This window comes from Scomber japonicus, chromosome 21, assembly GCF_027409825.1.
Source record: "Scomber japonicus isolate fScoJap1 chromosome 21, fScoJap1.pri, whole genome shotgun sequence".
Classification (NCBI taxonomy): Eukaryota; Metazoa; Chordata; class Actinopteri; order Scombriformes; family Scombridae; genus Scomber; species Scomber japonicus.
The window spans coordinates 22,549,312-22,693,490 of NC_070598.1; the positions used below are offsets into that span (position 1 = coordinate 22,549,312).

The 144,179-nt window shown below is 39.3% G+C and overlaps 12 protein-coding genes and 1 pseudogene across 14 annotated transcripts; all 13 read left to right on the forward strand.

The window, feature by feature from the left end:
- The first annotated feature begins 11,763 nt into the window (after positions 1–11,763).
- LOC128382365 (C-C chemokine receptor type 3-like) lies at positions 11,764–24,450 on the forward strand. The gene is made up of 2 exons (XM_053342361.1): positions 11,764–11,936; positions 23,580–24,450. The coding sequence occupies exons 1-2, from the start codon at positions 11,764–11,766 to the stop codon at positions 24,448–24,450; spliced, it is 1,044 nt and encodes a 347-aa protein (XP_053198336.1).
- A 2,579-nt stretch (positions 24,451–27,029) lies between these two features.
- Positions 27,030–35,490, forward strand: LOC128382366 (C-C chemokine receptor type 3-like; the record flags this gene model as incomplete). Its single annotated transcript, XM_053342362.1, has 2 exons — positions 27,030–27,175; positions 34,515–35,490. Coding segments are annotated over 2 exons (1,020 nt in total), but the record flags the coding sequence as incomplete, so codon positions are not given.
- A 4,315-nt stretch (positions 35,491–39,805) lies between these two features.
- LOC128382225 (C-C chemokine receptor type 1-like) lies at positions 39,806–43,162 on the forward strand. The gene is made up of 2 exons (XM_053342210.1): positions 39,806–39,978; positions 41,858–43,162. The coding sequence occupies exons 1-2, from the start codon at positions 39,806–39,808 to the stop codon at positions 42,726–42,728; spliced, it is 1,044 nt and encodes a 347-aa protein (XP_053198185.1). The 3' UTR covers positions 42,729–43,162.
- Positions 43,163–45,224: 2,062 nt separating this feature from the next.
- LOC128382218 (C-C chemokine receptor type 3-like) lies at positions 45,225–48,130 on the forward strand. The gene is made up of 2 exons (XM_053342206.1): positions 45,225–45,400; positions 47,172–48,130. The coding sequence occupies exons 1-2, from the start codon at positions 45,225–45,227 to the stop codon at positions 48,043–48,045; spliced, it is 1,050 nt and encodes a 349-aa protein (XP_053198181.1). The 3' UTR covers positions 48,046–48,130.
- Positions 48,131–49,903: 1,773 nt separating this feature from the next.
- On the forward strand, positions 49,904–55,864 carry LOC128382221 (C-C chemokine receptor type 1-like). 3 transcript variants are annotated; one of them, XM_053342208.1, is made up of 3 exons: positions 49,923–49,958; positions 50,207–50,409; positions 52,829–53,721. In XM_053342208.1, exons 2-3 carry the CDS (start codon positions 50,234–50,236, stop codon positions 53,700–53,702), a joined length of 1,050 nt encoding a protein of 349 aa, XP_053198183.1. In that variant the 5' UTR covers positions 49,923–49,958; positions 50,207–50,233; the 3' UTR covers positions 53,703–53,721. The 3 variants fall into 3 exon arrangements, 1 of the variants encoding a protein (XP_053198183.1); XR_008323708.1 differs by lacking the exons at positions 50,207–50,409; positions 52,829–53,721 and adding an exon at positions 55,823–55,864 and having other exon boundaries at positions 49,904–49,958; XR_008323707.1 differs by lacking the exons at positions 49,923–49,958; positions 50,207–50,409; positions 52,829–53,721 and adding exons at positions 55,505–55,574; positions 55,823–55,864.
- Positions 55,865–55,876: 12 nt separating this feature from the next.
- On the forward strand, positions 55,877–59,462 carry LOC128382368 (C-C chemokine receptor type 1-like; the record flags this gene model as incomplete). The annotated part of the gene is made up of 2 exons (XM_053342363.1): positions 55,877–56,022; positions 58,504–59,462. Coding segments are annotated over 2 exons (1,020 nt in total), but the record flags the coding sequence as incomplete, so codon positions are not given.
- Positions 59,463–61,883: 2,421 nt separating this feature from the next.
- On the forward strand, positions 61,884–65,970 carry LOC128382222 (C-C chemokine receptor type 1-like). The gene is made up of 3 exons (XM_053342209.1): positions 61,884–61,919; positions 62,168–62,367; positions 64,805–65,970. Exons 2-3 carry the CDS (start codon positions 62,195–62,197, stop codon positions 65,676–65,678), a joined length of 1,047 nt encoding a protein of 348 aa, XP_053198184.1. The 5' UTR covers positions 61,884–61,919; positions 62,168–62,194; the 3' UTR covers positions 65,679–65,970.
- Positions 65,971–67,379: 1,409 nt separating this feature from the next.
- On the forward strand, positions 67,380–69,905 carry LOC128382369 (C-C chemokine receptor type 3-like). Its single transcript, XM_053342364.1, has 4 exons — positions 67,380–67,409; positions 68,230–68,438; positions 68,742–69,620; positions 69,868–69,905. Exons 1-3 carry the CDS (start codon positions 67,380–67,382, stop codon positions 69,592–69,594), a joined length of 1,092 nt encoding a protein of 363 aa, XP_053198339.1. The 3' UTR covers positions 69,595–69,620; positions 69,868–69,905.
- A 9,117-nt stretch (positions 69,906–79,022) lies between these two features.
- On the forward strand, positions 79,023–82,727 carry LOC128382370 (C-C chemokine receptor type 3-like). Its single transcript, XM_053342365.1, has 3 exons — positions 79,023–79,054; positions 80,562–80,693; positions 81,854–82,727. The coding sequence occupies exons 1-3, from the start codon at positions 79,023–79,025 to the stop codon at positions 82,725–82,727; spliced, it is 1,038 nt and encodes a 345-aa protein (XP_053198340.1).
- Positions 82,728–85,291: 2,564 nt separating this feature from the next.
- Positions 85,292–88,534, forward strand: LOC128382371 (C-C chemokine receptor type 3-like). The gene is made up of 3 exons (XM_053342366.1): positions 85,292–85,309; positions 85,919–86,118; positions 87,305–88,534. The coding sequence occupies exons 1-3, from the start codon at positions 85,292–85,294 to the stop codon at positions 88,179–88,181; spliced, it is 1,095 nt and encodes a 364-aa protein (XP_053198341.1). The 3' UTR covers positions 88,182–88,534.
- Positions 88,535–92,036: 3,502 nt separating this feature from the next.
- On the forward strand, positions 92,037–97,915 carry LOC128382372 (C-C chemokine receptor type 1-like). Its single transcript, XM_053342367.1, has 4 exons — positions 92,037–92,073; positions 92,144–92,259; positions 96,194–96,393; positions 97,000–97,915. The coding sequence occupies exons 1-4, from the start codon at positions 92,037–92,039 to the stop codon at positions 97,853–97,855; spliced, it is 1,209 nt and encodes a 402-aa protein (XP_053198342.1). The 3' UTR covers positions 97,856–97,915.
- Positions 97,916–108,340: 10,425 nt separating this feature from the next.
- LOC128382224 (C-C chemokine receptor type 3-like) lies at positions 108,341–112,143 on the forward strand (annotated as a pseudogene).
- A 2,502-nt stretch (positions 112,144–114,645) lies between these two features.
- LOC128382220 (C-C chemokine receptor type 1-like) lies at positions 114,646–117,154 on the forward strand. The gene is made up of 2 exons (XM_053342207.1): positions 114,646–114,824; positions 116,012–117,154. The coding sequence occupies exons 1-2, from the start codon at positions 114,646–114,648 to the stop codon at positions 116,886–116,888; spliced, it is 1,056 nt and encodes a 351-aa protein (XP_053198182.1). The 3' UTR covers positions 116,889–117,154.
- Positions 117,155–144,179: the final 27,025 nt, after the last annotated feature.

Here is a 144,179-nt window from a genome sequence, read left to right on the forward strand (position 1 = left end):
CCACTGATATCTTGAAAAACCTTTCTGGAAAAGTATTCAATGTACGATCTGTCATTTCTGAGTACTGAGACCTGTAGTGCAGATTTGTTGCCTTTAACATTTGCAGTTTTTTCTCTGTATTAAATTTACTTCAGTATGCAGGGGTTAGAAAAGTATCCTCTGTGTTTGTAATATATTCTAACCTATTCATATATATATAAATATTCTAATTTATTCATAACCTTTTCAAAGATTATATTATCTGTAATATCCATAAATGCTGGAAAAATGCAATGTTTACAATGGTGTTTTTGTACATACGTGTGATTACATTGCATCATTATTTTTGATGGAAAACTATTTTATATGAAAATAAATCTTAATTATGGAACTTTGATTTTTCACTGTTCTTCATTGCAATTTTTAATTATGTCATCATTACTCTGTCAGTAAAGATTTTTGGTTAAAACATAATAGAATCATTTCATAGACTATATAAAATAATGGACGTAGACGGTTTTATGCCACTCATAGATTTTTGGACTTGTGTTTTGAAGCCTTGCGTTTACATTTTGACTGTCTCCATCTTTGATTTTTGGAGCCAGAAGTGACCTTATTTAGACAAGAGGGTGGAGGTGACCCTAATGCTAGCTGGTAGCTTGGTTAGCATGGTGCATGCTCACCATCTAACCTAATCATCTAATAGACTTACTTAGGATAACCAATGACTGACCAATGAGTATAGTTCCAGAATATAGTATAGTCCCCCAACTGTTTACAAAAGGGGGAAAGGGGGTTTCTTATATTACCAGAATATCCATATTTCCACAATTCCCCCTTTTCACTGCAGCATCCTGAGCACTAATGTTCTGTCCTCACTAAGTGTTGTCCCCACGAACGTATACTCAGCTATACAGACAGCTAAACACTCTCCTAACCAAACTCCAAGGAACAGGCGATGTGTTGATTTTGGCAGTTTAATCAGGATAAAGTGTGAAACTGTAGACAAAACAGATATACACAAATGAAAATGTTGCATCAATATACAATATAACATAAGAAAGCCAAATATTCACTAAAACATCAACATAATATCTCCGTAGTCAATGATTCTGCAAATAAATGTCTGATGAAAAACACACTGATTGAGATACATACAGAAATTAAGCAGGAGTTTGTTCTCAGAACCAAAAATATCATAAAAAATATGTGGTTAATAAATAAAGTCTATCATTGTTACTTTTTCAAACTAATAATGATGCACACATGTTACTTTATATGAACAAACAGTATAACTTACAGATGATGCCATGTATAAACTATGAAGGCGAGGATGGCAACAGATGAGCGCAGGTGACTCCCCCTGGCAATATCTTGAGAGAAAGTGAGCTCTAAAGGATATGACTTCAGAGGAAGTGACTCAACTTCCTGTTTCTAGGGCTAACACAATACACAATACACAAAACAACCACTAGGGCGTGATAACTGCAATACAGAGCAGATCTGGTTCCATCACAATTAATCTGGCCTTTTTTCTATATATGGAGGAGAGCGCTACTCAATCTTGATTGAGCCATCACTGTATATAGGTATGTTTTAATTTGTCTCAAAGCTGAGAAACTCCTTTCAGCTGAGGCGGAGGAGTTGTAAGGTCCAAGAGGATTTTAATCAAAGTTTTCACTTCACTGAAAATAGTGTCTTTTAGTACACTAATAACAGTTACTATTAGCTAGTAGAATCTACATCAGATGAGTAATGTTTTAAAAATATACCCAGTAGTTGTCTCCTGTTACTGCTTTTATTACATGTTTCTCCAAACAGACATTTCCATCGGACCCTTCAATGTGAAATCATAAATCAATGGTTTCAATCATTGCTGAGATCACAGGATCCCAGTGTTTCTTTCAGCCACAGTTATGTTTTGCCTCTGGAGGAGACTGCTAACTTTCTCTGACTTTGAGAATATTTTCTCAGAAATTACTAAGCTACAGTACATGTAGTTTCAAAAACTTTAAGGCAGTCTTAATGCCCTCTGTCATTTCTAGATGTTTCATTAAGTGCTTACGGAAGACTGCAGTAATTCTCAAACACACTTTTAATTGATGAGCACCACATATTCCAAGGAAGGTACTTTGTGGTCAATTTTGTGGTGACGTAAGTAAAAAAGGCCAGTCTTTTTGGTGAGTCACGTACAAAGTTAGAGCTTGGACAAAGTCTATGGTATTTCTGACCATATCGTCCAACCTTGTGACAAAATCTTCACTTGGACGTCTTAGTAGCATGAAGTGACACCATTATAACACTGTCCTGTTACAAAATGGTACATGAAATCTCAGCAGGATGCCTCTTCTAATGTTTGTAAGGGTAGCTGCGTTGGTTATACAGAATTTATTAAAAATGTATTACATTATAAAAATGTTTGACCACACAATACGACATCTTGGGTTCTTCCTACTTGTTGTAGCCACGATTGTACTATTGGCTAGAGGTGCAGGACAAAAATGAACCCACAGTGAGTAAAAATGTGAGGAGAGTAAAAAATTGTCAAAACTGCTTGGGGACACACTGTATTTGTTTGATGAACGCGAACAAGCAGCTGTGTTTTTTCCTGAATTGCAGCTTGGAAAGAAAGGTGCATTTGTGTGCATCCACCAGCACGCTTGCATCTTGAATAGAAATAAAACTCAGGCTGCATCAAGCAACATCTGTGCTCCAGAGAATAGGCTTATTTGATATGAAGTGCAGAAAAATAAACAAGACAATGATCTATTCTCAGTCGAGGTTAACTTAAGTTAGTTACAACTTTGGACTAAAAGATGGCAGCAATGAGTATTGGTTAAATATTGATTTTAAAATGTTAATTAGTTAATAGTTTGGCAATATGGACACACATCTCTCACAGTAAATAACAACAGAATATCAATCAATCAATCTTTATTTGTATAGCGCAAAATCACAACAAAGTCATCTCAAGGGGCTTTACACATAGAGCAGGTTATAAACCGAACTCTTCAGGTTTTAATTTTAAAGAGACCCAACATTCCCACATGAGCAAGCACTTGGCAACAGTGGCAAGAAAAACTCCCTTTTAACAGGAAGAAACCTCAGGCAGAACCAGACTCAGAGTGGGCGGCCATCTGCCTTGACCGGTTGGGGTAGAGAGGAGAGAGAGGAAGGATAGAGGAGGAAGCACAATGAAAATCAACAATGAAGCTAGATGGTCCGGGACTGGAATCTGTCATCCGGACGTCTACAGGCCCAGATTACCTGTAAGACCAGAAAGCACAGACAACTCCAGGGAAGAAGTTTAGGTTATTGAATGCAATTAATAGTGCATGAATGTTAATGGATATAGATGGATGGATAGAGAGAGAGAGGGAGGAACTCAGTGCATCATGGGAGTCCCCCGACAGGCTCTGCCTCCCATTCTACTTTTAGAGATACTAGGAACCACAAGTAGACCTGTGTTGGAATTATTGTACATAAAGTTATCTCATATTTACTCCTTTCTATAATCATTAACCTTTATTGGCACAGTATACAAGCTTGCTGTTTTAAAGTTGTTTTTCAGGAATTCTCCGAAGTGTATGTGACCGACTTGTGACCCTACTGAGCCTTCGATGCAAAACAGGAACCGAATCCAGAGAGGAGGTGGCTGAAACCAGATAAGCTAGTTTCTGCCACTGTCTAAAAAGAGGGAGAGACTACGCACGCTGAGGAGCTGATGTGCTAAATGCAAATGTTAAGTTTGACTACGTTACTGCTGTGTGACCCCCACCCTTTAGAGCAGCAACGACTATGTAAACTAGGGATTTGAAGAGAATAAAAAGGGAGGGTTCGGCAAGGTTTGCTCAGAGCGGGTTGGAGATTGTAACTGAGCAGATCTCTGTCCGTTCTCCTTGCAAGTAAAAAACTCTAACGCTGTGTCTTGTCCTCCTTTGTCTGATATTTTAAATGTTTTAGGTTGCCTGAACCTGACAACCTGCATGCTGGGAGCGCAGTGTTCTGGTAGGTACATAAGGTACTATAAGTTCTTTAAGATATGATGGAGCCTGACCATTATGAGCTTTGAAGGTGAGGAGAAGGATTTTAAATTCTATTCTAAATTTTACGGGAAGCCAATGCAGTGAAGCCAAGATGGGAGTAATATGATTTCTCTTTCTGGTTTTTGTCAGAACATGAGCAGCTGCATTCTGGACCAGCTGGAGAGTCTTTAGAGACTTGTTAGGACAGCCCGATAATAATGAATAACAGTAGTCCAGCCCAGAGTAAGAAATGCACTGACTAGTTTTCCAGCATCATTTTGAGACAGGATATGTCTAATTTTTGTAATATTACGCAGATGAGAGAAGGCAGTCCTTGAAATTTGTTTATATGGCAATTAAAGGACAAATCCTGATCAAATATAACTCCTAGGTTCCTTACAGTGGTGCTGGAGGCCAGTGTAATGTCATCCAGAGTAGTTATGTCATTTGATAGTGTTTTCCAAGGTGTTTAGGGCCAAGCCCAATAACTTCAGTTTTTTCCATAGACTATACTGCATTCAATAACCTAAACTTCTTCCCCGGAGTTGTCTGTGCTTTCTCGTCTCACAGGTAATTCTGGGGTGTAGACAACCGGATGACGGATTCCAGTCCCGGACCTTCTAGCTTCATTGTTGATTTTCATTGTGCTTCTCTCCTCTATCCTTCCTCTCTCTCCTCTTCCTCTCTCTCCTTCCTCTATCCTTCCTTTCTCTCCTCTCAACCCAACCGGTCGAGGCAGATGTCCGCCCACTTCTGAGTCTGGTTCTGCCTGAGGTTCCTTCCTGTTAAAAGGGAGTTTTTTCTCGCCACTGTTGCTCATGTGGGAATGTTGGGTCTCTTTAAAGTTAAAACCTGAAGAGTTTGGTTTAGAACCTGCTCTATGTGTAAAGTGCCTTGAGATAACTTTGTTGTGATTTGGCGCTATACAAATAAAGATTGATTGATTGATTGATATAAATGATATCCTCAACATTTCTGAACACAACAAGCTAAAGGCACTTAACACACAAATTAGATGCTGGACATTTTTCAAGAAGTTATTCTTTTGGTCAACATCATGTTTGAGACTGTTAATTTGTAGCCTAGAAGAATATTTGGTGACATATTAACAGTAAATGCTTTTCCACTACCCCCACTGATACTTGTCTAGCCCAAACCCACACACATCAACTCTCCAAAGCATCCTCCATGAAGTGGTATGAATAAGTTAAGAATACTTTCTCTTGGCTGAATGTAGACTTCAAATTTTGATGGGGCATTACACTGGATAATCTACAGACCTCACTGTCAGCAGTTTTTACTGGAACTAAATCAATTGTCCTATTAAGTTCCACTGCATCAAGGCCTGATTATCAGCTACTTTGTAGATTATATTTTTGATTGATCAATATGTCCTGAAAGCTCAACCTAAATCTTTCCTTTTTTGTCCGACCAACTGTCGGAAATGTCGAGTAATGCAGCAAATCCTCAGATTTTAAAAGCAAGGAAGCGACCAGCTACAGTAACAAACACATGCTTTTGCTAAAAACTACCATGTCCAGCTGAGTTACACTGTTTTACTTGGACATGACACAAAAATGTATTTGTCAGCTGTTTCTTATGATTTAATTCTCAGAAGGATGCAGATAGGGTGGGAAAGTCAGGAAAGTACTGAGAGACAGACTAACACAGGCATGTCCAAACTATTACATAAAGGGCCATGTGCCTGCAGGTTTTTGTTCCAACTATTCCACAGCACACGATCAACTCTCTGAAGACTAGCTTGTTGAGTCAAGCCTGCTTGGTTGGAATAAAACAGCAGCCACAGTTTGGACACTTCTGCACTAACACAAACGCCAAGTTTCCATCCAAATGTGGTGCAAATTGAAACCAAATTTCAAGAAAAGTTCAAAAGTAAATGTTATGTTGATCAATGCATGTTTCCATCCACCAATTTATGTGAGTATTAGGAATAGGTTTGTCAAGATTAACAGTTGGTGTTCCCAATTCTACAGCCATGTGACATTAAGCTATTGCAAAAGAAGAAGACACACCAGGCAAACTTTAAATGACCCAAAAATCACTTGGAAAATATTTTATGTGATATGACATGTATGTTTGTTATATGTATTAATTCGAATGGAAGCTTGAGAAAAATTTGAAGTCACATGCCTCTGTTTCTATTGGACTCAATACACCAAATTACATTTCAACTTTATTTTATTTATGAACAAAGAAAACAAGTAGCACAAGGCCAAACTTCTCTTCTGAGGTTAGGCAAGGCTCATAGTCTAGGTTCATCGACTTTTTCAGCAGGAAGTGTGAAATGTTTCAGGTTAAAAGTATAGCAGCATTTCACAGTCCTTCCTCTTTCTTTGATGTGGTACATTAGTAGTTTTATGAGGTCAATCTATACGTTACAAAGAAAAACAGTTGGGGTAACAGGTGCTAGTAATGAGGGTGTTGCTACTGATGGTGGAATGTACACCATAATAATACTGCATGTATTTCATTTAATTCAGCAGACTTTATTAGAGCCCAGCCTCTATCTATCTACCATATGGGTCGATTGCACTTCATAGCGACCCATAAGAGTTTTTTATAATATTCTACTGTCCAACAGTTACAAAATCGCTATTAAAATATAATGTTTTATGATTGGACACCGCTGTGGTTAAGGTCTTGTGGGTTAGGGAAAGTTATTGGTTTGGATTAAAACAATCACTTGAAACTGTTATGTCTCGTCAAATTTGTTAATTATGGTGATGTCAGATCATGTCTAGTTTAGTTCATGTGTGGATCCTGTATGTTTCTGTTTAGTCAAGTCACTCATGTCATGTCCTGTCATGCACTTCCTGTTTTATTTTGTATTCACCTTTTCCCCTCATTTCAGATCCTGACTTCCCCCCTTTGTGTGCTTTCCCTCCATTTTGATTGTTAACCCCACCCCTAATTGGTTCCACCTGTGTTCCCCTACCTCATGTTTAAATAGTCCTTGTCTCCCTTGACTTGCTGTCAGTTCGTTTTTGTCTGTCTCCAGTTCCAGTCATGCAGCATTAGAAAGTCAAGTTTTGAGTTTTGTTCTTTGAGTGTTATTCTCTCCTCCTAGTGAGTGTTTTGTGTTGTTTTTTCATCCTCTTTGGGAGTGTTTGTTGTTCTTATTAAACTTCTTTGAGAAGCCCATTTGAGTCCTCTCTGTCTGGGTCAAGGTCATTCAGGCACGTGCACACATAGGGCCCTAGGGGTGCTTGAGCCCCTGCCCTTTTTGCCTCGTATTAAAAAGTGTCCTCTGTGTGTGTGTGTGTGTGTGTGTGTGTGTGTGTTTTTAAACAACATTAATAAATTCCTGTTTGGGGTATAAAATAAACGGCGGGACAAAAACTCAACGGTATTCTACCATATCCATTTTCTTGTAATTTTCTTGTAATACGGGGTTGTTGCGTGAGACTGCCGCTTCTCTGTCCGTTGCGGCTCCATGAGTCATCAATTAATTAAAGAAATGTCACGTAGCTACATCTACAGTATGGAAAGTCCCACATGCAACTGGATAGCAACAAGTGTGAGCCGATGAGGTAGTGGCACATAGCATCACCCCAAACTGTAAGGTATAAAGGGAATTAATATTGCATATGTCAGGGCTTCTTCTGCAGATCTCTCGAGTGAAGTAGACCAAGTCTGCAGCTGCGTATAATTCTTTGTTTTGTCAAATAAACACATTGTCTTTTGAACTCTCAATTACCGTCCACCTTGCTTTCTTCAAATCAGAACACGACACGTGACAGTGGAGCAACGTGAACCTGTGAGTTATGGTCTAACTAGTCGACTTATTCAACGTGCTTAAATATGAGTAATATTTCAGAAAAACGCTCTATTTTAGTCAATGTGTCAGCACAGAGCAGATGTGCGGGACAGGAAATCGTGTACAAAATACAAAATAAAACACGTATCATATTTCCCTCACTACTGGTCTGAAGTACAGGTCCGAGGTTTAGATATAAAGTTTATTGTGACTTTGATAATGTGAATGAACTCATGTTGACAATAATTTGTTGACACAGAAGAAAGAGGAAATACATATCACTTTCACCTACACAGGACACACAGCTAAGTAGTTAGCTTTCTATTAGCACTTTATTTTTTAATTTTACATTAATTTCCATATTGTGTAAAGGACCGGAAAAACTGGGCACATGCTGCCCTTTTCTGAGTTTGAGCCCCTGCCCCTCTATAATTATGTGCACGTCCCTGAGGTCATTACAGAAACATGATTTAAGGAACTTCCTTAATGTTACACAACCTTTCTTGTCATGGAAACAGTAAACACCATGACAGTCCTAGTTACAATGTATGATTTGATCGAATTTGTCAAAACAGGGCCAAGCCAGGCCACAATGATAAAGCAGGACAGTGAGAAATATCACAAACATTGACCAAGAAATACCAAACCCATTCTACACAAACAAGGCATACATATACATTATAGTACCCACCCCCCTCATTCCAAATTCAGTCGTAGCAGGAACCTGACCTAAAACAAGTAGATACAAGAACTTTTTTTATTCCTCAAGCCTTCAGCTTATATAACATGAAGGTTTAATCAACAGGTCTCTTAGCTGGTCACTTGCACTCTTGCACATTTATATCACATTTGATTTCACTGATGTTAGATGGGCTGTTTTTATTTGATTTATGACTTTACCAAACGTAACTGGACAGCTGAACAGAAGACAACACGCCTGGAGGGAGTTTACCTCACAGCAAAATAACTTGAAGGCTAAGGACAGGCGATCCACGGTTTCCTAGCAACAATAAAAAAAGAGGAAGATGTAGCAAGTGGCTCTTAAAAAAAAAAAGTTGGCTTTTACAGATAATGCAGTGCGGTGTACCTTGTCTTTCTGATTATTGTCTTAGTGAGTATTTTATTGTTTTAACTGTGGATTCTATGGTGCCTTAATGTTTGGAGCACGTAAACAAATGAATTTCCCTGGATGGGATAGTAAAGTTGATGTGAATCTAAATATATATAACAAACAAAAAACTGTCGCTTATGCAATTTTCCACAGAAGAACAGCAGTAATTGTGCAACCTTGCCATCAGCAAAACTACTTTTTTTTCACAGTACCAGTCTTGCATAACATATTAATGTTGTTCATCATATCAACAACACTTTTCAATTCTACTTAAGCAAAACCATTTTAATTTTGACCTATAAATACAGCAGGAAGAAGGGCACACTTTCACTTCAATGAATTCAGAGATTGTTTCATAAACGTAAAAAATCTAAATGTTAAGACTTGTCGATGACATTCCAGCTCTTTCTACATGGAGGTCAGATAAGCCTTACTGAGTCATGTTTACCACAATGATAGTGATGAACTCCCCGGGACACAGATCAGACAAGAATAAAGATCCAGTAGATGGAAATAAAAAAAACAAACAATCCTCTTGACTTCATAGAAACCAAATCTTTCACTGTCAGGTTTGGTGCTGACTTCTTGGAGTCAACAATATTTCTTGATTTTTATTAACATTTGACTCAAAAAGGACTGTAGCATGGTAAAAGTATCCAGTTTAGACCTGCCTTCCCTCCTCTGTTTCATTCATTGTTTATATAACTTGGACCTTACAGATAAGCCTATTACATACAGTACAGGTAATGCAATATTTTATGAATGAAAAATTAAATTGTCAAAACTTTACAAACTAACTTTTGTTTTTGTTTAGAAAAGCAAGTGAAAACAGTTAATAGTTACGATATGGGTGTCACACTCAAATTGAGAATGCAAAATGAGACCTAAATATTAATAGATCCCTTCTAGACATGTTTTAAGACACACATATACTCTGCTCTCTTTGTTTAAATTCATCAAACTATATCTGGCCCTTTACTCCCATTAAAAATCCTTGCTTTATAAATAGTGCTGCTTGAAAGTTTACAATTGTCTCTATTTCTGTATAAATATGACCTGAAATGTGATTCAATGTTTACACAAGTACTGAAACTAACATGTTACACACTGGACCAAACTAGTTGTTATGTGACAAATTATGCACCAAGTTACAGCTTTCAAAACTTTTCCCTGTCAACAGAATAATGTTGAAACATTCTCTGGCTACACAATGTAGCACAAACATTTAAGTGAAGGAACGGAACAATAAGCAAAAACACATTTTTAGGGGGGACTTTAAGGTGACTACAGCTGAGTCATCAGAAAATGTAATTTGATCATACTAAATGTCTAATTTTTTACTGAAACTTCTTTGGCAACTGTCTGTTTATATGAGGAGAAGAAGGGAGGGCACACCCTTTGCATGAGTCACTGCGTGTGAGAAGTTAATAGATAAAAAATAAAAGAAGCTTGACATTACAAAATCTTCTGACAGGGAAAATCAGTTAAGAGGGAAAAGCTGCAACACACACGTATCATGTAACTCTGGGCGTAACGTGTGTTAATCTGGATGTTTTTCATGAATGATCATACTTTAAATTTGAATTTTTCATTTTTCACAGTATGTCCTTTTAATAATTTTAATGCAAATCATTATTTAATACTGCACTCTCATATTTTGTGCTCTATTTTAGTCAAGCTTTTTGTTTTCTCTCTATCTCTATTTTTCTGTATTTTGTTTTATTTTTATAATTGGGTTATTTTTTTAATTTTAATATTTTAATGTTTCCAATTTTACTGTTCAATTGTACTTGTTTTCTATTATATATATATACATTATAATTGGGTTTAATTCATTTCAATCATATGTTTTTCATGCTTCCAATTCTTAGTGTTAAATCATTTGATATGTTGCTTTTATGTAAAGCAAGTTGAGTTGCCCCTTGTATATAAAATGCCTTGCCTTGCCATAGATTTCATGCTGAACACACCAGGAAGTACAGTAAATATTTATCATAATACAAATATAATATATTACAAAGAAAACATTAGTACTGAGAGACAAAAAACAAAAACAAACAAAAAACCACAAGGAATTTTTTATGCTATATGTACAGAAGGCTCTGGTAGAAGAAAGTATTCTTTCAATACTCTGCTGTGCTCTAAAGGGCTCAACCTTGTTTTTGTCAGCCAGTCCCTTCTCCTCAAAGACATACACATACACACGTTCTCCTACGTCACTTTTGGGGACAATTCATAGACACAAGACTCAACCTTACCAAAATTATAACCACTACTTGTCTAATGCTAACCCTAAACTTAACCCCCTAACTGTAACCTTAAGCACTGACCCAAAAATCTGCATTTTGACTTTTGGGGACATGGCTTTTGTCCCATTTGGACACACTATTCCCAATTAACTGAACTTTAATCTGAAATTAGTCCCCGAAAGTAGCCTATGACAGCCACCCCCCCCTCGCCAAAAACACACATTTCTGGTGCTTCCTTCCCCTATCTGGGTGACTTATTATGGAATGACTTGAGTTGAGTTGAGACACACAGCTCTTTGGTCCTCAGAGTCAGACAACAAGGAGAAGCTTCTCTGCTGGCCAGGCGGTAAGTCAGCTCAGCTTAGCCTGATCCTCATTCCCAAAAACATCTGATTTACCTCTGAGGCTCCTTGGAGGTTCTCAGTTAAAGGGATTGTTTTCTAACTCTTCTTATTTGCATGCATGCAGAGATTGATAGTTCTCATATTCTACTATACAGCTGCTAATTTTACAGTGTTACTTTGATACTGACTGCATCACTGCATCATACTGTGAATGTTGTATATATGACTGTTACATTTGTGTTTCTCACAGATTTCCCTGCTTACATTTGAGGAGAAGATGGAAACTACAACATTGGATTATTACAATGGCAATGACAGCTATGAGGAGCTGGTAGAACCATGTGATAGTGACGGTGCAAACTATCTGGGAGCTCAAATTTCCTTCATCTACTACTTCATGTTTCTCTTCAGTCTGGTTGGCAACGGGCTGGTCCTGGTCATCATCCATCGGTGAGTGGACAAACAAAACTCAGCAGAAATGAAAGAATATGAAACTAATTGTTAGTTTAACAGTTTAAAGAAATTAGAGGAAGTGAATGTATCATTTGAAAACATGTAAAGTACACACAACCCTTACTACAATTACCTGTGAATTACTGTATTAAAATGTGTAATAGGAGAAAATGAAAGTTGTAATCATTACAATTCAGCAACAAGTGTGATTTAATACTACAGTCCCAGAATTCTGGGGGCAGCAAACACTAGTGAACTATTTAGTTAAATATACAACAGAAAAACAGTTTCTACAGCTCTGATACAGTGTTAGGAGAGTGAACAGTGAGGCTGATACCACTGAGATCAGATTAAAAACGGTAGTGCTGGATTACAATCCCTTGTGTAAAGTGAACCCTGCCAATAACATTTAATACTAAAAAAAATTATACATTTAAGAAGTCCAGAATTAACAGTTGAAGGCTCAAATACATTTTAGACATATGTTTTTACAATTGAGTATTTATAATGCAAGTGAAGAACCATTTTAGCCACACTCATTGGTGTAAATGAGAGTTACTTCCTGCTTTGCTTGAGTGCAGACGCTTCGCTTTTGCTCTCCGCTTTACTTTTCTTTTTTCCATTGAAATCCTGTCCTCTTGCTACAAAATTTATGGAAAGCAGGTCCTGGATACTTCTATATCACTGGGAACTTAATTTATGAAAGTATCTCAAGGCTACCACTATTATTTAAACTCTTTTACTTCGTGAGTGTGGCCTATCAGCAGCACAAGCCTGCACTATAGTGACTGGGATTGATGAGCTCAGCTAAGCTAAGCTAATTAGCAGCAAGATGCCTCCTTTTTCCACGGATGATTACCACAAACTTCTCCAGAAGATAGTGGTACTGGAGACGAAAATTCAGCAACTTGAAGTCAACGTGGAGGTAAATGGACAATATGGGAATGAAACCACTCTACCGATGACTCAAATCAGTGGACAGGAGCAGGCTAACAGACAGGTTATCTCCACAAGGTTAGCTCTACTCAATATCAGATTGCTCGCCAACAAATCACTGCTAGTTAATGACGTCATTATGACCTATGATCTAGATTTTTTTACTTCTTAGTGAAACATGGCTGACTGAATGTAGCTGTTGTGCTATTCTCAATGAGGCAGCACCAACAAATTTTAGTTTTATGAACATGTGTCGAACTGGTAAGAAAGGCGGGGGAGTTGCTGCCATCTTTAAATCTGTATTTCAGTGCAAGGAAATTACATTAGGTGATTTTAGCTCTTTTGAACATCTCTGTTTTTTATTAAAAGGTGATCCAAAAGTTCTTTTTTTAATCATTTATAGACCTCCAAGATATTCAGGAATATTCATTGATGAGTTTGCTGAACTGCTGTCAGTTATCTGCACTGACTACAACTTTTTTTATCATAACAGGGGATTTTAACATTCATGTAGACAATAACATGGACAGTAACGCCAAAGAACTCTCTGCTCTACTTGACACTTTTGGCCTCTTGCAACATGTGAAAGGGCCCACACACACTCGAGGCCACACTCTGGATCTGGTTATCTCTAAAGGTGTTGATATTTCTTCTGTTGATGTTAAGGACTTGGCTCTTTCTGATCATTTCTGTGTATTCTTTGACTTACAAATCATTCCAAATGTTCAGTTAACCTCTGTGTCTGTTAGGAGAAGGTACATAAATGAGAATACCAGTGCAAAGTTTATGGAGGCTATAGCTATGTCACCAACTGTGGGTGCAGAGTCAGTTGATGAACTCCTGGATAAATTTAACTGGAAAATCTCAAATGTCATGGATGCTGTTGCACCTATTAAAACTAAGACAACCTTGAGCAGAAAGAAAACACCATGGAGGAACACTATGATGATAAAGGCTTTAAAAACAGAATGCAGGAAAGCAGAGAGCGTAAGTGGAGAAAAACTAAACTTCAAATTCACCTTGACCTCTACAAACAAAGTCTTTGTAATTTTAAATATGAGTTACTCAAAGCTAGACAGCAACACTTTTCTGAAATAATTAATAAGAACATCAACAACACTCATACTCTGTTTGCTACGGTTGATAAGCTTACAAACTCCCCTAAACAGATAGCTGCAGAACTCCTTTCCACAGAAAAATGCAATGAATTTGCTTGCTTTTTCAGTGAAAAAATCCAGTCCATAAGGTTAAATATCAACACAAATCAACAAAACAATAAAATGACACAATCCCTCAGACCTCCCAGGAATAACTCAACTGCAATGTCAGAATTTAAAACAGTTGACCAAAAAACCATAGAGGAAACAGTGCAGCATCTAAAACCATCAACATGCTGTCTTGACACAATGCCATCAGATTTCTTTAAAACTATTGTGAACTCTGTCCAAACAGATTTGCGACAAGTAATAAATAGCTCACTTAAATCAGGTGTGTTTCCTAAACTCCTAAAAGTAGCTGCCATTAAGCCACTCTTAAAAAAGAGAACGCTGGATGCTTCCATGTTAACCAACTACAGACCTATCTCAAATCTTCCTTTTATAGCCAAGATAGTTGAGAAAGTGTTTTTTAATCAACTCAGTAATTTCTTGAACTCCAGTGGACTTTTTGACAAATTTCAATCAGGCTTCCGACCTAACCACAGTACAGAAACAGCTCTTATTAGAGTGTTAAATGACATAAGGTTGAACACTGACTCAGGCAAGGTGTCAGTTCTGGTCCTGTTGGATCTCAGTGCTGCGTTTGACACTGTGGATCACAGTATACTGTTGAACAGGTTGGAAACTTGGGCAGGACTCAGTGGAACAGTCCTAGACTGGTTCAGGTCCTACTTGGAAGAGCAGAGTTATTTTGTGACCATTGGAAGTTATGAATCCGATCGAGTGGCTATGACATGTGGAGTTCCTCAGGGGTCAGTTCTTGGACCCCTTCTGTTCAGTCTATATATGCTGCCCTTGGGTCAAATTCTGCAGAACTCTAATGTAGACTATCACAGTTATGCAGATGACACACAGATATACCTATCACTGTCCCCAGATGACTACAGTCCAATACAGTCATTGTGTCACTGTTTAGAGCAAGTATCTAATTGGATGAACCAAAATTTCCTTCAATTAAATCAGGACAAAACTGAGGTCATTATTTTTGGCAATAAAGAGAAGAAGATTGCTGTCAGTAAACATCTCGAGTCACTCTCTCTAAAAACTACGGACCAAGTACAAAACCTTGGCGTGCTGATAGACTCAGATTTGACTTTCAACAGTCACATCAAATCAATCACCAAAACAGCCTTCTATCAGCTTAAGAACATATCCAGAGTAAAGGGTTTTATGTCTCAAACAGACCAGGAGAAGTTGATTCATGCTTTCAGCTCAAGTAGACTCGACTACTGTAACGGTCTCCTGACTGGACTCCCACAAAAAAGCATTAAACAGCTGCAGCTCATTCAGAACGCTGCAGCTCAAGTTTTACCCAGAACAAAGAGATCAGAGCACATTACTCCAGTTCTAAAGTCTTTACACTGGCTCCCAGTCAGCTATAGAATAGATTTTAAAGTTCTGCTACTGGTCTACAAATCACTGAATGGTTTAGGTCCAGAATATAAACCCAGTAGAGCTCTGAGATCTACTGACTCAGGTCAGATAGTTGAGCCCAGAGTTCAAACTAAACATGGTGAAGCAGCTTTTAGCTGTTATGCTGCACACAACTGGAACAAACTACCAGCAGAACTGAAATCAGCCCGAACTGTGAACACTTTTAAATCCAGGTTAAAAACACTTCTCTTCGAGGAGTCACGTGGGACTGCTGGAGGAGATGGTCGCCTAGAACTTTCCTCCCGAAAAAAATCTCCTATTTTCATGTACACTCGATAATTTAAGCCTATATTTTAAGTTGCAACAAAGTGTAAAGTGTAGTATCACAAGTGTGTGCGAGTACGAGTGTCTATTTCGCGTCTTTTCCCTCCCCTCATGGCAAATACGTCGAAAAGTAGAACGGCTAAGCAAGGAATAAACTATGCTAGTATGGCTAGTGGCGCTACATCCAAGACAGGATCCAATTCAACCAGCTCAACCAGTGCTCCTAGTCTTGCAACAGATGCTATGGCCGGACTTCAGGCTACTTTGGAGAAAACAATGCAGGAGATGGCTCAGGTTAGTGGTATACTTAAAGAGCTACAAGAGGATGTTTCCCAAGTCAAGAGAGTACAAGCTAAAACTAGCATGGACATTACAGCAATATATGAAAGAATGGATGAGGCTGACAGCCGAATTATGGACTTGGAAACTGAAAATGCCAGGCTGGCGACTGAATTACAGAAAAGAGCAAAGCATTGTGAGGAGTTGGAGAGAGTCATGCAAAATGCAGAAAATAAGGACCGACAACTGAATTTGCGGCTGGTTGGATTAAAGGAAAATGAGGGTGAACATCTGAGGGAGCTAGCTCGTCAGCTCATTGATGACGTTCTGGGGGTGAAGCTAGCTGAAAATGAGCTACAACGGGTGTATCGACCAGGGCCATTTCAAACGGATGAGGAGTCCCCTCCGCGACCAGTCGTTATGAGATTTCATTCTCTACTGGAGAGGGATCGAGTGATGGCCGCCGCTAAGGGGAAATATAAGAGCAAGACTACGCTGAAATGGGAAGAGGCCAAGATCTCAATCTTTCCAGACGCGACAAAAGCCGTGGCTGAGAAGAGGAGAAAATTCACTGACGTTCGGAAGAAACTTCACGCGATGGACATTCGATTTACACTCGCCTACCCAGCGAAACTTTTCTTTACTTGGAAGGGGAAGAAAATGACTTTTGTAGACCACAAGAAAGCACTACAATTCCTTAACAAGGAGACAGAAGGCCTGGAGTGACTGTGGGTAGGCTTGTTTTCTTAATACAAACGTGCAGTTTGTGGATGACAGGTCTTTCAATAGTCTAGGACTTACAGTGCTATTGTCTTGAAAATTAACCTTGTTTTTTTTCCCCCTGTTGTGTTTTTAATTTTTGTCTCACACAAGTCACTTGCAAAATAAGTTTTCATAGATTTGCTGCTATTGTCACTTGTAATTACTTAGCCATATAGCTAACAGGAATATGACCAAAAGTTTTTGATTTGTTTGTTTGAGGTGACTGATTTTGCTTTACACGTGTGGACCATTTCTGTTGATAGGGCTTAAATATTTGGGTTGGGAGAGTTGAAAGGTAACCATTGGATAAGCACCTCATGGACCAGATCAAGGGAGGGCTTTCCCCCATGGGGTTGGATGGTCAGATTGCATGGGGGACTGTGGGTGAAGATGGGGTGGTAGTGTTATTTACCCTAGGTTCAAGGGTACGTCCAGGTTGGAGTGTGTTGTTGTATGACTTTTACAGTCTATGGGCTTTTTTGTTTGTTTGTTTGTTTGTTTATTTTTTCCCCTCCCTTATCCCTACTGATGGGTGGTGGCAGTATGACATGAGGGCGCGTGATGTCCATGACTACACAGGGTAACAGTAACAGTCATATTAGAGTGATTTCTTGGAATATAAATGGGACACAGAATCCTACCAAGTTGAAAAAATGTTTGCTGTATCTTAAATCAAGGCAGGCAGACGTGGCACTTTTACAGGAAACTCATATGAGAAACTCAGAGGCATTGAAACTTCAAAAGGGCTGGGTGGGCCATGTCTTTCATAGCTCATTTGATACTAAGAAACGAGGTGTCGCAATACTTGTGCACAAGAAATTGAAATTTGTTTTGCTTAAAGAGCACAAGGATGACGAAGGGAGGGTTATCTGTATTGAATCTGTAATCAATGGAAAGAAAATTAATATATGTAATATCTATGCCCCTAATGAGGATGACCCTGATTTCTTTCACAAAACTAATACACTTCTTGGGGCACTGGAAGATGGATGTACAATACTGGGAGGGGACTTTAATCAGACGCCAGACCCTATATTGGATAGATCCAAGTATTCCCAGACACCATCTAAGGGTCGAGTAGCATTGTGTCAACTCCAAGAGGACCTTGGCATGGTCGACGTTTGGAGACTGATGAATCCTACTAAGAGGGAATATACCTTTTACTCACATAACCATAAATCACACAGTAGAATCGACTATTTTGTAATTTCTAAGGACCTGGTTGAATCAGTAATTGATAGTACAATAATAGCACTAACTGATCATGCCACAGTAGAGCTGACTGTATCTATTTGCATGGAAAAAATCAAAAGTAATAGATGGAGACTCAATGTATCTCTCTTACAAGACACAGTATTTAAACAGTCACTCTCAGAAGATCTTACAAACTTCTTTCAGATTAATATTGGTTCTGTCTCAAAACTGGGCACAGTATGGGAGGCCTCAAAGGCGTTTATTAGAGGCAAAATCATTGCTGAAGCATCAAAAAGGAAGAAACAAGATAGGGCGACAATCAGCCAGCTGGAGGATGAGATAAAACAAAAAGAGGGAGAACTGTCAGAAAGCTATAGTGAAGATTTGTTGAAACAGGTGTGTGAGCTGAAGTATAGCTTAAATTGCATATACAGCAAGAAGGCGGAATATGCAATGTTCAGGCTTAAGGCCAGCTTCTACGAAAGCGGTGAGAAGTCTGGTAAACTGTTGGCTAGACAACTAAAAAAACGGGAGACTGCAAGTGCAATCCCTGGTATTAAAGGAAGTACTGGAAATATAGTTACCTCAGCTAAGGGAATTAATCAGGTGTTTGTGGATTTTTACAAGAATCTCTACACATCAGACACGGTTTTTGACACTGAAAAATTGGAAAAATGGTTTTCCAGTATCCAGTTCCCTAGGCTGTTGCCAGAACAAGTGCAGCGGTTGGAAGCTCCAATTAGAGAGGATGAAGTTAGAAAAGCCATTCAGTCAATGCAGTCAGGTAAAGCTCCAGGATTAGATGGTTTTTCTGTTGAGTATTATAAACTGTTTATTGATATCATAGCGCCTGTCTTAACAAAGGTGTACTCAGAGTCTTCATCAGCCGGTCAGCTGCCTAACACACTTAATGAATCAGTAATTTCTGTCATTCTCAAGAAAGGAAAGGATTCTCTAGATCCGGCTTGCTACCGACCCATTAGTCTGGCTAATGTAGACTATAAAATTCTCATTAAAGTTCTGGCTACACGGCTTGAACAGATTATCCCATGTATTATAGACCCAGATCAGGTGGGCTTTGTAAAAGGAAGGTCTTCCTCTGATAATCTGAGACGTCTACTCCACCTCATGTGGCAAAACAGAGAGGCCGGTGAACCTGTTGCTGCCTTCTCCTTAGATGCAGAGAAGGCCTTTGACAGGGTGGAGTGGCGTTTTTTGATTCATGTCTTGGAGACATTTGGGTTTGGACCTGGCTTCATCAAATGGATTCAGTTGATATATGCAGAACCAAAGGCATCAGTGTTGACCAATGGGGTAGTTTCATCTTTTTTCAATATATCAAGAGGCGCTAAGCAAGGAGACCCTCTCTCCCCACTATTATTTATTTTATTTCTCGAGCCACTTGCAATGGCAATCAGATCAGACACAAGCATACGAGGGGTGAGAGCAGGAGGTAGGGAGCATAAACTGTTCCTTTATGCAGATGACATCCTTTGGCTTTCTGTAGATCCTGTCTCCTCAGCTCCCAGGCTCTTGAAGATTATGGAAACCTTCTCTGAAATATCAGGTTACAAGATTAATTGGCATAAGTCTGAAGTCATGCCAGTGTCTAAAACCTGTCTACCGACAATAAATAATGCACTTCAATTTAGGTGGATAGATTCAGGTATGCAGTATCTTGGGATTCGCCTTACTCCAATTGTCACTGACATGGTCCAGGCAAATTTTTTCCCATTGCTTCAGCTTATAAAGGCTAACCTGGATAAGTGGTCACTGATCAATCTTAGTTTATGGGGTAAAGTAAACACTGTTAAGATGATAGTTGCTCCACAGGTGAATTACATATCCATGATGGTGCCACTGACTGTCCCAGATTCTTTTTTTAAGCAGTACAACAAAATAATTAGAGACTTCCTGTGGAAAGGCAAGAAGTCACGTATTAAGCTGGAAAAATTATATACAACTAGGAACAAGGGAGGGTTGGCTTTGCCTAATGTGGAGCTATACAGGACAGCTTTTGAGGTAAATAAAATTGCTAAGCACTGGTGTGGTGAAAGTTCAGCTGTGAGTTGGTTGGATATAGAGCGGGAACTGGTGTCTCCATTTGGGACTATTGAGGCTTTGTCACAAGCTGTTAAGAAGATGTGGCATCCAAACCCAATCTTGCAGTATTCTAGGGAGACCTGGGCAAAAGTGCATAAGCAACTGCATATATCCCAATATAAGCAAACGTATTCATCCATATGGAATAACCCATCAATCAAAGTAGGAAGGCAGCCTTTTGTATGGACAACCTGGCTGAATAAAAGCATCAACAGGATTAGTGACTTGTATGTTGATGGTCTGTTTTTGTCATTTGAAGAACTTAAACAAAACTTCTGTTTGATGGATAAAGCAGACTTCTGGAAATACTTACAGCTCAGGAGCTGTGTGACTAGTCTTAAAGTCTCATTTGATAATGACACTAATAAGCTGCTCTGCTATTTGAAATTGCCTGAGTTGGTCCGTAATGCCTCTAGTTTTTATAGAATCATGGCAGATAGTTTGTATGGCCATTCTAATCATTTGAGGATAATATGGGAGAGGGACTTGAACTCAAACATTGAGGAAGAGGCATGGGAAAAGTTAGTTTCCAATGCAGGGTGGCCAGTGAGGGATGCGATTAGCAAATTCACACATTATAAGGTTATTCACAGGTATTACTATACTCCAGTCAAGCTGCATAAAATGGGATTAATGAAGGACAGTCTGTGTTGGAAGTGTATGAGCGACACAGGCTCCTACCTCCATCTTTTGTGGGATTGTCCCCTGGTCTTTCCTTTTTGGAAACAGATCATTAAAACTATTGCTGATTGGTTAGCCACACCATTGCCAGAATCCCCCCAGCTGTGTCTTCTTGGAGATAGGTCCCTTTTGCCACCAGGGGTTTCTAAAGCAGAATCCGCTCTGACACTAGCTGGGTTTATCACTGCAGTACGAATCATTCTTAGACACTGGAAAAGCCAAGTAAAGCCTAGTTTTGCTGACTGGCTGAAGCTAATGACAGACACAGCCTCATTTGAAGAGCTTATTGCAAGGCTGAACGATGGTAAGGGTAAATTCTATCAGGTCTGGTCTCATTTCCTGCATTTTATTCAATTTGAACTGACTAGTGCCCCATAATTAATGTTATTATCAAGCTTAGCTTAATCTAAGCCAACACCCCCCTGCCCCCCCCCCCACCCTATTTTACCTATTATGTATGTGTATGTGTTTCATGTGTTTTTTTTGTTTTTTGTTTTTTAATTATTATTATTATTATTAGTATTATTATTGTAATGCCCAGATTGCTATAGTGTGTTAAGTGTTGTTACATGTTGTAAAATGTGATGAGTATGCTATATGGTGTGTTTCTCACATGGAAAAACAATAAAAAACTTTGATTACAAAAAAAAAACACTTCTCTTCTCCTGTGCTTACAATTGAGCTCTTTTAAAGCACTTTACATTTTAATCTTTCATTTGCACTCTCTGTCCTTTTAATGATTTTAAAGCTAATTTATTATTTTATGCTGCAATGATTTTATTTATGTCTTTCTATTTTTCTGTACTTTGTTTTTATTATGGGGGGTGGGTGTGCTTTATGTAAAGCACATTGAATTGCCATTGTGTATGAAATGCGCTATATAAATAAAACTACCTTGCCTTGCCTTGCCTAATTAGGTAGGAAGCATATCTGAATACCCCAAAGTACAGTGTTCTATAATATACCAGCAACACAAAATACAGCCTCCAAAATGACCATGAAGTACAATCAATACCTCTTAAAAAATAACCTTCATGGAGGTATAATGTAGGGCAGTTGTATTATTACATACTGCAATGTATAATAAATTGGCAACTGAGAGTAAAATGCATGTTGATCGATGATTTTACCAGTGTAAGATATTTGGGAAACAGAACAGACAGGTTGATGCAGACTGAGAGTTTATCAAACAATGAAGTCATGCTAGGAGCTTCTTATTCTTGCACCCACCAAGAGAGGAATACTGTAGCTCTTCAGTAGGTAAAGTTCATCTCTCCAAGCCCTCTAAGAATTCCTCTACTCTGTCACTGTCTACACCACTGAAATCTTTCTACCTTTGTGAGCAAGGAAGTGTAAAAATATTTCTCATGTTGGTGGAAACACAAATGAGATGAACTCGGCAAAGTCTCCTTCGGCCTTGGGCTGTAGGAGTGTTTATAATACAGTGTATTACTGACGGTTGTAGAGATGCTATGCCTGGGTGCTATGCTGATAAGGGTGAGAGCTCAAGGAAAGTAAAGAACCCTCTTCTATTTCTTTTTCTATTGGCCCATTCAGAGCTCAGAAATGACAAATGAAATCTCTAAACCAGCCTCACTTTCTTTGTTCACAAAGCTTAGTTGGACTCAGTGATGGTTCAGTCAGATACAACCACAGGCACAACTGCAATGAAACAAAATTAATATCATTATTGGTCATTGATGCATTAACCTCTGTAAATGATAGAAAAAAAAGCTTATAACAAAAAAAACAATTTTGATAATGGTAAGCATATTGATAAAGCACAACAATGTGATGATAATATATCGAACCAGATATGAGTGTGTTTGGCATAGGCTTACCATGTATGTGTAACTAAGATATTTGAGAGATTCTCTATTTAAGACAAACACCCGATTTGTTATGTTAATCTTATCATGGTAGCAGTTAGCAACTCCCCTAAAAATTGGATTCATATTATACTTTTGGCAGTAACATTTCCTTTGTCTGGACAAATTCTCTCTGGTTGAGGTTAATTAATAACCAAGAACCATGCTTTCAAATTACATTGCTTACATGCTAGTGTTAAGTATAATGTTTATTGTGGTGACTAAATTCCCTCAACAGACTAGACTATATATGGGTGGCACTCTCAGGCAGAATAATTGCATACATTTTTAACTTTGATGCCAACTTTGTTAGCTCACATTACTTATCACCATAAACATCAACAATGCTGAGCCAGTAGTGCACATCCTATTCTGAAATGTAGAGCAGTTATCAATCCATTATCAGTGACAGCCAGTGATACATGGTTCATAACGAATCTCTCAATCTCCATGCAAACCAGTTCTGAAAGTCGGAAATGGACATAGACTGTTTAAATAAATGCGTGACTGCATTTAATTTTCCTTGAAATGTTCTTCTCAAAGGTGCCAGGTTGAACAGTGGCATCAAGTTACAATGTCAGGACTCCAGTATAATATTAATAATAATTTTATTCATATAGGATTTTTCAAGCCAGGACTTCACAACACAAATATAAAATAAAAAAGCAACATTGTGATACAAACAATTACAAACAAAATACAGTAGTATTACCTATCATTCAACAGATTTTAAGCTGTTTAGCTAGTTATCAGGCTTGTCTAAAATGGATGCTAAAGATGCCTAGATATATTTCTATTCCACCAATCATTCTGCCAAATATATTGTTAAGTTGCAAAATATTACTGTAAAAAATGCTTGTGTCTTTTTTTAACATTTAACAATGTAAATGGTCATTTGTTAGGTTTGAAAGGTTGACCACTGTGACCAACATTTTGCTGCTGAACCTAGTGATGTCCTCCTTGATCTTCATGAGCAGCCTTCCATTCCTGGGAGTGTACAATCAGCGCTCTAACTGGATCTTTGGCAACGTAATGTGCAAGATTGTAGGCAGTGTCTACTTCCTGGGCTTCAACAGTTCTGTCCTGTTTCTGGCTCTCCTGACCTTTGACCGACACCTTGCAGTCGTTTACTCCTTGGGTGCACCACGAATGAGAAGTCAACGCTACGCATTTCTCTGCTGTGGTGTGGTGTGGCTGGTCAGCAGTCTGGCGTGCATCCCATCCATGATTCTACACAGAAGTTTTGATTACGCCGTTGATGACGCAACACTCTGTCAGGAATTTCCTGGTAACCTCGCAGATACTACTGTAACCCATCTGAGAAATTCTGCATTTTACATCCAGCTTTTTCTTTTCTTGCTCTTTCCTCTGATTGTTATTGTGTACTGCTATGTTAGGATTGCTATCACTGTCATATCATCCAAATTAGTTACCAAGTTCAAGACAGTCAGGTTGATATTTGTCATTGTCCTGTTTTTTTTTATTTCCTGGATCCCATACAATGTAGTACTACTGACTGACCATGGACACCAGACCTGTGAGGAAAGGAAGAGGAGAGGTTATGCAGATCAAGTCACTCGTAATCTTGCCTACATTTACTTCTGCATCAGTCCAATCTTCTATACATTTGTTGGGAAAAAGTTCCAAAACTACTTCAGACAGATGATGGTAAAACGCTTCCCAGGGTTAAAGAAGTATATTTCTGTCGATCAGGTCAGCAGTAATATGTCCACAAAAACTACACAAAATGAATTGAGCAGTGACAAACTCTGAAGAATATAATGCTGTCTGTAGCAGAAGTGAAGCCAAAATACAAACCATTACAACATCCATATGTCAGTAACCTATGCCCAAAACAAAGGTATTAGCTTTACATCATGAACACATCATCATGTGGTTTAGCTCAAACACAGAAAGAGATAGATCACTGGTGCTTCGTTTAAAAACTGGTTGGAAGACTTACTGTCCTCTAGTGGCCAGAAGTTGATAAATAAAGCTCTACATTTAAAGCTGAGAAACTCCATTTGTAAGAAATAATGTGAAATAATGTTCCATGGTGTCCTGGTTGTGGTTAAAGTTAAATAATTTAATAATCAGTCATTATCTTGTTTAACATATTCACACCTATGTCTGTTAGATAGGTCAGACCACACTTACACTATTCCCACAAATTTTGGACCCAATGTTACAGTTAACTGCATCAAAAGTTGGGCTTTTGCACAGAATTAAGGGGAAAGGGATCCATAGTTACTTAATCCTTGTATATTACAGCAAATTGTAAAATGATATGTTTGTGTGTGTGTTTAAAGGAATTCTGGATATTTTACAAAAAGTGACTTGCTATGTATTTTTGCCATACTGCCTAAACTCTCATTATAAAATGAGTAGTGTGAAGGATTTAGTGGCCTCTAGTGCATGTAAGAGAATCTATGGTGGCCACAGAACTTACAAAAAATGTGAAAGGCCCTCTGTAGAGTCAGTGTTTCCCAATTTCTCCTTGAGATAAAATAAAGATCTGAACTATAAAGTAGAGCCAGTGTTTGGTTTGTCCATTCTGGACTACTGTACAAACATGGTATTCTGTGTAGAAGGGGACCCACTCTGTATGTACACATTAAGGGCTCATTCTAAAGTAACAAAACCAAAAATCTTAGGATTTTACACTAATTAAGACATATGTGTAAATATTATATTCCATTCTTGCTAAATCTGTTCCACTAGACATAACTAAATTCTACATGAAAAATGAAGTGTTAAGTGTAAAGCTTTTGTTATGATAAGAGCAGGATTAACTGTGCATAATTAACTCTTTACTGAACACCAGTATTGGCCGTGTCCATATAAAGTGAGCTTTTCCAAAACAGTGAGTCATGAATCAGCATTTTCCATGCCTGTATCTATATCTGCTTTGATTTTGTCATTGGTTTAATCTTGTTGTTGTTTATGTTCTTGTTATTAGTTCTGTTTATAATGAATCATGTCAGCTAATATTGTACAGTGATGTTTTATTCTCTGGAAAGTTGGTCACATTTCATGTAATGCATATTTTCATGGGTAATCTAGTCAAGTGCTTAGGGAACTGGGCACATTTTTAAAACAACACAAACAGAAACACACACACACACACACACACACACACACACACACACACACACACACACACACACACACACACACACACACACACACACACACACACCCACACACACAGATAGTACAGACTATCTCCATATTTGTCATAGATAACTAAGAGCTTTGTATTTAGGTAAATGTAACAATGAGGCTGGTAACTGACAACTTTTTTTATGTCAAGTCTATTTTCTTTTATTTACTGTAAATGCAATGATTGTGTGTTGTAGTTATTGTGTAGAAATTGTACAACACTCACTCACTGTGGCTTGCTCTATGACTCCTGTGTAGATCTGGTGTAAAATAAACACTTCATGTAAAAAAAACTCAGCTTCCTCATTCATTTCATCTTCATGTTGATCACTGATACACAGAAGGTTCTGGTAGAAGAAAGTATTCTTTCAGTTCTCTGCTGTGCTCTAAAGGGCTCAACCTTGTCTTTGTCAGCCAGTCCCTTCTCCTCCCAGACATACACATACACGCGTTCTCCTAATTCACTTTTGGGGAAAATTCATAGACACAATTTTCCTGAAGACTCAACCTTACCAAAATTATAACCACTACTTGTCTAATGCTAACCCTAAACTTAACCCCCTAACTGTGACCTTAAGCACTGACCCAGACATCTGCATTTTGACATCAGGGGACATGGCTTTTGTCCCATTTGGACACACTATTCCCAATTAACTGAACTTTAATCTGAAATTTGTCCCCAAAACTATCCTACGACAGCCCCCCCCCCCCCCCTCGCCTGCCTGCTCCTCCCCAAAACACACACATACACAGAAACACACATTTCTGGTACTTCCTTCCCTTATCTGGCTGTCTCATTATAGAGTGACTTGAGAGGAGCTGGGAGTCAGACAGCTCTCTGGTCCTCAGAGTCAGACAACAAGGAGAAGCTTCTCTGCTGGCCAGGCGGTAAGTCAGCTCAGCTTAGCCTGATCCTCATTCCCACAAACATCTGATTTACCTCTGAGGCTCCTTGGAGGTTCTCAGTTAAAGGGATTGTTTTCTAGCTCTTCTTATTTGCATGCATGCAGAGATTGATAGTTCTCATATTCTACTATACAGCTGCTAATTTTACAGTGTTGCTTTGATATTGACTGCATCACTGCATCATGTTGTGAATGTTGTATATATGACTGTTACATTTGTGTTTCTCACAGATTTCCCTGCTTACATTTGAGGAGAAGATGGAAAATACAACATTGGATAATTACAATGGCAATGACAGCTATGGGGTGCCAGTAGAACCATGTGATAGTGAAGCTGTAAACTATCTGGGAGCTCAAATTTCCTTCATCTACTACTTCATGTTTCTCTTCAGTCTGGTTGGCAACGGGCTGGTCCTGGTCATCATCCATCGGTGAGTGGACAAACAAAACTCAGCAGATATGAAAGAATATGAAACTAATTGTTAGTTTAACAGTTTAAAGAAATTAGAGGAAGAAAATGTATCATTTGAAAACTTGTAAAGTACACACAACCCTTACTACAATTACCTGTGAATTACTGTATTAAAATGTGTAATAAGAATAAATTAAAGTTGTAATCATTACAATTCAGCAACAAATGTGATTTAATACTACAGTCCCATAATTCTGGGGGCAGCAAACACTAGTGAAATATTTAGTTAAATATACAACAGAAAAACAGCTGCTACATCTCTGATACAGTGTTAGGAGAGTGAACAGTGAGGCTGATACCACTGAGATTAGATAAAAAACGGTAGTGCTGGATTACAATCCCTTGTATAAAGTGAACCCTACCAATAACATTTAATACTAAAAAAATATTATACATTTAAGAAGTCCAGAATTAATAGTTAAAGGCTCAAATACATTTTAGATATATGTTTTTACAATTGAGTATTTATAATGCAAGTGAAGCACCATTTTAGCCACACTCATTGATGTAAATTAGGTAGGAAGCATATCTGAATACCCCAAAGTACAGTGTTCTATAATATACCAGCAACACAAAATACAGCCTCCAAAATGACCATGAAGTGGAATCAATACCTCTTAAAAAATAACCTTCATGGAGGTATAATGTAAGGCAGGCACAACTGAAATGAAACAAAATTTATATCATTATTGGTCCTTGACGCATTAACCTCTGTAAATGATAGAAAAAAAAGTTTATAAACAAAATAACAATTTTGATAATGGTAAGCATATAGTTAAACCACAACAATGTGATGATGATATATCGAGCCAGATATGAGTGTGTTTGGCATAGGCTTACCATGTATGTGTAACTAAGATATTTGAGAGATTCTCTATTTAAGACAAACACCACATTTGTTATGTTAATCTTATCATGGTAGCAGTTAGAAACTCCCCTTAAAAATTGGATTCATAATATACTTTTGGCAGAAACATTTCCTTTGTCTGGACAAATTATCTCTGGTTGAGGTTAATTAATAACCAAGAACCATGCTTTCAAATTATATTGCTTACATGCTAGTGTTAAGTATAATGTTTATTGTGGTGACCACCTCAATTTAGCATGCTAACATGTGCTAGCTAACTAACTCAAATTGAAATAGTAACATGATGGCACTAAATTCCCTCAACAGACTACTCTATATATGGGTGGCACTCTCAGGTAGAATAATTGCATACATTTTTAACTTTGATGCCAACTTTGTCAGCTCACATTACTTATCACCATAAACACCGACAATGCTGAGCCAGTAGTGCACAACCTATTCTGAAATGTAGAGCAGTTATCAATCCATTATCAGTGACAGCCAGTGATACATGGTTCATTGTCACAGTCTGCTCTGCTCCTCCCCTGCTCTGCTGCTCAGCCACACCCCTCATCAGTCTAACAGCCTTCACCTGCTGCTCTCACCTGCTCACCATCTCCAATCAAGCCAGTATATGAGCAGCCTCACTCCACTCACTCTTTGCCAGATTGTCTTTGCTTCCATGCCTGACTCTCCAGCACTTACTCCCGGATTGCTTACCTGTTATCGACCCGACTTGCCACCGACCACCGCCTCTCGTCTCAGTCCCGGTAAACCCACCAGCCTTCTGTCCCTGACCTCGAGTATTGCTTGTCTGTTTTCTGCTCCTCGTCTGCCTGTGGCTGGTTGGCACTTGGCCGGTTTCTGCTCATCAAGAAACCCACCTGATCAGCTTCACTTCTCCAGCGGGACTTCCATTAGCAGTGAGTTTCCCCCCTTACCTGCCATGCTCACCTGGACCTGGTTCTCTGCTGCCATCCTCTGACCTGCTGTGCTTATTCTGCTGAATAAAGACTGTTTCATGCAAGTTCCTGGTTCTATTGTGCTGCTATTGGGTTCACTCCATACCCGTTACAGTACAATCTGGCCAGTTATGGACCCAGCGCACAATCCCTCACCACTTAGTCGCCTCGAGACGATTGAGGGCGTCCTGCAGCAGCATGAGGCCATGATGACTGCGTCTGCTGCTGATGCCAGACAAGCTGCAGAGACTCATGGACAAGCGCTAACAGCATTAGCTGGACAAATGCAACAGCTAGCAGCCTGCCTCTCCCAGCTCGCTCCATCTGCTGAGTCCGTCCCTGCTTCCGGAGCATCGGCTTCTGCTCCTGCACCTGTACCAGCCTCTTCACCGCCCAGAGATGCTCCCGAGCCCCGGGTGGGAACCCCGGAGCGTTACGACGGTGATCGAGAGACTTGTGGCCCCTTCCTCACCAACTGCTCTCTTCTGTTCGCCCTGCAGCCCCGCACCTTTGCCACAGAACCGGCAAAGGTAGCTTTTGTCATCAACCATCTGACAGGCAGAGCTCGACTGTGGGGAACAGCTGAGTGGGAGAGACGGTCTTCAGCCTGTGCTTCGTTTGACCTGTTTGCTGCCGAGCTTCGCAAGGTTTTTGGGTTCGAGAATTGTGGTTCGGAGTCAACAAGGGGACTGATAGGCCTGGAGCAAGGTGAGCGAACGGTGGCAGATTATTCTATTGACTTCCGCACCAGAGCCAGCCAAAGCAGTTGGAACAGTTCTGCCCTCTGTGAGGCCTTCCTCCACGGTTTGGCTGACTATATTAAAGATGAACTGGTCTCGCATGACACCCCCATCACCTTGGACGGGGTGATTGATTTGGCCATCCGCATTGACCTACGTATCCAGGCCCGTCGACGAGAGAAGCGTCAAGGGGGGGCCCCCAACGCTCTCTTCCACCTCGCTCCCGTGGGGGTACTACAGCAGCCAACTCCACCCCACTGCATCATCAGGCTGAGGATCCTGAACCAGTTGTAAATGCAGTTGGGTCGCACCTCCCTCTCCCCGGAGGAGAGGGAGCGCCGCCGCAAGTCTAATCTCTGCCTCTATTGTGGGGCAGCGGGACACTACATCTCCAGCTGTCCAGTAAAAGCCAGAGCTCACCAGTAGTTGGGGAGACCCCTGGTGAGCTCAACTGCCCTTTCACCTCCCCAAAGCCAGAGACCTCTGTTCCAAGGCCGTCTTCTGCTCCCGGATGGGCCCCACACCTTGGCTATTTTCATTGACTCTGGGGCCGATGTCTGCATCATTGATGAGGAGGTGGTCCTTCAGCTGGGGCTCAAGCGGGTTCCTCTGCCTCGTCCAGTTCCTGCTAGAGCCTTAGATGGACACATCTTGGGCACTGTCACACATCAGACCTCTCCTGTTCACCTGCTGCTTTCTGGTAATCATCATGAGACAGTCCAGTTCCACATCCTCAGCTCTTCCTGCCAGCCTGTCATCCTGGGGTATCCATGGCTCCGTCTTCACAACCCTCACATCGACTGGGGCACTGGGGCCATCCTGGAGTGGAGCTCCTCCTGTCATCAAAGATGCCTGCAGCATGCCTCTGCTCCACTTCACTCCCCGGGTCCCTGCTCCAGCTCTTCACCTGACCTCTCCGGGGTGCCACCTGAGTACCATGATTTCCGCCAGGTCTTCAGTAAAGCCAGAGCTACGTCACTGCCCCCACACCGCCCCTATGACTGTGCCATAGACCTCCTGTCTGGTACCTCACCTCCCAAGGGGCGCCTGTACTCTCTCTCTGAGCCCGAGAGAAGAGTCATGGTGACTTATATCAATGACTCCCTGGCCGCTGGCATCATTCGTCCTCCTTCGTCTCCTGCTGGGGCGGGGTTTTTCTTCGTCGAGAAGAAGGACAAGACTTTGAGACCCTGCATCGACTACAGAGGACTGAATGATATCACCATAAAGAACCGTTACCCACTGCCTTCGAACTGCTCCAGGGGGCCACCATTTTCTCCAAACTTGACCTGCGAAACGCCTACCACCTCGTCCGCATCAGAGAAGGAGATGAATGGAAGACGGCATTCAACACCCCAACTGGACACTACGAGTATCTCGTAATGCCATTCGGCCTGACCAATGCCCCTGCCGTTTTCCAGGCAATGATAAACGATGTGCTCAGAGACATGCTCAATCGATATGTCTTTGTTTACCTCGATGATATCCTCATCTTCTCCCAGTCCAAGGAGCAACACATCCATCATGTCCAGTCCGTCCTTCAGCGCCTCCTGGAGAATTCTGTTCGTGAAAGCAGAGAAATGTGAATTCCACGTCTCATCTGTGTCTTTCCTGGGGAACATTGTGGCACAAGGCAACATTCAGATGGATCCAGCCAAGGTCTCTGCTGTCACTTCCTGGCCTGTTCCTGAAAACCGCAAACAGCTTCAGCGTTTCCTGGGGTTTGCAAACTTTTACCGTCGCTTTATCCGCAACTACAGCTCCGTGGCAGCCCCTCTCACCGCCCTGACCTCCTCCAAAGTACCCTTCCAGTGGTCACCCCCAGCTGCAGCAGCCTTCCAGACCCTCAAGGATTGGTTCACCTCATCACCCATCCTCCTTATGCCTAACTCTGAACGGCAGTTTGTGGTCGAGGTGGACGCCTCAGATGTTGGAGTGGGGGCTGTCGTCAGGCCCGCTGGTCCCCGTTTTTCACCCGTTTCAACTTCACCTTCTCCTACCGTCCAGGGTCCCGCAACGTTAAGCCCGATGCCCTTTCCCGCCAGTTCCAGAGGACAGAGGATTCTGCTGATACACCCGAGTCCATCCTCCCCACGTCTTGCCTTGTTGCCTCATTGACCTGGGATATTGAGGAGAGGGTGAGGGCAGCCACAGAAGGACAGCCGGGTCCCAGCTCCTGCCCACCTAACTGCCTTTTTGTTCCCCCAGCCTTGAGGTCAGATGTGCTACTATGGGCCCACTCCTCCAAGCTTTCCTGCCACCCTGGTGTTCTACGGACACGGCATGCTATTCTCCAACGTTTCTGGTGGCCCACCTTGCAGGAAGACATCCGGGAATTTGTCAAGGCCTGTCCTACCTGCAATCAACACAAGTCCTCCCGCCAGCCTCCTGCTGGGCTGCTTCAACCTCTTCCTGTTCCTCATCGCCCATGGTCCCACATATCTTTGGACTTTGTTACTGGTCTCCCCACCTCTGATGGCCACACTGTCATCCTGACCATCGTGGACCGCTTCAGCAAGATGGTCCACTTTGTGCCTCCGCCCAAGCTCCCCACGGATAAAGAGACTGCCCAGTTGGTCCTACTCCATGCATTCCGCCTGCACGGGCTTCCTGTTGATGTGGTGTCGGACCGTGGCCCCCAGTTTTCATCTGTGTTTTGGAGGGAGTTCTGCAGTCTGCTGGGTGCCACCGCCAGTCTGTCCTCTGGATTCCACCCCCAGAGCAATGGACAGACTGAGCGTATGAACCAAGAACTGGAAACAGCCCTACGATGCATGGCCTCCCAGAATCCCTCATCCTGGTCATCACAACTACTGTGGGTAGAATATGCTCACAACTCCCTTCTCTGCTCTGCCACCGGCCTCTCCCCATTTCAGTGTGCATATGGCTATCAACCACCACTGTTCCCAGCCCATGAGAAGGAGATTTCCTGCCCATCTGCCCAAGCCTTCATCCGCCGCTGCCGCAGAACATGGCTCCAAGCTCGCTCCGCCCTCATTCGTTCCGTGGGTCGCTATACTGCCACTGCCAATCGCCGCCGTACACCTGCACCTACCTACCAAGCAGGACAGAAAGTGTGGCTCTCAACCCGAGACTTACCTCTTCGAGTGGAGTCCAGAAAGATGGCACCGAAGTTCATCGGGCCTTTCACGGTCCAGAAGGTCATCAATCCAGTGGCAGTCCGGTTGAAGCTCCCACGTTCCATGAGAGTTCACCCTACCTTCCACGTATCCAGGGTCAAGCCAGTCCTCACCGGTCCCTCCAGCACCAGCACCTCCCCCTCCACGTATCATCGATGGTGGTCCGGTGTATACAGTGAGGCGCCTGATTCGCTCTCGTCGGCGTGGTAGAGGTCTTCAGTACCTTGTGGACTGGGAGGGTTATGGTCCGGAGGAAAGGTCCTGGGTTCCTGCTCGCCATATCCTTGACTCCACCCTTGTGACCAAATTTCATCGGCAACACCCCGACCAGCCAGCCATTGTGTCTCCTCGTCTAGGGACCCGCACCTTACCCCCGCCTGTTCAGGATGTTGGGGACCGTTCTGTCGGGCACAGTGGAACCCTCCTCCAGACCCCCTCCACCCGCCCAGCAGAGGAGATGGCCGTGTCTGGCTCCCAGGAGTTTTAGGCCCGCCTCCGTTCCCCCTCCTCCCACCCTGTTTGATGACTTTTAGGATGTCAGGAGCCATCCCTTGGGGGGGGGGGGGGGGGGGGGGTTCTGTCACAGTCTGCTCTGCTCCTCCCCTGCTCTGCTGCTCAGCCACACCCCTCATCAGTCTAACAGCCTTCACCTGCTGCTCTCACCTGCTCACCATCTCCAATCAAGCCAGTATATGAGCAGCCTCACTCCACTCACTCTTTGCCAGATTGTCTTTGCTTCCATGCCTGACTCTCCAGCACTTACTCCCAGATTGCTTACCTGTTATCGACCCGACTTGCCACCGACCACCGCCTCTCGTCTCAGTCCCGGTAAACCCACCAGCCTTCTGTCCCTGACCTCGAGTATTGCTTGTCTGTTTTCTGCTCCTCGTCTGCCTGTGGCTGGTTGGCACTTGGCCGGTTTCTGCTCATCAAGAAACCCACCTGATCAGCTTCACTTCTCCAGCGGGACTTCCATTAGCAGTGAGTTTCCCCCCTTACCTGCCATGCTCACCTGGACCTGGTTCTCTGCTGCCATCCTCTGACCTGCTGTGCTTATTCTGCTGAATAAAGACTGTTTCATGCAAGTTCCTGTTTCTATTGTGCTGCTATTGGGTTCACTCCATACCCGTTACAGTTCATAATGAATCTCTCAATCTCCATGCAAACCAGTTCTGAAAGTTGGAAATGGACATAGACTGTTTAAATAAATGCGTGACTGCATTTAATTTTCCTTGAAATGTTCTTCTCAAAGGTGCCAGGTTAAACAGTGGCATCAAGTTACAATGTCAGGACTCCAGTATAATATTAATAATAATTTTATTCATATAGGACTTTTCAAGCCAGGACTTCACAACACAAATATAAAATAAAAAAGCAACATTGTGATACAAAAAATTACAAACAAAATACAGTAGAATTACATATCATTCAACAAATTTTAAGCGGTTTAGCTAGTTATCAGGCTTGTCTAAAATCGATGCTAAAGATGCCTAGATATATTTCTATTCCACCAATCATTCTGCCAAATATATTGTTAAGTTGCAAAATATTACTGTAAAAAATGCTTGTCTTTTTTTAACATTTAACAATGTAAATGGTCATTTGTTAGGTTTGAGAGGCTGACCACTGTGACCAACATTTTGCTGCTGAACCTAGTGATGTCCTCCTTGATCTTCATGAGCAGCCTTCCATTCCTGGGAGTGTACAATCAGCTCTATAACTGGATCTTTGGCAACGTTATGTGCAAGATTGTAGGCAGTGTCTACTACCTGGGCTTATACAGTTCTGTCCTGTTTCTGGCTCTCCTGACCTTTGACCGACACCTTGCAGTCGTTTACTCCTTGGGTGCACCACGAATGAGAAGTCAACGCTACGCATTTCTCTGCTGTGGTGTGGTGTGGCTGGTCAGCAGTCTGGCGTGCATCCCATCCATGATTCTATACAGAAGTTTTTACTACGGCCTTGACAACGTAACACTCTGTCAGGAATTTCCTGGTAATCTCGCAGATAATACTATAACCCATCTGAGAAATTCTGCATTTTACATTCAGCTTTTTCTTTTCTTGCTCTTTCCTCTGATTGTTATTGTGTACTGCTATGTTAGGATTGCTATCACTGTCATATCATCCAAATTAGTTACCAAGTTCAAGACAGTCAGGTTGATATTTGTCATTGTCCTGTTATTTTATATTTCCTGGATCCCATACAATGTTGTACTACTGACTGACAATGAACACCAGACCTGTGAGGAAAGGAAGAGGAGAGGTTATGCAGATCAAGTCACTCGTAATCTTGCCTATATTTACTTCTGCATCAGTCCCATCTTCTATACATTTGTTGGGAAAAAGTTCCAAAACTACTTCAGACAGATGATGGTAAAACGCTTCCCAGGGTTAAAGAAGTATATTTCTGTTGATCAGGTCAGCAGAAGTAATATGTCCACAAAAAGTACACAAAATGAATTGAGCAGTGACAAACTCTGAAGAATATAATGCTGTCTGTAGCAGAAGTGAAGCCAAAATATAAACCATTACAACATCCATATGTCAGTTACCTATGCCCAAAACAAAGGTGTTAGCTTTACATCATGAACACATCATGTGGTTTAGCTCAAACACAGGAAGAGATAGATCACTGGTGCTTCGTTTAAAAACTGGTTGGAAGACTTACTGTCCTCTAGTGGCCAGAAGTTGATAAATAAAGCTCTACATTTAAAACTCCATTTGAAATAAATAATGTGAAATAATGTTCCAAGGTGTCCTGGTTGTGGTTAAAGTTAAATAATTTAATAATCAGTCATTATCTTGTTTAACATATTCACACCTATGTCTGTTAGATAGGTCAGACCACACTTACACTATTCCCACAAATTTTGTACCCAATGTTACAGTTAACTGCATCAAAAGTTGGGCTTTTGCACAGAATTAAGGGGAAAGGGATCCATAGTTACTTAATCCTTTTATATTACAGCAAATTGTAAAATGATATGTTTGTGTGTGTGTTTAAAGGAATTCTGGATGTTTTACAAAAAGTGACTTGCTATGTATTTTTGCCATACTGCCTAAACTCTCATTATAAAATGAGTAGTGTGAAGGATTTAGTGGCCTCTAGTGCATGTAAGAGAATCTATGGTGGCCACAGAACTTACAAAAAATGTGAAAGGCCCTCTGTAGAGTCAGTGTTTCCCAATTTCTCCTTGAGGTAAAATAAAGATCTGAACTATAAAGTAGAGCCAGTGTTTGGTTTGTCCATTCTGGACTACTGTACAAACATGGTATTCTGTGTAGAAGGGGACCCACTCTGTATGTACACATTAAGGGCTCATTCTAAAGTAACAAAACCAAAAATCTTAGGATTATACACTAATTAAGACATATGTATAAATATTATATTCCATTCTTGCTAAATCTGTTCCACTAGACATAACTAAATTCTACATGAAAAATGAAGTGTAAAGTGTAATGCTTTTGTTATGATAAGAGCAGGATTAACTGTGCATAATTAACTCTTTACTGAACACCAGTAATTGGCCGTGTCCATATAAAATGAGCTTTTCCAAGACAGTGAGTCATGAATCAGTATTTTCCATGCCTGTATATATATCTGCTCTGATTTTGTCATTGGTTCAATCTTGTTGTTGTTTATGTTCTTGTTATTAGTTCTGTTTATAATGAATCATGTCAGCTAATATTGTACAGTGATGTTTTATTCTATGGCATGTTGGTCACATTTCATGTAATGCATATTTTTATGGGTAATCTAGGCAAGTGCTCAGGGAACTGGGCACATTTTAAAACAACAAAAACACAAACACAAACGCACACACACACACACACACACACACACACACACACGGATAGTACAGACTATCTCCATATTTGTCACAGATAACTAACTGCTTTGTATTTAGGTAAATGTAACAATGAGGCTGGTAACTGAACTTTTTTTATGTAAGTCTATTTTCTTTCATTTACTGTAACTGCAATGATTGTGTGTTGTAGTTATTGTGTAGAAATTGTACAACACTCAGACCCGGCCCTAACCAATGTGGCGCCCTAGGCAAGATTTTAGGTGGCACCCCCCTTGCATCGAAGTAAATTCCACTGCTGGTGTACATACTCACAAGAAACTGAATAGCTTTATCTTGGACATTCTTTTATTTAAAGAAAGCAATTGCCCAAACAAAATACTTAGAACAAATTAGAAAGAAATACAAAAAAATATGAAATTAATATTTGAAATATAATATAAATAGCTTACATAAAGTATAAGATTTAAATACCCACAAAATAAAAAGTGTAAACAAGTGACATGCTGCTGCATCACTTCTGGGTTGTGCTGCTGAGGTGGAGGCAACAGGAGGAGCGCTTGATGCTGGAGGTGGCCCAAGATTTGCAGGGGTGGGACTGAGAAACCTCAACAGTGCATCTGAAGAGAGAAGTGGAGTATGTGACACCAGTCTAATAATGAATATGATTTCAAGAATAAAATGAAATGAAATAATATAAATGAAAAATCTAAGAGATGCATGATGTTCACTATACTGTACAATATACAATGTACTTTTTCTGATATGCACATTATATAAGATTCAATTTTATTGTCATTACAACAAAATACTGATTAGCAGAATGCAAAGAAGTAGTAAACTGCAGTATAATATAGAATGTGGGAATGATAAGTTATGCTATAACATGAATGATGTGCACTTTAACACTGATGTAAAGTTTAACACTATAAACACACTTTAGACAATATGAACTGTAACACAACATACAGCTAGGCTTACAACTATAATAAAAGGGTGGAAAAGGAATAGCATTTTGATTGACTATTACAAGCTAAGAAAACCTTAGCTAACCAGATGTTAATAAAAATGCTGATAAGATCTAATACTTACATATTTCCCTGAGGAAACCCAGCGAGCACAAACCCTAATTTCAACGTTTGATTTCCGGTTAAAAACAGGTTGATATGAGGTCTGAACGTCTTTTCAGCCGTCTAAAAACAGTTACAACATCAACGTGTCACAAAACACACATTTGTTTGTTGTCGGTTGATAATTAGCTCAGTTGTAGCTTTCTACAGAGATTGTATTGATTGACGTTTTTTCTATAAATGAGAGGAGGTGAAATGACGTCTAAACAAAACGTAATTTCAAAGCATTTAATGTTGAATAAAATATAAATATGAAACTATATATAGACTATGTCTGCACACTAAATAAGCTGGGACTTTTCTATACAGCAATTCCCGGTGAAATATGTTTTCTATTTTTCTATGTGAACGTTGAATAAATGTCTCCATATAGCCGGTAAAAAAAAACTTTCACTTTTCAACCAATTTTCAACGTCTTTTCACCGGTTACCATAGATACACGTCTTTTAGACCAAAATGTGCTTGCTGGAAAGTAAGGTGGGAGTAGTTACATTACTATTTTCCATAACAACTTAGGCTCTTCCATAAGATTAACTGGCGTTAAAACTAACAGTTTAACAACAAACCATGTTATGCTAATGGTTAACAACGTTATCGTCGTTCTGCAACAGACAAATAATGTCATGACATCATCTTGATTGTAACATTACCTCTGTCTTTGTCTCGTTTTTCCTCCTCTTCTTTTCTTTTTTTCCTCCCCTGGGCACCAGACAGTTTGGGACATTTTGACATGTTGTTGTCGAGCTTGCCTTGGGGTCACGTTAAAAAACGACCATCCTCCCCCAGGTAGCAGGGGGGCGTCTTAGGAAAGTAACGTGTCATCATTATTATTATTAGTATTCCTATTTAACAGGCTTGGCTATGCAGTTAAATTAATGTGGACTTATTATCTTCATATTAAGACATGACACCAAGTAGTTTTAAGAATAGTGGAAGTTACATTTTTTTTCTTCCCCCATTTGTGGCGCCCCCTGGATGGACAGCGCCCTTAGCATTTGCCTATACTGCCTATGCCACGGGCCGGCCCTGACAACACTCACTCACTGTGGCTTGCTCTATGCCTCCTGTGTAGATCTGGTGTAAAATAAACACTTCATGTAAAAAAACTCAGCTTCCTCATTCATTTCATCTTCATGTCGATCACTGATACACAGAAGGTTCTGGTAGAAGAAAGTATTCTTTCAGTACTCTGCTGTGCTCTAAAGGGTTCAACCTTGTCTTTGTCAGCCAGTCACTTCTCCTCAAAGACAAACACATACACATGTTGTCCTATGTCTTTTTTGGGGACAATTCATAGACACAATTTTCCTGAAGACTCAACCTTAACAAAATTATAACCACTATTTGTCTAATGCTAACCCTAAACTTAACCCCCTAACTGTAACATTAAGCACTGACCCAAAAATCTGCAATTTGACATTTGGGGACATGGCTTTTGTCCCATTTGGACACACTATTCCCAATTAACTGAACTTTAATCTGAAATTTGTACCCGAAACTATCCTATGACAGTCTCCTCCATGCCTGCCTGCTCCTCCCCACAACACACACATACACAGAAACACACATTCCTGGTACTTCCTTCCCCTATCTGGCTGACTTATTATGGAGTGAGTTGAGTTGAGTCACACAGCTCTCTGGTCCTCAGAGTCAGACAACAAGGAGAAGCTTCTCTGCTGGCCAGGCGGTAAGTCAGCTCAGCTTAGCCTGATCCTCATTCCCACAAACATCTGATTTACCTCTGAGGCTCCTTGGAGGTTCTCAGTTAAAGGGATTGTTTTCTAGCTCGTCTTATTTGCATGCATGCAGACATTGATAGTTCTCATATTCTACTATACAGCAGCTAATTTTACAGTGTTGCTTTGATACTGACTGCATCACTGCATCATGTTGTGAATGCTGTATATATGACTGTTACATTTGTGTTTCTCACAGATTTCCCTGCTTACATTTGAGGAGAAGATGGAAAGTACAACATTGGATGATTACGATGGCAATGACAGCTATGAGGAGACGTTAGTACCATGTGATAGTGACGGTGCAAACTATCTGGGAGCTCAAATTTCCTTCATCTACTACTTCATGTTTCTCTTCAGTCTGGTTGGCAACGGGCTGGTCCTGGTCATCATCCATCGGTGAGTGGACAAACAAAACTCAGCAGAAATGAAAGAATATGAAACTAATTGTTAGTTTAACAGTTTAAAGAAATGAGAGGAAGTAAATGTATCATTTGAAAACTTGTAAAGTACACACAACCCTTACTATAATTACCTGTGAATTACTGTATTAAAATGTGTAATAGGAGTAAATTAAAGTTGTAATCATTACAATTCAGCAACAAGTGTGATTTAATACTACAGTCCCATAATTCTGGGGGCAGCAAACACTAGTGAAATATTTAGTTAAATATACAACAGAAAAACAGCTGCTACAGCTCTGATACAGTGTTAGGAGAGTGAACAGTGAGGCTGATACCACTGAGATCAGATTAAAAACGGTAGTGCTGGATTACAATCCCTTGTGTAAAGTGAACCCTGCCAACAACATTTAATACTAAAAAAATATTATACGTTTAATAAGTCCAGAATTAACAGTTAAAGGCTCAAATACATTTTAGATATATGTTTTTACAATTGAGTATTCATAATGCAAGTGAAGCACCATTTTAGCCACACTCATTGGTGTAAATTAGGTAGGAAGCATATCTGAATACCCCAAAGTACAGTGTTCTATAATATACCAGCAACACAAAATACAGCCTCCAAAATGACCATGAAGTGGAATCAATACCTCTTAAAAAATAACCTTCATGGAGGTATAATGTAGGGCAGGCACAACTGCAATGAAACAAAATTAATATCATTATAGGTCCTTGATGCATTAACCTCTGTAAATGATAGAAAAAAAGCTTATAACCAAAAACACTATTTTGATAATAGTAAGCATATAGATAAACCACAACAATGTGATGATAATATATCGAGCCAGATATGAGTGTGTTTGGCATAGGCTTACCATGTATGTGTAACTAAGATATTTGAGAGATTCTCTATTTAAGACAAACACCACATTTGTTATGCTAATCTTATCATGGTAGCAGTTAGCAACTCCCCTAAAAATTGGATTCATATTATACTTTTGGCAGAAACATTTCCTTTGTCTGGACAAATTCTCTCTGGTTGAGGTTAATTAATAACCAAGAACCATGCTTTCAAATTATATTGCTTACATGCTAGTGTTAAGTATAATGTTTATTGTGGTGACCACCTCAATTTAGCATGCTAACATGTGCTAGCTAACTAACTCAAATTGAAATAGTAACATGATGGCACTAAATTCCCTCAACAGACTACTCTATATATGGGTGGCACTCTCAGGCAGAATAATTGCATACATTTTTAACTTTGATGCCAACTTTGTCAGCTCACATTACTTATCACCATAAACACTCACAATGGTGAGCCAGTAGTGCACAACCTATTCTGAAATGTAGAGCAGTTATCACAATCCATTATCAGTGACAGCCAGTGATACATGGTTCATAACGAATCTCTCAATCTCCATGCAAACCAGTTCTGAAAGTTGGAAATGGACATAGACTGTTTAAATGAATACGTGACTGCATTTAATGTTCCTTGAAATGTTCTTCTCAAAGGTGCCAGGTTGAACAGTGGCATCAAGTTACAATTTCAGGACTCCAGTATAATATTAATAATAATTTTATTCATATAGGACTTTTCAAGCCAGGACTTCACAACACAAATATAAAATAAAAAAGCAACATTGTGATACAAAAAATTACAAACAAAATACAGTAGAATTACATATCATTCAACAAATTTTAAGCGGTTTAGTTAGTTATCAGGCTTGTCTAAAATGGATGCTAAAGATGCCTAGATATATTTCTATTCCACCAATCATTCTGCCAAATATATTGTTAAGGTGCAAAATATTACTGTAAAAAATGCTTGTGTCTTTTTTTAACATTTAACAATGTAAATGGTCATTTGTTAGGTTTGAGAGGCTGACCACTGTGACCAACATTTTGCTGCTGAACCTAGTGATGTCCTCCTTGATCTTCATGAGCAGCCTTCCATTCCTGGGAGTGTACAATCAGTGCTCTAACTGGATCTTTGGCAACGTTATGTGCAAGATTGTAGGCAGTGTCTACTACCTGGGCTTATACAGTTCTGTCCTGTTTCTGGCTCTCCTGACCTTTGACCTACACCTTGCAGTCGTTTACTCCTTGGGTGCACCACGAATGAGAAGTCAACGCTACGCATTTCTCTGCTGTGCTGTGGTGTGGCTGGTCAGCAGTCTGGCTTGCATCCCATCCATGATTCTACACAGAACTTTTCATTACGGCCCTCACAAAGCAACACTCTGTCAGGAATTTTCTGGTAACCTTGCACATAATACTGTAACCCATCTGAGAAATTCTGCATTTTACATTCAGCTTTTTGTTTTCTTGCTCTTTCCTCTGATTGTTATTGTGTACTGCTATGTTAGGATTGCTATCACTATCATATCATCCAAATTAGTTACCAAGTTCAAGACAGTCAGGTTGATATTAGTCATTGTCCTGTTATTTTTTATTTCCTGGATCCCATACAATGTTGTACTACTGACTGACAATGGACACCAGAGCTGTGAGGAAAGGAAGAGGAGAGGTTATGCAGATCAAGTCACTCGTAATCTTGCCTACATTTACTTCTGCATCAGTCCCATCTTCTATACATTTGTTGGGAAAAAGTTCCAAAACTACTTCAGACAGATGATGGTAAAACGTTTCCCAGGGTTAAAGAAGTATATTTCTGTCGATCAGGTCAGCAGTAATATGTCCACAAAAACTACACAAAATGAATTGAGCAGTGACAAACTCTGAAGAATATAATGCTGTCTGTAGCAGAAGTGAAGCCAAAATAAAAACCATTACAACATCCATATGTCAGTTACCTATGCCCAAAACAAAGGTGTTAGCTTTACATCATGAACACATCATCATGTGGTTTAGCTCAAACACAGAAAGAGATAGATCACTGGTGCTTCGTTTAAAAACTGGTTGGAAGACTTACTGTCCTCTAGTGGCCAGAAGTTGATAAATAAAGCTCTACATTTAAAGCTGAGAAACTCCATTTGAAAGAAATAATGTGAAATAATGTTCCATGGTGTCCTGGTTGTGGTTAAAGTTAAATAATTTAATAATCAGTCATTATCTTGTTTAACATATTCACACCTATGTCTGTTAGATAGGTCAGACCACACTTACACTATTCCCACAAATGTTGTACCCAATGTTACAGTTAACTGCATCAAAAGTTGGGCTTTTGCACAGAATTAAGGGGAAAGGGATCCATAGTTACTTAATCCTTTTATATTACAGCAAATTGTAAAATGATATGTTTGTGTGTGTGTTTAAAGGAATTCTGGATATTTTACAAAAAGTGGCTTGCTATGTATTTTTGCCATACTGCCTAAACTCTCATTATAAAATGAGTAGTGTGAAGGATTTAGTGGCCTCTAGTGCATGTAAGAGAATCTATGGTGGCCACAGAAGTTACAAAAAATGTGAAAGGCTCTCTGTAGAGTCAGTGTTTCCCAATTTCTCCTTGAGGTAAAATAAAGATCTGAACTATAAAGTAGAGCCAGTGTTTGGTTTGTCCATTCTGGACTACTGTACAAACATGGTGTTCTGTGTAGAAGAGGACCCACTCTGTATGTACACATTAAAGGCTCATTCTAAAGTAACAAAACCAAAAATCTTAGGATTATACACTAATTAAGACATATGTGTAAATATTATATTCCATTCTTGCTAAATCTGTTCCACTAGCCATAACTAAATTCTACATGAAAAATGTAGTATAAAGTGTAATGCTTTTGTTATGATAAGAGCAGGATTAACTGTGCATAATTAACTCTTTACTGAACACCAGTATTGGCCGGGTCCATATAAAGTGAGCTTTTCCAAAACAGTGAGTCATGCATCAGCATTTTCCATGCCTGTATCTATATCTGCTCTGATTTTGTCATTGGTTTGATCTTGTTGTTGTTTATGTTCTTGTTATTTGTTCTGTTTATAATGAATCATGTCAGCTAATATTGTACAGTGATGTTTTATTCTCTGGCATGTTGGTCACATTTCATGTAATGCATATTTTTATGGGTAATCTAGGCAAGTGCTCAGAGAACTGGGCACATTTTTAAAACAAAAAAAACACAAACACACACACACACACACACACATACACACACACACACACACACACACACACACACACACACACAGATAGTAGAGACTATCTCCATATTTGTCACAGATAACTAACTGCTTTGTATTTAGGTAAATGTAACAATGAGGCTGGTAACTGATAACTTTTTTTTATGCAAGTCTATTTTCCTTTATTTACTGTAACTGCAATGATTGTGTGTTGTAGTTATTGTGTAGAAATTGTACAACACTCACTTACTGTGGCTTGCTCTATGCCTCCTGTGTAGATCTGGTGTAAAATAAACACTTCATGTAAAAAAAACTCTACTTCCTCATTCATTTCATCTTCATGTTGATCACTGATACACAGAAGGTTCTGGTAGAAGAAAGTATTCTTTCAGTACTCTGCTGTGCTCTAAAGGGCTCAACCTTGTCTTTGTCAGCCAGTCACTTCGACAAACACATACACATGTTGTCCTACGTCACTTTTGGGGACAATTCATAGACACAATTTTCCTGAAGACTCAACCTTACCAAAATTATAACCACTACTTGTCTAATGCTAACCCTACACTTAACCCCCTAACTGTGACCTTAAGCACTGACCCAAAAATCTGCAATTTGACATTTGGGGACATGGCTTTTGTCCCATTTGGACACACTATTCCCAATGAACTTAACTTTAATCTGAAATTTGTACCCGAAACTATCCTATGACAGTCTCCTCCTTGCCTGCATGCTCCTCCCCAAAACACACACATACACAGAAACACACATTCCTGGTACTTCCTTCCCCAATCTGGGTGACTTATTATGGAGTGAGTTGAGTTGAGTCACACAGCTCTCTGGTCCTCAGAGTCAGACAACAAGGAGAAGCTTCTCTGCTGGCCAGGTGGTAAGTCAGCTCAGCTTAGCCTGATCCTCATTCTCACAAACATCTGATTTACCTCTGAGGCTCCTTGGAGGTTCTCAGCTAAAGGGATTGTTTTCTAGCTCTTCTTATTTGCATGCATGCAGAGATTGATCGTTCTCATATTCTACTATACAGCAGCTAATTTTACAGTGTTGCTTTGATACTGACTGCATCACTGCATCATACTGTGAATGCTGTATGTATGACTGTTACATTTGTGTTTCTCACAGATTTCCCTGCTTACATTTGAGGAGAAGATGGAAACTACAACATTGGATTATTACTATAATGACAATGGCAGCGACAAGGTGCCAGTAGAACCATGTGATAGTGACGGTGCAAACTATCTGGGAGCTCAAATTTCCTTCATCTACTACTTCATGTTTCTCTTCAGTCTGGTTGGCAACGGGCTGGTCCTGGTCATCATCCATCGGTGAGTGGACAAACAAAACTCAGCAGAAATGAAAGAATATAAAACTAATTGTTGGTTTAACAGTTTAAAGAAATTAGAGGAAGTAAATGTATCATTTGAAAACTTGTAAAGTACACACAACCCTTACTATAATTACCTGTGAATTACTGTATGAAAATGTGTAATAGGAATAAATTAAAGTTGTAATCATTACAATTCAGCAACAAGTGTGATTTAATACTACAGTCCCAGAATTCTGGGGGCAGCAAACACTAGTGAAAAATTTAGTTAAATATACAACAGAAAAACAGCTGCTACATCTCTGATACAGTGTTAGGAGAGTGAACAGTGAGGCTGATACCACTGACATAAGATTAAAAATGGTAGTGCTGCATTACAATCCCTTGTGTAAAGTGAACCCTGCCAATAACATTTAATACTAAAAAAATACTATACGTTTAAGAAGTCCAGAATTAAAAGTTAAAGGCTCAAATACATTTTAGATATATGTTTTTACAATTGAGTATTCATAATGCAAGTGAAGCACCATTTTAGCCACACTCATTGGTGTAAATTAGGTAGGAAGCATATCTGAATACCCCAAAGTACAGTGTTCTATAATATACCAGCAACACAAAATACAGCCTCCAAAATGACCATGAAGTGGAATCAATACCTCTTAAAAAATAACCTTCATGGAGGTATAATGTAAGGCAGGCACAACTGAAATGAAACAAAATTAATATCATTATCGGTCCTTGATGCATTAACCTCTGTAAATGATAGAAAAAAAGTTTATAACCAAATAACAATTTTGATAATGGTAAGCATATAGTTAAACCACAACAATGTGATGATAATATATCGAGCCAGATATGAGTGTGTTTGGCATAGGTTTACCATGTATGTGTAACTAAGATATTTGAGAGATTCTTTATTTAAGACAAACACCACATTTGTTATGTTAATCTTATCATGGTAGCAGTTAGCAACTCCCCTAAAAATTGGACTCATATTATACTTTTGGCAGAAACATTTCCTTTGTCTGGACAAATTCTCTCTGGTTGAGGTTAATTAATAACCAAGAACAATAAATATAATGAACAATATAATGTTTATTGTGGTGACCACCTCAATTTAGCATGCTAACATTTGCTACCTAACTAACTCAAATTGAAATAGTAACGTGATGGCACTAAATTCCCTCAACAGACTACTCTATATATGGGTGGCACTCTCAGGTAGAATAATTGCATACATTTTTAACTTTGATGCCAACTTTGTCAGCTCACATTACTTATCACCATAAACATCGACAATGCTGAGCCAGTAGTGCACATCCTATTCTGAAATGTAGAGCAGTTATCAATCCATTATCAGTGACAGCCAGTGATACATGGTTCATAACGAATCTCTCAATCTCCATGCAAACCAGTTCTGAAAGTTGGAAATGGACATAGACTGTTTAAATAAATGTGTGACTGCATTTAATTTTCCTTGAAATGTTCTTCTCAAAGGTGCCAGGTTAAACAGTGGCATCAAGGTACAGTTTCAGGACTCTAGTATAATATTAATAATAATAACAAAATACAGTAGTATTACCTATCATTCAACAGATTTTAAGCTGTTTAGCTAGTTATCAGGCTTGTCTAAAATGGATGCTAAAGATGCCTAGATATATTTCTATTCCACCAATCATTCTGCCAAATATATTGTTAAGTTGCAAAATATTACTGTAAAAAATGCTTGTGTCTTTTTTTAACATTTAACAATGTAAATGGTCATTTGTTAGGTTTGAGAGGCTGACCACTGTGACCAACATTTTGCTGCTGAACCTAGTGATGTCCTCCTTGATCTTCATGAGCAGCCTTCCATTCCTGGGAGTGTACAATCAGCTCTATAACTGGATCTTTGGCAACGTTATGTGCAAGATTGTAGGCAGTGTCTACTACCTGGGCTTATACAGTTCTGTCCTGTTTCTGGCTCTCCTGACCTTTGACCGACACCTTGCAGTCGTTTACTCCTTGGAAGCACCACGAATGAGAAGTCAACGCTACGCATTTCTCTGCTGTGCTGTGGTGTGGCTGGTCAGCAGTCTGGCGTGCATCCCATCCATGATTCTATACAGAAGTTTTCATTACGCCGTTGATGACGCAATACTCTGTCAGGAATTTCCTGGTAACCTCAAAAATACTACTGTAACCCATCTGAGAAATTCTGCATTTTACATTCAGCTTTTTGTTTTCTTGCTCTTTCCTCTGATTGTTATTGTGTGCTGCTATGTTAGGATTGCTATCACTGTCATATCATCCAAATTAGTTACCAAGTTCAAGACAGTCAGGTTGATATTTGTCATTGTCCTGTTATTTTATATTTCCTGGATCCCATACAATGTTGTACTACTGACTGACCATGGACACCAGACCTGTGAGGAAAGGAAGAGGAGAGGTTATGCAGATCAAGTCACTCGTAATCTTGCCTACATTTATTTCTGCATCAGTCCCATCTTCTATACATTTGTTGGGAAAAAGTTCCAAAACTACTTCAGACAGATGATGGTAAAACGCTTCCCAGGGTTAAAGAAGTATATTTCTGTTGATCAGGTCAGCAGAAGTAATATGTCCACAAAAACTACACAAAATGAATTGAGCAGTGTCAAACTCTGAAGAATATAATGCTGTCTGTAGCAGAAGTGAAGCCAAAATAAAAACCATTACAACATCCATATGTCAGTTACCTATGCCCAAAACAAAGGTGTTAGCTTTACATCATGAACACATCATCATGTGGTTTAGCTCAAACACAGAAAGAGATAGATCACTGGTGCTTCGTTTAAAAACTGGTTAGAAGACTTACTGTCCTCTAGTGGCCAGAAGTTGATAAATAAAGCTCTACATTTAAAGCTGAGAAACTCCATTTGAAAGAAATAATGTGAAATAATGTTCCATGGTGTCCTGGTTGTGGTTAAAGTTAAATAATTTAATAATCAGTCATTATCTTGTTTAAAATATCCACACATACATGAAAAATGAATTGTAAAGTGTAATGATTTTGTTATGACAAGAGCAGGATTAACTGTGCATAAATAACCCCTTACTGAACACCAGTATTGGCCGGGTCCATATAAAGTGAGCTTTTCCAAAACAGTGAGTCATGAATCAGCATTTTCCATGCCTGTATCTATATCTGCTCTGATTTTGTCATTGGTTTAATCTTGTTATTGTTTATGTCATTAGTTCTGTTTATAATGAATCATGTCAGCTAATATTGTACAGTGATGTTTTATTCTCTGGAAAGTTGGTCACATTTCATGTAATACATATTTTTACTTGGAAATAAAACTGTGAGAAAGCACCAAAAAAGTCACTGAAACTACAACACAATCATAAAAGTGCAAGTACAGAAGATTCATATGTATCAAGGCATCAGGTTTTAATGCCAATATATAAGATTCAGTGCAGAATATACAAATGTTAAATTATACCAAAAAACAAATATAAAGAACTAAGTGGTCATGAAAGGTAATGTTTTTAATTCAAGTGTTCAGTGTGGATCCTATAAATCCATAAATATAAAAGCAGCCTGCTCTGCTTTATGGGTAATGTAGGAAAGTGCTCAGGGAACTGGGCACATTTTTAAAAAAACAAAAAACACACACACACACACACACACACACACACACACACACACACACACACACACACACACACACACACACACACACACACACACACACACACATACTTTTTTGTTTTTGGAGATATTATCTCCATATTTGTCATAGAGCTTTGTATTTAGGTAAATGTAACAATGAGGCTGGTAACTGACAACTTTTTTTATGTCAAGTCTATTTTCTTTTATTTACTGTAACTGCAATGATTGTGTGTTGTAGTTATTGTGTAGAAATTGTACAACACTCACTCACTGTGGCTTGCTCTATGCCTCCTGTGTAGATCTGATGTAGAATAAACACTTCATGTAAAAAAAAACTCAGCTTCCTCATTCATTTCATCTTCATGTCGATCACTGATACACAGAAGGTTCTGGTAGAAGAAAGTATTCTTTCAGTACTCTGCTGTGCTCTAAAGGGCTCAACCTTGTCTTTGTCAGCCAGTCCCTTCTCCTCCCAGACATACACATACACATGTTGTCCTACGTCACTTTTGGGGACAATTCATAGACACAACTTTCCTGAAGATTCAACCTTACCAAAATTATAACCACTACTTGTCTAATGCTAACCCTAAACTTAACCCCCTAACTGTAACCTTAAGCACTGACCCAAAAATCTGCATTTTTGCATTTGGGGACATGGCTTTTGTCCCATTTGGACACACTATTCCCAATTAAATGAAGTTTAATCTGAAATTTGTCCCCAAAATTATCCTATGACAGCCCCACCTCCCTGCCTGCCTGCTCCTCCCCAAAACACACACATACACAGAAACACACATTTCTGGTACTTCCTTCCCTTATCTGGCTGTCTCATTATAGAGTGACTTGAGAGGAGCTGGGAGTCAGACAGCTCTCTGGTCCTCAGAGTCAGACAACAAGGAGAAGCTTCTCTGCTGGCCAGGAGGTAAGTCAGCTCAGTTTAGCCTGATCCTCATTCCCACAAACATCTGATTTACCTCTGAGGCTCCTTGGAGGTTCTCAGTTAAAGGGATTGTTTTCTAGCTCTTCTTATTTGCATGCATGCAGAGATTGATAGTTCTCATTTTCTACTATACAGCTGCTAATTTTACAGTGTTGCTTTGATACTGACTGCATCACTGCATCATGTTGTGAATGTTGTATATATGACTGTTACATTTGTGTTTCTCACAGATTTCCCTGCTTACATTTGAAGAGAAGATGGAAAATGTAACATTTGATTACAACTATGGAGACGATAACAGTGGCGATAAGCTAGTAGAACCATGTAAAAGTGACGGTGCAAACTATCTGGGAGCTCAAATTTCCTTCATCTACTACTTCATGTTTCTCTTCAGTCTGGTTGGCAACGGGCTGGTCCTGGTCATCATCTATCGGTGAGTGGACAAACAAAACTCAGCAGAAATGAAAGAATATAAAACTAATTGTTAGTTTAACAGTTTAAAGAAATTAGAGGAAGTAAATGTATCATTTGAAAACATGTAAAGTACACACAACCCTTACTACAATTACCTGTGAATTACTGTATTAAAATGTGTAATAGCAGTAAATTAAAGTTGTAATCATTACAATTCAGCAACAAGTGTGATTTAAACACTAGTGAAATATTTAGTGAAATATACAACAGAAAAACAGCTGCTATAGCTCTGATACAGTGTTAGGAGAGTGAACAGTGAGGCTGATGTTACTGAGATAAGATTAAAAACGGTAGAGCTGGATTACAATCCCTTGTATAAAGTGAACCCTGCCAATAACATTTAATACTAAATTTTTTTTATATGTTTAAGAAGTCCAGAATTTACAGTTAAAGGTTCAAATACATTTCAGATATATGTTTTTACAAATGAGTATTTATAATGCAAGTGAAGCAACATTTTAGCCACACTCATTGGTGTAAATTAGGTAGGAAGCATATCTGAATACCCCAAAGTACAGTGTTCTATAATATACCAGCAACACAAAATACAGCCTCCAAAATGACCATGAAGTAGAATCAATACCTCTTAAAAAATAACTTTCATGTAGGTATAATGTAGGGCAGTTGTATTATTACATACTGCAATGTATAATAAATTGGCAACTGAGAGTAAAATGCATGTTGATCGATGATTTTACCAGTGTAAGATATTTGGGAAACAGAACAGACATGTTGATGCAGACTGAGAGTTTATCAAACATTGAAGTCATGCTAGGAGCTTCATTCTTGCGCCCACCAAGAGAGGAATACTGTAGCTCTTCAGTAGGTAAAGTTCATCTCTCCAAGCCCTCTAAGAATTCCTCTACTCTGTCACTGTCTACACCACTGAAATCTTTCTACCTTTGTGAGCAAGGAAGTGTAAAAATATTTCTCATGTTGGTGGAAACACAAATGAGATGAACTCGGCAAAGTCTCCGTCGGTCTTGGGCTGTAGGAGTGTTTATAATACAGTGTATTACTGACGGTTGTAGAGATGCTATGCCTGGGTGCTATGCTGATAAGGGTGAGAGCTCAAGGAAAGTAAAGAACCCTCTTCTATTTCTTTTTCTATTGGCCCATTCAGAGCTCAGAAATGACAAATGAAATCTCTAAACCAGCCTCACTTTCTTTGTCCACAAAGCTTAGTTGGACTCAGTGATGGTTCAGTCAGATACAACCACAGGCACATCATTATTGGTCCTTGATGCATTAACCTCTGTAAATGATAGAAAAAAAAACAAACAAAAAACTATTTTGATAATGGTAAGCATATAGATAAACCACAACAATGTGATGATAATATATCGAGCCAGATATGAGTGTGTTTGGCATAGGCTTACCATGTATGTGTAACTAAGATATTTGAGAGATTCTCTATTTAAGACAAACACCACATTTGTTATGTTAATCTTATCATGGTAGCAGTTAGCAACTCCCCTTAAAAATTGGATTCATAATATACTTTTGGCAGAAACATTTCCTTTGTCTGGACAAATTCTCTCTGGTTGAGGTTAATTAATAACCAAGAACCATGCTTTCAAATTACATTGCTTACATGCTAGTGTTAAGTATAATGTTTATTGTGGTTACCACCTTAATTTAGCATGCTAACATGTGCTAGCTAACTAACTCAAATTGAAATAGTAACGTGATGGCACTAAATTCCCTCAACAGACTACTCTATATATGGGTGGCACTCTCAGGTAGAATAATTGCATACATTTTTAACTTTGATGCCAACTTTGTCAACTCACATTACTTATCACCATAAACATCGACAATGCTGAGCCAGTAGTGCACATCCTATTCTGAAATGTAGAGCAGTTATCAATCCATTATCAGTGTCAGCCAGTGATACATGGTTCATAACGAATCTCTCAATCTCCATGCAAACCAGTTCTGAAAGTTGGAAATGGACATAGACTGTTTAAATAAATGTGTGACTGCATTTAATTTTCCTTGAAATGTTCTTCTCAAAGGTGCCAGGTTAAACAGTGGCATCAAGTTACAATGTCAGGACTCCAGTATAATATTAATAATAATTTTATTCATATAGGACTTTTCAAGCCAGGACTTCACATCACAAATATAAAATAAAAAAGCAACATTGTGATACAAAAAATTACAAACAAAATACAGTAGTATTACCTATCATTCAACAGATTTTAAGCTGTTTAGCTAGTTATCAGGCTTGTCTAAAATGGATGCTAAAGATGCCTAGATATATTTCTATTCCACCAATCATTCTGCCAAATATATTGTTAAGTTGCAAAATATTACTGTAAAAAAATGCTTGTGTCTTTTTTTAACATTTAACAATGTAAATGGTCATTTGTTAGGTTTGAGAGGCTGACCACTGTGACCAACATTTTGCTGCTGAACCTAGTGATGTCCTCCTTGGTCTTCATGAGCAGCCTTCCATTCCTGGGAGTGTACAATCAGCTCTATAACTGGATCTTTGGCAACGTTATGTGCAAGATTGTAGGCAGTGTCTACTTCCTGGGCTTCAACAGTTCTGTCCTGTTTCTGGCTCTCCTGACCTTTGACCGACACCTTGGAGTCGTTTACTCCTTGGAAGCATTACAAATGAGAAGTCAACGCTACGCATTTCTCTGCTGTGCTGTGGTGTGGCTGGTCAGCAGTCTGGCGTGCACCCCATCCATGATTCTACACAGAACTTTTTATCACGACACTGACAAAACAACACTCTGTCAGGAATTTCCTGGTAACCTCAAAAATACTACTGTAACCCATCTGAGAAATTCTGCATTTTACATTCAGCTTTTTGTTTTCTTGCTCTTTCCTCTGATTGTTATTGTGTACTGCTATGTTAGGATTGCTATCACTATCATATCATCCAAATTAGTTACCAAGTTCAAGACAGTCAGGTTGATATTAGTCATTGTCCTGTTATTTTTTATTTCCTGGATCCCATACAATGTAGTACTACTGACTGACCATGGACACCAGGCCTGTGAGGAAAGGAAGAGGAGAGGTTTTGCAGATCAAGTCACTCGTAATCTTGCCTACATTTACTTCTGCATCAGTCCCATCTTCTATACATTTGTTGGGCAAAAGTTCCAAAACTACTTCAGACAGATGATGGTAAAACGCTTCCCAGGTTTAAAGAAGTATATTTCTGTTGATCAGGTCAGCAGAAGTAATATGTCCACAACAAGTACACAAAATGAATTGAGCAGTGACAAACTCTGAAGAATATAATGCTGTCTGTAGCAGAAGTGAAGACAAAATATAAACCATTACAACATCCATATGTCAGTTACCTATGCCCAAAACAAAGGTGTTAGCTTTACATCATGAACACATCATCATGTGGTTTAGCTCAAACACAGAAAGAGATAGATCACTGGTGCTTCGTTTAAAAACTGGTTGGAAGACTTACTGTCCTCTAGTGGCCAGAAGTTGATAAATAAAGCTCTACATTTAAAGCTGAGAAACTCCATTTGAAAGAAATAATGTGAAATAATGTTCCAAGGTGTCCTGGTTGTGGTTAAAGTTAAATAATTTAATAATCAGTCATTATCTTGTTTAAAATATCCACACATACATGAAAAATGAATTGTAAAGTGTAATGCTTTTGTTATGACAAGAGCAGGATTAACTGTGCATAAATAACCCCTTACTGAACACCAGTATTGGCCGGGTCCATATAAAGTGAGTTTTTCCAAAACAGTGAGTCATGAATCAGCATTTTCCATGCCTGTATCTATATCTGCTCTGATTTTGTCATTGGTTTAATCTTGTTATTGTTTATGTCATTAGTTCTGTTTATAATGAATCATGTCAGCTAATATTGTACAGTGATGTTTTATTCTCTGGAAAGTTGGTCACATTTCATGTAATGCATATTTTTACTTGGAAATAAAACTGTGAGAAAGCACCAAAAAAAGTCACTGAAACTACAACACAATCATAAAAGTGCAAGTACAGAAGATTCATATGTATCAAGGCATCAGGTTTTAATGCCAATATATAAGAATCAGTGCAGAATATACAAATGTTAAATTATACAAAAAACAAACATGAAGAATTTAGTGGTCATGAAAGGTAATGTTTTTAACTTAAGTGTTCAGTGTGGATCCTCTCTCAGGTCCTCAGCTAGGAGGTTCCATCTACTTGGGGCATAAATATAAAAGGCAGCCTGCTCTGCTTTATGGGTAATGTAGGCAAGTGCTCAGGGAACTGGGCACATTTTTAAAACAACAAAAACACAAACACACACACATACACACAGATAGTACAGACTATCTCCATATTTGTCATAGATAACTAAGAGCTTTGTATTTAGGTAAATGTAACAATGAGGCTGGTAACTGATAACTTTTTTTATGCAAGTCTATTTTCTTTTATTTACTGTAACTGCAATGATTGTGTGTTGTAGTTATTGTGTAGAAATTGTACAACTCTCACTCACTGTGGCTTGCTCTATGCCTCCTGTGTAGATCTGGTGTAAAATAAACACTTCATGTAAAAAAAAACTCAGCTTCCTCATTCATTTCATCTTCATGTTGATCACTGATACACAGAAGGTTCTGGTAGAAGAAAGTATTCTTTCAGTACTCTGCTGTGCTCTAAAGGGTTCAACCTTGTCTTTGTCAGCCAGTCCCTTCTCCTCCCAGACATACACATACACATGTTGTCCTACGTCACTTTTGGGGACAATTCATAGACAAAATTTCCTGAAGACTCAACCTTACCAAAATTATAACCACTACTTGTCTAATGCTAACCCTAAACATAACCCCCTAACTGTAACCTTAAGCACTGACCCAAAAATCTGCAATTGGACATTTGGGGACATGGCTTTTGTCCCATTTGGACACTATTCCCAATTAAATGAAGTTTAATATGAAATTTGTCCACGAAACTATCTTACGACAGCCCCCCCCCTCGCCTGCCTGCTCCTCCCCAAAACACACACATACATAGAAACACACATTTCTGGTACTTCCTTCCCTTATCTGGCTGTCTCATTATAGAGTGACTTGAGAGGAGCTGGGAGTCAGACAGCTCTCTGGTCCTCAGAGTCAGACAACAAGGAGAAGCTTCTCTGCTGGCCAGGCGGTAAGTCAGCTCACCTTAGCCTGATCCTCATTCCCACAAACATCTGATTTGCCTCTGAGGCTCCTTGGAGGTTCTCAGTTAAAGGGATTGTTTTCTAGCTCTTCTTATTTGCATGCATGCAGAGATTGATAGTTCTCATTTTCTACTATACAGCTGCTAATTTTACAGTGTTGCTTTAATACTGACTGCATCACTGCATCATGTTGTGAATGTTGTATATATGACTGTTACATTTGTGTTTCTCACAGATTTCCCTGCTTACATTTGAGGAGAAGATGGAAAATACAACATTGGATAATTACAATGGCAATGACAGCTATGGGGTGCCAGTAGAACCATGTGATAGTGAAGCTGTAAACTATCTGGGAGCTCAAATTTCCTTCATCTACTACTTCATGTTTCTCTTCAGTCTGGTTGGCAACGGGCTGGTCCTGGTCATCATCCATCGGTGAGTGGACAAACAAAACTCAGCAGAAATGAAAGAATATGAAACTAATTGTTAGTTTAACAGTTTAAAGAAATTAGAGGAAGTAAATGTATCATTTGAAAACTTGTAAAGTACACACAGCCCTTACTACAATTACCTGTGAATTACTGTATTAAAATGTGTAATAGGAATAAATTAAAGTTGTAATCATTACAATTCAGCAACAAGTGTGATTCAATACTACAGTCCCAGAATTCTGGGGGCAGCAAACACTAGTGAACTATTTAGTTAAATATACAACAGAAAAACAGCTGCTACAGCTCTGATACAGTGTTAGGAGAGTGAATAGTGAGGCTGATACCACTGACATAAGATTAAAAATGGTAGTGCTGGATTACAATCCCTTGTGTAAAGTGAACCCTGCCAATAACATTTAATACTAAAAAAATATTATACATTTAAGAAGTCCAGAATTAATAGTTAAAGGCTCAAATACATTTTAGATATATGTTTTTACAATTGAGTATTTATAATGCAAGTGAAGCAACATTTTAGCCACACTCATTGGTGTAAATTAGGTAGGAAGCATATCTGAATACCCCAAAGTACAGTGTTCTATAATATAACAGCAACACAAAATACAGCCTCCAAAATGACCATGAAGTAGAATCAATACCTCTTAGAAAATAACTTTCATGGAGGTATAATGTAGGGCAGTTGTATTATTACATACTGCAATGTATAATAAATTGGCAACTGAGAGTAAAATGCATGTTGATCGATGATTTTACCAGTGTAAGATATTTGGGAAACAGAACAGACAGGTTGATGCAGACTGAGAGTTTATCAAACATTGAAGTCATGCTAGGAGCTTCTTATTCTTGCGCCCACCAAGAGAGGAATACTGTAGCTCTTCAGTAGGTAAAGTTCATCTCTCCAAGCCCTCTAAGAATTCCTCTACTCTGTCACTGTCTACACCACTGAAATCTTTCTACCTTTGTGAGCAAGGAAGTGTAAAAATATTTCTCATGTTGGTGGAAACACAAATGAGATGAACTCGGCAAAGTCTCCGTCGGTCTTGGGCTGTAGGAGTGTTTATAATACAGTGTATTACTGACGGTTGTAGAGATGCTATGCCTGGGTGCTATGCTGATAAGGGTGCGAGCTCAAGTAAAGTAAAGAACCCTCTTCTATTTCTTTTTCTATTGGCCCATTCAGAGCTCAGAAATGACAAATGAAATCTCTAAACCAGCCTCACTTTCTTTGTTCACAAAGCTTAGTTGGACTCAGTGATGGTTCAGTCAGATACAACCACAGGCACAACTGCAATGAAACAAAATTAATATCATTATTGGTCCTTGATGCATTAACCTCTGTAAATGATAGAAAAAAAAGCTTATAACCAAAAAAACTATTTTGATAATGGTAAGCATATAGATAAACCACAACAATGTGATGATAATATATCGAGCCAGATATGAGTGTGTTTGGCATAGGCTTACCATGTATGTGTAACTAAGATATTTGAGAGATTCTCTATTTAAGACAAACACCACATTTGTTATGTTAATCTTATCATGGTAGCAGTTAGCAACTCCCCTTAAAAATTGGATTCATATTATACTTTTGGCAGAAACATTTCCTTTGTCTGGACAAATTCTCTCTGGTTGAGGTTAATTAATAACCAAGAACCATGCTTTCAAATTACATTGCTTACATGCTAGTGTTAAGTATAATGTTTATTGTGGTGACCACCTTAATTTAGCATGCTAACATGTGCTAGCTAACTAACTCAAATTGAAATAGTAACGTGATGGCACTAAATTCCCTCAACAGACTACTCTATATATGGGTGGCACTCTCAGGTAGAATAACTGCATACATTTTTAACTTTGATGCCAACTTTGGCAACTCACATTACTTATCACCATAAACACTCACAATTGTGAGTCAGTAGTGCACAACCTATTCTGAAATGTAGAGCAGTTATCACAATCCATTATCAGTGACAGCCAGTGATACATGGTTCATAACGAATCTCTCAATCTCCATGCAAACCAGTTCTGAAAGTTGGAAATGGACATAGACTGTTTAAATAAATGCGTGACTGCATTTAATTTTCTTTGAAATGTTCTTCTCAAAGGTGCCAGGTTAAACAGTGGCATCAAGTTACAATGTCAGGACTCCAGTATAATATTAATAATAATTTTATTTATATAGGACTTTTCAAGCCAGGACTTCACAACACAAATATAAAATAAAAAAGCAACATTGTGATACAAAAAATTACAAACAAAATACAGTAGTATTACCTATCATTCAACAGATTTTAAGCTGTTTAGCTAGTTATCAGGCTTGTCTAAAATGGATGCTAAAGATGCCTAGATATATTTCTATTCCACCAATCATTCTGCCAAATATATTGTTAAGGTGCAAAATATTACTGTAAAAAATGCTTGTGTCTTTTTTTAACATTTAACAATGTAAATGGTCATTTGTTAGGTTTGAGAGGCTGACCACTGTGACCAACATTTTGCTGCTGAACCTAGTGATGTCCTCCTTGATCTTCATGAGCAGCCTTCCATTCCTGGGAGTGTACAATCAGCGCTCTAACTGGATCTTTGGCAACGTTATGTGCAAGATTGTAGGCAGTGTCTACTTCCTGGGCTTATACAGTTCTGTCCTGTTTCTGGCTCTCCTGACCTTTGACCGACACCTTGCAGTCGTTTACTCCTTGGGTGCACCACGAATGAGAAGTCAACGCTACGCATTACTCTGCTGTGCTGTGGTGTGGCTGGTCAGCAGTCTGGCGTGCATCCCATCCATGATTCTACACAGAAGTTTTTATTACGGCCCTCACAAAGCAACACTCTGTCAGGAATTTCCTGGTAACCTCACAGATACTACTGTAACCCATCTGAGAAATTCTGCATTTTACATTCAGCTTTTTCTTTTCTTGCTCTTTCCTCTGATTGTTATTGTGTACTGCTATGTTAGGATTGCTATCACTATCATATCATCCAAATTAGTTACCAAGTTCAAGACAGTCAGGTTGATATTAGTCATTGTCCTGTTATTTTTTATTTCCTGGATCCCATACAATGTTGTACTACTGACTGACCATGGACACCAGACCTGTGAGGAAAGGAAGAGGAGAGGTTATGCAGATCAAGTCACTCGTAATCTTGCCTACATTTACTTCTGCATCAGTCCCATCTTCTATACATTTGTTGGGCAAAAGTTCCAAAACTACTTCAGACAGATGATGGTAAAACGCTTCCCAGGGTTAAAGAAGTATATTTCTGTCGATCAGGTCAGCAGAAGTAATATGTCCACAAAAACTACACAAAATGAATTGAGCAGTGACAAACTCTGAAGAATATAATGCTGTCTGTAGCAGAAGTGAAGCCAAAATATAAACCATTACAACATCCATATGTCAGTTAACTATGCCCAAAACAAAGGTGTTATATTTACATCATGAACACATCATCATGTGGTTTAGCTCAAACACAGGAAGAGATAGATCACTGGTGCTTCGTTTAAAAACTGGTTGGAAGACTTACTGAAATAATGTTCCATGGTGTTCTGGTTGTGGTTAAAGTTAAATAATTTAATAATCAGTCATTATCTTGATTAACATATTCACACCTATGTCTGTTAGATAGGTCAGACCACACTTACATAATTCCCACAAATTTTGTACCCAATGTTACAGTTAACTGCATCAAAAGTTGGGCTTTTGCACAGAATTAAGGGGAAAGGGATCCATAGTTACTTAATCCTTGTATATTACAGCAAATTGTAAAATGATATGTTTGTGTGTGTGTTTAAAGGAATTCTGGATATTTTACAAAAAGTGGCTTGCTATGTATTTTTGCCATACTGCCTAAACTCTCATTATAAAATGAGTAGTGTGAAGGATTTAGTGGCCTCTAGTGCATGTAAGAGAATCTATGGTGGCCACAGAACTTACAAAAAATGTGAAAGGCCCTCTGTAGAGTCAGTGTTTCCCAATTTCTCCTTGAGGTAAAATAAAGATCTGAACTATAAAGTAGAGCCAGTGTTTGGTTTGTCCATTCTGGACTACTGTACAAACATGGTGTTCTGTGTAGAAGGGGACCCACTCTGTATGTACACATTAAGGGCTCATTCTAAAGTAACAAAACCAAAAATCTTAGGATTATACACTAATTAAGACATATGTGTAAATATTATATTCCATTCTTGCTAAATCTGTTCCACTAGACATAACTAAATTCTACATGAAAAATGAAGTGTAAAGTGTAAAGCTTTTGTTATGATAAGAGCAGGATTAACTGTGCATAATTAACTCTTTACTGAACACCAGTAATTGGCTGGGTCCATATAAAGTGAGCTTTTCCAAAACAGTGAGTCATGAATCAGCATTTTCCATGCCTGTATCTATATCTGCTCTGATTTTGTCATTGGTTTAATCTTGTTGTTGTTTATATTCTTGTTATTAGTTCTGTTTATAATGAATCATGTCAGCTAATATTGTACAGTGATGTTTTATTCTCTGGAAAGTTGGTCACATTTCATGTAATACATATTTTTACTTGGAAATAAAACTGTGAGAAAGCACCAAAAAAAGTCACTGAAACTACAACACAATCATAAAAGTGCAAGTACAGAAGATTCATATCTATCAAGGCATCAGGTTTTAATGCCAATATATACGATTCAGCGCAGAATATACAAATGTTAAATTATACCAAAAAACAAATATAAAGAACTAAGTGGTCATGAAAGGTAATGTTTTTAACTCAAGTGTTCAGTGTGGATCCTCTCTCAGGTCCTCAGCTAGGAGGTTCCATCTACTTGGGGCATAAATATAAAAGCAGCCTGCTCTGCTTTATGGGTAATGTAGGAAAGTGCTCAGGGAACTGGGCACATTTTTAAAACAACAAAAACACAAACACACACACACACACACACACACACACACACACACACACACACACACACACACACACACACACACACACACACAAACACACACAAACACACACACACACACACACACACACACACACACACACACACACACACACACACACAGATAGTACAGACTATCTCCATATGTGTCATAGATAACTAAGAGCTTTGTATTTAGGTAAATGTAACAATGAGGCTGGTAACTGATAACTTTTTTTTATGCAAGTCTATTTTAATTAATTTACTGTAACTGCAATGATTGTGTGTTGTAGTTATTGTGTAGAAATTGTACAACACTCACTCACTGTGGCTTGCTCTATGCCTCCTGTGTAGATCTGGTGTAAAATAAACACTTCATGTAAAAAAAACTCAGCTTCCTCATTCATTTCATCTTCATGTCGATCACTGATACACAGAAGGTTCTGGTAGAAGAAAGTATTCTTTCAGTACTCTGCTGTGCTCTAAAGGGCTCAACCTTGTCTTTGTCAGCCAGTCACTTCTCCTCAAAGACAAACACATACACATGTTGTCCTGCATCACTTTTGGGGACAATTCATAGACAAAACTTTCCTGAAGATTCAACCTTACCAAAATTATAACCACTACTTGTCTAATGCTAACCCTAAACTTAACCCCCTAACTGTAACCTTAAGCACTGACCCAAAAATCTGCAATTTGACATTTGGGGACATGGCTTTTGTCCCATTTGGACACTATTCCCAATTAACTGAAGTTTAATCTGAAATTTGTCCACGAAACTATCCTACAACAGGCCCCCCCCCCCCTCGCCTGCCTGCTCCTCCCCAAAACACACACGTACACAGAAACACACATTTCTGGTACTTCCTTCTCTTATCTGGCTGTCTCATTATAGAGTGACTTGAGAGGAGCTGGGAGTCAGACAGCTCTCTGGTCCTCAGAGTCAGACAACAAGGCGAAGCTTCTCTGCTGGCCAGGCGGTAAGTCAGCTCAGCTTAGCCTGATCCTCATTCCCACAAACATCTGATTTACCTCTGAGGCTCCTTGGAGGTTCTCAGTTAAAGGGATTGTTTTCTAGCTCTTCTTATTTGCATGCATGCAGATATTGATAGTTCTCATTTTCTACTATACAGCTGCTAATTTTACAGTGTTGCTTTGATACTGACTGCATCACTGCATCATGTTGTGAATGTTGTATATATGACTGTTACATTTGTGTTTCTCACAGATTTCCCTGCTTACATTTGAGGAGAAGATGGAAACTACAACATTGGATTATTACTATGGCAATTACAGCTATGAGGAGCTGGTAGAGCCATGTGATAGTGAAGCTGTAAACTATCTGGGAGGTCAAATTTCCTTCATCTACTACTTCATGTTTCTCTTCAGTCTGGTTGGCAACGGGCTGGTCCTGGTCATCATCCATCGGTGAGTGGACAAACAAAACTCAGCAGAAATGAAAGAATATGAAACTAATTGTTGGTTTAACAGTTTAAAGAAATTAGAGGAAGAAAATGTATCGCCTGTGAATTACTGTATTAAAATGTGTAATAAGAATAAATTAAAGTTGTAATCATTACAATTCCGCAACAAGTGTGATTTAATACTACAGTCCCAGAATTCTGGGGGCAGCAAACACTAGTGAAATATTTAGTTAAATATACAACAGAAAAACAGCTGCTACAGCTCTGATACAGTGTTAGGAGAGTGAACAGTGAGGCTGATACCACTGAGATCAGATTAAAAACGGTAGTGCTGGATTACAATCCCTTGTGTAAAGTGAACCCTACCAATAACATTAAATACTAAAAAATATTATACGTTTAAGAAGTCCAGAATTAACAGTTAAAGGCGCAAATACATTTTAGATATATGTTTTTACAATTGAGTATTTATAATGCAAGTGAAGCACCATTTTAGCCACACTCATTGGTGTAAATTAGGTAGGAAGCATATCTGAATACCCCAAAGTACAGTGTTCTATAATATACCAGCAACACAAAATACAGCCTCCAAAATGACCATGAAGTGGAATCAATACCTCTTAAAAAATAACTTTCATGGAGGTATAATGTAGGGCAGTTGTATTATTACATACTGCAATGTATAATAAATTGGCAACTGAGAGTAAAATGCATGTTGATCGATGATTTTACCAGTGTAAGATATTTGGGAAACGGAACAGACAGGTTGATGCAGACTGAGAGTTTATCAAACAATGAAGTCATGCTAGGAGCTTCTTATTCTTGCGCCCACCAAGAGAGGAATACTGTAGCTCTTCAGTAGGTAAAGTTCATCTCTCCAAGCCCTCTAAGAATTCCTCTACTCTGTCACTGCCTACACCACTGAAATCTTTCTACCTTTGTGAGCAAGGAAGTGTAAAAATATTTCTCATGTTGGTGGAACACAAATGAGATGAACTCGGCAAAGTCTCCTTCGGTTTTTGGCTGTAGGAGTGTTTATAATACAGTGTATTACTGACGGTTGTAGAGATGCTATGCCTGGGTGCTATGCTGATAAGGGTGCGAGCTCAAGTAAAGTAAAGAACCCTCTTCTATTTCTTTTTCTATTGGCCCATTCAGAGCTCAGAAATGACAAATGAAATCTCTAAACCAGCCTCACTTTCTTTGTTCACAAAGCTTAGTTGGACTCAGTGATGGTTCAGTCAGATACAACCACAGGCACAACTGCAATGAAACAAAATTAATATCATTATAGGTCCTTGATGCATTAACCTCTGTAAATGATAGAAAAAAAAGCTTATAACCAAAAAAACTATTTTGATAATGGTAAGCATATAGATAAACCACAACAATGTGATGATAATATATCGAACCAGATATGAGTGTGTTTGGCATAGGCTTACCATGTATGTGTAACTAAGATATTTGAGAGATTCTCTATTTAAGACAAACACCACATGTGTTATGTTAATCTTATCATGGTAGCAGTTAGCAACTCCCCTAAAAAATGGATTCATATTATACTTTTGGCAGAAACATTTCCTTTGTCTGGACAAATTTTCTCTGGTTGAAGTTAATTAATAACCAAGAACCATGCTTTCAAATTATATTGCTTACATGCTAGTGTTAACTATAATATTTATTGTGGTGACCACCTCAATTTAGCATGCTAACATGTGCTAGCTAACTAACTCAAATTGAAATAGTAACATGATGGCACTAAATTCCCTCAACAGACTACTCTATATATGGGTGGCACTCTCAGGTAGAATAATTGCATACATGTTTAACTTTGATGCCAACTTTGTCAGCTCACATTACTTATCACCATAAACATCGACAATGCTGTGCCAGTAGTGCACATCCTATTCTGAAATGTAGAGCAGTTATCACAATCCATTATCAGTGACAGCCAGTGATACATGGTTCATAACGAATCTCTCAATCTCCATGCAAACCAGTTCTGAAAGTTGGAAATGGACATAGACTGTTTAAATAAATGCGTGACTGCATTTAATTTTCTTTGAAATGTTCTTCTCAAAGGTGCCAGGTTAAACAGTGGCATCAAGTTACAATTTCAGGACTCTAATATAATATTAATAATAATTTCATTCATATAGGACTTTTCAAGCCAGGACTTCACAACACAAATATAAAATAAAAAAGCAACATTGTGATACAAAAAATTACAAACAAAATACAGTAGTATTACCTATCATTCAACAGATTTTAAGCTGTTTAGCTAGTTATCAGGCTTGTCTAAAATGGATGCTAAAGATGCCTAGATATATTTCTATTCCACCAATCATTCTGCCAAATATATTGTTAAGTTGCAAAATATTACTGTAAAAAATGCTTGTGTCTTTTTTTAACATTTAACAATGTAAATGGTCATTTGTTAGGTTTGAGAGGCTGACCACTGTGACCAACATTTTGCTGCTGAACCTAGTGATGTCCTCCTTGATCTTCATGAGCAGCCTTCCATTCCATGGAGTGTACAATCAGCTCTATAACTGGATCTTTGGCAACGTTATGTGCAAGATTGTGGGTAGTGTCTACTACCTGGGCTTATACAGTTCTGTCCTGTTTCTGGCTCTCCTGACCTTTGACCGACACCTTGGAGTCGTTTACTCCTTGGAAGCACTACGAATGAGAAGTCAACGCTACGCATTACTCTGCTGTGGTGTGGTGTGGCTCGTCAGCAGTCTGGCGTGCATCCCATCCATGATTCTATACAGAAGTTTTTATTACGGCCCTCACAAAGCAACACTCTGTCAGGAATTTCCTGGTAACCTCAAAAATACTACTGTAACCCATCTGAGAAATTCTGCATTTTACATTCAGCTTTTTCTTTTCTTGCTCTTTCCTCTGATTTTTATTGTGTACTGCTATGTTAGGATTGCTATCACTATCATATCATCCAAATTAGTTACCAAGTTCAAGACAGTTAGGTTGATATTTGTCATTGTCCTGTTATTTTTTATTTCCTGGATCCCATACAATGTTGTACTACTGACTGACAATGGAGGAAAGACCTGTGAGGAAAGGAAGAGGAGAGGTTATGCAGATCAAGTCACTCGTAATCTTGCCTACATTTATTTCTGCATCAGTCCCATCTTCTATACATTTGTTGGGCAAAAGTTCCAAAACTACTTCAGACAGATGATGGTAAAACGCTTCCCAGGGTTAAAGAAGTATATTTCTGTTGATCAGGTCAGCAGAAGTAATATGTCCACAAAAACTACACAAAATGAATTGAGCAGTGACAAACTCTGAAGAATATAATGCTGTCTGTAGCAGAAGTGAAGCCAAAATATAAACCATTACAACATCCATATGTCAGTTACCTATGCCCAAAACAAAGGTGTTAGCTTTACATCATGAACACATCATCATGTGGTTTAGCTCAAACACAGAAAGAGATAGATCACTGGTGCTTCGTTTAAAAACTGGTTGGAAGACTTACTGTCCTCTAGTGGCCAGAAGTTGATAAATAAAGCTCTACATTTAAAGCTGAGAAACTCCATTTGAAATAAATAATGTGAAATAATGTTCCATGGTGTCCTGGTTGTGGTTAAAGTTAAATAATTTAATAATCAGTCATTATCTTGTTTAACATATTCACACCTATGTCTGTTAGATAGGTCAGACCACACTTACACTATTCCCACAAATTTTGTACCCAATGTTACAGTTAACTGCATCAAAAGTTGGGCTTTTGCACAGAATTAAGGGGAAAGGGATCCATGGTTACTTAATCCTTGTATATTACAGCAAATTGTAAAACGATATGTTTGTGTGTGTGTTTAAAGGAATTCTGGATGTTTTACAAAAAGTGACTTGCTATGTATTTCTGCCATACTGCCTAAACTCTCATTATAAAATGAGTAGTGTGAAGGATTTAGTGGCCTCTAGTGCATGTAAGAGAATCTATGGTGGCCACAGAACTTACAAAAAATGTGAAAGGCCCTCTGTAGAGTCAGTGTTTCCCAATTTCTCCTTGAGGTAAAATAAAGATCTGAACTATAAAGTAGAGCCAGTGTTTGGTTTGTCCATTCTGGACTACTGTACAAACATGGTGTTCTGTGTAGAAGGGGACCCACTCTGTATGTACACATTAAAGGCTCATTCTAAAGTAACAAAACCAAAAATCTTAGGATTATACACTAATTAAGACATATGTATAAATATTATATTCCATTCTTGCTAAATCTGTTCCACTAGACATAACTAAATTCTACATGAAAAATGAAGTGTTAAGTGTAATCACTTTTGTTATGATAAGAGCAGGATTAACTGTGCATAATTAACTCTTTACTGAACACCAGTAATTGGCCGGGTCCATATAAAGTGAGCTTTTCCAAAAGAGTGAGTCATGAATCAGTATTTTCCATGCCTGTATCTATATCTGCTTTGATTTTGTCATTGGTTTAATCTTGTTGTTGTTTATGTTCTTGTCATTAGTTCTGTTTATAATGAATCATGTCAGCTAATATTGTACAGTGATGTTTTATTCTCTGGCATGTTGGTCACATTTCATGTAATGCATATTTTTATGGGGAATCTAGGCAAGTGCTCAGGGTACTGGGCACATTTTTAAAACAACAAAAACACAAACACAAACGCACACACACACACACACACACACACACACACACACACACACACACACACACACACACACACACACACACACACACACACACGGATAATACAGACTATCTCCATATTTGCCACAGATAACTAAGAGCTTTGTATTTAGGTAAATGTAACAATGAGGCTGGTAACTGATAACTTTTTCATGCAAGTCTATTTTCTTTTATTTACTGTAACTGCAATGATTGTGTGTTGTAGTTATTGTGTAGAAATTGTACAACACTCACTCACTGTGGCTTGCTCTATGCCTCCTGTGTAGATCTGGTGTAAAATAAACACTTCATGTAAAAAAAACTCAGCTTCCTCATTCATTTCATCTTCATGTCGATCACTGATACACAGAAGGTTCTGGTAGAAGAAAGTATTCTTTCAGTACTCTGCTGTGCTCTAAAGGGCTCAACCTTGTCTGAGACATATTTGATCTTGTCTTTGTCAGCCAGTCCCTTCTCCTCAAAGACATACACTTACACATGTTGTCCTACGTCACTTTTGGGGACAATACACAGACATGATTTCCTGAGAATGTAACAGTACCAAAATGATAACCCTAACCCTAATCTTAACCTTAAGCACTATCAGGGAACTCAGCCAACATGGCTTATGTCAACATTTGGACACACTATTTCTAAGTAACTGAACTTCAGTCTGAAATTTGTCCCAATAACAAGTCTATGACACACCCTCCCCACACTACCTATGACACACACACACACACACACACACACACACACACACATACACACACACACACACACACACACACACACACACACACACACACACACACACTTTTTTGGTACTTCCTTCCCCTAGCTCGCTGACTTATTATGGAGTGACTTGACTTGAGTTGAGTCAGACAGCTCTGTGGTTCTCAGATTCAGACAATTCTCTGTTTCAGATTCAGATTCTCTGCTGGCCAGGTGGTAAGTCAGCTCAGCTTAGCCTGATCCTCATTCCCACAAACATCTGATTTACCTCTGAGGCTCCTTGGAGGTTCTCAGTTAAAGGGATTGTTTTCTAGCTCTTCTTATTTGCATGCATGCAGAGATTGATAGTTCTCATATTCTACTATACAGCTGCTAATTTTACAGTGTTGCTTTGATACTGACTGCATCACTGCATCATACTGTGAATGTTGTATGTATGACTGTTACATTTGTGTTTCTCACAGATTTCCCTGCTTACATTTGAGGAGAAGATGGAAACTACACCATCCGATTACAGTAACTATAGTTATGACAATGACAGCGAGGGGGAGTTTGTAGGAATATGTGATAGTGATGGTGCAAACTATCTGGGAGCTCAAATTTCCTTCATCTACTACTTCATGTTTCTCTTCAGTCTGGTTGGCAACGGGCTGGTCCTGGTCATCATCCATCGGTGAGTGGACAAACAAAACTCAGCAGAAATGAAAGAATATGAAACTAATTGTTAGTTTAACAGTTTAAAGAAATTAGAGGAAGAAAATGTATCATTTGAAAACTTGTAAAGTACACACCAAAGTATGTCACCACTTAAATTATCTAGTAGTCACACTTGTCTAAAATGTATGCTAAAAATGCTTAGATTCATTTCTATTCCACCAATCAATCCACAGTTTGGAAGTTGCAAAATATAAATGTTAAAAATGGTTGCAATAGTCGATTTTTTCAACCTTTAACAATGTAAATGATCATTTGTTAGGTTTGAGAGGCTGACCACTGTGACCAACATTTTGCTGCTGAACCTAGTGATGTCCTCCTTGATCTTCATGAGCAGCCTTCCATTCCATGGAGTGTACATGCAGCTCTCTAACTGGATCTTTGGCAACGTTATGTGCAAGATTGTAGGCAGTGTCTACTTCCTGGGCTTATACAGTTCTGTCCTGTTTCTGGCTCTCCTGACCTTTGACCGACACCTTGCAGTCGTTTACTCCTTGGGTGCACCACGAATGAGAAGTCATCGCTATGCATTTCTCAGCTGTGCTGTGGTGTGGCTGGTCAGCAGTCTGGCGTGCATCCCATCCATGATTCTATACAGAAGTTTTCATTACGCCCTTGATGACACAACGCTCTGCCAGGAATATCCTGGGAACTTGATGAGTACTTATGCAATCCATCTGAGAAATTCTGCATTTTACATTCAGCTTTGTGTTTTCTTGCTCTTTCCTCTGATTGTTATTGTGTACTGCTATGTTAGGATTGCAATCACTGTCATATCATCCAAAATAGTTAGTAAGTTCAAGACAGTCAGGTTGATATTTGTCATTGTCCTGTTATTTTTCATTTCCTGGATCCCATACAATGTTGTACTACTGACTGACAATGGAGGCAAGACCTGTGAGGAAATTCAGAGGAGGGGTTATGCAGATCAAGTCACTCGTAATCTTGCCTACATTTACTTCTGCATCAGTCCCATCTTCTATACATTTGTTGGGAAAAAGTTCCAAAACTACTTCAGACAGATGATGGTAAAACGCTTCCCAGGTTTAAAGAAGTATATTTCTGTTGATCAGGTCAGGAGAAGCAATATGTCCACAAAAAGTACACCATATTAATTGAGCAATATCAAACTAGGAGGTATGTAATACTGTCTGTAGCAGTAGTAAAGCCAGAATATAAAACCATTACAACGTCCATGTCAGTTAGCTACGCCTGAAACAAAGCTGCTACTTAGTCATCATGACCACACCATCATGTGTTTAGCTTAACCACAGGAAGAGATAGTAATTTCTTTATTGTTATTTAACATGGTATTTACAAAAAATACATAGGCTGAAATATTGTTTCTCACCAGCTTCTGACAGTGCAAGTAATAATGTATTAAAAAGAGAACACAGCAAGTTAAAAAGAGATGGATCACTGGTGGTTCATTTACAAATTTGTTTGGGAGACTTGCTCTCCTCTCTTGGTCAGAAGTTGACAAATTAAGCTCTACAATAATGTTCCAGGGTGTCCTAGTTGTGGTTTTATTATTCATTTTAGTAAGTATTTCCACTTCTGTCTGTTAGATAGGTCAGACCACACTTACATGGGTCCCTCAGTATGTTGCAAATTTTACAGCCAATGTTATAGTTAACTGCATCAAAAGTTGAACAGAATTAAGGGGGAAGGGATCCATTGCTACTTAACGTTACATACTTCAGTACATTTTTTAACGAAAGTTTCTATGTTATACAAAAATTGTCTCTGTACTGTAGTTTTGGCAAATAGCCTCAACTCTCATTTTAATATGTATCTGTATCTCTGACAGCTTTTCTTGACTACACGTCATTTGGATCCTCACCAAAATGTCAGGGTACTTTGCAACAAAACAATAAAAAAAAAATAGAAATGTAAAGTGTAATATTTTTGTTATGATAAGAGCAGGATTAACTGTGCATAATTAACTCTTTACTGAACACCAGTATTAGCCAGATCCAAATAAACTAAGCTTTTCCAAAACAGTGAGTCATGCATCAGCATGCGCATTTTCCATGACTGATAAGATAAGATAAGAAGTACTTTATTAATCCCTCGGAGGGGAAATTGAGTAAAATTTAATAAAAATGCTGTATCTGTATCTATATCTGTTCTGATTTTGTCTTTGGTTTAATCTTGTTGTTGTTTATGTTCTTGTTATTAGTTCTGTTTATAATGAATCATGTCAGCTAATAATGTACAGTGATGTTTCAATCTCCAGCAAATTGGTCAGATTTTATGTAATGCACATTACAAATAAAATTGTGAAAAAACACCAAAAAAGTCAAGTCACTGAAACTTCAACACAATCATATAAGTGCAAGTACCGAAGATACATATGCATTCCATCTAGTTGTGGCATAAATACAAAAGGCAGCCTGCCCAGCTTTAGCATGGCCAGATTTACCAAACGGGCAATCTGGGAAAGTGCCCAGGGAAGTTTAGAAAATATATATATGTATATATATGTATATATATATATATATATATACACACATACATACATATAAATATATATATACACATACATATACATAAAACACATACGCAGAGACAAAGCTGTATATATTTGTGTACACACACACACACACACACACACACACACACACACACACATATATATATATATATATATATACACATACACACACACATATGCCTGATCATAAAGGATGGAACCAAACACAGATTTTTTTTGTGTGGTCTTTTACTCCTGGACTGGACTCAAACAGGCACAGAATTAAACCTATAATTATGGGTTATGATGCACACCATAAAATGAAAAAATACAAGCAATATTATTTTCCCTCTCACTTTGCACTTCTGGATCTTAACTGTCTACTACTGAGCTCAAAACACTGGTTCAGATAGGCCAGCCAGTAACATTTACAGTAAACTCTAGCCCACTCTCCCTTACAGCTAACTTGCTTTAATCAACTTTAACTATAAACAGAAAATAGTAGTGGAGTAGTGGCTACATTTTTCCCAAAGAACTCAGGATACATTTTTAAAATAATATCATACACTCACTTGCAGTCCAGTGTGCAGCCTTCATGCTAAGAATCACACCTGTACACAGAACTCTATCACCCCTCTGTGGTTGGCATAAGCATACAAAATCAACAGTTAAATAAATCATCATCTGATGCTATAATTTCAATAATCAGTTTATTCATCATTTATTTATCTTTACTTGCACTGGACCGTTGTTCAGTACTGCCCTGAGCTCAGTGTTTTTTGTTTTTGTTTTTATATTGCAGCTTTCAGTGCAGTGTTCAATAACACCAAAGTGAAAAGACAGATGAGATCTGTATTTGCAACATCTGAAAATGGCTTCCAAAAGTGTCAAATCATCCACTTCAAATGTAAGATCATTACCCTCTTCAGCTAAGCATTGCAGAACAAGTCCGGGCCAAGGCCAAAACAGCTAAGAGTAGAACATTGAATGCATCACAGCAATTAAAACGGAAGGCAGAGTCAACTAATTAGGACTTGGAGGTAAGTGCTAGAGCTGCTGAAGAAATGAGAAGAGATGCTAAAGCAAAGATTGAAAAACCCACATTGATACAGAACTGCAGAAGTAACACAGCAACACCAGTGGTAGAAACTTTGGCATTGTACTTAGCCAGGCAAGATCTAACACAGGCCTGTACTCATTTGATGACGAGCCTGAAAATGACTGTGCATGGTACGCCTCATTCATCAGTTCACTGGTATTCATTAGAGTTCAGTGGCTTGGGAAAGAGTCATGTCAGGAAGTCAGTTTTTCAGCAGTTGAAGAGTTTCCCAAAGCTCACCACTAGAGACCATATGAAGTTCCACGAGTTTGATGACTTCCTGACTGAAATCCTCGGAGAAGATGGCATTCTCACTGGTCTGTTATATTTAGACACCTCACAAGATATATCAGAAAAACTACCTTTTGGACTTCAAGAAAAATGGCTGTCTGCCCGCTCAAGATACAAAGAAGAGAACAATGGTCTACTCCCACCCTTTGAGTACTTCTTCAAATTTGTAGGCTAAAGTGGAACGACCGTAGCTTCATGCACCAACCAACCTCTACCAAACCGGAGAGTCTTACCTTCAAGAATGTCAACAGTGACAGAACCTTCTCGGTACACAAAACAAATGTTTCCACAATAAGAATGAACAAACCACCAAATGACAACCCTAAGACTTGCCAAGTGCACAACAAACCTAGCTCACTCCAGGATTGCAGAGTATTCAGAAACAAACCAATTGATGAGAAAAAGACCTTCCTCAAGGAGGAAGGAATATGTTTCAGATGTGCTTCTACCTCACACAAAGATTGCATGTCATCAGTGAAATATCTGGAATGTGACCACACCTACCATAACACAGCCATGCATCCTGGTCTTCCACCTCAAAGCCCAAAGACTCCTTCACTATCACAAGAGAATGGCGGGTAGGGAGAAGATGATGCTAACCTGGATGTCGTTAGCTCAGGTTGTACAGAGGTTTGTGTTGCCGGGCAATGGAGTTGTTCATGTGCAAATATTAAAGATAAATCCAAAGGATGCTAGACACAAGGCTGTCAATGCCTACGTGATAATGGATTACCAGAGCAATCGCTCATTGGCCAAACCAGAGTTCTTTGACCATTTTGGTGTAGAAAGCAAATCGTTTCTGGGAGCTCAAATTTCCTTCATTTACTACTTCATGTTTATCTTCAGTCTGTTTGGCAATGGGCTGATCCTGGCCATCATCCATAGCGCAGCAGCATGGCGCTGACACAGTTGAATTTGTGGAAAGACACTTCTACGTGAGACCACTGTGGGTGGCAGAGGCACTTTCATTCAAAGAAACATGGGCATGGCACTGACCTGCAGTCGTCTCACTCTCTCCCATATACCTGCCTCCCGCTGAGTCGAGACAACACTTCCGTTGTAGTGAGTGGTTATGCAGCGTTTCTCTTAATGCAGGTGTTTTCTTGATTTAGATTGTTTCTGGCCTTGCATCATTTCCTAATTTGTAGCGTGTTTGACGTTTATGCATTTGCAATTTTGTAGTTGCACTTGTTTTGACATTTGTTTGTGTTTTAAGGTTTGCATCGTTTCTGTACTTGCAGCTGTTCTCCCCCAAATGAAGCGTTTGGCCCCGGTCGGCCACCGTACCTTTCCCCCAGAGGACTGTGCACTTCAGACTCTGTCTCCACCTTTAAATCCCGCCTGAAAACACACCTATTCAGAGTGGCCTACTCTGTCTCCCATTAACTATGCAATCTTCATTCTTGTTTATTTATTATCTTAATGCACTTTGAAGTCACGTTCATATTTATTCTTCTTTATTCTTTATCTTTGCACTAAATGTCACCTGATTTGTATTGTTTGTTGTGTTATATGTGCTTTGTAAGGTGACCTTGAGTGCTTTGAAAGGCGCCTTTAAATAAAATGCATTATTATTATTATTATTATTATTATTATTATTATTATTATTAACAGTTGAGGACCTAGACCTCACTGGAAAGACACCACTCACACAGCGCAGCTTGGGTCTACTCTGGGAGATATCCATAGATACCTTCATTTTCCTTGTGTCGGCAGAAAACAAGCCATTCACTCGCTGTGGGGTTTTATCTGTGAATAGCATCTTTGATTCTGACGGTGATAGTGGCAAAGTGTTTCAAACGGCTCGTGAAATCACACATCACAGCCTGCCTCCCTGCATCATTTGACCCGCTCCAGTTTATCTATTGCCCTAACCACTCCACAGAGGATGTAATATCAACCACCTTGCACTCAGTCATCACTCATTTGGACCATAAAAACAGCTATGCCAGAATCCTGTACATTGACTCCAGCTCAGCTTTCAATACCATCATTCCCCTGAAACTAATGGAGAAACTCCTTGAGATTGGCCTGGACAATTCTATTTGTCTCTGGATCTTGGACTTTCTGACAGAGAGACCACAGTCTGTTCGTGTCGGTACTCCATAATGCTGAGCACAGGATCCCCTCAAGGCTGTGTCCTCAGCCCACTGCTATTCATGCTGCTAACACATGACTGCGCAGTGAGATTCGAGGAGAACCAGATGATCAAGTTCGTTGATGACACCACAGTTGTGGGACTCATTCGCGGAAATGATGAATCAAGGTACAAGGAAGAAGTCAAAACAACCTGAGGACTGGTGTCAAGAGAACAATCTGATTATCAATGTGGACAAAACGAAAGAGATGGTCATCGACTTTCGGAGGTCACGGTCTGAGCACGCTCCCATATGCATCAACGGCTGCGCAGTAGAGAGAGTGAACAATATCAAGTTCCTCGGACTGCAGATCTCGCAGGATCTGGGCTGGAACAATAACACCTCAGTAATCACAAAACGAGCCCAGCAGAGACTACACTTTCTGAGGAAACTGAAACAGGCCTCCCTCCCCACCAAAATCCTCAGAACATTCTACAGGGGCATGGTCGAGAGCGTTCTGACATACTGCATATCCACGTGGTACTTGAGTTGCAGTGTGTCAGACAAAAAAGCCCTGCAGAGGTTTGTTAGGGGTCTCTCTCCTCTCTGTACAAGAACTCTTCCAGAGCCGCTGCAGGAGCAGAGACACTCACTCACACACTACTGCTGTAATGTGCAACTTAGTGACAATAAAGTTTGATTTGATTTGATCCACTGGGTTTGATTTGTTTTGATCCCCTGGGTCTGTTGGCACCTGATACCATCCAGAGAAGAGCGCTTACGTCTGAACTCTGACTGGTATACCTCTCATGCATACGCGTAGATTACGGGGGGGACGGGTGGGATATGTCCCCACCACTATTTATAATTTGAATTTTGTCCCTACCACTTTTAAAATGTGCAAACCAATTGCTTGCTGAAAAAGGATCTGATATCCGTTCCGGCTTTTCTCTTGGACATTATGGATCCAGTTAAATAGCTTTGCGACTTGCCTTTATTTTTGTTTGTAAAATTTATGAAATAAGAAATATTTAACGTCATAGCAAGGGGGAGGGGGGAGGGGGAGGAGGGTAAACGTGTGCTGTCTGTACACGGCGTTATAATGGAGAAGTGGCTTAAATCATTTTCAAGACAAACAGACAAAATTGACATTTTTATTCAGAAAATAGCCGGTCCTTTTGCTTCCTGTAAAAAGCATGCTTGTGACCCTGGATAACGATATGGATACATCATCTAGCCTGCATGTGGACTGCCACATAAGGTAAGAAATTGGTTTACGTAATTTTGCTGCTGGTTTTGTTTGCTCGTGATGACCTGGCCAAAGGTAACCCATGGTCCTAAGCTACGATTGTGATCTGATTCTGGCTGGTGGTCAGCTAACAAGCTACACACAGTGGGATTGCTATACCAATGTGGTTATAGTTGTTTTGTCTGATTGAGATATGTGACGTTAGACTTGAAGCCTGGTAGGCCTATCAATATGTTCTCACATAACCTATGTGATTATCCTAAACTGTAGGATTTTATTTGCGGGCAATTTGCTTATGATGTAACGAGTGAAGTCTACATTGGTCCTTCGCAAGTGTTTACTGGTGGTCAGGATTTGACAGATGCAATTCTCGTCTGGGTGCTTTTTTCTTCTGTTTTTTTTAATGCAGTATAACATAAGCTGCCAGCAGCCCTGGCTCTCAGAAGGCTGATGCTCAGTACCTCGTTTCATTTCGTACCCCCTTTACAGTCTGGCATTGTTTGTCTGGTAAACTTTGTTGATGTCAAGAGAAGTGTGAAATTGCCAACACTGTTCTTTGTCCTATGTGTATTAGTATTACATATCCCGAGCCAATACACTGGTGTTTCCAACGCCGTTTTGCAAAACAAGCCAAAACACAATCTGTGGTTTTCAACTTTTATTGTTCGAATACAATTTTCAACACCTGACAATACACTGTAGAACAGGGATTCCCAAACTGTGGTAGGCCTACGCGTACTCCCGGTGGTACGCGAGCTGCTTCTAGGGGGTACGTACGCGAGATGAAAAGGGCTATGGCGGACAGGTGTTAAAATTAACTTTTTAAATCTTTTGTAATTAATTCATGAATAAATACATAATTTCGAATCGGATCATAACGATATGGAAACATGAAATTAAAGGATATCACTTATAAACTGTGTAGGTGTTCATCAAAAAAAGGGCAGCTTATTAAACATGACGCTGGAATAGCTACATCAATAGAATGCGTTACTTTTGTGTCGGATGGTGGGTGGTCGTGGGGCAACAGTTTTGGAACCGCTGCACTAATTCAAGACTCATTGTGGATATAACAAGTTTTTTTTTTTAAAACAACAAAAACGGAAAGGAGGGGGGGGGGGGGGGCGTTACGTTTTTTGTCCCCACCACTTCTAAAACCAAACTGACGCCCTTGCTCTCATGGAACACTTGGCGAGAATCACTTCAAGATCTCAGGCAGCACATGCCATGCACTTACTCAAACATGCCACATTTCAAGGCAGAGCCTCAACAAAAGCAACTGCAGTTGTTACATACCTGAAGACAGTCCAAAAAGATGGAGAAACAGAGGTTGGATTTGTTATGGGTAAGGCAAAACTAGCACCCCAATCTAAACCTACCATCATGTGATTAGAGCTGTTTTAGCTGTTGAGATGGCAGATGTCATCCGAGACGAGCTAGACATCAAGTTGGACGCTAAAAACTTCTATAGTGACAGCAAAGTAATTCTTTGTTACAATCACAATGCAACCAAGAGATTTTATGTCTACGTCCACAACAGGATCCAACGTATACACCAGTCCTCAAAACCAGAGCAATGGCATTACATTGCTTCCGCATCACTTCCGGGTAAGAGGTCGGTTTTCCTCTCCGCTACAGCATGTGTGCCGCTGCAGGTGTTGCTCTGTGTTGCTCATATGAGCTCTCCTTTGGCTGTGGTAAGTGTCCTCTCTCTCTGCATGGTGGTGTTTGTATTCAGGCGGCTAATGCTAGTGTGGTCATAGGAAATGCTGATGTCTGGATCTGTCGCACTCCTCCTCCTGCCTTTATGAGTGTGTATGTCCAACTCTACTTCTGCTAAAGGTATTTTTGTCTCCCGCAACCATATCATTTTCAGTTTATTTGGCTAGTGCTATCATTATTTTTTGATCAGGTGGAACCACAGATTGGACCGCTGCTGCTTTGTCTCGGCTCTTTTTGCCAGCTCGCCTTTTTGCTTTACCTGCTTGCTGCTGTTCTGTCTGCTTGGCTGCTGCTTTGCTGCTGCTTTGGTGACTGCTTTGTGGCTGCTCCGCTGTGTTGCCTGCATGGGTGGCATTCTGACTGCAACCTTCTCTCAACGGACAATCAAGCTGCTGGCTCTCCAAAATAAGACTCTTGCTGCAGTGTGGTTGCCACAGCAGCTTTGCATGGCATAGCCACGCATGCTTGGGCTGAGTGACTTCCTTTAATGGTTTAGTTGTATGAGTGTGAGGTGTGGGTTGTATGAATTAATTTGGGTTATTTGCATAGGTTTTTTTTTTAAATGTCTTTTCTTTGGATTCTTTTGATAATTTGATCCATTTTCTTGTTTTTGTGTTCAATTAGATTGTAAATTGTGTATTTTCTTTGAATGAAGTGTATTGCTTTAGTTTCTGGTTATTTGAAAGGGTTTTGTTAAAATTTTTGTACATTTCTGTTCCTAAATTTAATCTGTTAATTGTTTTATGTCTTTTGTTTGAGTTTCAACCCCCCCCATTATTTTATCCCTGTTTCAGTTGTCGAAGGCCGGTGGTGGTGGCGGTGGCTGGTGGTGGTGTCCCCCCTCGTTTGGTATGTTGTGCTCCCTGGTGCTGGTTACTTCAGTGTGTGTGTGGGTGACCCTTCTTTATTAGTGCCACGGGTTCTAGCTCCTCCACTCCAGAAGCTGGAGAGGAGTGCCTCTTCTGGCCTCTTTTGAGTGTCTTCTTTTTTCAAAAGAATCTCACTCTGTCGTCGCTCTGTGCTCACTCACTCATTTTAAAGAATATGTGAATAAAATAAACAGTCAGAATCTGCCGGCTTCTGTGATTCTCACTGTGTTTTCGGTTTTTGGACAGGAGTTATGGTTTTCTCACAGTTTGCAATTGTTCGGGACCTTGTCAGAAGCCAAATTCTTCAGAATTTTGAGAATTTTTTCCAAGCAGATCCTCAAATCGCCGTAGCAACCACAGGGCCTTAGCTGACCTTGGCAACCTGTTGCTGGGCAGAATCTGACCTACTTTTTTGTGATTGGCTAAGTCTGTTTTGCCAGTTAACTGAGCTAATTCATTTGAATGGAGATTAATTCATGTTTACTGTGGACAAAATAAATAGTTTTATTGTTTTGTATTGTAGTTATATGATTTGTGGTATATAAAAAGATTCAACATTTATCAATAGAAGATGAACAAAATGTGCATAATATAATTTCATACAACCAAGAAATTTAAAATAAAATATGTAATAAAATCTACTCTCTAAATGATTTCAATATTTACGTAATAATTTCATAACAGTGATGTTCCTGTCTGTGGAATGGATGAAGTAGACTTTAATTAATAAGTTTAAATAAATATTATTTATGCTTGAATATGATTAACATTCACTTAATATCTTCAAGAATGTTAAGTTGAGAATAAAGTATATTCATAAAGAAAAAATAAATCTTTTACTCGTCCCAGCAGTAGCCCCGTGGCACTCAAAATTTCCCTGGAATTTTCTAGTTTTTTCTAGTTTTTTTATTCTTCCGCCGTTTTTCGGCGCGTAACTTCTTCCGCCAGCTTTGAGAAAACCCCGACAAGACATACACCAAAACGTGCGGCTCGATCGGGGGAGGGGTGCTGTGACTTGGTATTGAAATTCCAATTTTTCACAAAGTTATTCCCAAAACAAAACAGGCATGATCCTCCATTGGAAATGAATGGGAATTTCTTTTTAAACACAAAATTTCATCTTTTTTCAGAATCACCTAGCTCTCTTATACTTGCACATAGAAATGTGTTTTTACATAACATGTACACTTTTCAAACTATGAGCAGTCAAACGAGGAGTGGAAATCACTTTTTCTTCAAAGTTAGAGTGGAAGCGTCAGTTATTGACAGTCTTACTGCTCAAATGCAGGCCAGGCAGGTATATGTGTGTGTGTGTGTGTGTGTGTGTATATGTGTCTTTGTTTGTGAGTGTTTGTACACACTATGTTGTGTGCTAATAAAGGGTATGTGTGAAGCGTCAAGTGCTGTAGTGTCGTGCATAGAGTTAGTGCATGTTGCTACTGCCTTGTGCTCTGTGTGCTACTCGTCCCGACAGTAGCCCCGTGGCACTCAAAATTTCCCTGGAATTTTCTAGTTTAATTAGTTATTTTGGGTGAACCACTCCCCGTCCACTATCAGTGTTACCATTTTATTGTTTTAGTAGATTGCAATAAAAAGATATTTTTGTACCTTGAACCACGTCTCATTCCAAGTGAATAGAACAAACTTGTGTGTCTACTCTCTGGGTGAAATTCCCAGGGTGGCGTTGTCTTGCAACCTTTAAATTTCTTAAACCTATTTGACATCTGTTAATAATACACCCTACCCTTGCCACAGTTGCTCAACAACAACGACAAGTTTTTTGCACCACCCTGAGTGGAGTTTAGTTTTGTTTTAAGGCTGTGGTTTTTACACCCACAAAACACTTTTTTTTTTTTTTTTTTTGAGACTTCCTTCCCCTATCTGGCTGACTTGTTATGTAGGAACTTGAACTGAACCGAGTCAGACAGCTCTCTGGTTCTCTGAGTCAGACAACAAGGAGAAGCTTCTCTGCTGGCCAGGCGGTAAGTCAGCTCAGCTTAGCCTGATCCTCATTCTCACAAACATCTGATTTACCTCTGAGGCTCCTTGGAGGTTCTCAGTTAAAGGGATTGCTTTCTAGCTCTTTTCATTTGCATGCATAAAAAACTTGATAGTTCTCATATTCTACTATACAGCTACTAATTTAAAAGTGTTACTTTGATACTGACTGCATCACTGCATCATGTTGTGAATGTTGTATATATGACTGTTACATTTGTGTTTCTCACAGATTTCCCTGCTTACATTTGAGGAGAAGATGGAAAATGTAACATTTGATGATTACGATGGCAATTACAGCTATGATGATCCGGTAGAACCATGTGATAGTGACGGTGCAAACTATCTGGGAGCTCAAATTTCCTTCATCTACTACTTCATGTTTCTCTTCAGTCTGGTTGGCAACGGGCTGGTCCTGGTCATCATCCATCGGTGAGTGGACAAACAAAACTCAGCAGAAATGAAAGAATATGAAACTAATTGTTGGTTTAACAGTTTAAAGCAATTTGAGGAAGTAAGTAAGAATATCTGTAAAGTACACACAACCTTTATTCTAATTACTTGTGAATTACTGTATTAAAATGTGTAATAAGAGTAAATTAAAGTTGTAATCATTACAATTCAGCAACAAGTGTGATTTAATACTACAGTCCCAGAATTCTGGGGGCAGCAAACACTAGTGAAATATTTAGTTAAATATACAACAGAAAAACAGCTGCTACAGCTCTGATACAGTGTTAGGAGAGTGAACAGTGAGGCTGATACCACTGAGATCAGATTAAAAACGGTAGTACTGTATTACAATTCCTTGTCTAAGGGTGTGGGCTATTGTTCAAAAATGCTGACCAAACACAGCATCAAAAATGGGGTTTGATTTCATTAAAAACATAAGGATTATACATTTAGGAAGTCCAGAATTAGCAGTTAAAGGATTACGTACATTTTAGCTATATGTTTTTACTTTTTTGAGTATTTATAATGCAAGTGAAGCACCATTTTAGCCACAATCATTGATGTAAATTAGGTAGGAAGCATATCTGAACACCCCCAAGTAGTGTTATATAATTTAACAGCAACACAATACAGCCTCCAAAATGACCATGAAGGAGAATCAATACGTCTTAAAAAATGGATGTGTTCATCAAGATATAATGTTGGGCTGTTGTATCCTATACTGCAAAATAGTGCTGCATGATTAATCTAATCGCAATTGTAATCATGATGTCAGCCTGTGTAATTATATAACTGCAATACAATTTAATTCAATTTAACAAATATATGTGTGTGAACATACGGTCATCTACGCACCATAAACACAGATACTTCATAGACTGCTTTTAATTGGGTTCTGTCTAGTCAGTGAAACCTGTGCAGTACATGGTCACATACATGAGAGGGGCAAAATATTAGGAATGCCAATCAATATAATGCACCCCAGTAGGCCACCAACACGTAGTTTATCTAGTAAGTAGGCACACTTGTCCAGTGCTACTAACCAATCCACAGTTTGGAAGTTGCAAAAATAGAACTGTTAAAACTGTTGTAATAGTCAGTTTCTTCCATATTTAACAATGTAAATGGTCATTTGTTAGGTTTGAGAGGCTGACCACTGTGACCAACATTTTGCTGCTGAACCTAGTGATGTCCTCCTTGATCTTCATGAGCAGCCTTCCATTCCTGGGAGTGTACAATCAGCTCTCTAACTGGATCTTTGGCAACGTTATGTGCAAGATTGTGGGCAGTGTCTACTTCCTGGGCTTATACAGTTCTGTCCTGTTTCTGGCTCTCCTGACCTTTGACCGACACCTTTCAGTCGTTTACTCCTTGGTTGCGCCACGAATGAGAAGTCAACGCTACGCATTTCTCTGCTGTGCTGTGGTGTGGCTGGTCAGCAGTCTGGCGTGCATCCCATCCATGATTCTATACAGAAGTTTTTATAACGTACTTGAAAACATGACGTTCTGTCAGGAATTTACTGGTAACCTCACAGATACTACTCTAACCCATCTGAGAAATTCTGCATTTTACATTCAGCTTTTTCTTTTCTTGCTCTTTCCTCTGATTGTTATTGTGTACTGCTATGTTAGGATTGCTATCACTGTCATATCATCCAAATTAGTTACCAAGTTCAAGACAGTCAGGTTGATATTTGTCATTGTCCTGTTATTTTTTATTTCCTGGATCCCATACAATGTTGTACTACTGACTGATAATGGAAGCATGGACTGTGAGGAAAGGAAGAGGAGCGGTTATGCAGATCAAGTCACTCGTAATCTTGCCTACATTTACTTCTGCATCAGTCCCATCTTCTATACATTTGTTGGGAAAAAGTTCCAAAACTACTTCAGACAGATGATGGTAAAACGCTTCCCAGGGTTAAAGAAGTATATTTCTGTTGATCAGGTCAGGAGAAGCAATATGTCCACAAGAAGTACACAAAATGAATTGATCAGTGTCAAACTTTGAGGCACATAATGCTGTCTGTAGCAGAAAGTGGCCTGAAATTGATGAATAAAGCTCTACATTTAAAGCTGAGCAACACCATTTGGAAAAATAATGTGAAATAATGTTCCATGGTGTCCCGATTGTGGTTTTAAGTATTCACAACTATGTCTGTTAGATAGGTCAGACCACACTTACACTGATCCCTTTATTATTTTGATATTTTGCACCCAATGTTATAGAGTTAACTGCATCAAAAGTTGAACTTTTGTACGTAATTAAGGGGGAAGGAATCCATAGTTACTTAGTCGTTACATATCTCAGCAAAATGTATTATGTGTTGATATGTGTGTTGAAAAGACTTTTGGATGTTATGCAAAAAGTAGCTTGCTCTGTATTTTTGCCATACAGCCTAAACTCTCATTTTTAATTTTTAATATGTATCGGTATCTCTGACAACTTTTCCTGACTTCACTTCAGTTCCTCACGAAAATATCAGTATAATTTGTAACAAAAAAAAAGAGAGAGGGAGAAAAGGGAGCTCTTCCAAAGCAGTGAGTCTGAGTCATGCATCAGCATGCACACATTTTTTAATGCCTGTATCTATATCTGCTCTGATTTTTTCATTGGTTAAATTTTATTGTTGTTTATGTTCTTTTTTATCAGTTTTGTTGATAATGAATCATGTCAGTTGTCACAGGGTGTGTGTGTTGGTTCCATCTCTCCTTAGTATGTGTGTATAGGCACAGGCTGATTGACAATTAGAAGGGGGGGATTAGAAACACCAGACAGCTCAGGAAGGATGGTGGTGATTTGGTGGTGCAGGCAGGTTTCTACTTCCCTTCCCAGTGTCGGCGTTGTTAGCAGAGAGAGTGCGGGCGTGCAGAGCGGACGTTGGGTTGGAGTCAGGAGGGGGGGAAGGACCGCCAGGAAGCCGGTGACACAGAGACGAAGCAGAGTGGGACATTGATGAAGTGCGGCGGCAGAATGGAGCATCATCAGGCTGACATAGGCACAGAGAAGGAGACGAGAGAGGAAAGCACTATTGGACCTGGGGAGGGGGGTGAAGCGTACCTCTCTCAAACACTCAACACCTGCTACATTTGCCAGTTCATTTAATAGGGAATTCATACAGCCATTTGAAGCCACCCTATGCCTGGGTCAATTTTTTTTGTGTGCTTCTTTTGTTTGCTTTGTTTGCTTTTAATAGCCGTATTATTTATTTCTTTTGATTTTACAGCATGCTAAAAATATTTTGGAATTGATCTTTTGTGTTCTGGAGCATATTCAGGCTGTGCCTTGGGACTGATTGGGCAAATATAAGAAACAGGAGTCAGATTGCCAACCAGGAGATTCCTTTTCCTGCTAATGTGGCCTTATATTTAGGCGCTCATCCACCCTCCTCTGACCACTCTGTTTCCTGCTCCACGAACCAGAAGAGGGGCCATCACCACTGACATCTGGGCCGCACTATTTTTAAGGACTCTTTTAAGCATACTTGTATTCATTGTTTTAAACTAATAAATTGTGTTATTTTAATACATGTAGACTGGTGTGCTGATTGACAGCGTGCTCCTCAGTAAGATTCCAAGATTCCAAACCAGGATTTCACCGCTGTCACATCAGCTAATATTGTACAGTGATGTTTTATTCTCTGGCATGTTGGTCACATTTCATGTAATGCATATTTTTACTTGGAAATAAAACTGTGAGAAAGCACCAAAAAAGTCACTGAAACTACAACACAATCATAAAAGTGCAAGTACAGAAGATACATATGTATCAAGGCATCAGGTTTTAATGCCAATATATAAGAATCAGTGCAGAATATACAAATGTTAAATTATACCAAAAAACAAACATGAAGAATTTAGTGGTCATGAAAGGTAATGTTTTTAACTTAAGTGTTCAGTGTGGATCCTCTGTCAGGTCTTCAGCTAGGAGGTTCCATCTACTTGGGGCATACATACAAAAAGCAGCCTGCTCTGCTTTAGGATAGCCTCATTTACCACACGGGCAATCTGGGCAAGTTCCCATGGAACTGGGCAAATTTAAAACAAATAAATTAAGAAATAATAAATATATCCTTTATGGCCTGATCATAAAGGATGGGACCGGACACAGCAATATTCCAGGCCTGTTCTCAAATAGGGACAGCATTAATCATATAATTATGGGTTATGATGCACACCGTAAAATGATAAAATGTTATTTTCTCTCTCACTTTGCACTTCTGGATCTTAACTGTCTACTACTGAGCTCAAAACACTGGTTCAAGGCCAGCCAGTAACATTTACAGTAAACTCTAACCCACTCTCCCTTACAGCCAACTTAATCTCGTGAACTTTAACTTAGTATCGAGAGACAACAGGAGTAGTGACTACATTACTACATTAAAATTAAAATAAAACACAAATAAATACATTTCTCCTGCCACATAACTTTTTATATTAAATGACATCAGTTAACTGAAAAATATACATTTATACTAAAAATATATTCTTTACAGATTCTTCCCAAAGAACTCAGTATACATTAAAAAAAAAAAAAAAATCATACACTCACTTGCAGTCCAGTGTGCAGCCTTCATGCTTAGAATCACACCTGTACACAGAACTCTATCACCCCTCTGTGGTTGGCATAAGCATACAAAATCAACAGGTCAGTAAAATAATCATCATCTGATGCTATAATTGTAACAATCAGTTTATTTATCATTTATTCATCTTCACTTACACTGAACTGCTGTTCACCACCGCCCTCAGCGCGGTGGAGAAAACACACACACACACACACACACACACACACACACACACACACACACACACACATAAAAACACTTTTTTGGTACTTCCTTCCTCTATCCAGCTGACTTATTATTGAGTGACTTGAGAGGAGCTGGGAGTCAGACAGCTCTCTGGTCCTCAGAGTCAGACAACAAGGAGAAGCTTCTCTGCTGGCCAGGCGGTAAGTCAGCTCAGCTTAGCCTGATCTTCATTCCCACAAACATCTGATTTACCTCTGAGGCTCCTTGGAGGTTCTCAGTTAAAGGGATTGTTTTCTAGCTCTTCTTATTTGCATGCATGCAGATATTGATAGTTCTCATATTCTACTATACAGCTGCTAATTTTACAGTGTTACTTTGATACTGACTGCATCACTGCAATATGTTGTGAATGTTGTATATATGACTGTTACATTTGTGTGTCTCACAGATTTCCCTGCTTACATTTGAGGAGAAGATGGAAACTACAACATTGGATGATTACGCTGGCAATTACAGCTATGAGGAGCTGGTAGAACCATGTGATAGTAATGGTGCAAACTATCTGGGAGCTCAAATTTCCTTCATCTACTACTTCATGTTTCTCTTCAGTCTGGTTGGCAACGGGCTGGTCCTGGTCATCATCCATCGGTGAGTGGACAAACAAAACTCAGCAGAAATGAAAGAATATGAAACTAATTGTTGGTTTAACAGTTTAAAGAAATTAGAGGAAGAAAATGTATCATTTGAAAACTTGTAAAGTACACACAATCCTTACTATAATTACCTGTGAATTACTGTATTAAAATGTGTAATAGGAATAAATTAAAGTTGTAATCATTACAATTCAGCAACAAGTGTGATTTAATACTACAGTCCCATAATTCTGGGGGCAGCAAACACTTGTGAAATATTTAGTTAAATATACAACAGAAAAACAGCTGCTACAGCTCTGATACAGTGTTAGGAGAGTGAACAGTGAGGCTGATACCACTGACATAAGATTAGAAACTGTAGTGCTGGTTACTGAATATAATTGCATTGAATAGCTAAAATGCTGACCAAACACAGCATAAAAAAATGGGGTTTGATTTCATTAAAAACGGAATTATATGTTTAAGAAGTCCAGAATTAGCAGTTAAAGGGTTACATACATTTCAGATATATGTTTTGAGTATTTATATATTTTATAATTTATAATGCAAGTGAAGCACCATTTTAGCCACTCATTGGTGTAAATTAGGTAGGAAGCATATCTGAATACCCCAAAGTACAGTGTTCTATAATATACCAGCAACACAAAATACAGCCTCCAAAATGACCATTAAGTAGAATGTAAAAAATTGATAATGTTTATGAAGGTATTATGTAGGGCTGTTGTATTATTACATACTGCAAAATAGTGCTGCCTAATTAATGTAATCGCAATCGTAATCATGATGTCAGCCTGTGTAATTATATAACTGCAATACACTGCAATTTAATTCAATTTAACAAATGTGTATGTGTGAACATACAGTCATCTAATCACCATGAGCACAGATACTTCATAGACTGCTCTTAATCCGGTTCTGTCTAGTTAGTGAAGCCTTTGCAGTACATGGTCACATACATGAGAGGGGCAAAATAATAGGAACGCCAATCAATAAAATGCACCCCAGTAGGCCACCACCACTTAGTTTATCTAGTAAGTACACTTGTCTAAAATGGATGCTAAAGATGCCTAGATTTACTTCAGTGCCACCAACCAATCCACAGTTTGCGAAATATTACTGTTAAAAATGGTTGTAATAGTCTATTTTTTCAACCTTTAACAATGTAAATGGTCATTTGTTAGGTTTGAGAGGCTGACCACTGTGACCAACATTTTGCTGCTGAACCTAGTGATGTCCTCCTTGATCTTCATGAGCAGCCTTCCATTCCTGGGAGTGTACAATCAGCTCTATAACTGGATCTTCGGCAACGTTATGTGCAAGATTGTAGGCAGTGTCTACTTCCTGGGCTTATACAGTTCTGTCCTGTTTCTGGCTCTCCTGACCTTTGACCGACACCTTGCAGTTGTTTACTCCTTGGGTGCACCACGAATGAGAAGTCAACGCTACGCATTTCTCTGCTGTGCTGTGGTGTGGCTGGTCAGCAGTCTGGCGTGCATCCCATCCATGATTCTACACAGAAGTTTTTATTACGCCGTTGATGACGCAATACTCTGTCAGGAAAATCCTGGTGACTTCACAGATCCTACTACTGTAACCCATCTGAGAAATTCTGCATTTTACATTCAGCTTTTTCTTTTCTTGCTCTTTCCTCTGATTGTTATTGTGTACTGCTATGTTAGGATTGCTATCACTGTCATATCATCCAAATTAGTTACCAAGTTCAAGACAGTCAGGTTGATATTTGTCATTGTCCTGTTATTTTTTATTTCCTGGATCCCATACAATGTTGTACTACTGACTGACCATGGACACCAGAGCTGTGAGGAAAGGAAGAGGAGAGGTTTTGCAGATCAAGTCACTCGTAATCTTGCCTACATTTACTTCTGCATCAGTCCCATCTTCTATACATTTGTTGGGGAAAAGTTCCAAAACTACTTCAGACAGATGATGGTAAAACGCTTCCCAGGGTTAAAGAAGTATATTTCTGTCGATCAGGTCAGCAGAAGTAATATGTCCACAAAAACTACACAAAATGAATTGAGCAGTGACAAACTCTGAAGAATATAATGCTGTCTGTAGCAGAAGTGAAGCCAAAATATAAACCATTACAACATACATATGTCAGTTACCTATGCCCAAAACCACAGGAAGAGATGGATCACTGGTGGTTCATTTACAAACTGGTTGGAAGACTTACTGCCCTTTAGTAGTCAGAAGTTGATAAATAAAGCTCTACATTTAAAGCTGAGAAACTCCATTTGTAAGAAATAATGTGAAATAATGTTCCATGGTGTCCTGGTTGTGGTTATGGTTAAATAATTTAATAATCATCCATAATCCCATTTAAAGTATTCACACCTATATCTGTCTAGATAAGTCAGACTACACTTAAGCTTTTCCAAAACAGTGAGTCATGCGTGTATCTATCTGTCTTCATTGGTTTAATCTTGTGGATTTTGTTATGTTCTTTTCATTAGTTCTGTTTATAATGAATCATGTCAGCTAATATTGTACAGTGATGTTTTATTCTCTGGCAAGTTGGTCACATTTCATGTAATGCATATTTTTACTTGGAAATAAAACTGCTTGGAAATAAACAAAGCTTCACCAATTCTCTTGATACTGATGATTATGGTCACTTGTCAGAAACCTGGTATGTCCAAAAATAAATATGACTTACAAGGTTTCCACCTGACGGCAGTATTACCCAGTTGGAATAAAAGTTGAGCTTCAGTGCCCAGGGGCCCCTAGTGGTACCAATCTAGCCTTATGCTTTAGAGTTAATATGGTTAATACGTGGGGTTCACTGTCTGTGGACCTGACAATTTGCGAGCATTTGACAGCCACCAGAAACCATGATACTACATCTAAACAAGCCAGTACACTAAAAATACACTGAAACACACTTCCAGTGAACATCGAAACAGTGATGAAACTGCGTCATACCATTTAGTACTGTCAGTGTTGCAAATTAAATTGTAGTCACCCAAATTACTCCATATTGGGGATTTGGCAGAAATTTCATAGACATATATGGAATTGTCAACAAATACAACATTTGAGTTCTCTATATTTTAAGATTAGAGAGAAGATTTGGCCTCCACATGAGAATAATGAATGAGGAAGTGGAGTCTTAAGCAACAGAAATGTAGCAAAAGCTGGGCGAGGTGAGTCATCATTTGAATGTCAGTCAATATCTTATCTATTGATATAGAGAATAACTGAAACTGCAGGTCAGCTCAATAATCAAACAGTATTATCAATAGCAGCTAAGGAAGTGACAGATATGAACGATAGAAAAATAAGAACACACAATCATATTTCCGCACAACATACTGCAGTAATGGGTGTATTGTCATTAGCTGCTGACACAGCTGGAGTGTGCAGTGCATGCTTGACCAGCTGAGGAGGTGACGGATATGAATGATAGAGAAATAAGAACACACCCATCCGGTAGGCCCACATACTAAAGTATAATGTTGAAATTAGGTCAATATGAATAGAAATAGGACACATCAACAAAAATAAATAAATATCTCAAAATAAAACTAAATAGATAAATGAATTAATAAAAGAATAGAGAAAAACAGAATAGAAAAATAGACAGAAAAAGGACTGATGTGTATATGAACTATTTATTTATTTATTTATTTAAAATGTAGTTATTCTAATTATAAATATTACCAGAAATGTGTGTGAACACACTCAATATTTCCATAAAAGGGTTATCGAAAGTTTGCTTTGGTGTTTTTTTTTTGTGGCGGGAAACATAGCAAGCACACCACAGGAAACTGTGATAGTAGATGCATGACTTCGGCATGAGCTCGGAGGCTTAACTACTAACTGATCCATCTGCTGATTGTGAGCTATGAAGAAAGTAATCTCCTAAGCAACCAAGAAGTATGTACTGTTAAAACTGGTGTAGAAGTCGCAGTCTATTTTGGGGGGTGGCACACTTTTCTATTGAAGACTGGTTTATTTGAATTCACCAATAACTATTCATTTATAAACACACACGTTTATACTCCAAAACTTTTCAGTTTACTTTAATTTGAAACAAAATTAAAACACACATATTCCACCTGAAACAGTGTGTCAGGTTAATGGTTAAATGGTCTGATAATGATTTAACTGAACTGGACCAGTATACTAACTCTGACTGGGTTCAGGTTAGGTTGAGTTTCAATTAAACCTTTTAAAACAACACAGTAGCTTTACTTATTTAATAGTGTGTACCTGTGTGCTTACTGAGTCCCCAAAACTCTTCAGAGTTGTTACGGTTTGCAAATAGACTACTGCACCCAAGTCACGCTTTTGCACATTGCGCTTCAACATCAGTTTGGTCTGTAAACACTGAAACATCATATCAACTACTGTCTGAAATACTTCTTATCAACACACAATCATATTTACGCACAAGATACTGCAGTAATGGGTCTATTGTTATTAACTGCTGACACAGCTGGAGCTTGCAGTGCATGCTTCATCAGCTGTTTACAAGACATTATAGTTCAGTGTGGAAGCTCACATCGTTATAGTTACCTTTCTTAGTGTGGACAGCCCCTTACATAAATCTGATCATATCCAGATCCAACCCCTCTCTGTACTTGTGAATAGGACACACCAGTGAAAAAGATGCACCTCACTGTTAGCGTGTCACTCCATACGTTGCTATGTTACCAGGGTGTGAGTTTGTTCATGCAACCAAACTTGCTTTGCCTTTTTTTCTATTCGGTGGTTTCTTCCAAAGAAGTTCAGTGAAATTATCGAACTTTCTACCGTACAGATTTTGTATTGATATTGATTACGTGTCTATCGTGATATATATCGCTATTGTTTTATGGCCCAGCCCTGTGTAACGCATAATACTTTTTGTTATAAGAGCAGGATTAACTGTGTGAGCTTTTCTGAAACAGTGAGTCATGCGTCAGCATGCACACTCATTTTCCATTGCCTTTATCTACTCTGATTTTGTTATTGGTTTAATTTTGTTGTTGTTTCTTCTTTTCATTAGTTCTGTCTAGTCAGTTGATGTTGTACAGTGATGTTTTATTATCTGGCAAGTTGCTCAGATTTCATGTAATACACATTTTATTTGGAAATAAAATTGTAGGAACTGAAACTTCAATGCAGTCATAAAAGTGCAGAACAAAGTGTCCAGTGTGGGTAAATTTGGAAAAAAAAAAACATACACATACAACTTCTTCTTTATTGAGTATTCAACACAGTCACATTTTAGTCTTAAAATCAATGACTCCCAATATAAGTAAAATTGTGTAAAATAAAAGAGTATAAATTGTGTAAAATGTTAATCTACTAAGCGGGATATTAGACGAGAGGACAAGTGTTGAAACGGCTTTGTGTTGGGGGTTTAAAGTACTATATGCTGAAATAGCCACTGAATTAATATTTACTTTATGTTTAATAGCCTACGTCAACTATGAATAAAATCAAAGTGAGTTACAATCATAGACAGGCCTGGACTGGGACAAAAATTCGGCCCTGGACTTTTTGGTCCAGACCGGCCCACTACAATCTGCACGTAGATACTGTGCCAACTCACCCTGTTGATGTACATATAAAACACACAAGCCCTTAATAACAGTAGTATAGAACAATATCCCTTATATTCTGGAGCCTTGAATAAAATAAATGATGACTACACAGTATGTTGCTCACTTGCTCTTAAGAAGCATACTGGAGAAAGGATTTAAGATTCAAGAATGTAATAATAATAATAATAATAATAATAATAATAATACAAAGTGCAACTGTAGGCTTTAACTCTGGTGACCTGATTCGGGGGATGTCATTATTGTAACGGGTGTGGAAGTGGTAGGACCCAATAGCAGCACAGAACCAGGGAGTTTTAAATGATCTTTACTTTATAGTCCACAAGGTAAGAGAACAGGTATGTGTAGGATCACTGAAGACACAGAGTTGATAGCAGGTAAGACAATGCCAGTAGCACTCATGTACATAAGGTTGACCAAGCTGGAGTTTCTGGGCTCTCCTGACAGGATCGAAGCCTGAGGACGCCACACAGCCACAGGCAAACAGGTACAGGCGATACTCGAGGTCAGGGACAGAAGGCTGGTGCATTTACCGGGGGAGACATGAGGAGAGGAGGTCAAAAGCAAGTAGGGTCGAAACCAGGGAATCAGTCTGTGAATCAATGCTGGAAGGACATGGCATGTAGATGAAGCAAATGCAAATGATGATCTGGCAAAAAGTGAGTGGACAACAGGAATATATATACTGGCTTGATACAGAGGGGGTGCAGCTGAGAGTCCAGGTGATTGCTGATGAGCTGTAGCTGAGTGCCCAGGTGAACAGAGTTAAGCCTGATTTATGCTTCTGTGTCGGAATGACGGCGTAGCTACGTGTAGCCCTCTGCGTTGACGCGGCCCCCCACGCCATAGTGTTGTTTCGCACATTGTTGTTTTGGACTGTTTGTTTTTTTTCTTGTCTGGTGCAATCTGCTCTGTTGAGCTTGTCGCGATTTAGAAATGGCTCAAATAGAAATGCTGCGGATTCATGGTGCTGTGGCACGGAGAGCCGCTGCTGAGACGCTCCTGGTGGAAACACTCTCATTGATTAGAATGGCAGCGAGCGAAATTGGGCTTTAGGCACACTCAGGAGGAGCTGATGAGCTGACCTGACAGTGCGGATGGGTGTATGTGTTTGTAGAAGCTCAAAGAGATGGGGTGGGGCAAGACCATTGAGAGATTTAAAAGCAAATAAAATAATTTTAAAATGGATCAACAATGGGGCAACCAGTGGAGTGAGGCTAAAATGGGGGAAATGTGGTCGTGTTTACTTGTGCCAGTTTAAAGATGTGCAGCACCACCTGGAGACGGGCGATGGAGGACCCACTAACCCCCACACACAGTGCATTACAGCAATTCAGCCGAGTGGTGACAAAGGCGTGGATTACTGTTTCAAAGTGCTGCCTTGAAAGAATTGGCTTTATTTTGGCCAGTTGCTTCAATTGAAAAAACTCGATTTAACGACTGCCCTGATCTGACTGTCCAGCTCAAGATCAGAGTCCACTTTAACCTCTAGGTTTGTGATGGCTGGCTTGATATGCTGGGCCAAGGAACACAGATCTACAAGGGGGATTCCAGGGGTAACACCAAAAACCATAATTTCCGTTTTTTTATCATTCAAATTTAAAACGATCCGAGCCATCCAGGCCTCTATGTTGTCAAGACAATTGAGTAACATACTTCGTAAGTATGTAACCAAGCAGGAGCAAATAGAACAAGGAAATAAGAGGGCCTAGAACTATGTGGGACTCCACACGAGAACGGAGCAGAGGAGGATACAGAGTCACCAAGGCTGACACATTGAGTACTGCAACATCCCTTATGACATTAAATTGTTGTCCACACATAAGTTCATATGGTGTAGTACTTTTGAAAGAAAAGGCAATTTAGAGATAAGCCTGAAATTAGCAAGAACTGCAGGATTTTTAAATCAGAGGTTGCACCACTGCATGTTTACATTTTTCAGAGATGACACTTGAGGACAGACTGCTATTCACAACAGTGAACAGTGGGAAAAAACCTCTTTAAATAGTAAAGGAGGGACAGCATCATTTGGAGAACCTGTGGGCTTCAAATGACTAACAAGCTTCTCTGTATAACAACTGAACCAGGGTGCAGAAATAACACTGGATTGTTTTACACACATTGCACTGATAAGAGATCAGTATCTTCACCTGGAAAATGTCAGGTGAAGATTTCAAAACTGCTGTTGTGGATATCTTTGTATTTGTATGTGAAAGGGAAGATGATTCAAAGTAGTAGATAATTGGTGTGAAAAATAAGTATTTCAAATTGATGCTTTATTCATAAAAAATCCTATGGAAAATCCCTGCACAACGACAATTCATGTCTTTACAGAGACAATGCATAACGGTTCTGAGCTAGGTAACGTTAGCGTTAGATTAGCTGCTTCTAACCAATCCAGTTAATCTGAAAGACAGTGCTAGCTGCTCATTGTATCAATACCGTTTAATGAAGAAGATATTGATCTCTCATCAGTGCAATGTGTGTAAAATAATCCAACATGAATATTACTTATAGTAGATCCTGCTTGATCTCTGGCTACTTCATCCATATTCATCATCATCCAGATTCTAGTAGATCAATGGCAAGAGACCTGGCAAAACCCAGTCCATTTTACTAGTATGATAATATCTTATCTTCAGATTCTAGTAGAGACTGACAATTACTATTACCCAGCTGTGGCTGCACAACACTGCCCTCTACTGGTTGTTCAGGGGGAGGTGCATTTACAATTGAATTTGGTGTTTTTTATTTGTGGATCTTGGTGTAAAGCATGTTTATTTTCAAATCTTAAAAATATATTTACAAATACATGTTTGTTTATACATATCTTTTTGATATGTATAAATCCTTTTGAAACAATTCTATCTCCATATCTCAGAACCCCAGCCTCCTCCGCTAGCTCCTACTAATTTGTAATCAAGTATTTCACAGGAGATTTAATACCTGGTCCACAATATATACCAATATTTACAATTCAATCAAAAAGTTATTTAAAGACATTTTAGTGATGCACTATCTTCCATACACTTAGAAGCTAAACTACCAAGCTAACTCACCCATGAAGCGCTCTCTACTTTAATGGCAGAAGTCACTGTCATTATGAACGTAAGACCACTTGTACCAATGTCCACAGACCTGGACAACCCCCTGATACTCTTTCCATCAATACTCGTAATGCAAAAGACCCACCACCTCCTGGTGTTTTCACAGAGAAGGATATGTATACAAAACAGTGGTGACAAATACAAGCTCTTACAAATCAGCTTTTGACACGCTGGTGATGAGAATTACCTACCTTGCTTACAACACAGACAAAAGTGGACAGCGCTTCACAGAAACTTAAAAGTTGGGGATGTGCTTCTGCTCAGAGAAAAGCAGGCCGAATGCAATTCTTTGCCAGTGGCTAGGATCACTGCCAAGATGGACGGGAAGGATGAGGTTGAAACAGCTGACAAAGATACTGTGAAGACATTCTTCAGACCTATTGTGGAAGTTGTTTTACTTCTCCCAAAAGAGGGGTAAAAAGCCTGATTTGGACTCCTTGTATACAAGGTTTAGTGACCTCACCGAGGTCAGGCAGGGAGTGTGATGTCTATAAGACATAAGGTCTAATTTTGTGTTGTTAATAATTGGATTTGTATTTTTCTTTATTTTGAAGTGTTGTGTTGTATATCTAGGTTGTGAATAAAGATAGTTTGAAAACCACATCACATCCTGTCAGACAGACCAGGAAATGAAAAGGTACAGGGAAGCCACATGTCTGATTCAGATGGAATCCACTCAGATCCACAAAGAAGGACTGATTAATTAATGTCATGAGCTGGTGTACTTTATCATTCATACGTTAACTTTCATATATTATGGATTATTTGTTCAATCTATGTAATAAGTATGTTTAAAGTAATTCATGTCTTTAGGTGCTATTTTAGTAGAGTTTTAAGTTAATCAAAAATGAGACAATGCTGTAATTTATTTGTCTTTATTGATTTTATATTGCAGTTTTCACTCCATGTCACTGTGTAGGAGTTATCAGTAAATGCTGCTCAACAATGACGACTGTTGGCATCACTTTGAGTGGAGTTTTGTTTTGTTTTAAGGCTGTGGTTCTCACAACCACTAAACTAAACTCTTTTTTGACACTTCCTTCCTCTATTTAGCTGACTTGTTATGTAGGAACTTGAACTGAACCGAGTCAGACAGCTCTCTGGTTCTCAGAGTCAGACAACAAGGAGAAGCTTCTCTGCTGGCCAGGTGGTAAGTCAGCTCAGCTTAGCCTGATCCTCATTCTCACAAACATCTGATTTACCTCTGAGGCTCCTTGGAGGTTCTCAGTTAAAGGGATTGTTTTCCAGCTCTTTTCATTTGCATGCATAAAAAACTTGATAGTTCTCATATTCTACTATACAGCTGCTAATTTTACAGTGTTACTTTGATACTGACTGAATCATATTGTGAATGCTGTCTATATGACTGTTACATTTGTGTTTCTCACAGATTTCCCTGCTTACATTTGAGGAGAAGATGGAAACTACAACATTGGATGATTATGATGGCAATTACAGCTATGGGGAGCTGGTAGGACCATGTGATAGTGACAATGTAAACTATCTGGGAGCTCAAATTTCCTTCATCTACTACTTCATGTTTCTCTTCAGTCTGGTTGGCAACGGGCTGGTCCTGGTCATCATCCATTGGTGAGTGGACAAACAAAAAAAGAGGAAGCAAATGTACCATTTGAAAATTTGTAGTACACACAACCCTTACTATAATTACCTGTGAATTACTGTATGATTGAAACTGAGTACTAGGAGTAAATTACAGTTGTAATCCTTACAATTCAGCAACAAGTGTGATTTAATATTACAGTACCAGTAATTTTTTTCCTTTTTTGTTTAGTTTTGTTGTGGTTGCTTTTGTCGTTATTTTTTTGTGTTTTATTATTATTGTTGCCAAAATATTAATTTAAAAAACAGAAAATACAGTATTCTGGGGGCAGCATCACTAGTGAAAAAATCTGATAAATATACAACAGAAAAGCAGCTGCTACAGCTCTGATACAGTGTAGCTGTACACCATCAACTACAGTGTTTATTTAACAGCAATACAAAGTACAGCCTCCAAAACTTCATGTTGTTGTTCATCATGTTTATGAAGGTATAATATAGGGCTGTGGTGTCATTACAGGCTGACAAATGTGTCAGCCTGTATTAGAAACACCAATCAATATAATGCACCCCAGTAGTCTCTCTCTCTCTCTCTCTCTCTCTCAACCTTTAACAATGTTGATGGTCATTTGTTAGGTTTGAGAGGCTGACCACTGTGACCAACATTTTGCTGGTGAACCTAGTGATGTCCTCCTTGATCTTCATGAGCAGCCTTCCATTCCATGGAGTGTACAATCAGCACTCTAACTGGATCTTTGGCAACGTTATGTGCAAGATTGTAGGCAGTGTCTACTTCCTGGGCTTATACAGTTCTGTCCTGTTTCTGGCTCTCCTGACCTTTGACCGACACCTTGCAGTCGTTTACTCCTTGGGTGCGCAACGAATGAGAAGTCAATGCTATGCATTTCTCTGCTGTGCTGTGGTGTGGCTGGTCAGCAGTCTGGCATGCATCCCATCCATGATTCTACACAGAACTTTTTATAACAAACTTGAAAACATGACGTTCTGTCAGGAATTTACTGGTGACTTGACAGATACTACTCTAACCCATCTGAGAAATTCTGCATTTTACATTCAGCTTTTTCTTTTCTTGCTCTTTCCTCTGATTGTTATTGTGTACTGCTATGTTAGGATTGCTATCACTATCATATCATCCAAATTAGTTACCAAGTTCAAGACAGTCAGGTTGATATTTGTCATTGTACTGTTATTTTTTATTTCATGGATCCCATACAATGCTGTACTACTGACTGACAATGGAAGCATGGACTGTGAGGAAAGGAATAGGAGAGGTTATGCAGAACAAGTCACTCGTAATCTTGCCTACATTTACTTCTGCATCAGTCCCATCTTCTATACATTTGTTGGGAAAAAGTTCCAAAACTACTTCAGACGGATTGTGGTAAAACGCTTCCCAGGGTTGAATAAGTATATTTCTGTTGATCAGGTCAGCAGAAGTAATATGTCCACAAAAAGTACACAAAATAAATGAGCAGTGACAAACTCTGAAGAATATAATGCTGTCTGTAGCAGAAGTGAAACCAGAATATAAACCATTACAATGTCCATATGTCAGTTAGCTACGCGCGAAACAAAGTTTCTCCTCTTCATCATGACCACATCATCATGTGTTTTAGCTTAATCACAGGAAGAGATGGATCACTGGTGGTTCATTTACAAACTGGTTTGGGAGACTTACTGTCCTCTAGTGGCCAGAAGTTGATGAATAAAGCTCTACATTTAAAGCTGAGAAACTCCATTTGTAAGAAATAATGTGAAATAATGTTCCAAGGTGTCCTGGTTGTGGTTAAATAATTTAATAATCATCCATAATCCCATTTAAAGTATTCACACCTAAATCGTCTAGATAAATCAAACTACACTTTAGCTTTTCCAAAACAGTGAGTCATGCATTAGCATGAACACACATTTTCCATGCCTATATCTATCTGTTCTTCATTGGTTTAATCTTGTCGATTCTGTTATGTTCTTTTCGTTAGTTCTGTTTATAATGAATCATGTCAGTTGATATTGTACAGTGATGTTTTATTCTCTGGCAAGTTGGTCACATTTCATGTAATGCACATTTTTACTTGGAAATAAAACTAAGCAAAGCTTCACCAATTCTCTTGATACTGATGATTATGGTCACTTGTCAGAAACCTGGTATGTCCAAAACCAAATATGACTTACAAGGTTTCCACCTGACGGCAGTATTACCCAGTTGGAATAAAAGTTGAGCTTCAGTGCCCAGGGGCCCCTAGTGGTACCAATTTAGCCTTATGCTTTAGAGTTAATACGGTGAATACGTGGGGTTCACTGTCTGTGGACCTGACAGTTCCTGCTGTCTTTTAGGCCATTTACAGCTTTTAACGAGTTTTAAAAAATCTGTTCTAGTTTTGACGGGTGTATAGATGTATAGATTTAGGAACAGATGTAATGTATTCAGACTTTCTAAACTATTTGATTAAATCATGAAGCTACATGTGTCTGCTCTTCATGTGCCACATATTTCCAGTATATACTTGCATATCTTTTCAAAACACTTCTTTATACTGAAAACATCTTTTCAGAAAGCAACTGTCAAGGATTTGAGTAGAAGTTCAAGTGCGCATTTTTTACGTTCATATTCAGAGGATATTCATAGCTGATTTGGACAGGCCCCCCATGTAAGGACAAACTTAACAATGCTGTCATGAAAATTGACCAAGGTGAAAGGTTTACAGGGTTAGTTCGCCAAAATTACAGAAAATACTGGATCTGCTTATCATTTACATTTTGAGTTCTCTATATTTTAAGATTAGAGAGAAGATTTGGCCTCCACATGTGAATAATGAATGAGGAAGTGGATTCTTAAGCAACAGTAGTGTAAGCAAAAGCTGGGCGAGGTGAATGATCATTTGAATGTCAGAATGTCTCGGCCAGTATTTCATCCAACAAAAGTAGTTATTCTAATTATAAATATTACCAGGAAATGTGTATGAACACACTCAATATTTCCATAAAAAGGGTTATCGAAAGTTTGCTTTGGTGTTTTTTGTTTTTTTTTTGTGGCGAGAAAACATAGCAAGCACACCACAGGAAACTGTGATAGTAGATGCATGACTTCGGCATGAGCTCAGAGGCTTAACTACTAACTGATCCATCTGCTGATTGTGAGTTGTGAAGAAAGTAACCTCCTAAGCAACCAAGAAGTATGTACTGTTAAAACTGGTGTAGAAGTCGCAGTCTATTTTGGGGGGTGGCACACTTTTCTATTGAAGACTGGTTTATTTGAATGCACCAATAACTATTCATTTATAAACACACACGTTTATACTCCAAAACTTTTCAGTTTACTTTAATTTGAAACACAATTAAAACACACATATTCCACCTGAAACAGTGTGTCAGGTTAATGGTTAAATGGTCTGATAATGATTTAACTCAACTGGACCAGTATATTAACTCTGACTGGGTTCAGGTTAGGTTGAGTTTCAATTAAACCTTTTAAAACAACACAGTAGCTTTACGTATTTAATAGTGTGTACCTGTGTGCTTACTGAGTCCCCAAAACTCTTCATCAGAGCTGTTACTGTGTGCAAATAGACTACTGCACCCAAGTCACGCTTTTGCACATTGCGCTTCAACATCAGTTTGGTCTGTAAACACTGAAACATCATATCAACTACTGTCTGAAATACTTCTTATCAACACACAATCATATTTCCGCACAAGATACTGCAGTAATGGGTCTATTGTCATTAGCTGCTGACACAGCTGGAGCGTGCAGTGCATGCTTCATCAGCTGTTTACAAGACATAGTTCAGTGTGGAAGCTCACATCGTTATAGTTACCTTTCTTAGTGTGGACAGCCCCTTACATAAATCTGATCATATCCAGATCCAACCCCTCTCTGTATTTTACTTGTGAATAGGACACACCAGTGAAAAAGATGCACCTCACTGTTAGCGTGTCACTCCATACGTTGCTATGTTACCAGGGTGTGAGTTTGTTCATGCAACCAAACTTGCTTTGCCTTTTTTTCTATTCGGTGGTTTCAGTTCAAGTTCAGTGAAATTATCGAACTTTCTACCGTACAGATTTTGTATTGATATTGATTACGTGTCTATCGTGATATATATTGCTATTGTTTTATGGCCCAGCCCTATGTAAAGTATAATACTTTTTGTTATAAGAGCAGGATTAACTGTGTGAGCTTTTCCGAAACAGTGAGTCATGCGTCAGCATGCAATCATTTTCCATTGCCTTTATCTACTCTGATTTTGTTATTGGTTTAATTTTGTTGTTGTTTATGTTCTTCTCATTAGTTCTGTCTATTTATCATGTCAGTTGATGTTGTACAGTGATGTTTTATTATCTGGCAAGTTGCTCAGATTTCATGTAATACACATTTTATTTGTGAGTGACTGAAACTTCAATGCAGTCATAAAAGTGCAGAACAAGGTGTTCAGTGTGGGTAAATTTGGAAAAAAACCCATACACATACAACTCACCTGTTTTGCAGTCTTCTGGCTTCTTGTTTTAGGAAGTATTTTATTGAGTATTCAACACTGTCACATTTTAGTCTTAAAATCAATGACACCCAATATGTGTAATATAAGTAATCAAAGTGAGTTACAATCATAGACAGGCCTGGACTGGGACGAAAAATTCGGCCCTGGACTTTTTGGTCCAGACCGGCCCACTACAATCCGCACGTAGATACTGTGCCAACTCACCCTGTTGATGTACATATAAAACACACAAGCCCTTAATAACAGTAGTATAGAACAATATCCCTTATATTCTGGAGCCTTGAATAAAATAAATGATGACTACACAGTATGTTGCACACTTGCTCGTAAGAAGCATACTGGAGAAAGGATTTAAGATTCAAGAATGAATAATAATAATAATAATAATAATAATAATAATAATAATAATAATAATAATAATACAAAGTGCAACTGTAGGCTTTAACTCTGGTGACCTGATTTGGGGGATGTCATTATTGTAACGGGTGTGGAAGTGGTAGGACCCAATAGCAGCACAGAACCAGGGAGTTTTAAATGATCTTTACTTTATAGTCCACAAGGAAAGAGAACAGAGGCCTGTATTACGAAGCTGGATTTTCTCTTATCGAGGTAACTTCAGGGTTAACCGTACTACGAAGCTGGTTCACTTCTTACCGGGGTAAATCACCATGGTAACTTATGCTGAACGGCTAACCTGCTTCCGGAGCTGAGTGCCCAGGTGAACAGAGTTAAGCCTGATTTATGCTTCTGTGTCGGAATGACGCCGTTGAAGCGGACCCCTACACCATAGCCTGACGTGCACTTCCAAAAAATCCTAACTACATGTCATGTAAATGTAAATGTAAATGTAGTTTATTTATACAGCCCTTTACAACAGACCTTTCGGTGAACCAAAGTGCTTTACAGCAGGTAATAAATAAAAAGAGGAATAAATAAAAACAATTAAAAACAATAAAATAACAGTGAAAGCAATAAATAAAACAAAACAAATAAGATAAAATAAGATAAAATAAAATAAAATAAGATAAAAGTGTCACACTACTGGGTGTTGAAAGCCATCCTAAAAAAGTAGGTTTTTAGCCTGGGCTTGAAGAGGCCCAGGTCAGAAATAATACGCATCTCGGCAGGGAGCTTATTCCAGAGCCTGGGGGCAGCAACAGAAAAGGCTTGGTCACCCCAATGCTTGTACTTTGACCTGGGCAGTTCCAGCAAGAGTTGATTTGTTGACCTCAGAGCTCAACCAGGATTACGAACAGTTAAAAGCTCAGATAAATACGGTGGGGCGAGGCCGTTAAGTACGGTGGCCGAGACCAGCCATAGCTGCAAATAAAAGTAACGCTGCAAACAAAAACAAACGCCGCTGCAAATAAAAGAAACACCGCAGCAAAAAAAAACAAAACACTGCAGCATATAATAAAAAAACGATGCAAATAAAAAAAGCCACAACGGAAGTGGATTACCGGGGACTGTTTTTGCCAAAACACCGGAAGAAGAAACAACAACAATACACTGGCATTCTCCAGTTCAACTTCAAACCTGGGGCTACATCGCCTGACCAAATAACACATTAAAAAGTACATGTGGCGACATTAAACACTACCATTTTCACTTACTTTCTAGTTCGTTTTCCAATTGGTAGTCCTGTTGTTGGTGGGCATTGGACAACCAGGAGCTCAGGTGCCCGGGGATGGCTTAGCGCCAGGCAAGGCAAAGTCCGTGGCAGTCTTCTCATCAACAGAGGCACTGGCAGAGGTAGACGCTGAGGCAGGATTCTCGTCAGCAGAGGCCGAGGCAGAGTCCTGGGGAGGCTGCTCGACAGTAGAAGCCAAGGCAGAGTCCGAGGCAGGCTGCTCGTCAGCAGAGTCCAAGGCCCAGGCCGGAGCCAGGTGTTGCTGCACGCGAGCAGAAACAGGAGCAGGGAGTTGCTGCACACCAGCAGGAGCAGGGGGTAGCTGCACGCCAGCAGGAGCAGGGGGTAGCTGCACGCCAGCAGGAACAGGAGTAGATAGTTAAGTAACCATGTTTATCCACACCATGCTGGCATGCACACACCTGCTTAAGACTGTATCACTGGGGTAGAGCATAGCTCAGTGGGCAGAGCACCCGCCCCATGTGTTGAGGCTACAGTCCTCGCTGCAGGCCTTTCAGGCGTGTCATTCCCCCCTCTGTGCCTCCAGTTTCCTGTCTCTCTCTACTAATCTATACAATAAAGGCAAAAAGCCCCAATATATATATATATATATATATAAAAAGACTGTATCACCACTTCCACATGGTGGAGAGTCTTCCTCAACCTGTTCCTGCATCATCATGGCAGCGGGAGCCTCACTTGACTCATTGTCCGACTGGTTTGCAGACACCTGCTGCTGAGAGGGACCCACTGCTGAATCATCACTGCTGCTAGTTCAGCCATGCTGGCCCTCGCACCTCGCAAACATTTCTGAAATGTTTTTGCTCTTCCCATACAGAAGTTTTATTATGCTGATTCTGTCTTTGACCTCCTGTCTGGTGCAATCTTCTCTGTTGAGCTTGTCGCGATTTAGAAATGGCTCAGTCGGCCATGGAGAAACTGACTTACGCCCTCAAAGGGAAAATGCAATGCTATTGGAAGCTATGGGGGAAATTCATTAATTTTCTTGAGAGTCGCCAATCAGGAAGTTGATACTTGACAATGAAGTATATAATAATTTGCAATATTCGGCATTACAGCTACTTAGGAAACATAAGGTAACATTTTTTGTTGTTGTTTTTTAAAGTTTTGTTTATTTGTTTATTTAATTTTTTATTTCTCTCTTTAGTGTTTGTTTCTTCTTCTTGCCTTCTTTTCTCCACAACTGTGTGCATGTAATCCATCAATGATACATGTGTCTGTCAGATTACGAAAATCCAATAAAAATAATTTAAAAAAAAAGAAAAAAAAAAGAAATGGCTCAGTCAAAAATAGAAATGCTGCGGATTCATGGCGCTGCGGCACAGAGAGCCGCTGCTGAGACACTCCCGGTGCAAACACTCTCATTAATTAGAATGGCAGAGATCGAAATTGGGCTTTAGGCACACTCAGGAGCAGCTGATGAGCTGACCTGACAGAATGGGTGGGTGTATTTGTTTGTAGACTCTCAGAGAAATGGGGTGGGGCAAGAACTTTAGAGATTTAAAAGCAAATAAAATAATTTAAAAATGGATCAACAATGGGGCAACCAGTGGAGTGAGGCTAAAATTGGGGAAATGTGGTCGTGTTTACTTGTGCCAGTTAAAAGATGTGCAGCAGAAGGACAAGGAGGAGGAAGACGCCGTTGATACGCCAGGCCGACCAAGAAAGAGAGCACATGGTGCGAGAGGGGGAAGCCATAGGAGACAGTGGAGGGGTGGAGGCGCGTTCCACCCTTCCTCCAGCTAAGTACCTTTTCTATCTCTGTATTAATTTAAAGGAATCTGACCTCAGTTATTTACATGGATGGACTAAATCGTTTGGATGGGGGCTTGTTTTGATTGCAGTGACATTTATGTTTTCCAACTGTTTGGCTGTCCTGAGTTGGCTTTTGTTTATTTTGTGTTTAAGCCTTATTATTAATTATCCCTCCCCCACCAAGACTATTGCTGCCCTGTACATCCTATGAACTGAAGATTGATGGGCTAAACATCCTGATGGTCATCGTATGCTCTCCTTCTCTTTAAAGCTATCTACAGACCTGCTGTCCAAGAGCTCATCGTGTCCCTGGGTCTGGAAGCAACACAAACCAGGTGGACTCTTTTAATGGACTCATAAAAAAGGACCTATTTTATTCTTATTGACTGTTTAATAAAATAATTTATTTTACAAGAAAGTTCCAATCCGGTCTGTTTGTGGTGGTCGCTCCCCTACTAGAAAAGGTTGGGTCTTACACCCTGTCTCAGTCACTCCACTCGGTGACATAACCAAGCAGGAGCAAATAGAACGAGAAAAGAAGAGGGCCTAGAACTGAGCCATGTGGGACTCCAGACGAGAACGGAGCAGAGGAGGATACAGAGTCACCAAGGCTGACACATAAAGTTCTGATTGAGTACTTTTGAAAGAAAAGGCAATTTGGAGATAAGCCTGAAATTAGCAAGAACTGCAGGATTTTTAAATCAGAGGTTGCACCTGCACTGCATGTTTAAATTTTTCAGAGATGACACTTGAGGACAGACTGCTATTCACAACAGTGGGGAAAAACCTCTTTAAATAGTAAAGGAGGGACAGCATCATTTGGAGAACCTGTGGGTTTCAAATGACCAACAATCTCCTATAAAAAGGACAGAGTCAAAAGCTCAAACTTGTCAAAGACAGCAGAGCAGGGGACAGAGATTGAGGGGTCATAAGCAGACGGTGAGATTAGAGCCCTAGTAGAAGCCTTTTTCTTTCAGCATCTTTCACAGTTGTCTGATAATGACATCAGCTGTCCCTTAACATTTGAAAGGACACCTGCAGTTTGTCGTTTTTCCACTTGTGCTCAGCTCAGCGACACTCGCGTCTGACAGCATGAGTCGTGTCATTTAGCCAGGGTTCAGATTTAGTTTTAGGCTGCTTGGTTTTTAATGGAGCCACAGTGTCTAAAACAGTTTGGCAGGTGAAGTTAAACCATGAGTTAAGCTTCTCTAACAACTGAACCAGGTTGCAGAAATAACACTGGATTGTTTTACACACATTGTTTTAACACTGATAAGAGAGTATCTTCATCTGGAAAATGTCAGGTGAAGATTTCAAAACTGCTGTTGTGGATATCTTTGTATTTGTATGTGAAAGGGAAGATGATTCAAAGTAGTAGATAATTGGTGTGAAAAATAAATATTTCAAATTCATGCTTTATTCATAAAAAATCCTATGGAAAATCCCTGCACAACGACAATTCATGTCTTTACAGAGACAATGCATAACGGTTCTGAGCTAGGTAGTGTAATCTAGGTTAGTGTTAGATTAGCTGCTTCCAACCAATCCAGTTAATCTGAAAAAACAGTGCTAGCTGCTCATTGTATCAATACCGTTTAATGAAGAAGATATTGATCTCTTATCAGTGCAATGTGTGTAAAATAATCCAACATGAATATTACTTATAGTAGATCCTGCTTGATCTCTGGCTACTTCATCCATATTCATCATCATCCAGATTCTAGTAGATCAATGGCAAGAGACCTGGCAAAACCCAGTCCATTTTACTAGTATGATAATATATCTTCTTATCTTCAGATTCTAGTAGAGATTGACAATTGCTATTACCCAGCTGTGGCTGCAAAACACTGCCCTCTAATGGTTGTTCAGGGGGAGGTGCATTTACAATTGAATTTGGTGGTTTTTATTTGTGGATCTTGGTGTAAAGCATGTTTATTTTCAAATCTTAAAAATATATTTACAAATACATGTTTGTTTATACAAATTAGTTTATTTATTTTGATGTAACGTTTTTATATTTGTATATTTGTTTATTTATTTATTTATTTGTATGTCACATTTTTATATATGTATTGGTATATTCATTAATGTATGCATATTTATACATATCTTTTTGATATGTATAAATCTTTTTGAAACAATTCTATCTCCATATCTCAGAACTCCAGCCTCCTCCGCTAGCTCCTACTAATTTGTAATCAATTATTTCACAGGAGTTTTAATACCTGGTCCACAATATATACCAATATTTACAATTCAATCAAAAAGTTATTTAAAGACATTTTAGTGATGCACTATCTTCCATACACTTAGAAGCTAAACTACCAGAAAACACCCGTTCAGTTCTATCATACCTTGCACTTTCCTCTGGGACCCTTTATAAACCAATGGTACCCTCCGGTATGGTTGGCAGTTTCAGGTCTATCCAAATGAGTGCAAGTCAAGCAGAAGAGAAACAGGTTACAAAAAATGAGCTCATTCAACCCTTAACAATAAAGAAATGTATTTGTTTTTTTAAACTAGTGCTTTCTATATGGGGGGCTTATGTGAGAGAATGATAGGCATTGCAAGATTCTATGTTGCTCCAACTAAACACTCATCTCACCCATGAAGTGCTCTCTACTTTAATGGCAGAAGTCACTGTCATTATGAACGTAAGACCACTTGTACCAGTGTCCACCGACCTGGACAATCCTCTGATACTCTTTCCATCAATACTCATAATGCAAAAGACCCACCACTTCCTGGTGATCTCACAGAGAAGGATATGTATACAAGCTCTCACAAATCAGCTTTGGACACGCTGGTGATGAGAATTACCTACCTTGCTTACAACACAGACAGAAGTGGACAGCGCTTCACAAAAACTTAAAAGTTGGGGATGTGCTTCTGCTCAGAGAAAAGCAGGCCGAATGCAATTCTTTGCCAGTGGCTAGGATCACTGCCAAGATGGACGGGAAAGATGAGGTTGAAACAGCTGACAAAGATACTGTGAAGACATTCTTCAGACCTATTGTGGAAGTTGTTTTACTTCTCCCAAAAGAGGGGTAAAAAGCCTGATTTGGACTCCTTGTATACAAGGTTTAGTGACCTCACCGAGGTCAGGCAGGGAGTGTGGTGTCTACAAGACATAAGGTCTAATTTTGTGTTGTTAATAATTGGATTTGTATTTTTGTTTATTTTGAAGTGTTGTGTTGTATATCTAGGTTGTGAATAAAGATAGTTTGAAAACCACATCACATCCTGTCAGACAGACCAGGAAATGAAAAGGTACAGGGAAGCCACATGTCTGATTCAGAAGGAATCCACTCAGATCCACAAAGAAGGACTGATTAATTAATGTCATGAGCTGGTGTACTTTATCATTCATACGTTAACTTTCATATATTATGGATTATTTGTTCAATCTATGTAATAAGTATGTTTAAAGTAATTCATGTCTTTAGGTGCTATTTTAGTAGAGTTTTAAGTTAATCAAAAATGAGACAATGCTGTAATTTATTTTTCTTTATTGATTTTATATTGCAGTTTTCACTTCATGTCACTGTGTAGGAGTTATCAATAAATAAATGCTGCTCAACAATGACGACTGTTGGCATCACTTTGAGTGGAGTTTGTTTTGTTTTAAGGCTGTGGTTCTCACAACCACTAAACTAAACTCTTTTTTGACACTTCCTTCCTCTATTTAGCTGACTTGTTATGTAGGAACTTGAACTGAACCGAGTCACATAGCTCTCTGGTCCTCAGAGTCAGACAACAAGGAGAAGCTTCTCTGCTGGCCAGGCGGTAAGTCAGCTCAGCTTAGCCTGATCCTCATTCCCACAAACATCTGATTTACCTCTGAGGCTCCTTGGAGGTTCTCAGTTAAAGGGATTGTTTTCCAGCTCTTTTCATTTGCATGCATAAAAAACTTGATAGTTCTCATATTCTACTATACAGCTGCTAATTTTACAGTGTTACTTTGATACTGACTGAATCATATTGTGAATGCTGTCTATATGACTGTTACATTTGTGTTTCTCACAGATTTCTTCTGCTTACATTTGAGGAGAACATGGAAAATACAACATATAATGACTATAACGGTAGCTATTACAATGACGAGGAGCCAGTTGAACCATGTGATAGTGAAAATGTAAACTATCTGGGAGCTCAAATTTCCTTCATCTACTACTTCATGTTTCTCTTCAGTCTGGTTGGCAACGGGCTGGTCCTGGTCATCATCCATTGGTGAGTGGACAAACAAAAAATGAGGAAGCAAATGTACCATTTGAAAATTTGTAGTACACACAACCCTTACTATAATTACCTGTGAATTACTGTATGATTGAAACTGTACTAGGAGTAAATTACAGTTGTAATCCTTACAATTCAGCAACAAGTGTGATTTAATATTACAGTACCAGTCATTTTTTCCTTTTTTGTTTAGTTTTGTTGTGGTTGCTTTTGTCGTTATTTTTGTGTGTGTTTTATTATTATTGTTGCCAAAATATTAATTTAAAAAACAGAAAATACAGTCCCAGAATTCTGGGGGCAGCATCACTAGTGAAAAAATCTGATAAATATACAACAGAAAAGCAGCTGCTACAGCTCTGATACAGTGTAGCTGTACACCATCAACTACAGTGTTTATTTAACAGCAATACAAAGTACAGCCTCCAAAACTTCATGTTGTTGTTCATCATGTTTATGAAGGTATAATATAGGGCTGTGGTGTCATTACATGCTGCATGAAAATTTACCATTCTAATCGCATTCATAATCATGATGTCAGCCTGTGCAATTATATAACGGCAATAGACTGCAATTTAATTCAATTTAACTAATGTGCACGTGAGAACATTTGGTCATCTACGCACCATGAGCAGAGATATTTCATAGACTACTCTTGGTTTCTGTCTAGTCAGTGAAGCCTGTGCAGTGCATGGTTACACACATGAGAGGGGCAAAATATTATGAAAACCAATCAATATAATGCACCCCAGTAGGCCATCACCACTTATGGCGCTTTTCCACGATACAGTTCAGTTCTAGCACTACTTGGCTTGACTCAACTTTTTTTACGTTTTCACTAGGGATAGTACCTGGTACCTGATACTTTTTTAGTACCTGATCTGCTGAGGTTCTAAGTGAGCCGAACCAATACTAAATGTGACATCAACAGACTGCCGGCCACTGATTGGTCAGACAGTCGTCACTGCAAGAGTCATGAGCCGTCCCACACAAGAATCAAATTTTTAAATTCCATTTAAATACCATTTTTAAATACCAGCAACAGCGTTACAGCCATACAGCTCAATTTTCTTGCTTTGTGTGTGACAGAAAGCCACATACAGCAGCAAGTACACCATCGCCTCCATGTCCTCCATTGTTTATGTGTTTGTGTCGCTTATAAAACGAAGTCACAGCAGTTTCGCGGAGCCGTGCTATGACGACCCCGCCCACGTTGAGTAGGTACTTCTTTGTAATGGAAAAGGTCGTTCCTGGAACCGAGCCGCAGAGGTGTTCACAAGTCATTTTTTGCAAGTCCAAGTCAAGTCTCAAGTCTTTGAGGGTCAAGTCCAAGTCAAGTCTCAAGTCTCTGGTTAAGAGTCCAAGTCAAGTGTCAAGACTCTCGTAAACACTAAATCAATTTCAAATTCTATAAGCTATATAAAATCCTCTATATAAGACAGTATTGATGATTGTTTCACTAGAATCTACAGCAATGTGATGTGGAAAAAATATAAAGGATTGTTTCAATTTCATAACTGTATTTTTCTTTAACAAAAGTTTTTTTTAACAATGCTGTAAAATACAATAAAAGAAATAACCGTTATTATTAGTTATTATTAGTTATTATTATTATTACAGTATCTCTCTCTCTCTCTCTCTCTCTCTCTCTCTCTCTCTCTCTCTCTCTCTCTCTCTCTCTCTCTCTCTCTCTCTCTCTCTCTCTCTCTCTCTCTCTCTCTCTCTCTCTCTCTCTCTCTCTCTCTCTCTCTCTCACACACACACACAAATATCCTTCTTGATATCTAGAATAGGCTGCTTGGGTATGACTCTTATAAAGCATTAAATGTGTAGGTGCTCCACAAATTTTTTACACATATAACGCCACTGGATGACCTTACTGTAACTTAACTTAAGACGATGTCACAGAATAATCTTCTGGCACACCGTTATGAAATGTTAACTCAGCCTGTCACATCATATGGCCAGCAGCAAGAATGTAACGTTAATATTCGTTTGAGAGCTAATTGCTAATTTTAACGTCTTTCACATTAGCAAGTGACTGACGGGTCTGGGTGCGTTTTCAGATGTCGGATGAAGTTTGAAGTGGTTGAACCAAAATCTTGAAAAAAATCTTCTTGTTCACACTTTGCACACTGCTGTCCGTTTGTTGGCTGACTGCGTGAAGGCATTGTAGCCAAATGTAACGATCCAAGGGACTCCTGTTGGGCTTCTTTCACTCGCCATTGTCTTGAAATCAGAGAGTTTCTAATACAGTATATAGTAGTAGACGGGCCCTGCTCGAAATGCGCGCGTACACACGGCGCGTGCGTGATGTTGGTGTTTACTGTCATCCTCAGTCACAGCCAGAGATCACTTCCCAAATGCAAACAGAGAAGACGAATGACAGATAATAAATAATGAGAATATAAATGATAACATGAAAATAATGGTAAATTGTTTCCAGCTTCGAGTCCGAGTCAAGTATGAAGTCTTTTGAGGTCGAGTCCGAAGTCAATGTGTAGTACGACTTAAGTCCGAGTCACCAGCTCTGCCAAGCCGAGTCGAACCGAGTAGTGCTACAACTGTATAGTTGAAAAGTGCCTTAAGATTATCTAGTAGTCACACTTGTCTAAAATGGATGCTAAAGATGCTTAGAAATACTTCAGTGCCACCAACCAATTCACAGTTTGGAAGTTGCAAAATATTACTGTCAAAAATGCTTGTGCTGTTTTTTCCATCAACCTTTAACAATGTATATGGTCATTTGTTAGGTTTGAGAGGCTGACCACTGTGACCAACATTTTGCTGCTGAACCTAGTGATGTCCTCCTTGATCTTCATGAGCAGCCTTCCATTCCTGGGAGTGTACAATCAGCTCTCTAACTGGATCTTTGGCAACGTTATGTGCAAGATTGTAGGCAGTGTCTACTTCCTGGGCTTATACAGTTCTGTCCTGTTTCTGGCTCTCCTGACCTTTGACCGACACCTTGCAGTCGTTTACTCCTTGGGTGCACCACGAATGAGAAGTCAACGCTACGCATTACTCTGCTGTGCTGTGGTGTGGCTGGTCAGCAGTCTGGCGTGCATCCCATCCATGATTCTACACAGAACTTTTTATTACGGCCTTGACAAAGCAACACTCTGTCAGGAATTTACTGGTGACTTGACAGATACTACTCTAAACCATCTGAGAAATTCTGCATTTTACATTCAGCTTTTTCTTTTCTTGCTCTTTCCTCTGATTGTTATTGTGTACTGCTATGTTAGGATTGCTATCACTATCATATCATCCAAATTAGTTACCAAGTTCAAGACAGTCAGGTTGATATTTGTCATTGTCCTATTATTTTTTATTTCCTGGATCCCATACAATGTTGTACTACTGACTGACCATGGACACCAGACCTGTGAGGAAAGGAAGAGGATGGGTTATGCAGAACAAGTCACTCGTAATCTTGCCTACATTTACTTCTGCATCAGTCCCATCTTCTATACATTTGTTGGGAAAAAGTTCCAAAACTACTTCAGACGGATGGTGGTAAAACGTTTCCCAGGGTTGAATAAGTATATTTCTGTCGATCAGGTCAGCAGAAGTAATATGTCCACAAAAAGTACACAAAATAAATGAGCAGTAACAAACTAATACAAAAAAACAAATATAATGCTGCCTGTAGCAGAAGTGAAACCAGAATATAAACCATTACAATGTCCATATGTCAGTTATCTACGCCCGAAACAAAGTTTTTCCTCTTCATCATGACCACATCATCATGTGTTTTAGCTTAATCACAGGAAGAGATGGATCACTGGTGGTTCATTTACAAACTGGTTCGGGAGACTTACTGTCGTGTAGTGGCCAGAAATTGATGAATAAAGCTCTACATTTAAAGCTGAGAAACTCCATTTGCAAGAAATAATGTGAAATAATGTTCCATGGTGTCCTGATTGTGGTTTTAAGTATTCACAACTATGTCTGTTAGATAGGTCAGACCACACTTACACTGATCCCTCAGGAAGTTGCAAATTGTGCACCAATGTTATAGAGTTAACTGCATCAAACGTTGGATTTTTGTACGTAATTAAGGGGGAAGAAATCCATAGTTACTTAGTCGTTACATATCTCAGCAAAATGTATTATGTGTTGATGTGTGTGTTTAAAAGACTTTTGGATGTTATGCAAAAAGTAGCTTGCTCTGTATTTTTGCCATACAGCCTAAACTCTCATTTTTAATTTTTCATTGTGTATCTGTATCTCTGACAACTTTTCCTGACTACACTTCAGTTTGATCCTCACCAAAATATCAGTATAATTTGTAACGAAAAATAAATAAAATAAAGGGAGCTCTTCCAAAGCAGTGAGTCACACTCATTTTTTCATGCCTGTATCTAGATCCGCTCTGATTTTGTCATTGGTTTAATTTTATTGTTAATGTTCTTTTTTATCAGTTCTGTTGATAATGAATCATGTCAGTTGTCACAGGGTGTGTGTGTTGGTTCCATCTCTTCTTAGTATGTGTGTATAGGCACAGGCTGATTGACAATTAGAAGGGGGGGATTAGAAACACCAGACAGCTCAGGAAGGATGGTGGTGATTTGGTGGTGCGGGCAGGCGGGTTTCTACTTCCCTTCCCAGTGTCGGCGTTGTTAGCAGAGAGAGTGCGGGCGTGCAGAGCGGAAGTCGGGTTGGAGTCAGGAGGGGGGGGGGGGGGACTGCCAGGAAGCCGGTGACACAGAGATGAAGCAGAGTGGGGCATTGATCAAGTGCAGCAGCAGAATGGAGCATCATCAGGTTGACATAGGCACAGAGAAGGAGACGAGAGAGGAAAGCACTATTGGACCTGGGGAGGGGTGAAGCGTACCTCTCTCAAACACTCAACACCTGCTACATTTGCCAGTTCATTTAATAGGGAATTCATACAGCCATTTGAAGCCACCCTATGCCTTGGTCAACTTTTTGTGTGTTTCTTTTGTTTGCTTTTTTTAATAGCTGTATTATTTATTTATTTATTTAGATTTTGCAGCATTTAAAACAAATAAATTAATTAATAAATGATAAATATATCCTTTATGGCCTGATCATAACGGATGGGACCGGACACAGCATTTTTTTTTTATTGTAGGTTATTTTATTCCAGGCCTGTACTCAAATAGGGACAGCATTAATCACATAATTATGGGCTTTGATGCACACCATAAGAACAACCCCCCCCCTTTCCCCAGCCAGCCAGTAGTAACATTTACAGTAAACTCTAGCCCACTCTCTCTTACAGCTAACTTAATCTAGTGAACTTTAACCTTTAGTATCAACAGACAACAGTAGCGACTACATTCCTACATAAAAAGAAAATAAAACACAAATAAATACATTTCTCCTGCCACATAACAGCTTTTTATATTGAATAACATCAGTTAACTGAAAAATATACATTTATACTAAAAATATATTCTTTACAGATTCTTCCCAAAGAACTCAGTATACATTTTGAAAAGAATATTATACACTCACTTGCAGTCCAGTGTGCAGCCTTCATGCTTAGAATCACACCTGTACACAGAACTCTATCACCCCTCTGTGGTTGGCATAAGCATACAAAATCAACAGGTCAGTAAAATAATCATCATCTGATGCTATAATTGTAACAATCAGTTTATTTATCATTTATTCATCTTCACTTACACTGAACTGCTGCTCAGCACCGCCATCAGCACGGTGGAGAAGACACGCACACACACACAAACACACTTTTTTGGTACTTCCTTCCTCTATCCAACTGACTTATTATAGAGTGACTTGAGAGGAGCTGGGAGTCAGACAGCTCTCTGGTCCTCAGAGTCAGACAACAAGGAGAAGCTTCTCTGCTGGCCAGGTGGTAAGTCAGCTCAGCTTAGCCTGATCCTCATTCCCACAAACATCTGATTTACCTCTGAGGCTCCTTGGAGGTTCTCAGTTAAAGGGATTGTTTTCTCGCTCTTCTTATTTGCATGCATGCAGATATTGATAGTTCTCATATTCTACTATACAGCTGCTAATTTTACAGTGTTACTTTGATACTGACTGCATCACTGCATCATGTTGTGAATGTTGTATATATGACTGTTACATTTGTGTTTCTCACAGATTTCCCTGCTTACATTTGAGGAGAAGATGGAAACTACAACATTGGATGATTACGATTACAATTACAGTGACAGTAGCATTGTACCAGTAGGACCATGTAGTAGTGACGGTGCAAACTATCTGGGAGCTCAAATTTCCTTCATCTACTACTTCATGTTTCTCTTCAGTCTGGTTGGCAACGGGCTGGTCCTGGCCATCATCCATCGGTGAGTGGACAAACAAAACTCAGCAGAAATGAAAGAATATGAAACTAATTGTTGGTTTAACAGTTTAAAGAAATTAGAGGAAGTAAATGTATCATTTGAAAACTTGTAAAGTACACACAACCCTTACTATAATTACCTGTGAATTACTGTATTAAAATGTGTAATAGGAATAAATTAAAGTTGTAATCATTACAATTCAGCAACAAGTGTGATTTAATACTACAGTCCCAGAATTCTGGGGGCAGCAAACACTAGTGAAATATTTAGTTAAATATACAACAGAAAAACAGCTGCTACAGCTCTGATACAGTGTTAGGAGAGTAAACAGTGAGGCTGATATCACTGAGATAAGATTAGAAACTGTAGTGCTGGTTACTGAATATAATTCCATTGAATAGCTATTGCTCAAAAATGCTGACCAAACACAGCATAAAAAATGGGGTTTGATTTCATTAAAAACATCAGGATTATACGTTTAAGAAGTCCAGAATTAGCAGTTATGGATTACATACATTTCAGATATATGTTTTTACAATTGAGTATTCATAATGCAAGTGAAGCACCATTTTAGCCACACTCATTGGTGTAAATTAGTTAGGAAGCATATCTGAATACCCCAAAGTACAGTGTTCTATAATATACCAGCAACACAAAATACAGCCTCCAAAATGACCATGAAGTAGAATGTTAAAAATTGATAACGTTTATGAAGGTATTATGTAGGGCTGTTGTATTATTACATACTGCAAAATAGTGCTGCCTAATTAATGTAATTGCAATCGTAATCATGATGTCAGCCTGTGTAATTATATAACTGCAATACACTGCAATTTAATTCAATTTAACAAATGTGTGTGTGTGTGAACATACAGTCATCTACACACCATGAGCACAGATACTTCATAGACTGCTCTCAAACAGTTTCTGTCTAGTTAGTGAAGCCTGTGCAGTGCATGGTCACATACATGAGAGGGGCAAAATATTAGGAACGCCAATCAATATAATGCACCCCAGTAGGCCACCACCACTTAGTTTATCTAGTAAGTACACTTTTCTAAAATGGATGCTAAAGATGCCTACATTTACTTCAGTGCCACCAACCAATCCACAGTTTGGAAGTTGCTGTTAAAAATGGTTGTAATAGTCTATTTTTTCAACATTTAACAATGTAAATGGTCATTTGTTAGGTTTGAGAGGCTGACCACTGTGACCAACATTTTGCTGCTGAACCTAGTGATGTCCTCCTTGATCTTCATGAGCAGCCTTCCATTCCTGGGAGTGTACAATCAGCTCTCTAACTGGATCTTTGGCAACGTAATGTGCAAGATTGTAGGCAGTGTCTACTACCTGGGCTTATACAGTTCTGTCCTGTTTCTGGCTCTCCTGACCTTTGACCGACACCTTGCAGTCGTTTACTCCTTGGGTGCACCACGAATGAGAAGTCAACGCTACGCATTTCTCTGCTGTGCTGTGGTGTGGCTGGTCAGCAGTCTGGCGTGCATCCCATCCATGATTCTACACAGAAGTTTTTATTACGACGTTGACAAAGCAACACTCTGTCAGGAATTTCCTGGTAACCTCGCAGATACTACTACTGTAACCCATCTGAGAAATTCTGCATTTTACATTCAGCTTTTTCTTTTCTTGCTCTTTCCTCTGATTGTTATTGTGTACTGCTATGTTAGGATTGCTATCACTATCATATCATCCAAATTAGTTACCAAGTTTAAGACAGTCAGGTTGATATTTGTCATTGTCCTGTTATTTTTTATTTCCTGGATCCCATACAATGTTGTACTACTGACTGACCATGGACACCAGACCTGTGAGGAAAGGAAGAGGAGGGGTTATGCAGATCAAGTCACTCGTAATCTTGCCTACATTTACTTCTGCATCAGTCCCATCTTCTATACATTTGTTGGGAAAAAGTTCCAAAACTACTTCAGACAGATGATGGTAAAACGCTTCCCAGGGTTAAAGAAGTATATTTCTGTCGATCAGGTCAGCAGAAGTAATATGTCCACAAAAACTACACAAAATGAATTGAGCAGTGACAAACTCTGAAGAATATAATGCTGTCTGTAGCAGAAGTGAAGCCAAAATATAAACCATTACAACATCCATATGTCAGTTAGCTACTCCCAAAACCACAGGAAGAGATAGATCACTGGTGGTTCATTTACAAACTGGTTGGAAGACTTACTGTCCTCTAGTAGTGAGAAGTTGATGAATAAAGCTCTACATTTAAAGCTGAGAAACTCCATTTTTAAGAAATAATGTGAAATAATGTTCCAAGGTGTCCTGGTTGTGGTCAAAGTTAAATAATTTAATAATCATTAGTCATTATCCTGTTTGAAATATTCACACCTATATTTTTCTAGATAAGTCAGACTACACTTTAGCTCATTTTCCATGCCTGTATCTATATCGGCTCTGATATGGTCATTGGTTTAATCTTGTTGTTGTTCATGTTCTTGTTATTTGTTCTGTTTATAATGAATCATGTCAGCTAATATTGTACAGTGATGTTTTATTCTCTAGCAAGTTGGTCACATTTCATGTAATGCATATTTTTACTTGGAAATAAAACTGTGAGAAAGCACCAAAAACATCACTGAAACTACAACACAATCATAACAGTGCAAGTACAGAAGATACATATGTATCAAGGCATCAGGGTTTAATGTCATTACATAAGAATGGAGCAAAAATACAAAAGCCAGCCTCCCCTGGTTTAGTATGGCTGGTTCTACCATACGGGCAAAGCTTCACCAATTCTCCTGATACTGATGATTATGGTCACTTGTCAGAAACCTGGTATGTCCAAAACCAAATATGACTTACAAGGTTTCCACCTGACGGCAGTATTACCCAGTTGGAATAAAAGTTGAGCTTCAGTGCCCAGGGGCCCCTAGTGGTACCAATCTAGCCTTATGCTTTAGAGTTAATACGGTGAATACGTGGGGTTCACTGTCTGTGGACCTGACAGTTCCTGCTGGTTTGTATCATCTCAGTATGTCTTTAAGGCCATTTACAGCTTTGTATACAAAAAAGATTGTTTTTAAACATCTGTTCTAGTTTTGACGGGTGTATAGATGTATAGATTTAGGAACAGATGTAATGTATTCACTCTTTCTAAACTATTTTTCTCCATGATGGAATATACCATGGTTTAATGCAGCCAAATCCACAGTGTGCTTACATTTAGAAGCATTTCTGTGTCTGTGATCAGATACTGGAAGTAGAATGAAATTTGATATTAGTACATAACTACTACCTTAACCAACATGCAGAGTAAGTGGCTGCAATACAGATTAAATCAATGTCTTGTGATCACTACAGAGTCTTCATCATGAAAGACAGGATGCGAGCATTTGACAGCAACCACAAACCATGATACCACATCTAAACAAGCCAGGACACTAAAAATACACTGAAACACACTTCCAGTGAACATCGAAACAGTGATGAAACTGCGTCAGACCATTTAGTACTGTCAGTGTTGCAAATTAAAGTGTAGTCACCCCGATTACTCCATATTGGGAAAATGGCATACATTTCATAGTCATATATGGAAATGTCAACAAATACAACATTTGAGAGAGAAGATTTGGCCTCCACATGTGAATATTGAGAACACCCGCAAACACACTCATTTATAACATTTCCAAAGTTTATTCTTAGCATGGCCTCTGCTTTAAAACTTTTGCAGATCACCTGCCAAACACCCCTCTTAACTCAGTGCCTAATTTTTCCTTCACTGGCACTGCTAAATATCACCCTGTGTGCTGCCCAGTGATAAATTGTTACCCTGGCTTAAATGTCTACCATTCTTTCCACTAGAGGAGAGGGAGAGGGGAGGGGAAAAAAATCCAGCTGCCAAGAATGAATAGCAGCTTCAGCACAAAGTAATGCTTCCAGATAAGAGGTCTTTCAATCCATTTTTCTCTGGTATGTCATGAGCAAAGTCAAGGCCAAGGTAAACTTAGAAGTGCCTGACATTATTGCATTGAAGATGATTAGATTAAACATGTTTTTTGAGTGTGGGAGGAATGAGGAAGTGGAGTCTTGAGCAACAGAAATGTAGCAAAAGCTGGGCGAGGTGAGTGATCATTTGAATGTCAGTCAATATCTTATCTATTGATATAGAGAATAACTGAAACTACAGGTCAGCTCAATAATCAAACAGCATTATCAATAGCAGCTAAGGAAGTGATGGATATGAATGATAGAGAAATAAGAACACACCCACCCGGTAGGCCCACATACTAAAGTATAATGTTGAAATTAGGTCAATATGAATAGAAATAGGACACATCAACAAAAATAAATAAATATCTCAAAATAAAACTAAATAGATAAATGAATTAATAAAAGAATAGAGAAAAACAGAATAGAAAAAAAGACAGAAAAAGGACTGATGTATATATGAACTATTTAACTCAAAATCCCTTTTTCTGCCCCAACATATAAAAATGATTCCAAACATTACTAGAAACTCAAAATTCTCCTTGGCACCTCCCAAATAGTATTTGAACCAAAAGTTATCATGTGGCATAAAATGGTCTTAAAATGACAATAATATCATTTATCATGATTCTTTCTCGGCCAGTATATCATCCAACAAAAGTAGTTATTCTAATTATACAGAGAAAAAAAACATACCTTTAATTTGTGTAGATTTCACGTCAAACAATATAATGTATTAGTTGTAAGAAAACAACTAAACCAACCAATTTTTCATATTATTTATACACAACTGCAAACTTACTATAAAATATCGTTAAATGAATAATCAATAAATACCTGAAAAATTACTATCAAAATTACCAGGAAATCTGTATAAACACACACAATATTTCCATAAAGGGTTATCGAGAGTTTGCTTTGGTGTGTTTTTTTTTTTTGTGGTGGGAAAACACAGCAAGCCCACCACAGGAAACTGTGATAGTAGATGCATGACTTCGCCATGAGCTCAGAGGCTTAACAACTATCTGATCCATCTGCTGATTGTGAGCTATGAAGAAAGTAATCTCCTAAGCAACTATATGTAAAAACACACATATATTCCATCTGAAATAGTGTGTCAGGTTAATGGGTTAATGGTCTGGTAATGATTTAACTGAACTGGACCGGTATATTAACTCTGACTGGGTTCAGGTTAGGTTGAGTTTCAATGTGTCCTATACACTCTGTATGTACCTGTTCAGTTACCTTGCGTACTAAAATAAAGACATTTTCATACTGCTCACTGGTGTTCTGTGCTGCAACTGGGTCCTACCACCTCCACCCGTTACACATTGAGTTGCCATTGTGTATGAACTGCGCTATATAAATAAAACTGACTTGCCTATAACAACACAGTAACTTTACTTATTTAAAGGTTGAATATGGAGAATGAGCAGAATGCTGCCATCTAGTGTCTCGAGATTGTAGTCGCAACAACCAAAAATAATTCCAGCAGTTGGGTTGCCAGGTTCGTTCCCGAGTATGTCAATCGATCAGCCTGTGCCATGTCAAGTGATGAATCATACAGGGTGACGACTAATTTCGACCAATTAATTCTACAACAGTATTTAACGTCCAGTCTTTAACTGGAAGTCTTTGAGTGGTGTGTAATCGATTAGCTAGCTAGCTCCCAACTCAAAATGATTGCTTGTTTCTGTAGCCTGATCGGCGTGAGCAGACCAGTCAGTAAACTATACGATAACGCATAATGCATTTCGTTCCTACCCAAGCTGAAATCAGCAGGCTGAAGCGGGTTTTATTTTAGCTCTAACTCTGTAAATATACCATTTTATCCACATTTTAACTTTTTTAGGCGAGAAAGTAGCCCTTTAGATCCACAATATGACGCTAATTTGTCCAAATAACACCTGCTTAAAGTTTTGTTCCTGCGAATTCGGAGCCACTCAAGTCAGCCATAGTGAGTAACGCACTTCCGGTCATTTTCACAAAATAAAACACCTGTTGCCTTTTATTATTAAGAAAACCATAACGATAGAGTTGGTGCTTTTATTTTGAAAACAGGAAGCGAACGTACCCTCGCTGTATCTAACTTGAAACCACCAACGTACAACGAACAACCACTTATTTACAGCGTCTAACAGATATTCTGTCTTACCTTTGAAGTTTTGTGATGAAAAGTTGTACTTGAGAGCAAAAAACGCTGGTTTTAGTAAGTCCAACACGGCTCTGTTTGTCTACAACTCCATGTCACCCAGTGCCAGCCTGCAGTAGCTGCGCAGGAACAACAGACAACCCTGGCAACCCGTAATTCCGGCCGCTAATTGGCTGATACAGTGTACACAGAACGTCATTGTCGAACCCGTCAAAATTTTTTAAAATATTAATTCAGACTAAATTTTCTTTTTTTATGGAAAAGCAATACTTTCATTCTGTACCCCTCAAAATGCCCCGTGGGTGCATTATTTTAAAAGATATATAGCTTTCAATAAATATTCTACATATTCAACCTTTAATAGTGTGTACCTGTGTGCTTACTGAGTCCCAAAAACTCTTCATCAGAGCTGTTACTGTGATATAGATGAGTCACACACATTGCGCTTCAACATCAGTTTGGTCTGTAAACACTGAAACATCACAGCGACTAGTGTCTGAAATACTTCTGATCAACACACAATCATTTTCTGTCCAACATACAGCAGTAACAGGTCTTTTTAGAAAAGTTTTCCAAGTTCATTGTTAACATACAATACGAAACAAATACATACACACACCTTAAAAAAGGGAAAACAAACCAAACCACCAACAAACATAGAGAAGGAGGGGTTGGCATTAATAAATATAGCAAGTGGCTACATCAATACATATCCCCATTTATTTGTTTATTTTTTTCCCCTTTGGTCTCTCTCCAACAAAAAATCGAGATGAAACAATACCATTTAAACATAATCTGCTATTGAGTTCAAATATGACCTAATCATTATCATTCTTAGCGTGAGACAGCCCTTTACATGCTTATAATCATATCCAGATCCAACCACAGTACTATATTCATTTTGATTATGTCATTTCTGAGCAGGACCCTGAGTCAGAGGCCTAGAGGTTAAAGTTGGTGTATTATTGTGAAAGGAAGAAAAAGACAAAATGAATACAGTGATCCAATCTTTCAAATTCATGGTTGTCTGCAGAGTAAGTAGCATTGGTAACATGCATTGCTTACACCCATTTTTACTTCCGTGTCTTCTGTGTTCAGAGGGAGATTGCACAATGATTCTGAGGAACCACATAAACACACAAAGATGAAAATATATGATAAGATAAAATAAGTTCTTGTGACCCTTTAAGAGGCCCAGAGTGACATCCTTTAATATTAGACTACAGTATACAGCCAACCGAGCTCACAAACAGCCATGTGCCCCTCCCCCTCCCCTACCAGTGGTGACAGAAAGCAGCCAGCACCTACAGCCATCAGTCTGTCAGTCAGCTCACCTGGCAGCTCATGAGCTTGTCAGCAAGCCAGCAAACCAGAACTGCAGGCAGTCAAGCAGTCAGGCAGCTCCCCCAGCAGCTTGTGAGCTCTCCAAGCAGCTAATCAGCCAGTCAGCTCTCCCTGCAGCAGCTACTGTAACAGTGAGGCCATAGCCAGCCTTCACCACAGTGTTAAATTTGACAGTAAGTACTTGTTTTATTTCATGATTCCTTTCTAGATTTGTATTTTATGTAACAACAATGCTAATGAAAAAAACAAAAACAAAAACAAAAAAAACGGCAAAATCTCTGTTCAAGATGAGATGTAGAAGTAGTTTAATTCTTTTGTTTGGTTGACTAGCCATCAGCCATGAGCCCAACCAGCATGTCCATGTGGGCACCATAAGGATTAAATGTGGGCTGCAACAGGGGTCCCACGTGGGTTTGTCCCGAGTTTCCATGGTGCCCCCACTGTGATTGCCCATATGGGCTTCAGTTGGGTCCTGACTGGGCATTTACCCACATAAAACACTTGCACACACACACACTCTAGTATATATCCAAATAACTTATTAATTAGCAACCACCCTGACTCAAGGATTCAAGGATACTTTATTGTCATACCAACAACATATGCATGGACATGAGGAAGTACGAAATTAAACAAACAAAATGACAATATAGAAATACATAAATAACAATAGAAAATACATACATGATCAGATTACAATGTACATTAAAATTATGGTTCCCAGTACTATTTAGCCAATATTGAACATGTCAGTGGTGAGGGGGCAGGGGTGTGCATGTGTGGGATTTTAAAGGGGACCAACAGAGTTCAGCAGCCTAACAGCTTGTGGATAGAAGCTGTTGTTGGGTTAGGGTTGGGTCAGGGTTCTACTCCTGGTGCTCCTTCACCTCCGGCCTGAGGGGAGAGGAGCAAACAGTGAGTGTATGAGGGGAGGGGTGGGGGGTCCTTAATGATGCTGGAGGCCCTTTACCCAGTATGGTATGGTAAGAGAAAATACATACTAACACAAGCAAAATGCAATGTGTGTGTTCTTGTGCGTTGACCAACTACAAAGACACAAAACAGAACTGCACTTCTTCCTTTTATAGTTTTGCTGTTACTGTACACACTGTTTTGTGTTATGGTTACTAGGAACCTGTAACTCTTCTGTCATAACAGAAAAAGAAGGAAGATTTAAAAGAAAAATGGTGTAAAACTTTGCTCTCCGTGGAGATGGGCCAGAAGTAAAAGATCTCCCTGGCTTCACCTTCATGCTGTGTTTCATTTTTACTTTTAATAGAAGTGTCAAGAAGCTCTCAGGGGTCCTCCACTTGTGGGGAATGAGAATTAATTGGAGGATTAGAGCTACATGTACCCTGCACCCTGTCTTGACTTATAACATGGCTTTAGGGTCTGCAGTACTGCTTCTCCTGACTGCTGACTGTGTATGTGTGTGTGAGAGAGAGAGCATTCATTAGTCCCTGCGTATTTGTGAGAATGAACAGTCCTTAATTATCAGTATTAACAGTATTTCTGTGATAGTTGCTGTCAGAACTCAAGGCATCTTAAGGATGGATGGAAGGAGGGAAGAAGACAATGGTGACCGCTACAATTTGAGTGACCCTCACAAACGTAACCCCCCCCCCCCCCCCCCCCCCCAAATAGTGTGCATATTTCCAGGTCTATATTTCAAATCTGGGGATCTACTAGCATCTCTGCATGACTTACAGTTAAAAAACTCCCTATTTATCTAATAATGGTCCTTTATGCAGCCCCTCAGTTCAGCCTCTGTGTGAAACAGGCTGGTTTAGCTCCCCCGCCCCCCAAAAAACATGTTTCAAGCTTCTTCACTTTTTGCCTACTACTTTACTGTGCTTTCGGTTACCACTGGCACTCCCACACAACAGTGCATCGTGCATTGTGGCCTGCTAATCAATCATCGCTTCCCCAGCCGTGATGATTAGGTACTGCAACCTCCTCACCATCCCATGCACCAAACTGTCCAACTTGGGAGGCCGGTCCTTCAGTGCCATGGCCCTCCAACCTCTGTCATTCTCTCCCTAAATCTCCCTGTAACTGCCATTCCTTTTCTACATTCAAAACTGACTTAAAAACTTCTTGTTTTATTTAGTTCCTTAGAATGTAAAGTTTTCTTGTGTCTGTGAAAGGTGCTATATAAACAAAACTTTTTCAGATTATTATTATTATTATTATTATTATCATTATAACCTTACTGTTGCTTGGAAACCTTGTACCCCAGCAGACTTCTGCTCAAAGCCCCAAGAAGGGTTGAACTAAACTATGCAGATTAAGCCATGGATGATTATTATGCTGCAGGAGTAGTTTGAAAAGTTTATATGGATGTTTGAGACTATTTAAGCCTATAGGGAATTAATATTTTTGACAGATTTTGGGCAGGCTATGACTTTAAAACTGAAGGATTGAAAGTTTAACTAACATTTGCCATGTTATCCAGTGCAGCAGTGTAGCTCATTGATATGCTTTTATTGTTTTTGGACAGCAGCGCCGATCTGTTGCACAGAGATATACAGTATGATATATCAGACTTTGGATACACACACAAAATGCATTCTGGACATCTACTTTGTATCAACTGTAAGATATAAGCACAAATTGTTCCATAACAGGAAATTGAGTAAGTACTAAGTCATCTTCTATCCGGTCCAGGTTGTGTCATGACAACAGTTTCAACAGAATCTGGCTGTCTGTGTTTGCATGCTTGTTTCTTTGTCTGTGACATATTGCCCATGGAGAAGGAAAGATTTTTCATTTTTTGGAATGAGTTTCTGTTGTCTTGCTCCTCCACTTCTCCTCTATCACTCTCAGTGCATCAACTCTAGGCATTCTGTCATTTGTGCTCCTTGAAAATTAAATGAAAAACACTTAGTCTATATACTGAAATTATTTCAGGCCTTGAACGTTATTTCTGTTAAGTCTGTGATGTAAGTAGTCACATTTTCTCCTGCACTTTATGGAGGTTACCTTGACATTCTGTTCTGTCTCATGACTGATTTCATAGTATATGGAGGGTGCATGTTTAACACTTGACTGGAACTTGCAGGGAACTGTCAAAATGGTGTACTGGCTTTTATGTTGCATTCTTAAAATCATGACAAACATCTGAGCAAATCTTCATGTATGCTTTAAAAACACTATTGAAGGGAAAAACCAGAGGGTCCACACACTGTATTAAATGCTCCAAGCAATTTCAATTAGAAAAGCAACGTTTCGATCTCACAGATCTTTGTTGGACACTGTCAAATCACCATCACGAAGTAAGACAAGCAGACACAGGTACATTCATTACACAGGTGATTATGATCTGCATGATTGAGAGTCAAGCTGCTCTCCAGTTGGATCAATCAGAAGCAGTTCTGGACAACACTGTCTGATACTCCGATATGGAAAACAAAGCATATCTCTATGAAAAGGGCAAGAACAATTAGAATCAAATAAATGGCATTACACAAGCTAAGTTGAATATACATAGCGAATCACAAAAACAGAAAAGATCATAATAAACTACTTCCGAAAAAAGTTTTAAGATCAAAATCTAAGTCTGGCCCCTTAGGTGATAATGTATAAAGGGTAAAGATATAGAAAAAAATATTGACAGCTGTGTCGTCCAATAGAGATATCAGTCTACTTTCAATTCTCTTTTAAAATGCCACATGTATGTCACACAACTTTAACGTCATTGTTTTTCCACCATCCCTAAATGACTCAAATCTGCCATCAGTCACTTCCTGATGTAGTTCGTGTTTTATTTTGAAAGTTATCCTCTCCTTGTGTATTTCGTTAGTTTTACTTCCTCTATTTCCCCTGCCTTATTCGATTGCCTCGTGTTTCACCTGTCTTGTTTCACTCACCTGTGTCCTGTTGTTATCACCCCATGTCTATATAGGTTTTGGTTTTCAGTTCAGTCTTTTTGTCTGAATCTGTTTTCCTTGTTTTTGTCTCTGAGTTAGTTCCTGCTTTCCCTGTTTGTTCTCTGAGTTAGTTCCTACTGTGTGTTCTTTGCTGCCAAAGTGGCCTGAGTTATTTTGTTGTTTTCTCCTGAGTTGGCCAATAAAGTGCCCTTTTTCCGAGACCGTCTGCTTTTTGGGTCCACCCGCTACACAACCGTGACACCATCATTGTGCCGATCCCCAAGAAACCAGCTGTAAGTAGCCTTAAAGCGATGGTCCGGCGTAATTTTGACCTAGCGTCATATGCACCATTACGTCTATCTAAACACCCCCTCAGCACTTTTTGAAAATATCGCAAATTAGTGGAGTTAGAGCCATCAGCTTAGTACAGGCGCTAATGGGACCAACATTGTATCTCATAAATGACCCCACTAATAATGCCTGGATTGTTATCAAACTTCTACAGTAGTACAAATAGGGTATTAACTCATAAATCCATGCATTGGAAAGCTTGCAAGTACACCAGGAGTTTATTAAAATAACACTTACCTGATGGCTTTTACTCTGCTGCTACTGCTAAAGCTGTAAACATTGTAGAGATCCCGCACAGAGCACATAGAATGTGAAGATGAGTGGCTCAATTTCGAAGGTCGCCCATACCTATTTGAGCCTGAATACACGTTCAATAGTAAGCACTTCCTCAGTTACCAATATATCTTCTTCCAGCATTTTACATTTCACAGTCTTGTTTTATTGTTTCTTTCAGTTTTTTTCAGGAACATCAATTTTAAAGTGCTAAGCAATTTTCAAAAGTTGGTTCTTAGTACACTGCTCCTCAGAAGGAGAAGCCACAAAAACCTCCCCTAAAGAGGCCATGTTTCACTTCATCAAAACCCAAAATCAAAGCAGTGCAACCCAAATTTAGTCAAAGCCCAGTTACACAATGGTCTAAAGCAGTGGTCATCAACCCTGGTCCTGGAGAGCTACTGCCCTGCATGTTTTAGGTATCTCCTCACTCTAACACGCCTGATTCTAATAATTGACTTGGTTAGTGGTCCAGTAGCCACAGACACTGGAGTGAAAAAAACCCCACTAACTTAGAGAAGAACAAAACTATCGAACTCAACCCTTGTCTTCAGGCTGTTAGCGGCGAGAGGGTCTTTAATCACCAAAACCAGTGAGACCGGAAGGCACCTGCTATGCAGCCACCACCAGCACCCCACAGACGTGAACCTTAGCATATAGCTTTACTCACTTTCACAGCCACACAATATACCCCAGGTTCTACAAGTAGAACCTGATAAGGTGACACCAAAAGTCACCCCTTAAAATGACTTACCAAAAACTGGACCAAACTGAGCACCAAAACACCCTCCCCACTCCCCATGACCTACAAAAAAATAAAAACCAGCATGTGTAATTCTCCCCAATAAACAGTTCAGCCTGATGACAATGGCTCTGCTTGATTACTTCCTGGAAGGACAAGAAAACAGGATAAACAGACCAACCAGGCAGAGCAATAACAAAAGTGGTCATCACACTAGTCATGTTGTGATCTTCCAGTTGCCTTAAAAGGTAAATGTGTTCCCTCAGTCAGTGTAAAATACATTTGTGATCAGCTGTATCAATAGCACTGTTTCGATCAAGTACTCCCAAAAAGCATACGCTGCCATCTAATTTTATCCTAGTGTAAACTATGAATACTTGTCAAGTTATGTGAACTTTGACCACAACTTTGCCCAAACTTGAAAAACTGCTTGGTTCACCGCAGGGATGCAAGGGACAACTCAACTCCAATCCATAGTTGTATTGTTTATTTTCGTTGAAGGTAGGTTTGGTTTTGACGGTACAGAACAGAACAGATTATGGATGGATCAGGGTAGGGTGGAGTAGGTTGATAATCTATGATAACAACAGAAAATGTGAATTAGTTTCAAATCAATCAACAACATCTTCTTCAAAAGATTTCTAAATAAATGTAACTGTACAAGTATAAGTAATAACTCAAATTAACTTTCAAATTAACTTAAGTCTTGTTTGTTACATTAACTGAAAGTATTTCAGTACATTTTCAATCATTTCACTACTCCATAAATAATATATAGGCAATAAAGTAAATCACTTAAATCATAACACAACCAATTCAACTTAATATACTTTGCCTACAAATTTCACAACATATCCGCTATTAAGATCTGATTTCCCCTACCAGTTGCGTCCTTTGGTCAACCATCAGTTGCGGTCATGTGTGAGGTGAGAGGGCCTGACTGAAGTGCAGACAAACATTTAAAACCTCATGGGTGTTCAGGTGCACTTCCTGTTCCTGTTCCTGATTATTTTGGTATTTTTTGGCTCTGGGGTCGCCCTCTGCAGGTTTGGAGGGATAGGGTTCTTTTTTCCTTTTTTTCTCTCAGTTGACACAACACCTCCCACTTGACCTCCTGGTTCTTCAACCCAAGGAGGTCACACCACATTAACGATGTCCACGATCCAGATGTGGTTTTGTTTTCAATTTTGCTCTTCGACTGGCAGCAATACGACTATCCGTCTGACATCCCTGTGAAGAACTGTTGCAGGTATTTTGGTTGATGGCAGCTTTTGAGTGGGCTTCACAGTTGAGACTGGGTAGCTGGGGAAGGTCCTGACATACACATCCCTTACAATTCCTTTCTTGTCAGTGTTGACATCACCCACTCTGGCAAGCCTGAACTGTCCTCTCAAGGCATTTTGGTCCGCCAGCCAGACAACATCTCCAACTGCCACGTTCCTGTGAACTGTGTGCCACTTGGTCCTGACAAACAGGTTTGGTCCTGCTAACTGACTCCATTTCCTCCAAAACCGGTCCACTTCTGTTTGGATAGCTCTTAGTCTCTTGTAGGGGTAACCTTCGAAATCAAAAGTCCCTGGATCTCCGCTGGGTCCAGTTCTTCCAAGCAGAAGTGAATTTGGGCTGATGTATTCTACACATTCTTCACGGCTCTGAATTCTGGCATCAATCGGTCTTTCATTAGCAAGGTTTGAGGCCATGTAAAGGAAGGTTTGAAACTCACTCCACGTGAAGACTCCATTGCCTCCCAGATTGTGCAAAGCCCTCTTCACGGTGCGGACAGCAGCTTCAGCAGCTCCGTTCCTGTGAGGTGAGTCAGCAGGGTGGATTTTCCAGCTCCATTCTGTGCCATGTTTGGAGGCTTCATTTTCAAGCTTTGATTTTTCCAGCCGGTCCAGAAACATATAAAGCTCCTTGAGGGCAGGTCTAGCTCCAACAAAGTTCTTTCCAGGATCTGACCACAGTTTCCTAGGATGTCCTCTTAGTGCTGTGAATCGATGGTAGGCCAGCAGGAAGCCTTCAGCTGACTGGTCACTGACAAGATCTGTGTGTATAGCTCTGGATGCCATGCAGCAGAAGACAATTCCCCACACTTTGAGCTTCACCTTCTTTCTCACCTCATCCTTAACTTCATAAGGTCCGAATAAGTCCACTGTTGTGTACTTAAATGGTTTGGCTGGTGTTATTCGCTCAGATGGAAGGTCACTCATGATCTGCTGGCATTTCCTGGCCTTTGCTTTTCTGCAGGACACACAGCTGTCGACAATCTTCTGGGCTAGTTTCCGGCCTCTTACCACCCAGGCTTTCCTCCTCATCCGCAGAAGTGTACCTGCTATTTCCTCATGATTTGCACTGTGTGCTTCTTGAGCTAGAAGAGTGGATATCCAGGATGTGCAGGGCAAGATCGGTACTGTAGTTTCCTCCTCGTTAAAGATTTGGAACCTTCCTCCGCAGAGCAAAAGTCCAGTACTTTCATCCTTGAATACAGCAAGCCTGTTGAGTGCAGTGTCTGGAAAGGTCGCCTCTTCCTGAGCTGCAAGGAAGATATCCCTGAGTGCATCTTCACACTCCCTAACGGTCAGTGCAGCTTCTTGGATTCTGGACTTGATTCTCTGGGCTGAAGGAATTCCCTCCCCTTTTGGCTTACTCGTGCCTGCAGTTCTGTCCAGCACCTTTCTCCACTTTGTGGCAGCTCTCCACACCCAGGCAAGAACTCTGGTCAGCTTAGTTAAACTGCTGAACTTGCTGATGTCAAGGATCCTCTTCACTGCAGAACCAGCAGGTGGTCTCTGGACTTGGTTTTCCTGTCCTCCATTAGGGCTGCTTTGCAGGTCCTTACTTTGGTCTGCTTTGGTCACGGCAGAGGTTGGAGACACTGGAGTTGCAGTGGTAGTTGGGGCCTGTTTGTTTCCTTTTGACTGTGCTCTGGTCAGTACCGCTGTGAAAGATTTCCTTTGGAGCTTATTTATACCTTCTCTGGCGTATGCAGCTACATCTTTAGCAGACTTTGTCGGCCATTCTTCCACAGGTCTTTTCAAAAACTCTGGTCCATTCTGCCACTCAGAGTCCTCTTTGAGGTGTTCTGGGTTTGCTCCCCTTGTTATGAGATCAGCGATGTTCTGCTCACCTGGAATCCACCTCCATTCTTCGACAGATGTGGACTTCTGGATCTCTCCAACCCTATTGGCGAAGAATGTTTGGTACCCATAGCTGTCTCTTTGGATTGCTCCCAGCACGGTTTGACTGTCCAGAAGATGGAGCCAGCGTTCAACCTGCATTCGAATGTGCTTTTCAATGTATTTTCTGAGTCTTGCAGCAAAAACAGCACCACAGATTTCAGCCTTCACTGGTTCTCCCTTTTGGTCAAGTGGTGTGAGCTTTGCTTTGGATTCAACCAGTCGAACCAGGATGCCTTGTTCGGTCTCCCATCTGAAGTATGCAACAGCTCCATAACTCTGGTCGCTTCCATCAGAGAATGTTATTCCCCAGGGGCCTTCTGTCCTTTTGGCTGGTGTAAGGCTTCTGTGGAAGGTGATTTGGCTGAGGTGTGTGTATTCCTCAAACAGGTGGATGGCTTCTTCCCTCAGTTTTCCAGACAGAGGTTGGTCCCATGTATCACGGGTCAGAGCTTTGCCTCCAGCTTCTTGAAAAGCTTTCCTGACCAGAATGGCTCCCTTCTGCTTGGCAGGTGTTGCAAGGCCTATTGGGTCATACAAGCTAGCGACTTGGCTAAGTAGTTGCCTTCTTGTCAGTGGGTCTGGAGTTTTTCCTCTCACCTCTTCTCCAAGGAGATTCTGGTCAGTCCTCATCTTCTTTCTTTTCTTCGAGAAGTTGATAGAGGTCATGAGGTACAGTTTGTCCTTTCCAACAAGATAGCCAACTCCAAGGGCTTTGTTGTCTCCTTGACTCATCTGGTTGGGAAGAATGAATACTTGGTCTGCTGGTGCACACTGTTCTGATGCATCCTCCTGCCTCCCACTTTGGCCTGACCGGACCCATGGCTTGAGGAAGAATCCGCCCGCCTTCAGGATTTCTTGGACTGTCTCTGTGGCTTTGTCCAGCTTTTCCAGGTCATCGTGGGATGTCAGGATGTCATCTACATAGGAATCCTCTTCGAGGATCCTACGCTCCTCCTCCAGGTGAGTGAACATGGGCAGTTTTGCTGTTTCCCTCATAGCCAGTTGTGCAATACACCCTGCTGGTCGGTCACCAATGTTAACTCTGGTGATGGCATATTCCTCAATTTCTCCATCTTCGCAGTCTCTCCAGAGAAATCTATGAAGGTGCATCTCCAGGTCTTCAAGCCACACAGAATTGTACATCTTCTTGATGTCCCCTAAGGCAGCATGGACTCCTCTTCTGAATCTTAGTAGCACTGCTCGGATGGGGTTGAGTACATCAGGCCCTTTCAGAAGTAGGTCATTCATGCTGAGCCCTTTAAACTTCTGGCTGCTGTTCCATACCAGTCGCACAGGTGTTGTGATGGAGTGTGGGTTTGGCACCACCAAGTGGCTGACATACCATACTGGTCCTTTCCAGTCAGTGATGGTCTCTTTGGTGAGTTTCTTTGCTGCTTTTCTCTCCACCATCTCGTGGACTTGAGCTGTGTATGCTGCACGCCACTCTGGTTCTTTCTTGAGCTGTCTCTCTGTCCTCAGAAAAGTGGCCTCCACTGCATTCCTGTTGTTGGGCAGGTTATTTGGATCTTCAATCCATGGATATTTTGTGTCCCAGTGAGGCTCCTGACTGTGGGCATCCGCTTTCACATAGGTGAGGCCTTGTCTGATGATCTCCAGCTCTCTCTCCTCATTCAAAGTCATGTCTTTGCCTCCTGGTTGACAGTTACCGCACCGGCATCCTCCACACATGGGTTCACAAGCTGCCCCAATGCTGTCCCACTTCCACCAGTCCAAGAACTCTCTGCCAGCGACAGTGCTTTTGGTTTCCGCTCTGAACTCCTGCCTCTCAGCAATTTCTTGATACTTCACTGCTGTGGTTCTCATTGATCGTGCGAAGTGAGTCTCAGAACTGTGCAGGGCCATGTCCACTACTTCACAAAGGTCTGGATGTGCTCCACCAACAGTCTTTCCCAAAGGGCTCTCCCATAGGACGAGATCTCCTACTACCTTTACCCTTTGTGGAGCGAGTCTTCCTTCACGGTGGCTAATAAGAAGCTCGACATGCTCTGGTCTGTGAAGGTCTTCTAGGCTGATGTCAGGGAAGAACTTCTTGAGTTGCTGAGGTTTGATGACTCTCTGCACTCTTGCAATTTCATCCAAGCCATAGCAGATCAGTTCATGAGCTCTTTCCGTACCTCTAGGTGTCTTGACCCTCACTTTGAGTAAGTATCTTTTGGTCTTTACCTTCATGGCCATCCCTCCAACTCCATGAACAACAAGCGTGATTCTTTCACTTTTTAGCTTCAGTCTTCTGGCAGCTCTGTCAGTGATGTAGTTGGTATCTGATGCTAAGTCAATGAGAGTTCCAATTCTCTGCCCTGCATTGGTAGTTACTTCAAGGAGCATGAGAATAACTGGTAACTCACATGTGTTTGAGTCCATCACTCCAGGTAGGTTCCTTCCGGTGCAGTGTGATTTTGCAGCCATGTTGGTGAAAGCTTTCTTGAATTTCTCTGCCATGTCTGGGGTGAGCTCAGATATTAACCTCTCTTGCTCTTCTGTGAGTGTCTGCCTTCTGGTGCTGTATTTTCCTCTTTTCACAGATTCCTTCCCCTTGAATCCTCCTCTCAGGCAAAGAAAGTAATGGTGGTCCGAAGAGCTTCCTCTTTTGCAGTCTCCGTTCCTACACAGGTAAGTATCCGTACATTCCTCATCCTCTGCATGACATATGAGGCATCTTCTGCATGCTCCCAGCTTTTCAACAGCATTTAGCTTCTCACTAGGTTTTAGTTCTTTGAACCGCTTGCAAAAGAATATCTTCTCACGATGCTTTTCGTCTCCACAGACAACACATCCCCCTTTCCTTGTGGTCTTTGTGGAGGCATACTTCTTCTCCAGGTAAGTGGGCTTCCTTTCAGATTTTTCACTCACACTCAGTTGGTCTAGTTTCTCTAGAATCTCCTCCTGAGTCTTTAAGAATGTGAGAAGGCTGTCAAAGTGATTGTCCGGTGTGACTGTGTTACCTGGATTGACCATGAATGTGAGCCAGTCCCTCTTCATATCGTCTGGCAGTTTGCGCTCAATCGATCTGATCACAAGGGGATTCTTGACGGCTCCAGTGCTTTCAAGCTCAGTGAGGTCGTTCAGTGCCTTTTCTACGGCTTGAATCAGGTCAATTACTTTCCTTGGCTGATGTGACTTTAAAGGGGGGATCCTCTCCAAATCCTCAATTATTTCCAAGGCGATTGTTGGCTTGTTTCCATACCTGTTTTCGAGAACTCTGAATATGTCTTCGGCAGTGTTGTATGTTGACAGGTGCAGGTCTCTGCTTATTCGCTCATCCACACTGTCAAGGAGTTGGAACTTCTTAACCTCTCCCAGTCTTTCTTCCATCTGTGGAAAGTCCTCTTACATCCAGTGAATTTAGGTAGACTGGTTGGCTTTATTCTCACTACTGGTTGTGGAACTGCCATAGGTTGAGTCTCTAATCCTCTCCTTTCCTCCTCTGCCGTCCTTTGTGCAATGAGGAATTCTGCCCTCCTGGCTTCAAGCTTGTCCTCCTCTGCCGTCCTTTGTGCAATGAGGAATTCTGCCCTCCTGGCTTCAAGCTTGTTGCCATGTGATCTCAGGTCCTTCACTGTGGCCTCCAGGGGTGCAGTCTGATTTGATGGGATCCATTTTTCCCAGGCTCTCAAACTTGCTGTTGCATCCTGAACAAGTCTCCTCACTCCTTCCAGCTGCAGTTCGTAGCCGTCTCTATTTATGGCAGTGATGGGGAAAGCATTCGCTCTGTCACAGGCTGTCCCTGCTTCTTGGATTGCAGAAGTCACCTCATCCCTACCGTACCTTTGCCAGAGGTTGGATTGGACTGTTTTCCAGACTTCATCCAGTCTTGCATCACACTCAGCCATCGTCTTTTCAAGATCGTCCTGCAGCTGTTTCTCTAACTTGACTTCTTCACCCTCATCAACTTTATCTTCAATGTCTGCTAGTAGGCCAGCCCTGTAGTCATCATTGGCATCGCTGACATGCCTTGCCAGAGAATTAAGCTTGCTGAACTCCTCTTGTAGTTCATGCTTTATCATGCTCTCAGCACTCCTGCTCAGGTAATTTGCTTGCTTGGTGAAGGTTGCTTTAGCTAATGTCCTCTCTTGTTTCAGTTGCTTGACTGTTTTCCCGAGAGTTTCCTTTGCCATGGTGAAGAGTTTCCAGTTTTCTCCCTCTGCGTCGACAGCTTGACGTCCGGCCTTTTATCCTTGTCTTCACTGTTGAAGCTGATTATCAACTGTCAAGTTATGTGAACTTTGACCACAACTTTGCCCAAACTTGAAAAACTGCTTGGTTCACCGCAGGGATGCAAGGGACAACTCAACTCCAATCCATAGTTGTATTGTTTATTTTCGTTGAAGGTAGGTTTGGTTTTGACGGTACAGAACAGAACAGATTATGGATGGATCAGGGTAGGGTGGAGTAGGTTGATAATCTATGATAACAACAGAAAATGTGAATTAGTTTCAAATCAATCAACAACATCTTCTTCAAAAGATTTCTAAATAAATGTAACTGTACAAGTATAAGTAATAACTCAAATTAACTTTCAAATTAACTTAAGTCTTGTTTGTTACATTAACTGAAAGTATTTCAGTACATTTTCAATCATTTCACTACTCCATAAATAATATATAGGCAATAAAGTAAATCACTTAAATCATAACACAACCAATTCAACTTAATATACTTTGCCTACAAATTTCACAACATATCCGCTATTAAGATCTGATTTCCCCTACCAGTTGCGTCCTTTGGTCAACCATCAGTTGCGGTCGTGTGTGAGGTGAGAGGGCCTGACTGAAGTGCAGACAAACATTTAAAACCTCATGGGTGTTCAGGTGCCCTTCCTGTTCCTGTTCCTGATTATTTTGGTATTTTTTGGCTCTGGGGTCGCCCTCTGCAGGTTTGGAGGGATAGGGTTTTTTTTTCCTTTTTTTCTCTCAGTTGACACAACAATACTATTGCTGCTGGGCTGTGTGAAATGAATTCACAAGTCCCCACAAGTCACCTCCTGATGCGTCCATGACAAAACGAGCAGAGCAATTTGACTACCATCTGTTTGGACTATACTTTGTTAAAAGTAGACACTGAATTGGAACAGTATTTAGGCTGTGATTGATGTTTCCACAAGAACACAAGTACAGAGAAAAATGCAGATTGAGACTCAAATTTAAACAATTGTTAAGAAGCTTTAGACACTCAGGATCAATGAATAATTATCATTCATTTTCTGATTGATTGCACTCATGGAACATCATTCCTATAATATTAGAGATTATATGTTAATATTTTTGAGTGAGCAGGATGGAGAATGTAAGCTGAATGCAAATAGATGTGTAAAATGTTCAAATCTACTGTGTTTTAAACTTGATGAAGTACAAATAACCAAACACATTTTTACTGGATCACACAGAGCTTCCAGCCATATCTCTATGTCTTTGATTTATATAAACTGTATTTTAAATCTTCAACTATATTTTTCATCTTAAACTGCATCCTCCTGTGTTTCAGATTAAAGCTGAACAAATATAAAATGTAATGTAGGATACAGCCTGGTATACAGTCAGATTCCACTTTGTCATCATTAAGGAAATGTAAGTCCTATAAATGATGAATTAATGAATGTTGAATAAAAAATGTGTTAACTTACTGACACTTTTCTTTGACTCAGGCTGCACCGTCTGCATACACATGCATTATCTCTACATCCACTGGATTCAAAATGTTTTCCATCTCAGGGTTCATCAGCTCAGAGTTTGGATTCACTCAGAGCTTGTTGAACCTGCTTTATGGAATGAGCCCAAAAACATGTCAGCTTCCTCTCATCTGTCGTGATACAGATCCTCAGTGTGTAAAAAACTAAAAGAAGAACAGCTGATATCAGGTAGATGAGAACGCAGGTTGATTGTTAGCACTCAAAATATAACTGTACTTAAATCCCAATATTTTATTAAAATTTAAAAACAGAACACATTTTAACCAAACTCCAAAAAGTAAATGAATACATACAACACTTTGTAAAGTCATTTAACAGGATAGAATTTTAAAAAAGTACAAAGTACACTTTTGGCATGTTTGGTATAAAAATGAACATGTAAAGCTACTGCACTTACACACATTAAGAATAATTACTCTGATAGTTCTGTTTTCATTTATGGTAGCACATTTAATAATTAGTTTTTTAATGAAAACATTACATGTGTGATGACATCCATGATTCATGGTTTGTTTTAAATTCAGTAATTCAGGAACAACAATTAACCAAGTACAAATTAAAGATCACGAATCAGTGTGACAGCTTTGATTTAAAGGTGAAGTACAATGAAAAAAAGTATTAAAATAGCAATTTGCAGAAAAAAACAAACAGAGTTCACTGGTGTAAACATGATTGCTTATGTATAACAAAAAATTTCATTCAGGTAAAATCTGTATGTTGAATTTTGTGTTTTGCACATCAGGGCCACCACAGTAGTTTAATGCAGGACTGGTATCAGTTTATTCCTGCGTGTTAAGTGGACAGCCAGCTTTGTGTGTGAGCCGGAGTAGAGGAGACACAGTTAACTGCCACAAAAAAATGAGAAAGGTTATTCCAGAGTTATGTTATTTACATGTTTGCTGTGTCTCATACTTCTGTTGGTACACCTCTTTTAGCAGGTTATTAAGTGCACAAGGTATTGTGATAGCTGCAATGGACACTGGTAAGTTGTGCCATACTGCTATCCATTCAAAATACAAAATAACAACAATACTATGTTGCTATGTGGTACTTGTTATCTGTTTGTTATGGTCGTAGTGGCCAAATTCATGTACATTGAATGAAACAAGGACACTGCCTCCCATTACTTATGAATTCTTATTTTTAATATTAGAGAATGGATGTGCTGTTTTTCAAAAATTATGTAGCCTTTCTTTAAATGTATCTATTTCTATATTGCTATCTACTTTTAATGGTCATGTCTATGTTTAAAAGTGTTGCTCACTCAAAACTTTACTGAAAAACTGTTTCAAACTGTTGGGAATATACATTCTTGAGGTGTGTCACATTGTTGAATGTTTCATGAGCTTTTGACAACAGTGGCAGCCTTGAGAGGCCGTATGAGCTACAATATGAGGTCAGACTAGAAACCAGTACCTCAATCCCAAACCTCATTGGACACATTAACAAACTCCTCGAAACAATTTTGGCAACTTCATCAAGAGAACGGCCCAACATAATATACATGGTTTGTTTTATTCCTCTAATCAAAGAAAGAACTGGGTTCACAGCTCAGAGAATGCAGACATGCTTAATTCATTGATGTGCTTTAATAGAGTCAGTGCATTGTCAGTCTGGATTACTGATTCATTAGAAATAAGCTAATAATAAATATCATGTAGCTGAGTCAGATGATTGGATTGCCATATAGGCTTGTTGCAGCATCACTATTTACCACATAACAGGCAAACATTGATTGGCTACATAATCACAGTATTGCATATTATACCAAAACAGGCCTCAAAGTTAATGGGATTTACATTAGGCAGGCATGTGTTGTCATTTGTATTTTTCCCAGTGAAAAAACCTAACAACTCCACTAATTTGAATGTTCATTGCCTTCTTAAATACAGTTGATCATTCACATATGCTCACAATTTGCTCACAATTAGATAGCTGTCCTTGCATGTTCACATAGACAATTTTGCTAATTTGGTGTCACTGCATAAGTAAAGCTGAGCTAAAAATGTCACATAGAGCAACAGGAAGTACAGAGAACATTCTTGGTATTTCAGAAGTTGCTCAGAAGTTGTTTGGATGTTGAGTACATGCTAAATGTGGCTTACAATCTGTCACCATCTATCTATGGTGTATTCTTTTTAAATTTGATTATTTCAACAGTCTATCTGATCAAGTGTAGTCAAAAACAAGAGCCAGTTCTTTATGTTATGTCATTTGCCATCTTTTAATTGACATGCCTCTAATTTAAGTTAAAAATGCATCTGCATGCATGTAACAATCAGATATAGATATGGTGTTTACATGTTGCAGTATCCTGGTTTCCACAAGTGCCCCAATGGGATAAAGGGCTGCCAGATGCCTGAAACCAGGATTTCAGTGCTTACATGTGGACAAAACACATCCAGGATACTCCAAAAAATCTGTAATTGGACCTGAACACCTTGTCTCCATCATGCAGCCAGATGTTCTTCATGACCATCCACTACCTTCCTGATACACCAACATATGCACTGGCACTGAATGTTGCCACTGCACATTAATCATGAGGTGCAAAATCATTCAGTAAAATAATTACTATGGTATTGACATTTCACTCTATATCCCACCATGATAAATGTGATTACACTATTGACTATCAGAGGCATGTGGTACTGTGCAGATAGTCTCTTGCCAATGTGATGATGGTCATTTAAAAGAATACTTTTGAGAAATATGCTGATTCATTTTCTGGCAGAAAGTTAGAAGAGAAGAGTGATGTCACTGCCAAGCATGGCAAGCATTCCATCAGGACGAGGCATCATTGTCCAATATCTACCTACCGTAAGTACCTACCATATCCCTACCGTGTACCTACCTTTTCCGTTGTGAGTCTCTCTAATGCTGTTGTGTTTTGTGATTTGCTGTTGTGTTTTGCACTTCAGGGCCACCGTAATCAACACACCTCTTAAACTTGAAACATCTGGTTTATTTCATCTGTAAAAATAACATAACTACATTAGTTAAACAAACGTCTTCTGGCTCCAACTTCATATTTATTGTAAGGACGTGGTATCAGTCTCATCTCAAATTAAGCTCATTAAGTGATAATGACAGCAAATGACATTCAAAATGAAAGGACAATATTGTGAATTACTTTCATATCACTGATAGATAAAATACCTAAAAGACTGATCCCATGATTGCTCAATGTTAATTAAACACACAACAATGCAAAATTCAGTATAAAAAATGAAGTCCCAATAAGACAGCTGAGATGCCACACTGTATTTTATCCACTGTTGGGTATTACTAAGAGAAGAGGTACAGTTTCCATAGTAACACATTAGTCAAAAAAGTGCTACCCATTCATTCATTAGCTGAACAACACTTAATATAAAATAGCAGAAAGTTGCACTGACAAGACAACAGGAATCAGAGTTCTTCCTGTAATGATATACATGAATATTTAACATTTCAAGGATGGAAGAAAAAACTGCAACTAAAAGCTCTTTATAATGTAAGAGTTGGTATACCAAAAGAAAGCTAAAGTAAAACTCATTTATAATATCACCTTTCAGTCTTTTGTGGCTCTTCGTGGCATGTACTGTACATGGAACAGCAGTAAAACTAAAGTTTGGAAAACAAATAGCAAAATGCCATTTTAACCAAAGATTGTTAGATGATTATAAGTTTAATTTTTCAAGTTCGCTGACAGCTTGTCATAATTAGAGGCTGAAAGGAACCAGTGAAACATTAATTTTACCATTATACCATTACACAAGATAAATGACCTAAATGAGTTCCTTCACAAAGTGATTACTGGGTTATGACAGATTATATCAAGAGCTGTAAATATTAACATGCCCCTAATGATTGCACACTTTGACTGGCAAATTACTCCTCGGTGCAACAGTAAAGGCCATTTTACTTTAAAAAAGAACAAAATGTAGTTCCTATGGGTTTACTGCTTTAGCAATAATGACACTGAAGAACAGCTCTCCATGTAAAGTTGTGTAATTTTAAAACAGACATTACAGAATTCTCAAGAAAAGCAGATGTTGCAATGGTCAGAATAGCAATGACTACTAAATTCAACAAATAGCGTATAAAAGCGTGGTGTAAGCTGCAGGTATGTACACTGTTGTTCATGGAACACCATAACCACATGGCTGGCATACATTGGCACTGAGTATTGGCTCAAAGTCCCAAGATCAGGATGGAAGACACCTCCTCAGGTGGTTGAGAATGACTGAGCTAAGTCCTGTGGGATTTCCAGATCCAGAGCAACTGGTGACGGCTAACCAATTGATTGACAAACAACAGACAAAGGCAGCGGTGATCGATGTAACGATCCCAAGCAACAGCAACATCGGGAAAAAGGATCCCAAGAAACTTGAAAAATACCAAGGGCTGAAAGAGGAGCTAGAAAAGATGCAAGGAGGTACAAGTAACAGTGGTGCCAGTGGTGATGGGAGCACTGGGGGGGGGGGGGGGGGGGGTATTATAATATATACCTACTGTAGATATATATATTATTTGTCTACTTTAATCAGTTTTGTTAATTTATTTGAACAAATGAGAAGACACAGAAAGGAGAACAAATATTGTGCTAGTAAGATTTTAGACCCAAAAGAGATTTTAAAGACATCAAAAGAGGAAAAAGCAATAACATCCAAAATAAATGATACATACTGTACATTTGTCAGTTGCTAATTACAAGCATAGCATACTGTACCACTAACAAAAATATACTAGAGAAAGAAAGAAGACCACAACAAATATATTTCATAAGTAACAAAGTAGATTGACTCCAAATAAGGTCTAAGCCTAAATTCAAAGTTTTGTGAGGAGGGAACATTGTTTGACTCCCCTGTATCTCATAAATAATTGATTGACATATTTGTTTTCATGCAAATTATTTACAAGTGTGGTGTTAACTATGTGGATCTTGAAGAAATCTAATAAATGATAGCGGTACTGTTAGTATATATTTTACATATCTACCATCCAGATTGGATACCTGGTGTGATCAGTGGATCATGTTGGTGGAATACGTGTCAGCTCAAACAACTACCGCAATATGTGAGGAAACTTTCTTCATCGTACTGTTATATTTGCAAGGGGAATTTATGTAGTGACTAATTTAGAAAGCAATATATTTTAATAAGAAATGTTTTTTGCCTTTACTTTGAGTATGACAGGAAATGATCTTATATGGCACAGAAATCTGACTTTTCTATGTAACATGTTTTTATCTTGTTCAAGATGAAAACTTGAAATATAATATAAGCCTATAATATGTAAAATCGTTATTTTTCACACAAGCCTGATGAAGGTAAAACATTGTGAAATGGCACAGAAATGGAAGGAAGGAAGCACAACAGATGCTTAGAGTAAAAAACTGCAGCTGAAAGAAAAGTATTTCATAATACAGCAACTTTACTTATGTTACCCCATCAGTTTGATGCAAGCTGTTGATTACGAAAGACAGTAAGACCATCATCATAATCATCCTACGCCACCAAAATGGTCAGAAACAGCCAAATAAAAATGAAACACTACTGTGTTACACTCACCTCCAGTGGATATGAAATACTCAAGTAGAAATACAATATAACTTGAGGCTGTATATCATAGCAATATCATTCATATCATTATCAACATCAATATCATTAAAAACATTTTTTAAACTGAACTAAGATTTTAAGTTTTCATATATTCAGTGAGGTAAATGTATTTATATTTGTATATGTCTGCATCTAAAAGAAATATCCTTATGAGGTTTAGACTATCATATTTCATCTCTTTTTCTTCTCTACCATATTAAGTGCATTTATCTTTTATGTGGAATAATTGGTATTTGGATATAATCTGGATGTTCAGTATGTAAGAAATGGCCAAGCATGAAATATAGGGCCAGCAATTAAGCATGCCTTTATTCTGTTTCAGCCACAAAACCCACATTTGTTATATTGTGCAGTGCATTCTTTTCGGTTTGGCATTAAAAATTCTCTCTAGTCTGTCAATTGCAATGTCTGCCACTGAATACACAATGGAAGTAAGTGGATTTATGGCAGCAACAGTGTAAAGAGAGGATCCATTGACTGAAGCGCAGCGGGAGTTCATGTCTCAGGGTTAAAGAGGCTTCCCCCTACTAAGACTAGAAAACCAAACACAACACAGTTGGGTGGGCAGGATGTGTGGACGGCTGTCAGCAGCACTATGGAGCAACTGAGCAGCGCTGCCTCTAGAAAAACTGATGCAGGATAGAAGACAAGATGACTGTATGATGTGTTCTCAGGCTTTCTGTACAGCTTCATGTTGATTGAGTCAGTCTTAGAGCCAGCAAAGAACCTCAGCTCTGTCTCTCAAAGCCCCAAGCTGCCCCATAGGCAGCACATCAGCACTATGGGGATTTTAAACATGCTGTGAAAAGACACAAGTTCTACTGCCCTTTAGCAAGAACTCTGCATTGACAGACAAAGAATCCTGGTGCTTATAGTTATACCGAGCAGCCACACCTGAAGGCAGACTGAAAAGCCGGAAAAATGTATTCACCAGTGTGTATAAATTAGGGCCATCTAGTGGTGAGGTTGTAGATTGCAACTAACTTAATACCAACCCAACCCCCCCCCCCCCCCACACACACACACACATACAAAAGGTCCTATTTAGAGCCACTGTTTGAATTGTCCATTCCGGGTTACTGTAGAAACATGGTGACACAACATGGCAGGCTCTGTGGATGAGGACCCTCCCCCTATGTATAAAGCAAAATATATAAGGATACAAAGGATCATTCTAAGGTAACAGAAACAAAATACTACTTCTTCTTCTTCTTCTTTTTCTTCTTCTTCTTTTTCTTCTTCTTCTTCGACTTCTTCTTCTTCTTCTTATTATTATTATTATTATTATTATTATTATTATTATTTTTATACACTTACAAAACTTACTTTAGAATATTTTATTCCATTTATGCCAAATCTGTTCTGCTACATGCAGCTTAACTGCACCTTTTTAAGAATCACAATTCTTATCCCCTACAATTCTGAATCAATTCATCAACTCATCTTTTGGACACATTTTGGATGTCATTATTTCATAATTAGTTACGCAAGACAAAGCTAACACTATTTTGTAAATACTTTCATCAGATTAATGGTGCAGCTGCTGCTCTTTACTGCTGGAGACATTTCCTCCCTCCCCATACATACTTACACACACACACGCTCAAAGGATGTGGTTAGTAAATGACTGTCTTTTTTTTCACATACAGAATGAGGACTGTACTCCCACACACTTCACTTATTCTCAGTTTGACAGACTGTGACCGTGGAGACCATCTAGTGTAACTGGCAGTTGTGAACTAAAGACAAGACAGTGCACTGGTCTAAAATAGAATCGAAAACAAGATCACATCACAAAGTATTGGAATCTAGTCTTGAGATTCCGAAATATTTCCACTCCTATGAAAAGTAGCAGAAACCATGCCTCTTTTTTCACCTTTTTCACCTCCTCACAGACATATCACTGTGTGAAGTATGTAAGAATGTCTGATTGTCAGTTAACAGGTATTGTCAGACACAGACCTTCCAATTCTGACATCGGGCAGGTGTTTGCGGGGTTGAAGGGGTTTCTGAAGCTCTTTGACCATCTGACAAGCACTTCTGATGAAGCATACTGGAAGCTTAAGAAAGACAAATATAGCTGCCAACACTGCACTTAGCTCTGCGACAGTTGGATAATTTTTCAGATAAATCTATTTGAGTCCTCAGAGAAGCTGCTGCTGC

Coding starts and splice junctions, on each gene's coding strand:
- LOC128382365 (XM_053342361.1), top strand. CDS start 11,764: ATGGAAACTACAACATTGGATTATTACAATGGCAATGACAGCTATGAG. Junction 11,937..23,579: donor GTCCTGGTCATCATCCATCG/GTGAGTGGACAA, acceptor GTCATTTGTTAG/GTTTGAAAGGTTGACCACTG.
- LOC128382225 (XM_053342210.1), top strand. CDS start 39,806: ATGGAAAGTACAACATTGGATGATTACGATGGCAATGACAGCTATGAG. Junction 39,979..41,857: donor GTCCTGGTCATCATCCATCG/GTGAGTGGACAA, acceptor GTCATTTGTTAG/GTTTGAGAGGCTGACCACTG.
- LOC128382218 (XM_053342206.1), top strand. CDS start 45,225: ATGGAAACTACAACATTGGATTATTACTATAATGACAATGGCAGCGAC. Junction 45,401..47,171: donor GTCCTGGTCATCATCCATCG/GTGAGTGGACAA, acceptor GTCATTTGTTAG/GTTTGAGAGGCTGACCACTG.
- LOC128382221 (XM_053342208.1), top strand. CDS start 50,234: ATGGAAAATGTAACATTTGATTACAACTATGGAGACGATAACAGTGGC. Junction 50,410..52,828: donor GTCCTGGTCATCATCTATCG/GTGAGTGGACAA, acceptor GTCATTTGTTAG/GTTTGAGAGGCTGACCACTG.
- LOC128382222 (XM_053342209.1), top strand. CDS start 62,195: ATGGAAACTACAACATTGGATTATTACTATGGCAATTACAGCTATGAG. Junction 62,368..64,804: donor GTCCTGGTCATCATCCATCG/GTGAGTGGACAA, acceptor GTCATTTGTTAG/GTTTGAGAGGCTGACCACTG.
- LOC128382369 (XM_053342364.1), top strand. CDS start 67,380: ATGTCGATCACTGATACACAGAAGGTTCTG. Junction 67,410..68,229: donor CTGATACACAGAAGGTTCTG/GTAGAAGAAAGT, acceptor TGTTTCTCACAG/ATTTCCCTGCTTACATTTGA. Junction 68,439..68,741: donor GTCCTGGTCATCATCCATCG/GTGAGTGGACAA, acceptor ATCATTTGTTAG/GTTTGAGAGGCTGACCACTG.
- LOC128382370 (XM_053342365.1), top strand. CDS start 79,023: ATGATTAACATTCACTTAATATCTTCAAGAAT. Junction 79,055..80,561: donor CACTTAATATCTTCAAGAAT/GTTAAGTTGAGA, acceptor TGGCAATTACAG/CTATGATGATCCGGTAGAAC. Junction 80,694..81,853: donor GTCCTGGTCATCATCCATCG/GTGAGTGGACAA, acceptor GTCATTTGTTAG/GTTTGAGAGGCTGACCACTG.
- LOC128382371 (XM_053342366.1), top strand. Junction 86,119..87,304: donor GTCCTGGTCATCATCCATCG/GTGAGTGGACAA, acceptor GTCATTTGTTAG/GTTTGAGAGGCTGACCACTG.
- LOC128382372 (XM_053342367.1), top strand. CDS start 92,037: ATGTGTAGGATCACTGAAGACACAGAGTTGATAGCAG. Junction 92,074..92,143: donor AGACACAGAGTTGATAGCAG/GTAAGACAATGC, acceptor CTCTCCTGACAG/GATCGAAGCCTGAGGACGCC. Junction 92,260..96,193: donor ATGAGGAGAGGAGGTCAAAA/GCAAGTAGGGTC, acceptor TGTTTCTCACAG/ATTTCCCTGCTTACATTTGA.
- LOC128382220 (XM_053342207.1), top strand. CDS start 114,646: ATGGAAACTACAACATTGGATGATTACGATTACAATTACAGTGACAGT. Junction 114,825..116,011: donor GTCCTGGCCATCATCCATCG/GTGAGTGGACAA, acceptor GTCATTTGTTAG/GTTTGAGAGGCTGACCACTG.